Source organism: Acomys russatus, chromosome 29 (assembly GCF_903995435.1).
Source record: "Acomys russatus chromosome 29, mAcoRus1.1, whole genome shotgun sequence".
NCBI classification, from domain to species: Eukaryota; Metazoa; Chordata; class Mammalia; order Rodentia; family Muridae; genus Acomys; species Acomys russatus.
The window spans coordinates 20,685,687-20,807,582 of record NC_067165.1 but is presented as its reverse complement, the minus strand read 5'-3'; the positions used below and the strand labels follow the sequence as shown (position 1 = coordinate 20,807,582).

General features: G+C 44.3%; 2 protein-coding genes across 2 annotated transcripts; one reads left to right on the top strand and one right to left on the bottom strand.

The window, feature by feature from the left end:
- Nucleotides 1-268: 268 nt before the first annotated feature.
- Nucleotides 269-32,007, bottom strand: Clspn (claspin). The gene is made up of 25 exons (XM_051172069.1): nucleotides 31,879-32,007; nucleotides 30,217-30,325; nucleotides 29,124-29,536; nucleotides 27,290-27,451; nucleotides 26,040-26,117; nucleotides 24,824-24,896; nucleotides 23,805-23,913; nucleotides 23,051-23,640; nucleotides 17,010-17,201; nucleotides 15,938-16,140; nucleotides 14,646-14,821; nucleotides 14,269-14,330; nucleotides 13,069-13,268; nucleotides 12,603-12,757; nucleotides 11,370-11,599; nucleotides 10,764-10,875; nucleotides 9,131-9,206; nucleotides 8,698-8,795; nucleotides 5,270-5,434; nucleotides 5,044-5,165; nucleotides 4,405-4,532; nucleotides 2,411-2,513; nucleotides 1,568-1,650; nucleotides 1,219-1,380; nucleotides 269-379 (listed from the first exon to the last, which is right to left on the bottom strand). Exons 1-25 carry the CDS (start codon nucleotides 31,900-31,902, stop codon nucleotides 269-271), a joined length of 3,936 nt encoding a protein of 1,311 aa, XP_051028026.1. The 5' UTR covers nucleotides 31,903-32,007.
- A 24,125-nt stretch (nucleotides 32,008-56,132) lies between these two features.
- Nucleotides 56,133-98,142, top strand: LOC127211981 (protein argonaute-4). Its single transcript, XM_051172072.1, has 18 exons — nucleotides 56,133-56,289; nucleotides 65,641-65,806; nucleotides 67,792-67,912; nucleotides 72,674-72,855; nucleotides 73,021-73,157; nucleotides 73,250-73,384; nucleotides 75,239-75,326; nucleotides 77,533-77,680; nucleotides 78,437-78,556; nucleotides 78,685-78,813; nucleotides 79,011-79,144; nucleotides 80,387-80,571; nucleotides 82,188-82,347; nucleotides 86,826-87,141; nucleotides 87,275-87,409; nucleotides 95,044-95,145; nucleotides 95,405-95,604; nucleotides 97,688-98,142. The coding sequence occupies exons 1-18, from the start codon at nucleotides 56,271-56,273 to the stop codon at nucleotides 97,794-97,796; spliced, it is 2,586 nt and encodes an 861-aa protein (XP_051028029.1). The 5' UTR covers nucleotides 56,133-56,270; the 3' UTR covers nucleotides 97,797-98,142.
- Nucleotides 98,143-121,896: the final 23,754 nt, after the last annotated feature.

Sequence of the window (121,896 nt, the reverse complement as noted above, 5' to 3'; positions counted from 1 at the left end):
AGGAGAAGTGAGACTTCAATTATTCTGTAAGTCGATGGTAGAAAGTCTGCAATGATAAGACTGGTGGCCAAACTGGAAAATAACACCAGGAAAGAAAAACGCCGCAGAGAGCTGTGTGGTAGGAAGAACTGGAAAAAACGCAGGAAGATCTCTGCTATGAGAGATTGATTATGAGTAAGGGAGCGGTCATCAGCAGAAACATCAGTTCCCCGCTTCAGTGCAGACCTACTTTGAGTAGTTTTGACAGACGCTGGCATCCTGGATGGTGTTAGCTTTCCAAGTATCTGAAGATGCTCCGCTTTGGTCCTGGACTGCTGTTATCCACCTTTAGTCGCTTAGGAGACAGTGACACCATCAGTGATGATTCCTTTCTTCTCAGCTACAGAGAATACAGAAGGCGTCAGGGCCAGGCAAGACTCACACAAATGTTCACCTTTGGTGAGTTCTTTAGCAACTCAGTTAAATCATATATGACTAACAGACAAAAAAGAAAGAAAGAAAGAAAGAAAGAAAACTTTGCAGGCAAATTTAAAAGCTGATTGCCCATTGGAGCAGCAACTCCCCTATAAATTCTTGAGAAGTGAAAAATTCTAACATTTTAACAAGCTGTTAGGTCAGAAAGTTTATTTCACTTGTGTGATGTATGTGTGCAGGTGTGCGTGTGCACGCCGTGTGCATGCACGTGGAGGCACATGGAGGTTGTTGGTTTCTTCCTCTATTATTCTCTGGCTTGCTTCTTTAAGAGCAGAAAATAAGATGGCCTGCTATTGAGCTTCCAGGATCCACCTTTCTCTGGTTGTGTTGGGGTTATAAAATTGCACAGCCGTACAGCCATACCTGGCATTTTACATGATGCTAGGATTCAGACTCAAGTCTTCATGCGTGCATAGTAGGTACTCTTACCCAACAAACTCACCCCCTCACACCGTTTTTAAAATTAAAACAAATAAATCTGGCGTTGGAGGGATAGCTCAGTGGTTAAGGTACTTGCTCCTCAGGGCAACTCACAGCTGTCTGTAATTGCAGTTGCAGGGGATCCAGCACCCTCTTTTGGCCTCCCCAGGTAAAACACACACACACACACACACACACACACACACACACACACACGAGTGCATAATCATAAAGGCATGCAAAATACAAACAAATCTTTAAAAAACAAAAACCCACAAGTCAACTCTAGGCATATAAACTGATATGCTTTATCAAATCCCCTACCCGAGGCTTGGATGATTCCTTTGTTGCCTCTGCCTTGGTGGGAGAAAGTGTATGAAAGACAAAGTTTCTTGAGTTTCGGGGAGCGCTGGGGTTGAGGTCAGACAGGGCAGCGAGTTTCTGAAGCACAGCTTTGGGCTGGTTTAGCAAGGAGCCTGTCTTCAGCTGAGGAAAGAAGAGTTACGTGACATCAAACTGCAAATGTCAGAGAAGGAAGCCATCCCTGTCAGCCTGGCACTCAGGGAACGCATTTCTACCTTAAGCAAGACCTTCCCACTTTGCGTGGCCACCTCCGTGCCTGAATGACAGCCTGATCTACAGACCATGTCAGCTTAAGAGGGTCCCAACTAACCTGGTGAGCAGCTCCTGGTCTGACGGCTCCAAATGGGTTACTGGGCACAGACTTTGACTCCTGAACAGCCACAGCGCGGCTGGCTGGAAAGAAAACAATGAAAGAAGTGTTCTGGGCAAGGCCAGCTAGAATCCCCTCTATATACAAATAAGCAAAGAGGACTTAAAAGCTGACACAAGAACTCCTGTTGATTTTATACTGATGACTTTAAAACTCCTTAGTGTCACTAAGGAGACAATATATTGAGCTTCGCAATCAATCATTAACAAGCACTAAGAAAGAAGCAGCAGTTGGAGACTGTGTAGCAGTACATGAGAGCCCATTTCTGGAGCTTGACACACCTGTGTTCAAATCCCAGGTCTAACAAGTGAGTATATAAATCCTGGGCAACTCAAAGAGAAGCCACAATTCACCAGCCAAGCCTTAAAACTTGAAGCAAAACAAACTACATAAACCTAAGTACAACTTCCAATTGAGCGATGGCTTAAGAGCCAACCTCTGGGAGGCTGGAGAGATGGCTCAGTGGTTAAGAGCATTATCTGCTCTTCCAGAGGGCCTAAGTTCAATAGTGCAACTATATGGTGGCTCACAACCATCTATAATGTGATCTGAAGCCCTCTCCTGGCCCACAGGTGTACATGCAGGTAGAGCACTGTATACATAAAATAATAAATGAACTTAAAAAAAGAGCCAACCTCTGCCTCTCCTCATCTTGACGGTCCCTTTAAGACAGTATTATAGAATGCTTACATTGGCTGCCACAGTCCCTGAAGGTCAGAGTCCCCTCCAAGGCTCCAGCACTGGCAATCTAAGCAGCTAGACCCAAAAGAAGCAAGAGCTCACCATTCCTCTGCAGCGCTTTGGCTGCAGCTTTCTTGGCTAGCATCATAAACTGACTGTCTTCCCCAACATCTTCTTCTTCAGCAGCAATTTTCCCCTGTTGAGCCTGAACATGAAAATCATACAGTATTAGCCAGGTGTGGTGGCACATGCCTATAGTCCCAGCACTTGGAAAGCTGAGGCAGGAGGATTACCATGACTTCAAGGCCAGTTTGGAATAATGACAGACCAGCCTCTGTCTCCAAAACAAACTCATATGACCTTAGATTACCTATAGCTTTCCTAAATAGTCAGTGTAAGGGAAGCTGGAAAGACACCCAGTAGTTAAGAGCATTGGCTACTCTTCCAAAGGATCTGGGTTCAACTCCCAGCACCCACATGGCAGCTCAAAAATGTCTGCAGTAGCTCCAGTTGCTACATACATACATGTAGGCAAAACATCCACAAACATAAAATCATTGAAAATTAAAGGCTGGGTCAGGCACAGTGGCATACACCTTTAATCCCAGGACTCAGGAGGCAGATCTCCTACTTTGAGACCAGCCTGGTGTAGAGAATGAATTCCAGGACAGTCAGAGGTACATAGTGAGATCTTATCTCAAAAAACAAAGCAAACGCTGGGCTGTGGTGGCACATGCCTTTAATCCCAGCACTTGGGAGGCAGAGGCAGGTGGATCTTGTGAGTTCAAGGCCAGTCTAGTCTATATGAGTCCAGGACAGCCAAGGCTACACAGAGAAACCCTGTCTTGAAAAAACAAACGAACAACAAAAAAGCCAGTAATATTAAAAAAAAAAGATAATACAGGCTGAGTTGTAAAGCCAAATTATTATTTTTTAAATTAAAATTTATTTTTTTTTTTTGAGACAGGGTTTCTCTGTCTCCCAAGTGCTGGGATTAAAGGCGTGCACCACCATCACCACCCAAGCTTGTTTTCCTTTTTACAACCTTCGCCTTAGATTAAAAAGATAAAAGCCTGGAGATATGGCTAAGTGGTTGGAAACATGTGTTGCTCTTCTAGAGAACCCAAGTTTGATACCTAGAACCCAAGAGGTAGGTTACCATGCCTGTAACTCTAATTCCAGGGGATCTGATGCCCTCTTCTGGCCTCCACAGGCACTGCACTCACATGCACCCACACCATATGCACATCATTTAAAAATTATTATTATTATTATTTTATTTGTTTTGGTTTTTTGAGACATGGTTTCTCTGTGTAAAAGCCCTGGCTGTCCTGGACTCACTTTGTAGACCAGGTAGATGTGCATCACTATACCTGGCAAAAAAAATAATTTTTATTTTATATTTTTGAGACAAAGTCTCATTACATAGTCTGGGCTGGCCTGCAACTCACAGAGTTGCCTCTGCCATCCAAGTGCTAGGATTAAAGGCATACAGCACAACTCCCAAACTGAAAATATATGTTTTTTTTTAACTGGACAATTAGCCAGAGAGTTACCTGTGATAAACTTTTCAGTGGGGGGGGGGGGGGGCAAACCTCAAGATTAAAAGGGTTAAATATATTATTGCTAAGTTTACATGGCAGCTGAAGTGTTTGTTTCTTTGCTCCTCTAAACTTTGTCAAAATAGGCAATTTTCTTTTTTCTGTTTTTTGTTGTTGTTGTTGTTGTTTTTGTTTGTTTTTCAAGACAGGGTTTTTCTGTGTAGCCTTGGCTGTCTTAGACTTGCACTGTAGACCAGGCTGGCCTCAAACTCACAGGAATCCACCTGCCTCTGCCGCCCGAGTGCTGGAATTAAAGGCGTGCACCACCACCACCTGGCCTTTTTCTGATTTATTTATTGTTATGTATACAGTGATCTGCTTACATGTACACCTGCAGGCCAGAAGAGGGCATCAGATCACAGTATAGATGGCTATGAGCCACCATGTGGTTGCTGGGAATTGAACTCTGTACCTCTGGAAGAGCAGGCAGTGCTCTTAACCTCTAAGCCATCTCTCCAGCCCCCAAAATAGGCAATTTTCTTGGTCACTTTCTACCTGTTCCCGAAGCCACTGCTCTCGTTCAATCCGCTCCTTCCTCCACTTGGCTTCAGTCTCATCAAGCTGTTCTTCAACCTGATCGTCATCAGAATCTCTGTGGAACAGATCCATCTGGGAGGTGTCGTCTAAAGGAGAAAGGTGAGGCACTTAGCATTTTGTAGTCCTCACAGAGGGAGTGGTCAGACAGTCACAAATCAAGCCTTTATCGGCTGAATGTTGACATAAACCTTTCCCAGCCACAAAAGGAAGTCAATGGACACAGCTAGTCTACCACTCAGCCTGGTGTATAGGTGGTTTTCTGTTTGTGGTTTTTCTTTCCCAGAAAGGGTTGCAAGCAGCCAGGTTGGCACTGAACTATGGCGCTAAGGATGACCTTGACTCCTGATTGTCCCCCCCACCCCTGCGCCCCCACCCCCGCTACGCCCCGAGTCTTGGGATTATAGGCATGCACCGTCATGCCTGGTTGTTTTCTAATGTGGTACTGGGGATGGAGCTCAGAGTGTCCGTGTTCTCGGTGAGCACTCTACCAACCCGGCTGTATCTCAGGCCTCCTGGTTTAGTTCTGATTGCCATTTACCACCTTAGAGTGGACGGATATATACACTGGAACCATTTCTTTCTAAAGGGCCAAGGTACCTATATGTTTCCAACGGAATTTTCTCGTTCGTCCAGGCCCGTCACTGTGCAGATCCCCATCAGCAAGGTACCTCTCTTGGTATAACCGCAGCCGTCGCTTATCGTCATCCAACATGGTTTTCCTAAAACAGAGGAAGCAAGGCGCTCAACACCAGGACCGCTCTGCCCGGTGACATGGCTGGCTTGAGGTGCCCTGTTGCTTAGACGGGCTTGTTAGGGTACTAACATGTGTATTTTCTTGATCTGACTCTCCAGCTCGTCATCAGATGGAAGCACTTCATCAATGACGTCCTCTTCGTATTCGTCAATCTCTTCCCCGTCATACTCATCTTCACTTCCCACATCACTTCCTGACACCTCTGCCTCATCTTCCAAGTACTTCTTCAGCCTCCTAGAAAGCAATTTGAAAGATCAGAAACCAGGCAATGGATACATACACAGAATATGGATACAGGAAGGAAAGCAGAAAGCCACTGTGGTTATCTCTGCTCCAGGGGACAGCCCCACAGGAGTGGCCCTCATTAAACCTACTAAGTCACAGAGCAAAAACAGAGCTGAAAGTAGGATGGGCGTGGTGTGGTAAAGGGGGTGGGGTGACAGCTGTCAGGATGGAGGGACAATGAGAAGGGACAGAGGAATGGATGTGAGCAGACGCAGTATGCACACGGAGAAATAGTAATGAAAGAAAAGCAGAATGTAGAACCAGTAATAATAGGCTTGATGTGTAACAACACCTGTCGAGACTATCTCCAATACTTTTTTGATGTTTAAACGCTGGTCACTTAGCCCATACCACGTGCCAGTAGCTGTTCTTTATAGATGTCACCAGCACCCTCTTTCTTAGACAGGGGAACTACTGCCTCTGTCATTTTATAATTAAGAAAAGACAGTATCTAAGACATGAGGACACTGGAAGCTATAACAACGAAAACGACACTAGTTCTGGAAGGAACTAGAGATGTTCCTTCCAGAGAATCATTCAAAGCTACACACAGAGAAACCCTGTCTCAAAAAAGAAAAGAAAGAAATCATGTAAGGAAGCTCAGAGAGAACAAACAATTCACTCAAGTTCCCATAAGTAGGAGTGGGACTCAACCTAGGTTGGCCAATCCCTACAGCCAGAAATCTTCTAAAATGTATTTTGGGTGTGGGAGCCTGCACGCAGAGGTCTGGGCACACTTTGTAGGACACAGTTCTAGCCGTCCACCTTGTTGTGTCAGGGTTTCTGTTCCAGCTGCTTCATTGTAGACTCCAGGCTCGCTGGCCCACAGTCTCCCAGGTCAACCTGACTCTTTCAAAAACAAACAAACAAACCAACAACAAACCCCAATTTAAAATTACTTGATTTTTGCCTGAGTGTAGTTTGTGTCCTACATGTTTGTAGTACCTACAGAAGACAAAGGGGGATGTCAGATCACATGGAACTAGAGTGACAGATGGCTGTGAGCCACCATGTGGGTGCTAAGAATTGAACCTGGGTCCTCTGGAGGAGTAGCTAGTGCTCTTAACCACTGTGCCATCTCTCCAGTGCCCCCTTTCTCCTGTCTCTTAGTGGTGCTGGGATTATAGACGCACACCACCATACCCAGCTAGCTGGCTTCCTTCCTTCTTTCCAATATGTGAGTTCTGGGGACTGAATTCAAGTCATTAGGCTTGTGCAACAATCAATTTCACCCAGAGCCATTTCCCAGTCCCAGAAAATTCTCAATATTTCCTACATATTTGGATGTATCTGTTACAGGTTCAAACTAGTTTGTTCTGTATGATACTGTAAGACCAGGGTTCCTGTTGATTGAAACACTGCAGCCTGTCTTTTCTATCTTCTTTTGTGGTGTGGTGTGCTGGGGACCGAGCCCACAGCTTTGCACACGCTAGGTCAGCACCCCCTCTACACTTCACTAGGTTCCCAGTTGCAATAATGTCGAGGAGCAGCTCAGCTTTGACTGCCAGTCTTTTTTCGTTTTGTTTTGTTTTTCGAGACAAGAGTGTCTCTGTGTAGCCTTAGCTGTCCTGGACTAGCTTTGTAGACCCGGCTGGCCTCAAACTCACAGCGATCCACCTGCCTCTATGCCCGGCTTGGCTGCCATTCTTTAAAGACTTGGATTTGAAGAGCTCTGTAGTTAAATAAAGTTTAACAGCTACTGCTGGGGACGGGGCGGGTGGGGAGATCTATAGATAACCTAAAGCTGTACAAAAAAGGTGTGACAAGTGACAAATTAGAACCCCAGCTGGATCTTAAGGGCATAGAATGATAGGCCAAAAACAAAAATATAAACCTAATAGAGATCAATATGATATCCTGGATATGAATCCAAAAGTCACATGCTATGTGTTACTGAATATTTATTAAAGTTATGTTTGTGAAACTTCCTTAAAATAATACTATGGATAATGCTACAAGGAGGGAAAGCCAAGATGCAAAATTGAACACATAGGGAAATTATTTAAATCTCAATTGTATAAGAATATTTGCATACAAAGTTATGAAGACATTACTACCAACACTTTCACATACATTCTGGCCAACCAACATGAACAATCCCCTTCCTTTTCCCTCCACGCTCTGGTACTGGGGATAAACCCAGGGCCTGGTGCATACCAGGCAGTGTTCTGCTATTGACCTAAACTTCCAACCTGTTTGTCTGTCCATCTGTAGGTCTGTCTGTCCATCCCTCCATTCACCCACCCACTCACCTACCTACCTACCTATATTTTGGGGGGTGTGTGGTATTGGAGATCAAGCTCAGGGCCTCATTTATACGAGGCAAGCACTCTACCAAATGAGCTGTATCCCCAGCTCATATATTCTTTTGGGCATTATATTAAAAATATAATAAAATAAAGTGGGTCATTGACCAAGATGAGAATCAAGACAACTTGGAATGACAGAAATTCGTCAGAGCACAGTTCCAGGCAACGCCAGCAATCTACAAGACCCTCGGTTATAGGAGGTGGTTTGATTCCTGTGATCCTGGCTTACATGACAGTAGGACCCATCCAGCACACAGCAGAGCACACCTGGGTATAAAGAGATTATTTTAGACCACAAGAAGGGCGGAAGCATCACCACTGAGAACATCACTAGGTCTGGGAGGAAGCAGGGGATGTCTAGTATAGACATGGCTTAAAGGCATAACACAACTGTCTCTGAGACTCAAGAAGTGACCGTAGAAAAGTTTTTTAAAAACTTAAGCCAGGCATGGTGGCACAGGCCTTTAACCTCAGCACTTGGGAGGCAGAGGTAGGTGGATCGCTGTGAGTTTGAGGCCAGCCTGATCTACATACAAAGTGAGTCTAGGACAGCCAAGGCTACACAGAGAAACCTTGTCTCGAAAAATTAACCAACCAACCAAATAAACAAAAAACTTATTTATTTGTGTGCATGTATGTGCCACGGCACAGGTGTGGAGGTCAGAGGACAACATCTGGTTTCCTGCTTTCACCACAGGGTCTAGAGAATGAGGTCAGGGTTGCACAGGAAGCAATCTTACCCGCTGAGTCATTTACTTTGCCTCAAGGCCACGAAAGACTTGTTTAATTTATATTAACCATAAAAAGCAGAAAGCAAACCAACATGTTTATGTAAAAAGGTAGCAAGCTATGCCACAATTTTTGAGAGCAGTCAGAAGCTGAAGGAACGGACAGAATACCTACATTTGTCTTTTCATCTTCTCAGACTGCTTCAGGAGCTCCTCCTCGTCATCCTCTGGGTCCAGGGCTAGCTCTTCATCACTAGAGTCACTGTGTTCATCCTGCGACACCAGAGCAACACACTCAGGGTTAGACGCGGTGACAGCAGGGAGCACGGGAGGGAGCACCGCTGTGCCATAGCAGGGAGCACCGCTGTGCCACAGCAAAGGTGCTGGGATTACAAGCACATGGGCCTGGGCTTGAACTGCAGTACCATGAGCTAAGAACAGAGGGGGACAAGAGGGTTTATGAAGTTCTGTCCCTGTGCATCATCACAGGACACTGCTTCTGGCAGACACTAAACTAAGAATCCTCAAGTGCTGACTCGAGGGCGAGGACCCGGGGCAAGAGCACGGAAGGAGTACATGTAGCTTGGTTGTATTCTCTCCACACTCACCTCCTCACTCGCAAATCCATTTTCCTTTGAAACAAGCTGAAAGTCGCCAAATTCCTCCTCTTCACCCTCTTCCTCCCTAAAAGACAAATCACTAAGTTACTGAAAGCAAACCACAAGAGCCAGCCAAACTAAGAATTTAAGACATTTAGCAGCACCAGTCATTTTTTTTAAAGTTTTTTATTTTTTATTTTTATTTTTTTAATTTTAGCTGGAGTTACAGACAGTTATAAGCTGCCATGTAGGTGCTGGGAATTGAACCCGGGTCCTTTGGAAGAACAGCCAGTGTTCTTAACCACTGAGCCATCTCTCCAGCCCCCCAGCACCAATAATTTTTTTAAGAAATAGGAAATGAGATATTTTGTCTTAAAAAAATGTTTGAGTTTGATGGCTAAAGCATTTACTATACGACTGTGAAAACTGGAGGATCTGTCTCTTTCTTTTTTTAGTTTTTTGAGACAGGGCTTCTCTGTGTAACAGCCCTGGCTGTCCTGTCCTGGACTTTGTAAACTAGGCTGGCCTTGAACTCACAAAGATCCACTTGCCTCTGCCTCCCAAGTGCTGAGATTAAAGGTGTGCGCCACCACGGCCAGCCCGATAGGGCATTTTCTTAATGCCCTAGGGGAGTGCCCAGCCCACTATGGGTGGGGCCATTCCTGGGCTGGTGGTCCTGGGTTCTATAAGAAAGTAGGTTGAGTAAGCCAGTAAGCAGCACCCCTCCATGGTAGAGTCAGAGGACAACTTGTGGGAGTCAGCTCTCTACTTCTACCATGTTAGACACCAGCGATTAAACTCAGGTCTTCACGTTTGGTGGCAAGTACTCAAAGCCACTTAGCCATTTACCTGGCCTTTAACTTCTAATTCTCCTGCCTGTTTCCTGAATATTGGATTCAAGCATAACCACACCAGGCTTTCTGGGGGTTTGTTTGTTTGTTTTGAGGCAAGTCTTTTCTATGTCACTCACATGGTCTGGAGCTCACTATATAGCTGAAGATGACCTTGGACTCCTGATCTCACTCTCTTTACCACCTAAGTCTAGGGTTATGAGTACACACCACTACTCCTGCCCAGTTTCCACTTTCAAGTCTGTGTGTGTCTCTCTTTTGAGATAGGATTTCAATGTGCAGACTAGCCTGGCCTGGAATTCACAATCCTCTTGTCATAGCCTCCCCAGTGCTGAGATTACAGGTACATGCTACCATGCTTACTATTTAGATTTCTTTTGAACCTAAGTGGAGTTGCTGGATCAGATGGCAATTCTATTATCAATTTTCAGAAACCATAGTACTGTTTCCTAGCAGTTCACCAAGAGTAAGCAGAGGTTTCCCTTATCTTCACCAATTTATATAAACAATGGATTGGATGTGACAAAGCGTCTCAGATTGTGTTTCCCGAATTTCTTAAGTTTATTGCTAAACCCAGAGAACAGGATCCTAGGCTTGTCTGCTTGATTTGTTGTTGTTGTTTTGTTTTTCAAGACAGGGTTTCTCTGTGCAGCCCTGAATGTCCTGGAATTCACTCTGAAGACCAGGCTAGGCTTGAACTCAAAGAGTGCTGAGATTAAAGGCATGGGCTACTATGCCTGGCAGATCCTAGGGTTTTATTTTCCAAGTTCTCACCAATCTTTGAGACTCACCTGTCTGTTGGGAAAGAGCCTGAGCAAAGAGCAAGTGCCTCTTCCATCGGATCATCTGTGCTGCTCTCTCTCTCCTCTTTACTCAGCTCCAACGTAGCCACAGGGGAGGCATCTACCTCAACAAGGGAAACTCAGTGAGGAAGGAAAGGACACTTTTACTCTTCCTGGCCATCTAAATACTGGCCAGCTCCATTCAGTTCTTAGGTAAGATGTTGAAAACTTCACCTTCCATTCTTTCAACAAATCCTTATTCACACTTAGTGCGTGCCAAGCCCGAGGAAGACAGTAATGAACAAAATAAATACCCGGTTACCTCATAGCCTATGTGCTGTTCCAGCAAGTGTGGGACATTTACTATATACCAGGTGCCGTTCTAACTTCTGTATACAGATTAAATTATACATTATGAGGCTGAAGCTCAAGTGTCCCTAAGATGACGCTGTTATTCTAAGGACCCTAGAGTGGTAAAGGTGAGGAGCTGAGTGAGTTCCATCATGCCCCTGTTTTCTGTGCACTCAGAGGGGCAAAGGCTTCTTCTCAGGGACGCTGATGTAAGCTGACTGAAGACTGGCTGTGGCAGGCAGGACATTCTCGCTGCATATTTACCTTGAGAAGGAAATTTGCCCGAGCAAAGATTCAGAAGTTCCTCCATGTTTTCTTTTTTGTCATTCTTTCTAGGTTGACATTTCTCTTCAGGCTGAGATGTAAACTGTCCCGTACACAAATCCAGCAGCTCATCCATATTGGCATCCATGGCATTCTCATCCATACTGGCCAGTGGCAACTGGGGCTTCAAAGTTTGATATCGATTCCGGTGATTTCTAATGTTTAAAAATCTACAAGCACAGTGAAGTGTCAGAAATTACCCAGAGAAGAGACAAAAGTGCAGGTAAAAACTGGGTTAGAAGCTGAATGTGGCCAGCAAGATGGCTAGGTTGGTAAAAGTACTTGCTGCCAAGCCTGCCGATCTGAGTACAATCCCCAGGGCTCCACATGTTGGAGGGAACCAACTCCAACAAGTTGTCCTATGATCTTCTCATGTGTACTGTGTGTGGCAAGAAGGATCTGAATGTGACAGGAATCATTCCAACTTGATGGGCTTTAGAATCACCACGGAAACAAACCTCTGGGTGTGTCCTCCAGGCATTATAGAGAATAGGCTGCCTGAGGTAGGAGGCCCCACCCTGTCTGTGGGCGGCACTATCCCCTGGGCTGGGGCCCTGGACCGACTGAAGAGGAGCTGAACATGCACATTCATTGCTTTCTGCTTCCTGACTGTGGAGGCAATCTGCCCAGTGCCTTCTGCTCCTGTCACCGTGACTGGCCTGCCATGATGTATGGTGTCCACTGAGCTATCAGCCAAAATAAGCCATCCTTCCCTAAATGGCTCTGTCAGTATTTTGTCACAGTGACAAGTAACTAACACACTGAGCCTCAACACAGAAAACAAGATTTAAGTTAGCCTCATGCTAACGTAAGGAGGGAGGAAGGGCAAGTTTGGTCAAAAGTAAGGTATAAAGTGGCTTCTAATAATGTATCAGGGATGGGTGTTACATTCCAATACTACCCCAAAATCAGAACACAAGAGGATGAGCAGAGAAAGCCCTTACAATACAAGATCTGAGTGAAATAAGGTCAGAGAATAGGGATATCAGCAAGAGGTTTTACATTTTTTCTTCTGGAAATTTCGTTCAAACTCGTAGAATGTAACTCTAATGGTCGGTACACCTCTTTCTCAGAAGAGAAAGCCAGATGGAGTGACAGAAGCTCATTTTATTTTTAAACAAAATTAAGCAGCACCCAGCCTTATCCCACCCACAGAAACACAAAACTACCTACCCATCTGCATCCAACAGTTGGCTCTGAGTGTCATCTTCTAAACAGAACTGGAAGTCTCCTGCTCCTAGGAAAAGTGTCTTAGGTTCTGGGGAGGCGGTGTACAGATCCTGGGAATCCTCTATGGGAAGTGAAGGCTCAGACAGTTTTCCTGAACTCTGGCACCAAAACAAAAACAATAGCAAAACATTTTACAAATGCCATTCAGTGTCATGACAACAACAGAAGTTGCTATTTGCAATATGTCATCTGCTCTCAGGCAATCGCAGTTGAGCAGGACAATGCATAGTCAAAGGAGCCTAAGGAGAAAAAAACATCTAAGCAAGAAGAGTGCTTGCTAATACACAAAGGAGGTGGATTTTTAAAGCTGAGCACCAAGGTGGTGGGAGGTGGTTGGCTGGGACGCACTCTATTTAGCAATGTGGGAAGTGAAAAGAGGAGATTATTAGGAAAACTATCAGCACCTTACCTTAGAAGCCGAGCTGATCAAACTGGCTCGAAACAGGCCAGGGGAAGGGGATCTGAACCCTCCTGCTGTAGGGAGGGAACTGGCCCCTCGGCCTGTCTGTCTGTTGCAAGGCTGATAGGAGGGAATTGTGGAGCCAATCAGCTCAAAGCTGCTGTTGTGGCTGCTCTCCTTTGTTAGCAGTGAACTCGAGTCATCTTCATCTGAGGGGCAGGAGAGAAACACCCTTTAAAGGCTTGATTACAGAAGAGAGGTGGATTTGTTTAGAAAAAGAGCTGAGATCAAACAGGTAAAATTCACCGGCAAAGTGCTTAAACTCTAGGCTCCATATCATTCTGTCAAAGGTAAATTACTTTGATTTACTACAACAGTATTGCATAATCAAGCTCATTACTCTGGGCTAAGTGATACCTGGAAGTTCTCTTCCTTCTCTTTCCCTGCCTAAGGCCTTCATCTTTATGAACCCAACAAATTACATACCTTTGATCTACGTATGGAAATATTTCATATTTCACTCAATCAACAAATCAACATCCACCCACTCAGGACCTACTGTATGTCCATGGTTTACTATAAAAATGTAGCCCAGGGGCTGGAAAATGGCTCTGCAGTTAAGAGCCTTTGTTGCTCTTCCAGACAAGCCAGGTTCAGTTCTCAGCACCCACAGAACAGCTCACACCCACCCGTAACTCCAGTTCCATGGGATCCAGCGCCCTCTCTGACCTTTGTGAGCATCAGTCACACACATTCATGCAGGCAAAACATATGTACTCATAAAGAAAAAATAAGTCAATGTTAAAAAGAAAAAAAAAAGTAGCAGCCAGGGGTGGTGGCACATGCCTTTAATCTCAGCTCTCGGGAGGCAGAGGCAGGTGGATTGCTGAGTTTGAGGCCAGCCTGGTCTACAGTGTGAGTCCAGGACAACCAAGGCTACACAGAGAAATCCTTTCTCAAAAAACCAAAACAAACAAACAAAAAGTAGCCCAAAATGGGCCATGAAAAATATTTCAATTTATAATTTTGGATGTGCACCTAGCCTTTAACAGCTGAGCCATCTCCCCAGCCCAAATAGCGCAATTTATAAATCCCTGTTACTACACATGTAGGAATGTGCTGTCACTACAGTGGAAGGAGAGGAAGGAACTTCCATGGCTCTTCCGTGTCAGAGCTAAAGAAAAGCTCTGCACAAGGAGCGCTACTTACCCAGTTTGCCAGACTGCTTGCCCAAGTCATCTGTTTCTGATTTTCCTTCAGTAGGAAAGTAACTACAAAGTAAAAAAGCAAACTGCTTGAGTATCTGTTCTTACTTCCTACTCTCTTGTGAGAAATTCAGAGTGGGCTGAGGAATGGCCCCATGGTTAAAAGCGTGCACTGTTCTTCCAGAGGTTCCAAGACAGGTCCCCAGCAGCCACATCAGGTTCACAACCACATGAAATTCCAGCTCCCCAGGATCCACGCCCTCCTCTGGCCTCCTCAGGCACCTGCACTCATGCACACACCCACACAGACAGACACACCTTTAAAAAAATACAAGTCTTAAGAAATCCAAAAGAATTTTCTATTTCTTTAGAATAACTTACGCCATCTTGGAGGAGCTGTCCTTAAACAGAAGTAAGGTGGAATCTGAGGAGAGGGGCTTGGGAACAGAGAGGTCAACAGACTTGCCAAGTTCACTACTGCCATCCGTATTTTCTTTATCTGTTTCTTTTTCATCTTTGGTTTCGGTATCTTCACTAACAAGTAGAAATTCTGTAGTCTATGCCAATTATGTAAAAATAATAATACAAGTCAAAAAATGTAAAAGCAAATCCATTCTTAGCCTGAAATATGGATTCTTGGTTATAGGTTACATCTCAATACGAAAAAGTGAACTTGAAACAAACTGAGTCTGAGCACCATCAGCAATGTCATTTCCCTGACACTTTAAAAAAAAAAAAAAAGATTTATTCTCAGCACTTGGGAGGCATAGACAGGTGGATTGCTGTGAGTTCTAGGCCAGCCTGGTCTACAAAGTGAGTCCAGGACAGCCAAGGCTACACAGAGAGACCCTGTCTCGAAAAAACAAAAAACAAAACAAAAGACTGCCACCAAAAAGAAAGCTTTTTATAACTTATAGGCACTTAACCAATCACCACCTTCCCTAGGCTGCAAAACTACTATTGAATAGAGCCAGCAGCTCTTCTATAAATATCCTCCCTAACTAAAAATGAGATTAATTTAGGAAGACCTCTTGCTGGAGAACTTATTCCAGACCTCAGCCTAAACAAAAACAATTGCATGCTGGGTGTGGTGGTGCACACCTTTAATCCCAGCACTTATCAGGGCAGAGGCAGGCGGATCTCTGTGAGTTCCAGGCCAGCCTGGTCTACAGAGTGAGTCCAGGAAAGCCAGGGCTATAAGAGAAACCCTGTCTCAAAAAACCAAACCAAACCAAACAAGAACAATTGCTTTTCCATCTCAATAACAAACAAAAAAGTTCTTATTTATAGTTATTTTCAATATAGCACTATACTAAAACACAGTAACAGGTAGAAACAAGACACACACAGCTGTGAACTTCAGGCACTCAATATTGCCATCAGAACTGGATGTGCTGGGCTTTGAGCATATACATAGCTAATTTCATCCATCCTCCAGGCCAGACATGGTACACACACATACATATAGGCAAAAACAGGCATACACATTTTTTAAAAATTGGGGGTGTGGGGCTGGAGCACCCAGCTAACAGCCACCTGTGACCGCAGTTCCAAAGGACCCAGCACCCTCCAGGCACTGCAGGTAAAATACCCAAACACATAAAAAATACGTAAATCTTATCTTTCTCTTATTCATCATGGCCAAGTAACAAAATTATATAAATGCCCCAAACCTGAATGTCTTGATCCTCCTCCTCTTCTACCTCCTCTTCTCCGTCTTCTTCAGACTCATCTGTCATTTCTTCCTCTTCCTCCTCCTCTTCAAATCCATCTTCGTTATCTAATTTAAATAATGCCTGGCGCTTTTGCCGCTCCTCAAGCCTTCGGAGCTTCATTGCCTCCTGCAATTTAGCTTTTAGCATCTGCAGTTTTTCACCTGAACAAAAAAAAAAAAAAAAAAAAAAAAAAAAGTTGGCATGCTTTAGATATGACTGACTACTCAGTGCAATAAATAAGCATGCAATTTAAGCAACTCTATTTGTAAACTAGACACCCAAAAGGAAAATCCAGGACCTTAGTGCTCCAGGCTTTTACTTATTTCAACCTGGGATAGTGTAAGAGAATGTCTGTACCCAGTTGATTACAAATAGCTGTTTAAAGGACAGTGGGCAGGGAGCGAAGCGTCAGAAGTCTCTAGTTCAAAGGGACAGGGATATAGCTCAATAGGGAAATATTTGGCTAGCATGCAAGGGGCCCTGGGCCTGAGTCTCAGCACTGGAAAAGTCCCAGGCTCAGAAACTAAGAGGAAAATAGTGATACACTTATTTATATAAAGACAAACAATTAAAAAGTAAACTTGGTTAAAAAGATAATTCTCCTGCCTCAGGCTCCAAAATGCTGCAATGTGCACTTAAGTGCACCATGCCTGGCTTTTCTTTCTTTTTCTTTCTTTCTTTCTCTTTTGTTTTTTGAGACTGGGTTTCTTTGTGTAGCCCTGGCTATCCTGGACTCTCTTTGTAGACCAGGCTGGCTTCGAAAACTCACAGAGATCCGCCTGCCTCTGCCTCCTTGAGTGCTGGGATTACAGGCGTACATCACGGCACATGGCTAGCTATGTATTTTTCTACAGTGAGTATTTACTACTTTATATAATTTGGTAAGTGCTACCTTGAAAATTAAGGTCGTCATGCACACCCCCATCTCTCTCCATGCCACCTTTGAGTCCTCCTGAAGGTGGTGCTGTCCAGTCTACAAGGAAAAGGTTCCATAACTTCCTGCAGTACCTGCAACAGTAAAGATAAATACCTGGCTTTGTGTGGCTTGCTCCTTCCAGCTTCTCAGCTGCCAGAGTCACAGGCACCACATCTGCCTTTAGTTCCTCCTTCCCGTCAGTGCCCAAGTCCTTCACGATGATGTTCACGTTCACTGTCTGAGGAGCCCTGGGATTGGCTGCGGGATTTGCGTGCCTCCAGAAACGCTGCTTCAAGGCTTCCAGTTCTAAACCCAAACGTGAATGAGCGTGTCAGTTTGTCATGTTCATGCTCTTTCCGTGAAGATTCCACTTAAGAATGGTAAGCGTTCCAGCTTAACATCATCTGAGAAAAACCAAATCCCCTTTGCTACTAAGATCTGCACAAAATTCACACCATAACCCATAACTGTTGTCTGGTTTAAAAACCAGAATCTTTAAAGCAAATTTTTGCTACATGTAGTTAGTGTATGTGTGTAGAAATGCATGTCACAGCTCCTGTGTGGAGGGTGGAGAACAATTTTTTGTTGGTCCTTTCTTTTCATCATGTGGGTCCCAGGGACCAAACTCAGGCCAATAGGCTTGGTGGCAAATGCCTTTACTCTTTGAGCCCTCAATTATTTTTTAGTATGAAATCAGTAGTAAACAAACAAACAAACAAACAAAAATTTAGCTATTAAAAAGCAGAATTTGGAGCCGGGCGTGGTGGCGCATGCCTTTAATCCCAGTACTCGGGAGACAGAGGCCGGCGGATCACTGAGTTCGAGGCCAGCCTGGTTTACAAAGCAAGTCCAGGACAGCCAAGGCTACACAAGGAAACCCAGTCTCGAAAAAAAAACAAAAAAAAAAAAAAAGCAGAATTTGGGCCAGGTATTGTGGCATGTGCCTTTAATCCCAGTACTTGGGAGGCAGAGGCAGGCAGATTGATGTGAATTCAAGGCCAGCCTGGTCTACAAAAGGAGTTCAAGACAGCCAGGGCTGTTAAACAGAGAAAATGTGTCTCAAAAAAAGAAAATAAATAAATAAAAAGCATAATTTGGAGCCAGGTGTGGTGGTGCATACCTTTAATCCCAGCACTTGAGATTAAAGAGACAGGTAGCATTCAAGGCCATCTTGGTCTACACAGAAAGTTCCAAGCCAGCCAATGAGAAAGTGAGATGCTGTGTGAAAAAACAAGATCAATTTGGAGCTAGAGAGATGGCTCAGCAGCTAACAGCACTGGTTGCAGTTGGGCACTGTGGCACACACCTGTAGTTCCAGCACTTGGGGAGTCAGAGGCAGGAGATTCTCTGTGAGTTCAAGGCCAGCCTGATCTACAAAGCAAGTCTAGGACAGCCTAGGCTACACAGAGAAACCCTGTTTCAAAAAACCAAACACCAAAAGAAAAAAAAAACACAGGTTGCTTTTGCAGAGGGCCTGGATTCCCAGCACCAACACTGCAGCTCACAACTGCCTGTAACTCAGTCTGAGGAGATCCAATACCTACTGACCTCCAAGGGCTCCTGCACACACAGTGTACATTCATACATTCAGGCACATACATAGAACGAAACAAATAAATAATAACTTTTTTAAAGAGGCAAGATTAGCTTTTATATTATAAAAATAAAGAGCTTATTTTTGGTGGCTCTTATTTTTATTTTGTTTGTTTGATTTTAGAGACAGAATTTCATGTTGCCTGGGCTTATCTTGAACTGCTGATCCTCCTGCCTCCACCATCATCACACCTGGCAATGGCTAAGTTTTTTTTTTGTTTTTTGTTTTTTTTGAGACAGGGTTTCTCTGTGTAGCCTTGGCTGACCTGGACTCACTTTGTAGACCAGGCTGGCCTCGAACTCACAGCAATCCGCCTGCCTCTGCCTCCCGAGTGCTGGGATTAAAGGCGTGCGCCACCACCGCCCCGCTGGCAGTGGCTAATTTTTAAACACATGCACTCAAAGCACATTTAGTAGCAGCATGGCTATTGGCTATTGTCCACACGAGTTCTTTACTTTTCCTAGAGCAGAAGACAAAAACTTTTTATTGTGCCTCTAACTATTATTAGCAGTAAAAGCCCAACTCTAAAAGATGGTATTTCTACTTACAGACAAAAGAACAGCGACAGAAACCCTAAGTTTGCCTCCTATTTATAGCGGCTTGGTAGAGTTGGAAGCAACAGGTGGTCCCAGCAGGAAGAGAACAGAAATAGAAAGATCATTATTGATGCTAATAAAATAAAGCAGTTGAGTAGGAAGATTTCACTGAGGCCCTATAACAGTGAGGAAGTACCTTCATTCACAACTAGAGAGATTATCAAAGCGCTCCAGCCTGGAGTCAGGTGGAGCAGACACTTTATTTTTACCTGACTCAAGTATCCCTCGCTCTACTTCTCTCAGCCTTTTCCTAGTTATCTCTCATCTCTTCTCCAGCCTCTACCCCAGTTCCAGTGTGTACCCGCACCTTCAGCCCGCTGTTCTTGTTTCCACTAGCTTCTCGTGCCTTCATAAAGAATAGGAATAGTGTATTTCCTACATGGTGAAATTTAAATCTACATTCGATTTTTCTCATGGACATTTATTCTATGAAATAGAGAAATTGAGATATTATCATTGTTTTCATTCTTGTTTGTACTTTTTGAAATTTATTTACAAGTTTTAATTATGTATACCTGTGTGTGTGTGTGTGTGTGTGTGTGTGTGTGTGTGTGTGTGCGCGCGCGCACGTGACTGCAGGTATTTCCAGCGGCCCAAAGGCACCAGATCCCCTAGTGTTGGAGTTACAGGTAGTCATGAGCTGCCAGACGTGAGTGCTAGAACTGAACCTGGATCCTCTGTAAGAGCGGCGCATGCTCTTAACCACTGAGCCATCTCTTCAACCCCTTTTCTGTTTCTTTGGTTTTTGAAACAAGGTCTTGGCTACATAGCCTTGGCTGGCCTAGTACTTGCTATGTAGCCCAGGGTAGCCTTCACCTTTCAATAATCCCCCTGCTTCAGCCTTCTAAGTGCTAGGCTCACAGGCATATGGTGTCATGCCCAGCTCTCTAATTTTAATCTTAAACCCTTTCAAAGCCATCAACTACACTAGTCATCAGCTTGAACTTCCTAAGTGATTGAGTCATTTCCCCTGCTTAAAACAAAACAAAACAAGACAAAATTTAGAAAAGCACCTCTGTGAGTTCAAGGCCAGCCTGGTCTACAAATCGAGTCCAGAACAGTCAAGGCCACACAGAGAAACCCTGTCTTGGACAACAAACAAACAAAAAAACGAAACCAAACTCTAACAGGCGCCCAAAGCAGGACTGGATCTAGTCCATCAGCAATACCCCCTCAGCCTTACCCCCGCCAGCCAGCACGCCCCATGACTTCTGTTGTCTGTGTCTTTTGCAGCTGGCTCTACCAGATAAGCTGTCTTTCGCCTCCCTGCTCTGGTATTTCCGCCTCTGTTTTCAAGACTCTGGTTCGGTTTTGTTTCCTTTCAGAGACTTCCCTGAATCTCCAATCCAAGTAAGAGCCACTGCTCAGGGTTCCCATGCATCTTCTCCAGTGGCCCATACTGACCGTTTTACTTACCACCCAGTACATTAATGGTCTGTTTGCCTATCTCTATTATACTTTCATTTCCTTGAGAATAGGGATTGGTTTTTTGTTTTGTTTTGTTTTGTTTTGTTTTTTTGAGACAGGTTTCTCTGTGTAACCTTGGCTGTCCTGGACTCACTCTGTAGACCAGGCTGGCCTCGAACCCACAGAGATCTGCCTGCCTCTGTCTCCCGAGTGCTGGGATTAAAGGTGTGCGCCACCACGCCCGGCTGAGAATAGGAACTGTTTTACTTGTACACATAGTACCCAGCCAAATACTAAAGCCAAGTTTACAGTGTGAATATTGACTCCAACTTCATATATAGAATATCATGAAAAAGACTGGTTTGGAAACTGAGCTTTCATGTCAATCATATTTAAAGGGAAAAAAAAAAACTTTTTTTGAGTTAGGGTCTTACTATGTAGCCCTGGTTGGCCTGGAACCCTCTATGTAGACTAAGCTAGCATTGGACTCACAGAGATGTGCCTACCTCTGCCTCCTGAGCGCTGGGATTGTGCCACCACGCCCAGCTGGAAAACATGCTGAGTTAAAAGAAAGTGTCCATCCTGCGCCAGGTAATATGTTAGGTTCTGTATAAGCTAAGTATCATACTGAAAAAAAAATCACCCAACTCCTGATTCTCAGTTTCTTCCTTCTGCAAAATAATCTCCAGGGTTGTAAGAATCAAGGACGATAATAAAGAATCTACCAATAGATTTAAGACAGTAGGTCCTCAAAAAGTTTTCCTTCTGGGGTGGTACAAGCCTTTAATCCCAGCACTCAGGAGGCAGAGAGAGGTGGATCACTGTGAGTTTGAGGCCAGCCTGGTCCACAAAGCGAGTCCAGGACAGCTAGGGCTCCAGAGAAACCCTGTCTCAAAAAAAAAAAAAAAAAAAAAAAAAGTTTTCCTCTGTATCTTAGCCCAGCACTGCTTAGGTAATTCCTAGTGTCGGTGGACGTTTCCTCACGCTGTGAGCAGTGGCTCCTTCTTGTCCTTTGCTGATGCAGCTCGTGTTACATAACTCCCGGCTGTGCCTCTAACTCCAGTCAAACTCTCATTTTCTCCTGATACGTGCTGTGCAGAGCCTTTTCTGTCCTTTCTAAAAATGTCCTTCTCGGGCATGCTTGTAGTGCACACCTGTAATTCCAGTATTGGGAGTCAGAGGCGGAGTGCTGCAAGTCTGAGGCCAGACTGACCTACACTATGAGTTCTAAGATAGCCAAGGTTATATAGTGAGACCCTGACTCAAAAAAAGGTTTAAAGATAAATGTACGCCCAGAATATCCTTCTCTCACCTCTACAACGTCCAAGTATCCAATAAAGTCATCAAGCATATTTTACACACCATACAATGGCTGACATAGCACCTACCAACAGTAAGTTGTAGATTAAAGAAAGAGTCTTGAGGTAAACAACTTCAGTTACCAGCATTTGAATGCTTTTTATCCTATTCGTTTGAATGCCATCATTTCCATACACCTCAGTATAGTTCCTGAGCAAACTGTGTCTTTTCTTTCTCTCTAATATGGGTTGGAGAGAGCCCAGGCCCGAGCTGGTACATACTAAATCCCAAACATAAGGCAGGTAGGCTGGATGTTCCAGGCTAGCCTGAGCTACCCACACATCCTGTTTCAACAATAACTAAATACCCTACACTCAGTGAAACAATTTGTAATATGTGCTAGGGACAGGGATGTGACTTAATTGGCAGAGCGCTCATGTAGCACGCATTAAGTCCTAGGTTCAATCCCCAGCACCCATGAAGCGAGCGCAACAGTGCATGCCTGCAATCCCAGCACTCAGGAGGTCAAGGACACCCACGGCTACACAGTGAGTTTGAGACTAGCCAGAGAAACATGAGGCATGGGTGCTGGGACCCAAACTCTCCCTGTCCTCTGCTAGAGCAACAAGTGCTCTTACCCAGTGAGCTATCTTTTCAGGACCTACAGTGAAAGCACCATAAAGGAAGGATAGATGTATGATTCACCTGGTGTATGAGAGTGCCTTGCTTATAAAACAGGATTCCTATAGAGTTACAGGTGACCTTGCTCTGTCAGCCCAGAAAGGAGTAAGAGCATTTAGTAAATGCAGCGGATAGTTTTATCTGTTGAGTTTGAAGGTGGGGGAAGAAATTCAATTTTGCAGACAATTCAAGTGGACCAAGCTGTCTCTCTCTGCCTGTGAAAAATAGAATGTTCTTATGATTGGTTAAATAAACTTTGACACAGGGTCATAGGAAAATTTAGGTGTTCAAGTTGGATAGGCAGAAAGAAAGTCCTAAATACCATAACCCAGCAGCAGCAGGTCTCTTTGGTATGTTAATTATCACCAGGTTTCCATTTGAGGGGAGAAAAAAAAGACTTACAAGGTAACCCTGGTATTCTCCCAAACTCATCTGAACGGGACTCTGCTCACCTCTAGTGCAGCTAAACTAAGACCATGTGCAAGCGCTGGCCTCTCCCACCCCCCAGCTTCCACTGCAGCAAGAGCTGCTGGTCCGACCCACCACAGAGACCCCTCCCACTGTCAAGGGTTGATTACCTCTGTTGGGTTCAGGGTCATCAAGTATCACAAAGGACTCTTCATCAGCACCCAGCCTCGGCTGAACGGAAACGTCCACTCCCAGCTGTCTAAGTCGGTCCACGGTGAATCTTCTCACCTTTTCAGGTGGTGCAACTGCTGAGGGTTTACTTTTCTGCTCAGGCTCTCTCTCTCTTGCATCTGTTTCTCCTGTTGTTTTCAGTTTTTCTCCTTCTAGGGCACGAGGGTCAGACACTGTGAGTTCTCCAGCCAGTTCTCCAGCCTGACACCCCTCACTGGCCTCGATCTTGGAGATAGAGGGTTCCCGCTGTGACAGTGATCTGTCCTCAGGAGAAGGTCTGTCATCACTGTGCCTCTTGGTCTCCTCAATTTCCAGTTCTCCGAGTCTTACCGGATCCTTCTCACAAGCCTCATCTGATCCAACAGCGATCCCGGCTTCTTCTGAGCCCTCGGGGAGAACACTAGATTCCGTTGCACTTTCTGCACCTGCTGCCTGCTCAGAGCCTTTGCTGGGGTCATCAGCCTGCATTTCAGCTCCATCTGCTGTGCTTATGGTTTCCTTGTAGGGGCCTGACTGATACTTACATGACCTAGAAGAGGAGAAATGAGCCGGAATTGAAACACTCTCGTCCCTCCACACAGAGAGAGTCATTTAAATCAGTTTTTAAGGGACTAAGGAGCCTGAACTTTATTCCAGATGCTACAAAACTGAATATACCCTAAGTCTATAATCACAAGGAAAGCAAGTTCTTACTTCAGCAGGGCCATGGCATTTCCCTGGCAAGTGGGCCGGGGTTTACGTTTGAAGAAATCGTGAATAGTTTTACTCTCAGGCATATGATATGGAAGATTAAGTGCAGATTCTAAAAAGATGGAACAAAACAAGGAAATACTCAGGTGTATATTCTGAAACGTCACTTCATACTCAAGTTAACCGAATAGTGTAAAACCAATCTCTCACAAGAAACAGAAAACAACCCTGCTTTTACGGAGGGCAAGAGCCAAACACAAGCAAGCTCCTCAAAGCTCACACTGGCTTTTGTGCTTGTTTTGTTATGAAACAAGGCCATGCTGTGTTTCACACGCTGGCCTGGAACTTGCTATATAATCAAACTTTTCAGTTCTCCCAGCTTCAGACACCTTAAGGGCCTTGGCCCATATGCAAGGCAAAAATAAACGAGAATGCTTTTAACAAATATATATTCTTGGCTCCCATTTCAAACCTATTGATCAGAATCTTTTTTATATGTCAAATAATTTCATACATTTCAAAACTTCCTAAAGAGATCCTGATGCAGTCAGTGCATGGACAACACTTAACGGTTCCCCCTCTAGGGGCTACAGTACTTTCATTCTCACAGAGGATCTGAGTTCAAGTCCCAGAACCCATGTGAGGTCAGCAGCTCACAACTGCCTATAACTCAAGTTCCCAGGGATCTGACTTCTTCTGGCCTCTGTAGGCAATTACACTCACAGGCATATACCATTCCCACACACATACAAACACAGGCATGTAATTTAAAATATCTTAAAAGCAGATCCCCCTTTCATTCTGCCACTGTTCTGCAAATTTTCTGTTCATATTAATGGTCCAAGAGCTTGAGAACAATGGACATTTATCAAGTTTAGCTCTAAATTTCATATTACAGTGTGAATTCACATTACAAGTGTCGGCAAATCAATTCCTAACATCCAAGATGAGCTGGCAAAAACCACAAACCAAAAATGCTCATCATGACTCCCCTCCAAGCTGTCCACAGTGGTTTGAAGTACCTCGGACTAGACGCTGAGTCTCGCTATGCAGTCTTTTTAATGCTTCCTTACTTAACTTTGCCGCCTTTCTTTCCTTAAAAAAAAAAAAACAAACCAAGAGAACAAAAGATGAAACTACATTAATGGTGTTTTCCAGAATATATTTATCCCTGAAGATTTGTTCTCTCCAAGAAAACAGGAAGAGAAGAAAGAATAGACACTAAGACATTCCATACAAGAATAAGGAATGTATCTATAACAAGTCTCAGAAAACAAATTTACCCTAATGATATTTCTGGGGGTTTTTTGTTTTCTTTTTTTTAAGGCTGGGCAGTGCTGGCTTACGCCTTTAATCTCAGCACTTGGGAGGCAAAGGCAGGCAGATCTCTGTGAGTTCAAGGCCAGCCTCGTCTACATGGCGAGTTCCAGGGCAGCTAGAGCTGTTACTCAGAGAAACCCTGTCTCAAAAAACCAAAACAAAGCAAAAGATTTATTTATTAATTATGTATACAGTGCTCTGCCTGCATGTACACTTGCAGGCCAGAACAGGGCACCAGATCTCATTAAAGATGGTTGTGAGCCACCATGTGGTTGCTGGGAATTGAACTCAGGATCTTTGGAATAACAGCCAGTGCTCTTAACCTCTGAGCCATCTCTCCAGTCCGATATTTCTGTTCTTACTATGTACAAAAAAAAAAAACAAAAACAAAACTTGGACAAGAGAGCTGGCTCAGTGGTTAAAAGCACTTGCTGTTCTCTCAGAGGACCCAGATTCAGTTCCCAGCACCCACAAGCTAGCTCACAACCATCCATAGGTCCAGGTCCAGGGGATCTGACACGCTTTCTGGGCGCCAGGCATTGCAGGCATCTAGTACACAGAAATGAATACAGGCAAAACACATACACATAAAAATAGACAAACTTTGCTAGGCACTGGTGCCGCACGCCTTTAATCTCAGCACTCAGGAGGCAGAGGCAGGTGGATCTCTGTGAGTTTGAGGCCAACCTGGACTACAGAGTGAGTTCCAGGACAGCCAAGGCTACACAGAGAAACCTTGTCTCAAAAAAAATAAACAAACAAAATATCAAAAAGGCATCTTTAAAAAAGAAAGAAGTAAATAAAAAAAGAAACACCTTAGCTACCAAGGAAATCAATAAGGTACAGTATTATCTGTGAGAAGGTGCAATCTTCTGTGGAAATAGATCAGTATAAACAGTGGGCGGGGCTCTGTCTTACCTTCCTCACACTGCCTTTGGATGACTCTTTTTCTTCTTCTAATGAAAAGGTCTCACTCTCCAGAGATGGTTCCTTTTTCTAAAAGATTGAAAATTGATGAAAGACAAAAACTAAATTCAAGCCAGGCGTGGTGGTACACGCCTTTAATCCCAGTACTTGGGAGGCAGAGGCAGGCAGATTTCTATGAGTTCAAGGCCAGCTTGGTCTACAAAGTGAGTCCAAGACAGCCAAGGCTACACAGAGAAACCCTGTGTCGGAGGGGAAAAAAAAAAGATTCCCTCTTCCCAGATTTGTCTAACTTCATGTCAAGTTAACAAAATCAACCAGCACAAGGGATTTTCTCTCTCTCTCAACTATATTTTATGTGGTCTACACCACGTGTATATATATGCCCCATGTACTTCCGTGCCTCTGGAAGCCAGAAGAGGACATTGGATTCCCTGGAACTTGAGTTATAAACTTTTGTGAACTATGAAGTAGGTGTTAAGTAAGTCCTCTGCAAAATCAAATGCACTTATATTCTGAGTTAACATTTCCAGCAACATAAAAGAGGAATTTTTTTTTTCAGTTTTCTGGAAGTCATTTCCCTTCTTAGGAAATACGTAAATTAGAGTTCTGATTCCATCTTTATTTGACCTTTTTCTAAGCACAGTGGGAAACTTTCCATTTGGTAATTATTAATTTAAGAGTAAAGTACTATGATGTAGTGAGAAACATCCTTTCCCAGCCCTGGTGCTTGTGTTATCCCTGCTTCTTGGGAGGCAGAAGAATTGCAAGTTAAAGGCTAGCCTGGGAAACTTTTTGTTTTTGTTTTTAAGATGTATTTATTTTGTATACATGAATGCTCTATCTGTAGGCCAGAAGAGGGCATTAGATCCCTGTATGGATGCTTATGAGCCACCATGTGGTTGCCGGGAATTGAACTCAGGACCTCTTGAGGAGCACACAGTGCTCTTAACCACTGAGCCATCTCTCCAGCCCCTCAGCTGGGAAACTTAATGAGACCCTGTCTCAGAGTAAAATTGGAAGTCTGGGTAGTTCTCAATGGTAGAACACTTGCCTAGCATGTGCTGGGCCCTGATACTGTACGCATGTGGTACACAGACATACAAACAAGCAAAACAGCTACATACATAAAAATAAACAAATATTTTAAAAATTAAGTCAAAAAAGTGAAAGTTTCAACGATAAGTCAAAAAACAAAGCAAAGGTTGGAGAGGCCGGCTAGGCTGGGAGGGTTCTTCACTTACCTTGTGATTTTTCACTTTGTTTTTCACAGCTGCCCTTATTGACTCTAACGACTCCTCATCTTCCAGTGGAGAGTCATTTTCTTCCTCCAAACCTGTTTCAAAAAGATCACTGTCTTCAAGAAGACAGCCGCTGTCATTTAGCGGCCGGTCTGCATCACTTTCCTGGACAATAAATTTTAAAAAAGGCACAATTGAAGCATTTTTAAATCTAGTATTTCTTTAGAAAACTCTAATATGGTAATTTGAAACAGACAACAAAAAGCCTACCTTCCATCAACAGACAAATGTATCACGGCTAGACACTCTCTCTGGCTCCAAACCTACACTTATCCTTTGAAACACAAGCTGTGAATTTTATACAACTACCCAAAATTTACTTAGTAAACAGTTAAGTATGTGTTGAAAAGTCAACTAAATACTTATGGAATAGCTACTTTATAAAGGTTGAGGACAATTTTTCTACTTAACAAATGAACTTTTAAGCCGGGCGGTGGCACACGCCTTTAATCCCAGCACTTAAGAACCAGAGGCAGGCAGATAGCTGTGAGTTCGAGGCCAGCCTGGTCCACAAAAGCAAGTCCAGGACAGCCAAGGCTACACAGAGAAACCCTGTCTCAAAAAATCAAAACAAACAAACAAACGAACATTTCATTGATGTATGTGTTTTTAAAAAAAACTCTCAGGCTGGAGAGATGGCTCAGTGGTTAAGAGCACTGTCTGCTCTTTCAGACGTCCTGAGTTCAATTCCCAGCAACCACATGGTGGCTCACAACCATCTATACTGTGATCTAATGTCCTCTTCTGACGTGCTGGCATCCATGCAGGTGAAGCACTGTATACATAATAAATTTTTAAAAAAATCTTAAAAAATAAAAAAATTCTCCCTTCAAAGTCAATTTCATCAGAGGAGCAATAAGACAGATTATTATGAGAACACACCAAGAACCAAGGAGTCCACTTACTTGGAAGTGTCCTTCGTGCATCTACAGTGGCAAAGATTAATAACTGTAAATTGCCATCACTCTTTACGCAGTCAGTCTGAAGCTATATTTTGTATGCAGAAACAATATCAGGAACTAAAACCTATGTTTCTAAAACTTATCTGAATCTACCTGAAAAATAAAACCTAATTATTCTTTAGAATATACCTCAACAAGTAGATACATAAATATTCATATATATACTCAAGGATATATTGTTTACCCATAAAAGGTGAAATTCTGTCATTTGCAACAATGTTGATGGGACTAGAGGACATTATGTCACACTAGGAAGAGAAATAGCACAGGCTCTTACTTATATGTGGAGTTACAAAGTTGGTCTTGGGCTAGAAAGATAGCTCAGCAGTTAAGAGCCCTTGTTGTGGTTACAGAGGACCCAGGCTCAGTTCTCAGCACCCTCAACTGGTGGCTCCTCACTGCATTACGAAGTTCAGAAAAATAACTGGACATCATGGCGCACGCCTTTAATCCCAGCACTCGGGAGGCAGAGGCAGGTGGATCCCTGTGAGTTCGAGGCCAGCCTGGATGACAGAGTGAGTCCGGGACAGCCAAGGCTACACAGAGAAACCCTGTCTCGAAAAACTAAAAAAAAAACCAAAAAACCAAAAACAAACAAACAAAAAAACAAAGTTCAAAAAAATGACTGCTGAGTTTGGTGGTACACTCCTTTAAGGCCAGCACTTCAGAGGCAGAGACAGGCAGATAGATCTCTGTGAGTTTGAGGCCAGCCTAGCCTTCTACAAAATGAGTTCCAGGACAGCCAAGGCTCCGTGGTGAGACACTATTCAGCAACAACAACGGCGGATTGCAAAGTTCAGGAAATTACAACACACCTTATATTTTGTTTCCTTCTTTTTTAGCCTCCTGATTTTTTCCATTGTTTTCTCCTCCTTCTCGAGTCTTCTCCTGGATTTTGCTTTTCCTTCAGCTCTTTCTCTGGCGAGCTTTTTGGAAGGCTTTCCGTTGGTGGTGACATCCATGGAGCGTCCAGACTGGCGGCTCAGCTCTGAGGAGGGCTGCTCTTGAGTTCCCAGCCTCGGCGGACTGAGCCGTCCCTCACCGATGCCAGCAGCCAGAGTTTCGGACATGCCGCCCCTCCCTGAGAGTAAGTTCTCTTTATTCTCCTCCTCGCTGTCATAGGTGGGTTTCTGTGAAGAGGCATCTCCGTCCTCGGCCTCAGAGTCGCTGTCATGCAGCACTTTCCTGCTCTTCGGTTTCTTACTCACAAATATCTCTTCATCAGAATCTAAAGGAAACAGTGTTGGGTTTTGTTTTTTTTTAAAGAAGGTACCAATCATAGGGCCTTCTTCCTAGCTACTTAAAAATATATTTAATTACACACGTGATATGTCACTTTCTGGCATTACCCAACTACCACTAAGAACTGATTCTAGCAAAGCATATCTAAAACTACATTTAAAATATTTTTTCTGGGGCTGATGTGGTGGTGCACGCCTTTAACTCCAGCACTTAGGAGGCAGAGGCAGGCAGATCTCTGTGAGTTCGAGGCTAGCCTGGTCTACAAAGCGAGTTCAGGACAGCCAGAACTACAAGAAAAACCCTGTCTCAAAAAACAAAACAAAACAAAACAAACAAAAAAGTGTAATTATAAATATATATATTTATAATGTGTAAATTTGCTCTAACCATCCTGGCAGATGTTAGAAATCCTTTTCTATAATAAATGCATTTAAGCAGGCAATGTACTATTAGACATCTTATCTATTCACTTATATAACAGGAATGGATATTCTTTAAAAATATACGTAAGTGTTGTTATTTTGAATTTGTAATAAAGAAAATAAATAATAAACTTGGGGCACTAACAATTTGATAAGTCAAGAAGATAATGAGATCAACTGAAATCCCTCACTACCCAGGACCACATACTTTATTCCTATAATTAATATGACGTATATTACAAACCTCTTTCACTCAAGGGCTCCAGGAGGGTTTCAAAGCTGCCCTGTCCACTGTCTACAGGACTGTCTGCTTCTTGTGAGAGGAGTTTTAGATCACTGACTTCCAGTTTAACCTAGAAAGTGAGAATAAACTTTGCATTAGCAAGGAGGGGACAGAGCTCCAGGTACATGTGGGCCCACAAAGCATGGGGTCATCCAGCTGCTACCGGGGAGAACCAATGCAATGGTTCAATGAAGGGATGACATTCAGAATTACGGGCCAGAACCAAAACAGAACAAACACAACCAGAAATTAATTGCCACAGGATACTAACTGAACAACTCCTTCTACTTTTTTTTTTCTTTTGGTTTTTCGAGACAGGGTCTCTCTGTGTAGCCTCGTAGAGACCAGGCTGAGCTCAAACTCACAGCGATCCACCTGCCTCTGCCACCACGCCCGGCTCTCCTTTTACTTTTAATTATGCAACACATTCGTTGCACAGATTAGATTCACTGTTTTCTTCTTCTTCTTTTTTTAATTGAAAAGATGTATTTATTTTATACGTAGGGGTGATTCATCTGCATTTGTCTGTGTACCCATATCCATACTGGCCTGCGGAGGGCAAAAGGGGCCTGAGATCCCCTAGAACTGCAGTTACACACGGCCATCATGTGGACGGCTGTCAGCCTGTCAGGCTTGGCAAAAGCGCCTTTACTCATGAGCCATCCCTCAGGCCCCTGCGATATTTGCACACACACACACACCATGTAGAATTGTGCTCATCTAATCATTCTTCTGACTTCGCCTCCTGGCACCCTCTCTGTCTCTAGTCATCCCTCTCCTACTTTTAGGGGCTTTTCTTCTTTTCTTTTCTTTTTTTAAAAAAAAGACTCAGGAAAAGTATGGCCTATGAAGTCAGCCACCTGGTTTTGTAAATAATTTAATTGAAACCAAGGCTCCCCCCCTCCCCTTTTTTTTTTTTTTTTTTTTTTTTTGGAATTCGGGTGAGTGAGAAGACATTATTTTCAGTATCTGATCATGAAAACTTTATGTCAAAATATGGCTTTCATTTGGTGATTACGTTTTCAGGTACACCATTAAATCTGTTCCCAAGGCAACTGTTTGGTCCGGAAAAAACTTTCTATGGCCAGATTCCACTACTGAGACGTCAGCTACCAGCTGAAAGCCCGCGCGGGGCCACTGGAAGCACTGTCGGCAAACAAAGTAGGCCCACGCACGAGACCCTCAAAGGCCCTTAACAGAACCAGTTCCAACTGCGCACTACCATCACCCTGTGTTTACAGAGAATCCCATGAGCCACCTCCAGAGGCCAGGCTGACTAAGGCCTCTTTTTTTTTGCCGGGGATACTGTAAAAGGAACATGCCCGGCAGGAAACGCGCCAGAGAGTAGGGCGGGCTGCAATGACAAGCCGAGGACCCGGCTGGGCCGACAGGAGCGCGCGCCGGCGAGCCACGAGCTGCAGGGACCAAGCGCGGGAAGCCAAGCGGAGGAGACCCACTAGTGACTAGAGGCCCCAGGCCCGGGTACCCAGTCCAGGGGTCTCGGAGCGGTGCACGCCGGGAATTGTAGTCCTCGGGGCTCGGCGTTCTGGCCCTGCTGGGTTCCCTGTCTCACTCAGTCCGCGGAGAGAGGCCTCCGCAGCCCAGAGCAGAGCCTAAACTCACCTCAGAACCCACCTCGCCGGTCATGATACCAGCCTCCCTACCGCGCGGCTTCGGGAGAACCTGTCCCCAGTAACTTCAACTTGCCAGCGACAGCTCCCGCCGTCTCCAACCCGGTAGCGTAGTTCGAGCTTTCGCGCCTAGACGCTGTTCAGCACCCACCCTCGATGCTTTGCACCAATCCGAGGGAGGAATGCCCTCCGAGGCCCCACCCACTATCGTCCTGCCAATCAGGAAGCGCCTCCAGCCGGCTCCGCAAATGTAATTTGGGTTGCTTTGGCGGGTCTCGGCTGCTTTCGTCAACCAGACCTTTGAATTTGGGGTGGCTGGGGGTGACCCGGCACGTAGAGGACCGGCACTATTGCTTGGAAAGAAGATATCTTGCGAACGGTGTTCTTGGACTTTTGATCTTTGTCTCAGTTCGATGGGTCGTTCTAAACGCATTTTGAGGAGCGAAACTTCCAGGCAGGAAGTGAACTAGGAAGTCCCCAGGTATCCCGGGAGTGTCCCGCTCCTGAATTTTTGCTAAAGGAGTCTCAGACCCCATTGGAGACTTTCTCCATCAGTTCATCCCTGGAGCAATTCTGGCCAGTAGAGTTATGTTTTTGCCTCTTTGGGTCGATTCCTTTCCCTGCTCTATGGGCAGGCATGACTGACCTCTCTTTGGACCCTGTTGTCCCAGCTGCCCTGTTGGCTGGCTTCTGTATGGTCAAGCCAGTCAAAGTTATTGTAAAGAGACCATCTGGCACAGGGAAAGACCTGAGTATTTATTATCTTTTTCCCCTGCCTCCCATCCCCCTGCACCTCTACTGGTATGGTGACCAACAATCTCCAGTTTGCTGAGGACTTCCTCAGGTTTAGCACGGAAAACCTCACATCCTTAGAACCTCTTCAGAGGCATACTTGTGTGACTCATTACCCCTTCCACTGGCCTCCCCTTTAAATGTAACAGCCGTATCTGAATCCACATTCAGATAAAAAAAAAAAAAAGCAACTCCATTTCTTCACCACATCTCAACCCACTTCTGCGGCCCTAAGGGTCTTGAGGTGGGGCTGTAACTCAGTAGTAGAGTTCTTGCTTAGCTTGCATGAGGCCCTGGTAGTAATCTCCCGGGTTGCAAAAACTAGAGTCCCATTCTCGTGTTTCCCCATTTTATCTATTTTACTATGACAATATACATCAGTGATTCAGAAGTGTGCATCTTTCTGTAGCTCTTCCTTCAGCATTTGGAGGACCAACCTTTATTGGCTGTGAGCTTTGTGGCAGAAACAATAGGCAGAATTTTATAATCATCATTTTCTTAACTTTCAGAGTAAGCCTGTGAAGAAAGCAATATGATCATCTCTGTCTTAGCAAATGAGAAAAACAGACTTTTGTTTGTTTGTTTATTTTTTGAGACAGAGTCTCTCTGACAAAAAACAGACTTTTAAAAAAGCTAAGAACGGCTGGGTGGTGGTGGCACACGCCTTTAATCCCAGCACTTGGGATGCAGAGGCAGGCAGATCGCTGTGAGTTAGGGCCAGCCTGGTCTACAAAGGCAAGTCCAGGACAGTCAAAGCTACACAGAGAAACCCTGTCTCAAAAAAAAAAAACCAAAAATCAAACAAACAAACAAAAAAGCTAGCAACAGGCTGGAGAGATGGCTCAGAGGTTAAGGACACTGGCTGCTCTTCCAGAGGTCCTGAGTTCAATTCCCACATAGTGGCTCACAACCATCTACAATGTGATCTGAAGCCCTCTTCTGGCCTGCCGGTGTACATGTAGGCAGAGCACTGTGTACATAATAATAAATTAATTAATTAAAAAAAAAAGCTAGGAACTTCTGGAGCCTATTGCCCCCTGCTCTTTATGACTTCAGGGCTCACAGAGAGTACTCTGTGAAATCTCCCTTCTTTCCTTGTTCTGGTTACCCCAATAATACTTTTGCCTTGAGCCGGGTGTGGTGGCACACACCTTTAATCCCAGCACTAGGGAGGCAGAGGCAAGTGTATCGCTGTAAGTTCGAGGCCAGCCTGGTCTACAAAGAGAGTCCCAGTATAGCCAGGGCTACTACACAGAGAAACCCTGTCTCAAAAAAACCAAAATAAATAAATAAATAGAAAGCTTTTGCCTAAATATATATTTTTTCCAGCGGCTGGAGTGACAGCTCAGAGGTTAAGAGCACTGGCTGGTTTTCCAGAGGACCTGGGTTCAATTCCCATCACCCACATGGCAAAGGTGCTTGTTGAAGAAGCCAGATGACCTGAGTTCTAGCCCTAGAACCCACAATGGAAGGAGAGAACTGACTCCCCAAGTTATCCTCTGACCTCCACATGTATGTCCTGGCACATGTATGCTGCACTCACACACATCCTTTAAAAAAAAAACAAAGAAGAAGAAGATGAGGAGGAGGAGGAGGAGGAGGAAGAAGAAGAAGATATTCTGAGATTACACATGCATGAGAAAAATGAAACTCAGTATGCTCAGGCCATTCTCAAGTGTTCTGTTATGATTGTTCCATGGAATTAAAAAAAAAAAAAAAAAAAAAAAAAAAAACAGGTGCTAAAGATTAAGAAAAGTTTAAGGCAGGAGTAGTGGCACACGCCTTTATCCCCAGCACTTGGGAGGCAGAGGCAGGCAGATCACTGTGAGTTCGAGGCCAGCCTGGTCTACAAAGTGAGTCCAGGACAGCCAATAAAATTAAAAAAAGTTTAAAGAGATGCTTAAATTCTATCTTTACTTCCTTTTAATGTTTGTTTGTTTTCTTGCTATGCTGAGAATCAAAGCCAGAACCTTATCCATGCTAAATAAGTGTTCTCCCACCCTCATATAGCTCTAGTTTTTTTCTTCTTTTTATGAAAGAGAGCTTATCCTCTTACAGATTTGCCATAATTCTGCAGAATTTGTGAACTGGTTTCTTCTAAAGGCCGGCGACACCTCATTTCTGGAGAAGCACTGCCACCAAGTGGTAAGTCTCAGTAGTGTCATTCTACTTTTTTTTTTTTTTTTTTTAAGATTTATTATTTATACAGTATTCTGCCCGCATGTGTGCCTGCCTGCACAAGAAGGAACCATATTTCATTACAGATGGTTGTGAGCCACCATGTGGTTGCTGGGAGTTGAACTCAGGACCTTTGGAAGAGCAGACGGTGCTCTTAACATCTGAGCCATCTCTCCAGCCCTGTTATTCTTTTATTTATCTGTTTGTTCATTTTAAGGTAAGCACCACCACCCCACCCCACACCCTGCTAATTCTTCTAATTGAGGAAGGAGGTGGACATGCCAGTGCTGGGGACTGATAACAACTTGTGGGAGTTAGCTTTCTCTTTCAAGCTTGTGGGGTCTGGGACGCGAATCTCTAAAGCTGGAGTTACAGGTGGTTGTAAATCCCCAGGTGTGGGTGGGAGCAGTAAGAGCTCTTAATCTCTGAGCCATCTTTCCCTCATCCTACCTCCTATCTGAAGCTACGTAAAGATGGCTTGGGTTATGTTTGAGTAGGAGAGTCGTTGTAAGATGATTCGAAGAGTGACTTAAACTTGTCTTTAGTAGAATGAAGCATTTATCTCACCACGCATTGGACTTCAAAAAAATTCATAGGCTGGGCGTGGTGGCACATGCCTTTAATTCCAGCACTCAGGAGGCAGAGGCAGGCGGATTGGCAGGTGGAATGTTGGGAGTTCGAGGCCAGCCTGGTCTACAAAGTGAGTCCAGGACAGCGAAGGTTACACAGAGAAACCCTGTCTCAAAAAATGAAAATAAATAAATAAATAAATAAATAAAATTCATATTTTGATTTCAAACAGCTTTAAAGCTCCTGAGAGAATGTCCTTCTTAGAGACCATATCTGGTTTTCTTGCTTAACACAATAACTCCTAATTTTAAAAAAAAATCATGAAAGACCTGAAACATAATAGATGCTTAATTGTTGAATGAGTACTCAAAATATGCAAAGAGCAAAAAAATGGCCAGGACCTTTCTCCAAGATAAGCCAGCAAAAAATTAAAACCAGCTACTTTGTGTGCAGAGGCTCCTGTGCCACAAATTTGTCCAACCTAAAGTCTATCAAAGAATCACCTGAGCTGGGCATGTTGTCGCATGCCTTTAATCTCATCACTCAGGTAGGCAGAGACAGGCGGATCGCTGTGAGTTGGAGGCCAGCCTGGTCTACAAAGCGAATCCAGGACAGCCAAGGCTACATAGAGAAACCCTGTCTTGAGAAAAAACAAAAAAACAAAAGAGTTACCTGTTCATTCAATAGACCCCAAGCACCTATTTTAAGCCTCTGATAGCCATGAAGAAGGCAAAGACATATAAAAAGCAGTTTGTTCTCAGAGAGCCTCCCACTGCCAGTTGGAGACAGACAAGTAGATGCAAGATGTAGATGTGTACAAGAAATTGTGGGGAGCTGGAGGGAGAGGCATCTATAGTTGGTGACAGACTATGGCTGGGGCAAGTCAGGGGAAATGACTCACTAACTGTGCAGGGGCTTGATAAAACATGTTAAGTGTGGGGAACTGAAAGTGGGTCACTATGGCTTAAGCACAGTGTGTGTACCTAGGGTTGGAGAAGCAGCCAAAATGAAGGCTGTGAGTTAACGCATGCAACAAAATGTCTGCAATGTTTTACTCAGAATTTAAACAGTACGAGCTGGGAAGTTGAGGAGTAGGGGTAGGAACTCCTAGGGAGAGTGATATAGCCAAGTGTATATGCCTGAAAAAGATTTTTCCAGCAGTATATGAGAGATGAATTGAAAGAGGATTAGACTGGAGGCAGAAAGACCGGTTGTCTCTGGGAGATTATGGGAACTTGAACTAGGTCAGTGAGAGTAACAATGAAAGGCAGGAGGCAGATTAGAAAAAAAAAAAAAAAAAAAAAGAGGTAAAATTAATCGTGCTTGTTGGATGATTAACCGTGAGGGGTGAGGTGGAGTCGAGGGGACTCCAGTACTGCTGTACTGCCCATCAAAACTGAGACTGCGTGTCACTGAGTGAAAATTCACTCATCACTCAGGAAGGGAGATTGTGAGTTTGAGGCCAGGGGAAAAGAAAAAGGAGAGAGAGAGAGAGACAGACAGACAGACAGACAGAGACAGAGAACACAGAGAGACAGAGACAGAGAGACAGACAGAGACAGAGAGACAGAGAAGAAATGTATGTAGCTCAGGCGCTAGAGTGCTGGCCTAGCATACTTAAGACCCTAGATTCCATGGCCAGGACCACAGAACCCGGGCACGGTGGCGCACATCTGTTCTCCTGGCTCGAGGGAGAACCTGAATTCAGGCGCTCTTTGGGTTCCACTCGCAAATTGTCCATTCCCTAGCTCCCTACCCAAGAGATACACATAATGGAAATTCTTCTGCTCTGGATGGACTGACTTTTCTCTGGTGTTCTTAGATCCATACAAAGGAAATTTGTGGAGACAGTAGTGTCCCCAGCAGGTGATCACTCAAATATACATCAGCCTAGGCTTGAGAGAGGGGAGGGCTTAGCAGCTAAGAGCATTTGCTGCTCTTGGAGACCAGAGTTCCGTTCTCAGCACTTCCCAGCACCCACAGCAGGTGACTCACAACTGCCTGTGGCCTCAGCTTCAGGTGCTCTGACACCTTCTTTTGTCTTCCATCGGCACCCACACATACCTGTGCATACACACTCACATAAATAGAAACAAGCTACAGTTTTTAAATGAATGTATGTATGTTTGTAGGTCATATAGTCTATACATATTTGTATATATTATCTATATAATAGCTAATTGTATATGAGTATACTTTGATCATATAAGCCTTAACCAATGTAGGGAGACATATCCAGGTGTGTATGCTTGCAGAAAAGGATTCTACCACAAAAGGACAGAGGGATGTTGGTCCATCGCTGCATACTGTTCAATTTCAGTACCTGTTTTATAGGTTGATTAATGCCTGACTCCTTTCAGATATGTCAAATAACTAAAGTGTACCTAGAAAGTTAGAGCCTAATAGTACAATATAGTTGGGATGTTTTCTTTCTTTTTTCTTTCTTTCGTTCTTTCTTTCTTTCTTTCTCTTTGTTTTTTTGATACAAGGTCTCTCTGTGTAGCCTTGGCTATCCTGGACTTGCTTTGTAGACCAGGCTGGCCTCAAACTCACAGCAATCCACCTGCCTCTGCCTCCCCAGTGCTGGGATTAAAGGCCTGCACCACCAGCTTGGCATGTTTTCATAAAGCAAGGGATAATACTGGACAGAATAGCACTGTGCCCACCATAGGCCCAAAGGATGGTTTTAGTCGTGTTATCAACCAGAGATTTCTCATGGCTGTCTTCATGACTCAGACTTGGTTGGCATTTGGTGGGTGAGGCCAAGTTTGCTAGATGTCAGTGTGAAACGCTCAAATAGGCAAAGAGGAAGAGGAGGGGGGTATTTTAGGCAAGAAAAATAGAATGAGCAAAGGTGTGGAGGTAGGAAGGATGCTAAGGTTAAGGAGTTTTTCAGCTGGTGACTGAGAAAAGTGGGTGATGATGATGGAAAAGGAAATGGGGACTAAAACACAAAGGTTGAGTCCAACTCACTAAGCATCTGTGGTGTTGTTTGAGCCTGAATATGTGCTGAAACCAAGGCACCTTTCTTCGTGGATAAAATACACACACAAAGCGGTGGATTATGGGGCATTTGGTGGATGAGGCCAAGGTTGATGCCTTTGGACCAGTCAGACCCAGCGAGCCTCCAGACAGGAGAAGAAGGAGCCAGCTGTACACAGCCAGGTTACACGACTGTGGGCAAATAATGGTTGTCATTTGGTACGACATCTCTGCTCTTTCAGAGACTACATTTCTTTTTCTGTTTTTTGTTTGTTTGTTTGTTTTATTTTTCGAGACAGGGTTTCTCTGTGTAGCCTTGGCTGTCCTGGAACTCACTCTGTAGACCAGGCTGGCCTCAAACTCACAGAGATCCACCTGCCTCTGCCTCCTGAGTGCTGGGATTAAAGGCGTGTGCCACCACCACCCAGCAGAGGTTACATTCTTGCAGCAGGCAATAAGTGGACAAATAAACAAGTGCCTAAAAGAAAAATAACGAATGACATGGGCTTAGAGGATGACAAGCATACCTAAGGACTAAAGGGAAAAGCTGCTGTCTTACAGAGTCAAATCCTTAAAAAATTACATTGTAGTGTGGTGTGGTGTGGCATGTGTATTCAGTATGTGTATATATATATGTGTGTGAGTGTTAGGTATGTATTTTTGTGTGTATGTGGTATACATGTATATGTGTGTATATATATGTGTGTGTGTTATGTATGTATTTTTGTGTGTATGTGGTATGCATGTACATATGTGTATATGTGGTATGTGTGTATATGTGTGTGTATGTGGTATGTATGTGTTTTTGTGTGTATGTGGTATGCATGTATATGTGTGTGTGTATGTGGTATGTGTGTGTATATAAATATGTGTGTGTGGTATTATGTATTTTTGTGTATATGTGGTATGCATGTACATGTGTGTGTGTGTGTGGTATGTGTGTATATGCATGTGTGTGTGAGTGCGTGTATATGTGTGAGCACCTTCATGGTCCTGTGGAAATTGGTTCTCTCCTATCACGAGGGACCCAGGGCTTGCTGGCAAGTACTTTACCTCCTTAGCTTTCTCTCCAGCCCCAAAAGAAAACTAAGAAAAACACAGAAGTTTATTCAAGAAAAGGGGAGTTCATGGGTCTGGTGAGAAGGCCCAGAGGTTAAGAGCCCTTACTGTTCTTGCAGAGGACCCAGGTAGCTCAATTCCCAGAACACACTGGAGTTCCAGAGGATCCAACCCTCTTCTGGCCTCCACGATACTAACCTAGAGTCTGGGGCTGGAGAGACGTCTTAGCAGTTAAGATTGCGTACTGCTCTAAAGGGGATCCAAGTTTGGTTCCCAGGGCCCATCTCAGATAGCTCTGAGCTTTGTGGGCATCTGCTTTCATGTGTGTGTACCCACACAGAGGCACACATACAGTCACATCGTTAAAAATAAAGAGTAAGTCAAGGCTACACAGAGAAACCCTGTCTCGAAACCCACTCCCCAAAAGAGATCCTTTTATCTGCTTTTAAATCTACTTATAACATCAACCTCTGGAAGAAACCTTAGAAATCAGCTTATCCTGATGCCAGGTGGTGTTAGCACACACCTTCAGACCCAGCGCTCGGGAGGCAGAGGCAGGCAGATCTCAGTGAGTTCAAGGCCAACCTGGTTTTCAGAGTGAGTTCCAAAAGAGCCAAGGCTACACAGAGAAACCCTGTCTCAAAGAGCAAAAAACAAAAGAGAGAAAGAAAGAAAGAAGTCAGTTTGTCCTGTCTTATCACAAAACAGAGCTCCAGAGAAAGTATTACCTTTTCTATAATTTGTTTAAATAACATAACAAATCATACACAACACGAAACATCATATATTTATATATTCTCTGTATATGTGCAAATTATAGTGTTTTATGTACATTAAAGTTTGACATATAAGATGGGAGTGGTGGAACATGCCTGTCATCCCAGCACTCGGGAGACAGAGGCAGGCAGATCTCTGTGAGTTTGAGGCCAGCCTGGTCTACAAAGCGAGTCCAGGACAGCCAAGGCTATACAGAGAAACTCTGTCTCAAAAAACCAAAAAGGAAACCTGGTCTAAAAGTATAAGGTGGATAGTAGTTAAGGAAGACACTGGATATTGATCCCTGTTCTACACACACACACACACACACACACAGAGAGAGAGAGAGAGAGAGAGAGAGAGAGAGAGAGAGAGAGAGAAATCAAGCACAAAGAAAGAAGATAAAGGTAAGCCTAACATGCACTAGCCTGAAACAAAAGAGAAAATGCACAGATCCAAAAAGCCAAGAAACCCCTAAGCAAGAAAACAAAAACAAAAAAAAAAACCCATATGTGGACATATTCTAGTCAAACTACTGAAAAATCAAAACAGATGGTTCAGTGGTTAAGAGCACTGGTGGTGGTGGTGCACGCCTTTAATCCCAGCACTTGGGAGACAGAGGCAGATGAATCGCTGTGAGTTCCGGGCCAGCCTGGTCTACAAAGTGAGTCCAGGACAGCCAAGGCTACACAGAGAGACCCTGTCTCAAAAAAACCAAAACAACAACAAAACCAACCAACCAACCAACCAAACAAACAAACAAACCATAGAAATATTTTAAGAAATGTTTTCATTTTAATCCCCTATATGGGAATTTGGGGCTGTTTCAGACTGTCCATAGCAGCTGACTATGATTTGCCTCATGCTGTAGCAGAGGCGAAGTTTTGCCAGCTGCAGGTAGTTTTTGTGCTTGTGTGACATTTGGATGCTAACGGCAAGCAGGCCCTCCCCTGCCCCAGACGTACAGCTCAGCTCAAACACTAGAGGCCCGAGAAACTCCAGTAGAAAGACCCAGGCAGAAGGGTTAGGGTTGAAGACAAGAGCATTAGTAGGAAGTGCCTGTGAGTGTCTTTTCTTTTGGGGCTCTGATGATTTATTCAGAACAATGAAAGAAAGGAGACTGGGAGCCTATGACCCAGTTCTCTGTCTGAGCTCCACTCCAATTTCAGCCCCCACGGAGTCCTGATGCTGTGGTTATGAGTGCTCTGGAGAACTAAACGTTCTCGGAGGAATGAAAGCTTCTATTATGAGACACTACCACTTGGCAACATTCATAAGTGAATAGAAAACTCCAATCCCTCCCTCCCTCACCCTTGCTTTGAGAGAGTACTACAAGCCGGCCTTGAACTCATCAACCTTTGGAAATGCTGACATGTCAGGCCTGTGCCACCAGGCCAGTTTCCAACCAGTGTGGGTTTGCGCACATGCACGCAATGCCCAAAGAGACCAGAAGATGGCACCAGATTCCCCTGGAGCTGGAGTTAACAAGCTTGGCTGTGCGTGCCTGTGACTGCAGCACTCAGGAGGTAGAGCCACAATTGAGGCAGACCTGGAACTATCTTGCACACCACTGTCTCCCACGAGGGAGGAGGGAGCTGGGCTATTTATATGGTGATTGATTCCAGAGAGCTTTTTTCTATGCAGTTTAATCTCTGGCAGGCACTTCAGGTCTAGGGTTGGAGTGGCTTTTCTTTATCCATCTGGGAAAGCCCTCAGGCACAGAGACGCAGATAGGTACCTGGAACACTGACAGAACAGGAATTTTGAAATCACTCTTAATGCCTCTCTCTCTCTCTCTCTCTCTCTCTCTCTCTCTCTCTCTCTCTCTCTCTCTCTCTCTCTCTCTCTCTCCCACATGCTAAATTCAGCTCATCAGCAAATTCTGTCAGCTCTGTTCTCAAAGCACTGCCAGGACTCGTAGCTACACACACCCCTTCTTCGCGCAGGCCACTGTGATCGTTCTCCTGGGTCGCTCGGTGAGCCACTTCTTCATCTTCTTGCTTTTGCTCCTGCTCCCCACACTGGTTTCCTAGAGCTGCCATAACAAGCTGGATGCTACAAGCAGCAGAAGTGTACTAGCTCACAGAGCTGGAGGCTAGCGGTCTGAGGAAAGCCAGACCACACTTCCTTGGAGAACTGGAGAGCAAGCCTACTGTACCTCTGCATAGTATGTGTGCTTGCTGGTGGGCTCTAGTGCCAAAGTTGTCTTCTTCTTTTCCCCTTCCTTCTCTTTTTTCTTTTCCTTTTTCTTTTCTTTTGTTTTGTTTTGTTTTTGTTTTTGTTTGGTTGGTTGGTTTGGTTTGGTTTTTCTCTGTGTAGCCTTGGCTATCCTGGACTCACTTTGTAGACCAGGCTGGCCTCAAGCTCACAGAGATCCACCTGCCTCTGCTTCGAGTGCTGGGACTACAGCGCACCAGACTTCCTTTTTATTTGTGTGTGTGTGTGTGTGTGTGTGTGTGTGTGTGTGTGTTTTGAGATAGGGTCTGAATATGTAACTCTAGCCATCCCTGATATATATAGATATATCAGGGTCTCCTCAAATACACAGATATCTATCTGCTTCTGCTTCCTGAGTGCTGGGATTTAAAATGTATGCCGCCACCCCTGGCAAAATGTCTTCTTTTTTATAAAGATATGAGTCATACTTGATTAGGACCAATCCTAATGATCCTGCATTATACTAATTGGCTGTATGTACAAGGATCCTATTTCCAAAAAATTTTTTTAAAGATTTATGTATTATGATGTATACAGTGCTCTGTCTGCATGTACACCTGCAGACCAGAAGAGGGCATCAGATCACATTATAGATGGTTGTGAGTCACCATGTGGTTGCTGGGAATTGAACTCAGGACCTCTGGAAGAGTAATCAGTGCTCTTCCGCTGACCATCTCTCCAGCCCCCCAAATAAAATTTTGTTTGTTGCTTCTTGGGGCTAGAAATTTAACCTCTCTTTTGTAAGGAACACTAGGCAACCCATTACCTTCCAGCCCGTTTCAACAGTCTGTTCTTAGTCAATTAGTTAATTAATTAATTAATTTGATTTACACGTGTATATATGCATGACTGCATTAGTTTATGTATACCACATGCATATAAGTCCCCTAGGAGGTCAGAGGGCATCAGATCCCCTGCCTGGAGTTACAAGCAGTTGTGAGCCACCTGGTTTGGGTTCTGGGTCCTAAGCCCAGGTCATACTCTATTTATTTATTTATTTATTTATTTATTTATTTATTTATTTATTTATTTATTTTTGAGACAAGGTCTCTTGTAGCTCAGTCGAATTCTCAACTGGCTATACAGTCAAGGTTGACGTTGGACTTCTGATCTTCCCCCCTGTGCCTCTGGAATGCTTGGATTGCAGGCATGCAACCAACCCACCCAGTTTTGGCAATGCTACAGGTCAGACACAGAGCTTTGAGTGGGCTAGGCAAACACTCTACCAAATGAACCACACTCCCATCCCTATTTGATTTTTCCAAAGAGCAAATGGGAGTTCTATTTCTATTTAAATGGTTCTATTGGGGCTGGAGAGATGGCTCAGAGGTTAAGAGCATTGGCTGCTCCTCCAGAGATCCTGAGTTCAATTCCCAGCAACCACATGGTGGCTCACAGCCAACTGTAATATGATGATTCCTTCTTTTGGTGTTCATGAAAACAGAGCACTCATATACATAAAATAAATAAATAAATCTTTTTTTAAAAATGGTTCTTCCAGGCGTGGTGGTGCACAGCTTTGATGCCAGCACTTGGGAGGCAGAGACAGGTGGATCATTGTGAGTTTAAGGCCAGCCTGGTCTACAAAAGCGAGTACAGGATAGCCAGAACTGTTACACAGAGAAACTCTGTCTCAAAAAAAAAAAAAAAAAAAAAAAGCAAACTCCTTAGCTACATACTGAGTTCCAAACCAGCTTGTATCACAGGAGACCCTCACTTAAAGATAAAAGAATGAACCCAAAGAACTTTAGAACTTAAGACAATTTTTAGCATAAGACAGTTCACTAAAGTGCATGATGACTAAAAAAGAAATCTACAGACAGGTATATTATTTTGAAATTCCAGCATACCAGCTATAAAGAGAAATGTCTATAAAAAGGTACAGGGTAGAAAATAGGTCACATACAAAGCATCAAGAACCAGAATGGAGCCAGGCGGTGGTAGCGCACACCTTTAGTCCCAGCACTCAGGAGGCAGAAGCAGGTGGATCTCTGTGAGTTCGACGCCAGCCTGGTCTACAAAGTGAGTCCAGGACAGCCAAGGCTACACAGAGAAACCCTGTCTCAAAAAACCAAACCAAACCAAACCAAACCAAACAACAACAGCAAAAGAGCCAGAATGGACATAAAAGAGTGGTTCTTAAAAATAATTATGTTAACCCAGAATTCTATATCCCAATAACTATTGATCAAGTGTGAGAATAGCATCTAACTGATGAGACTCTGACATTTCCTAACTTGAATTATGAAGGTTGGAAAATGGAGAAGAAGAAAGGTTGCAAAGTCCACAATCTAACAACCCCGAGATTAAAAAAAAACCAAGTAAACATTTTGGAAGCTGGAGGACTGCTGCTCCTTCCAAGGACCTGGGTTTCACTCTCAGCACCCACACGGTGCCTTACATCCATCTGTAACTCCTGCTCCAGGGAACCAATGTCCTCTACTAACCTTGTAGGCACTAGGTAGGCACATGGGTCAGACACATGTGGACAAGTTATATACACAGAACTAGTAAATCTGTAAAAGTACTAAAGAAAGATTTCACATTCTGGAATGTGTGTTAAAATCAGAACTGGCATTCCATCATGACCCCCCCCCCCCTCCACGGTGCTAACCACAACCCTGCTCACAACCCAGCCAGTCCAGAATCAGTTGCTTCTCAGGAACTGTACTCCTGTCCCAAGCCATGCCCTGCACAGCGCAGTCCCTCCTCTCCAATACAGCGGTGTAGAGGCGATACACACAGGTGTTCATTATGAGCTGCTTTTGGTTCTGACCCAGCAGGTGTGTTTTGAACTGCTCACCTGGCCCTGCTGTTGGCACCTGTGGGGTGGTTTCCCAGGGCTGCTCCTACCGTCAAGTATCTGCAATGGCAAACAAAAGAGGAAACCGTAGCCCTTTGACGTCAGGAGGCCTTCAGCCTCAAGAGCTTCGTCTGAGTGTCCAGAACAACCCCCCACTCATGGACTTGCCTGTGTGTAGCACAGTGCTCATGTGGAAGTCTAAGGACAAGTTGGGGGGATCCGTTCTCTTCTATTATGTGGGTTTTGGGGATCGAATTCAGGTTGGATGTCTCGGCAGGAAGCCCCTGTACCCTCCGAATCATCTCGCCAGCCCTGTAGTAGCTTTTAAAAGATGTAGTGACAGAAAAGATAGAGCCTTCTAAGAAAGGTGATATGAAAGAAAAGAAATCATTTGTGATATGTTTGATGAAGGAAATAAAAGGAGATATTTTCACAATTGTGAGTTTTGCTACATGATGCTGAAAACAGCTAGTTTTTCTGTTAAATGAATTTCACTTCAGTATGTTACCAATAGTCGGAGTCAGGGTTAGGTGGTCTCTTTCTTCTTCGAGGAGTTGAAATAAAAACTCACACAAATTTGCAGAACTCAGAAGGAAACTATTCAAAGCAAAGCAACTGGGCTTGGTGGCGCAAGACTTCTTTTCACGTGAGGGCCAATGGCAGGCAGATCTCTGTGTGTGAGAGACCAGCTATGTGAGGAGATCCTGTCCCAGAGAGAGAGAGAGAGAAAGAGACAGAGACAGAGAGACGCAACAGAAAAGATCAGAATACACTTCAAGGGAGCAGCGGGCCACATGAGTAAAGATGTTCAGAAGCCTTGGTTCACGCCTTCCTTTTATAGGAGTCAGGAGAAGGAGGAAGCGAGTTACTAAGGGGCACAGGGAGGGTGGTTCTCTGTTTTGATTAGTAGGTTAAGTTATATAATCATTTTTCTGCTGCACTTGTCCCTTCCCACGAAGTATTTTATTTTAATCATATGCATGCTCAACTATGTATAGACATAAGGTGCTAAATAGGGGATTCTCCCTAAAAGTTTACTTGAGGTCAAAATCAGCTCAGGCCGGGCTGGCTTTTCCCTTTTTCCTACTGGGTACAGTCATCATAGGCTACACTGTGAGTTTGAAGTCAGTTTAGGCTACATGAGACGTTTTAAGAAAACAAAAGAAGGGGCGGGAGATAGCTTAGTAAAATGCTAAGCATCAGGACTCAAGTCTAATCCTTAGGATCTAGGTTAAAAAATGCACGGTAGTGCTCACTTGTAATCCCAGTCCTGGGAAGGCACCGAGAGCTGGTCCCAGGGATTCACCAGCCAGTCAATCTAGCTACCTTGACAAGTCCCAAACCAGTGAAAGGAATGACAACACACACACACACACACACAAATTGTCAGTAGGACAGTGGTGGGGACCAAGGAAAACTGTCAACAAACTCAACATGGAACGGTCATATAAGCCAGCAGCAATTTCATCTCTAGCTATACAGCTAAAAGAACTGAAAATGTATGATCACAGGCAAAGCTGTGTATGAATGATCATAATGGCATCACAGCCAAAATGTGTACAACTCAAGTATTAACCAACCAATGGATAAATAAAATGTGGTCATATAAGGCTGGCAAGATTGCTCAGTGGGTTAAGCTACCTGCCACCAAGGCTGGTGACCTGAGTCAGATCCCTGGACCCTATCTAGTGGAAGGAGAGAAACCTATTTCCTCAAGTTGTCCTTTGACCTGCATGTGTGTGCTGTGGCATAGACCCAAATCACCCCAAAATAAATAAGTGTGGTTAAAAAAAACCCCACTTCTTTTTTTTTTTTTAATGTGTATGTGCCTGTGTCCATGTATGCCACATGCATGTGGCTGCCTGCAGGGGCCAGATGAAGGTGTTGGATGCATGCCCTGGAACTGAAGTTATAGGTTGCTGGGAGCCATCCAACATGAATGCTTGGAACTGAAGTCCTGGTCCTCTGGAAGAGTAGCAAGTACTTTAAATTGCTACAGCATCTCTCCAACTGCTGAAATCAAGTTTTAAATGTAGTATATCCATGCACTAGAATACTGCTATAAAAAGCAATGAGGTGGGGCTGGAGAGATGGCTCAGAGGTTAAGAGCACTGACTGCTCAACCAGAGATCCTGAGTTCAATTCCCAGCAACCACATGGTGGCTCACAACCATCTATAATGTGAGCTGATGCCCTCCTCTGGCCTGCAGATGTACATGCAGGCAGAGCACTATATACATAGTAATAGATAAACAAATCTTTATAAACAACAGTGAGGTACAGATAAATGCTACAACATACATGAACTTTGAACATTAGATATAAAAGACCACATACTCTATGATAGCTTTTATATGAAATGCCCAGAATATGAAGATCTATAGAGACAGAAGGCAGATTCATGGTTTCCAGGGGCCATGTGGAGGAATGCACAGTGAGTAACTGAAGCTTCCTTTTGGGGTGATAAAAACATTCTGGTTAAAAAAAAAATCTGTTAAAAACATTCTGGAGTTCTGCAGTAGAGAAGACTACATCTCATGAGTATACAAAAGGCCGCTGAAGTGTAACTTTTTTATATGTTTATTTGTTTGTTTTTTAAAACAAAGTTTCTCTGTGTAGCCCTGGTTGTCCTGGAACTCTCTCTGTAGACCAGGCTGGCCTAGAACTCAGAGATCCACCTGCCTCTGCCTCCTGAGTGCTGGGATTAAACTGCCACCACCCAGTTTAAATTGTAACTTTTTATTTGTTTGTTTGGTTGGTTGGTTTTTTGAGACAGGGTTTCCTCTGTGTAACAGCTCTGGCTGTCCTGGAATTCTCTACGTAGACCAGGCTGGCCTTGAACTCACAGAGACCCACCTGCCTCTGTCTCCTAAGTGCTGGGATTAAAGGCATGTGTCACCATGCCCGGCTTCTAAATTGTAACTTCTAAGATAGTAGCTTTTAGCAGAGTGTGGTGGTGCACACCTTTAGTTCCAGTACTCGGGATGCAGAGGCAAGCAGATCTCTGTGAGTTTGAGGCTAGCCTGGTCTACAAAGTGAGTTCCAGGACAGCCAGGCCTACACAGAGAAACCCTGTCTTGAAACAATAACAACAGGTAACTTTTAGCTAGGCATGGTGGCACACACCCTTAGTCCCAGCAGCCAGAGACAGAGGCAGATAGACCTCGGTCTACATAATGAGTTCCAGGACAGCCAGAACAACATAGTGAGACCCTGTCTCCAAACAAAAACAAACAAAAAGAACAGTAAAATTTACAGTGTAAGAGTTTTATTTTAGCCAGGTGTGGTGGTGCACACCTTTAATCCTAGCACTGGTGAGGCAGAGGCAGGTGGATCTCTGAGTTCCAGGTCAGCCTGGTCTACCGAGGGAGTTCCAGGATAGCCAGGGCTACACAGAGAATCCCTGTCTCAAAAACCCAAACCAAACCAAACCAACTCCTGTTCCTCCAAAAAAGACTTTTATCTTGGGGCCAGCGAGATGGCTAAAGCTTGCTATCAGACCTCATGACTTGAGTTGGATTTCTGAAGCCCACAAGATGAAAGGATAGAACTGATTTCCTCAAGGTCTCCTCTGACTTCCACACTGGAGCATGTCACATTGACCCGACCTGTGGGGTTCGACTAAAACTTGGGAGGAAGGTGACCTGTTGAAAATGCAAGACACAAAGAAGGAGAGCAAGTCTGATTGATCAAATTCTCAAACTTTATTAGTCAGGCAGCAGCTTTTATAAGTCAGGAGGCAGGGAAGCATATTGCTATAGCAACCCAGCTGCAGGCTTTTCTCAAAGCACAGGGAATCCCAGGCAGGGTCATAATGTCCTGCCACACAGGGCATCTTGCTTTGTCTTCATCTAGCTTTAGTCTAACTGCTGACTCACAACAGGGTCGCTCCTTCCCTATCTGTCTTTAGTCTAACTGCTGACTCACAACAGGGTCAGCTAGTTTCTGATGAAAGGCAGCTCTGGAAAAGACAGAGACTTAAAGGTGCAAACTTGGACAAGATGGCTGAACATTGGCCATCATAAATAAATAAATAAATAAATAAATAAATAAATAAATAAATACACACACACACACAAATTTTAAAATAAATTATATCTAACTTAAGAAATTGGAAAAGAGCTGGGTGCTGGGTGTGGTGGCACACTTGTTTAATCCCAGCACTTGCGGGAGGCAGAGGCTGTCAGATCTCTGTGAGTTCCAGGCTAGCCTGGTCTACATAGAGAGTTCCAGGACAGCCAAGGCTACACAGAGAAACCCTGTCATGGCGGGTGGGGAGGGGGGAAGAGAAAAATAATTCCAAAAATTATTTTGGAAAAGAACAAGGCTGCTGTGGATTAGAAGCAGGTGGCACGGGCTGGAGATATGGCTCAGTGGTTAAGAGGACAGCCTGCTCTTCCAAAGGTCCTGAGTTCAATTCCCAGTCACCACATGGTGGCTCATAACCATCTATAATGCAATCTGATGCCCTCTTCTGGAGTGCAGGTATACATGCAGACAGAACACTGTATACATAATAAATAAATAAATAAATAAATAAATAAATAAATAAATAAATCTTTAAATTAAAAAAAAAAAGCCAGGCATGGTGGCACACGCCTTTAATCCCAGCACTCGGGAGGCAGAGGCAGGCGGATCTCTGTGAGTTTGAGGACAGCCTGGTCTACAAAGTGAGTCCAGGACAGCCAAGGCTACACAGAGAAACTGTCTTGAAAAACAAACAACCAAACAAAAAAAGAAGCAGGTGACACAACCCTCCATTCAGGTGGCTCTTGAAGGGCTGTTGTGGTTAGAGTTCGCTACTTGTTCTGGTTTGGTTTCCTGTTGCTGTGATAAACATTGTGACCAAGAGCGACTTTGGGGGGTGGGGGACCAGTTTTTTTGACTCACACGTCCTGATCACAGTTGGTCATTGAGGAAGTCAGGGCAGGAATTCAAGCAGGAACAGTCTGATAGGGACATTTTCTCAACTGAGGTTCCCTCTTCCCAAGTGACTCTGTGCATCAAATTGACAAAAGCACAGATGGGTATCTGCCCCCATCAGTTGGAATGGGCCCTCTTTAATTTTAAGTTTGTTTGTTTGAAAGATGGACATGACGGTACATGTCTATAAGGCTAGCATTCTGGAAGTTGAGGCTAGGCCAGCCTGGGCTGTGGAGAAAGACCTTGTCTCATAAAAGCCAATTAAAGAACTTTCTATTTTTTTAAGATTTCATTTATTTATTTTATGTATACGAGTGCTGTATTTGCATGTACACCTTCATGCCAGAAGAGGGCGTTAGATCACATTACAGATGGTTGTGAGCCACCATGTGGTTGCCGGGAGTTGAACTCAGGACCTCTGGAAGATCAGACAGTGCTCTTAACTGCTGAGCCATCTCTCTAGCCCCTAAACTAAAGAATTTTGTTTGAGCTGAGACGTTCCCTAGCTAAAGAGCAAGACTGCCTACTGCAGTTGGTCAACAGCAAAGAAGTCCCTTCTCTATGTGCAAGCAATGGGCTTTCAGAAAAGGGGGATGCAGGGATACTGTGCAGTCAGAGTACCAACAGATAAGAAGCAGAGAAAAGCATGGAGTGTCACAAGCAGACTGGTGACTGGCATCCTACCTTTGAGCTCTCCTTGCTCGACTTAGCCTGCCTCTGGGATAGCACCGACAAGTTCAAGTGGTTCATTTTCTTTTGTCAACCTTAACTGAGCACCTTCTGTGTCCCCAGCTCTCTCCTCCAGATGGGTGAGCCGAGCACTTCTCTGTGAGTGGCTCAGGTACGAGAGTGTAAACATGTTTAGTCCCTGAGAGCTCTCCTCTCTTCCACTGAGCTGAGATCTTGAGCTCTCAAGGGACAACCCCAGTAGGACAACAGAGAGATACCGCACTAACAGTTTTAGCTGGAGAACGACAAGGAACAAGGAGAGCTAGCAACAACGAGGCGTTTGCTCACTCTGTTCCAGACACACAAGCACACACACCGGATGTGTAGGACTCAGCCGCCTCTTTGAGATGACCTTGAGCAGATGAAGGGATGTGCCCAAGGTACTTAGAGTTAGTAAGTTATAGGATGGGAATTGAAGCCCAGACCCATCTCATCATCATCATCAACAACAACAACAGCAACAATAACAACAACAAAAACAAAACTGCACCCAGAGAAGCTGGCACTTTGCCCCAAGAGTCTCATCTAGACTCTGACTCCAGTGCTATACGGTGTCCTACTTCTACCGTTCACACATTCACTTGCTCACTCATTCATTTCATAAAGTCTGTCCCCAAAGGCGTTTGATACACAGCAGGTTGTTAGGAAACAGAGACACAAATCTAAATACTTGAATAAAGCCTAGGAAAGACCTTCCCTCGATAATTTATAGAGCATGCTGGGCATAGTGGCACACACGTTTAATCCCAGCACTCGGGAGGCAGAGGCAGGCGGATGGCTGTGGGTTTGAAGCCAGCCTGCTCTACAAAGAGATTTCCAGGACAGCTAAGGCTGTCTGAAAAACAACAACAAAAGAATTTCTAGGGCAGTGGGGAGCCAGGCTTGCGTTGAGATATAGCAAGGAGATGAGCTAATTGCATCATCAAAGGAGGCCCTAGAGAGGTGGCCGAGGGACAAGAAGATTTAACCGTAAAAATAATTCAGTATGGACAAATAGAGGCAAATTCTCTACCCATCTCCTTCCTGGAAGTGTGTGGGGTATCGGCAGAGAGCCATGAAGGGAAGTGGTATAGAGGGCATGGCTTTTTAGCCGCAGCAGGAAGCAGAGCGGTAGGGCTTCCTGAACAGAGACACAGGACAGTTTCTTGACTTCAGAACTTTAATGGGAAGGGTTACTAGGAAGAGGGTAAAGGGTGTCTCAGAGGGACTGAGTGTGAGAACGGGACGGAGATACTCAAACAGGCAACAATGAGAGGGTTGGGCTGTTTGAGACAGTGCAACGATGATGGCTTGACTGGAATTTCACATTTCACACTCCCGTCTCTAAGCTATGGTAAACAACCTATAGTCAGAGTGCCTAAAGAATGAAAAGAAGGAAAAAAAAAAAAAAAGCCGAAAAGAAAGTTTATTAGGAAGTAGGGCTGGGAAGGTCGGCCTCAAACCAGGCCACTTGAGCCAACAGCATTGTTTAATTAGTTTTGTCTTGAGACAGGGTCATATATAGCTCCTATGTAGGTGAGGATGACTTTGAACCTTTGTTCAATCCTCCTGTTTCTGCCTCCTAAGTGCTGGGACTCCAGGCATATGCTACTATGTTTATGCAGTGCTGGGGATTGAACACAGGTCTTTGTGCATGCTAGCCAAGGTCTCCACCAATTAAGCTATATCCCCAGCTCCACTAACATTGTTTTTGTTTTTTCCAAGACAAGGTTTCTCTGTGTAGCCCTGGCTGTCCTGGACTTGCTTTGTAAACCAGGCTGGCCTTGAACTCACAAAGATCCACCTGCCTCTGCCTCCCCAGTGCTGGGATTAAAGGTGTGGGCCACCCATGCCCGGCTCTCCACCAACGCTGTTTAAATTGCATAAGGATACACTGTGGGGCAGAGAAGACAGGTTGGCCACCAGGTTTTAAAACTTGAGCCCAAGTCCAGCGTGGGAGCTCATGCCTGTAATCCCAGCCCTTGGGAGGTAGAGGATCTCTGTGTGTTCGAGGCCAGCCTGGTCTACAAAGCAAGTCTAAGATAGCCACGACTACATAGAGAAACCCTGTCTCAAAAAACCAAAACCAAAACCAAACATACAACAACAAAAAATTTGAGCCCAGGTTTTTAAATGATTGAGAGATGACTCAACCATTAAGAGCATGGACCTCTCTTGCAAAAGACCAAGATTCGGTTTGGTTCCTAGCACCTATAATCAGCAGTTCATAACCACCCTTAACCCTAGCTCCACAGGACCAGAGGTACTCTTGTGGCCTCCTTGCACACTATTCATGTGCATGACTCCATAATTAAAAAAAAAAAAAACTTCACCGAGTGGTGGGGGCACATGCCTTTTATCCTAGCACTTGGGAGGCAAAGGCAGGCAGATGTCTGTGAGTTCAAGACCAGCCTGGTCTACAAAGTGAGTCCAAGACAGCTGGGGCTACACAGAGAAACCTTGTCTCAAAAAAAAAAAACAAAAAACAAAAAAAACCCAACAAAAAAACCCCACACATTTTAAAGATTTTCAAAAACCAGCATAACTTGAGCTTTATGCTGGGCATGGTGCCACGTGGCACCAATTTGAGAATTGGAGATGGAAGAATCGGTAACACAGCATGTTCTAGACCAGCCTGGGGGATACAGGAGAATTTGTTGCAAAACACAATAACCAAATCCAGACCAAATCCAAATGCTTTGACTTTCTAGCTGGTGGGTTTTCTTTTTCTTTTAGTTATATACCTGTTTTTTTTTTTTTTTTTTTTTTTTTTTCCGTGTGTGTGTGTGTGTGTGTGTGTGTGTGTGTGTGTGTGTGTGTGTGTGTAGTTCAGCTCAGTAGCTTGATTTTGTTTTTGGTTTTTGTGTATGTGTGTGTGTTTTTGAGACAGGGTTTCTCTGTGTAGCCTTCGCTGTCCTGGACTCACTTTGTAGACCAGGTTGGCCTTGAACTCACAGCGATCTGCCTGCCTCTGCCTCCTGAGTGCTGGGATTAAAGGCTTGCGCCAGCACGCCCAGCACAAGCTCAGTAGCTTGAGCTCCTGCAGTCTGCTTGTCTTTGCCACCTCAATGCTGGGTGTGGGCCATCGTGCCTGGCTTCCTACTGCTGCTTCTTTTTAACTTGGACTGCACTCAGGTCCTCAGGCCTGGAAAGCATGGCTTTACCTGACTGGGCTAATCTACCCAGCCCGCGTTTACTTTGTGAATCCTTACTCCTCTAATTTTCTGACCCCATTGTTATTATTTAAGTTAAGATATGACTTGTTGTTTTATTTTTGGAGCCAGGGTCTCTCTTTGTTTTCTGTTTTTTTGTTTTTTGTTTTTTCAATCCAAAGACAGGGTCTCACTATGCAGTTCTGGTTGTTCTGGAATTCACTATGTGGAACAGATTGGCTTTGAACTCACAAAGATCCACCTGCCTCTGTCTCCTAAGTGAAAGAATTAAAGGCTACACCAGGCTAGAGACAGGGTCTCTCTCCTTCTTTCTCTTTCTTTTGGCTTTTATTTGTTTGTTTGTTTGTTTCAGGCTGGCCTTGAACTCACAGAGATCTACCTGTCTCTGCCTCCTGAGTGTTGGCATTAAAGGCCACAGCCTGATTGTGACAGGGTCTCTTAAGCCCTAGCCTAGCCTTGAATTCTCTGGTAGCAGAGGCTGGCCTTGAACTCTCTCCATCTTCCTGCCTTCATCTCCCACCATTCAGGATTTGGCTTTGTTTCTTAAAATAACGTAAAGAATGTATTTATTTATTTAATGTATGTATTGATTTATATGAGGCTACCCAAGGCACTCATGTGGAAGTCAGAGGACAGCTTTCAGGAGTTAGTTATCTCCTTCCCCTATACGGCATCACATTCAGCTTGTCATGTTATAACGCCCCTTTACCCACTGAGCCATCTTCCTTATAAGAAAAAGATGTTGGGGGGCTGTGGAGATTGCTTAGTAGTGAAAGGCACTTGCTACTCTTGCAGAGGACCAGGTTCAATTCCCAGCCACTGAATAGTTTATCTGTAACCTCAGCTCAAGGGGATCCAATGTGGTCCCATGACCTCCACAAGCACCAGGCACAAATACATACATGCAGGCAAAAAGCACTCACACATATAAAACAAGTAATAAAAATTTTTAAACAAAAGGAGCAATTTGAATAGAAGATGCAAAGGGAAGAACGTGAGATACCACAGGAAGACAGACACGGGCAACCGAAGGAGAAAGATCTCAGAACCCTCTCCACAACCACCATGTCTTTGGTTTGTTTGTTTTTGAGATAGAGTCTCTCTGTGTAGACAGACCCTGGCTATCCTGGACGCGCTTTGTAGACCAGGTTGACCTCAAACTCACAACGATCCGCCTGCCTCTGCCTCCTGAGTGCTGGGATTAAAGGCATGCGCCACCATGCCCGGCCCAACCGTGTCTTGATCTTCTCAGACTGTTGGTCTGCAGAACTGAGAGAGAATGCATTTCCATTGTATTAAGCTACACAGTCTGTGCCACTCAATGGCGGCTCTAGCAAACTAGAACGAAGGTGTTGTGCCTTTTAAGTAGTAGACCGCTGTAGCCCCATTCAGTTGACTAGACACCCCATGGTCCTCTCCTAACTGGAAACCTTAAGGACACTGGACCTGCTGGGGGTTACACGTTGCCTTGGCGACATGTTGATCAGCCTTGAGACCCAGAACAGAACCTGCTTTCCCTTCTCAGGGAAGGAAGGTGACTGGGATGTCTGGTGTTAGGTGAAGGAACGAATAAAGGACCGCTGTCCGTGAGGTGTCCCGGGGCGAGAGAGAAGAGGTCGTCTGTGGTGCAAGAAGGTTCCTGAGGTGAGTCTCAGGAAGCAGTGGAGGACTACTACTGCCTGTGGGTCAGCAAGGACTGGACTCCAGCTCTGCGGAGAACCGGCGGGGCGACCCCGCGACCGGCCGGCGGGAGGGCGGGCGCGTGCCCGCGCGCGCGCGCACGATGCGCCCTCCGGTTTCGGCCCCCAGGGCGCGCTCCCGCCCCTGCCGAGCCCCGCCCCCTCCCCTCGGACCGCTCGCTGGACCCTGCGCGCGCGGGGCCGCGCACGCCCCCTTAGTCGGCCGAGACCCCGGACCGCGCGCGCCCGGCGCCCTCTCCCCGCCCGACGGGCGCGCGCCGCCTCCCGCTCCCGCTCCAGCTGGCGGCGGCGGCGGCGGCGGCGGTGGCGGGGATTGTTTTTGTTGTCGCTGAGACCGGAAGAGCCTTGAGAGAGCCGGGTCCGTATCCCCGGGCCGGGCGCCGCCGCCGCCCCCTGCCCAGCGTCCGCGTCTTCGCGGCGCCGCTTCAGCGCCAATATTCCGGAGAGCAAGCGTTACGCGGCGGCGGCGGGGCCCGGAGCGGGAGGCGCCGGGGACCGGGGAGAGGCGACCCCCGCCGCCGCCATGGAGGCGCTGGGACCCGGTGAGGAGCGCGCTCGGGCCAGGGCCGGACCCGGGGATCGGGAGGGCGGACGGGCCGGAGGAAGGGATTGTCGCTGTCCCTCCGCCGCTTGTGCGGACCCGGATGCGGGCTGCCAGGCCCGGGGGAAGGAAGGAGCCCCATGTCCTTGTCCCCCGGGGGGGGGGGGCGGCGGGGACCGCACCCCAGCTGAAGACTCATGGTCTATTCTGGAGCCGTCACAAGAAGGTCTAAGGGAGGGAGGCTCAGGAGGTGACCGGTGCCCCGGGGATAGGGCAGACCCTCCCTCAGGAGATCTCTGTCCACGGTCACCGCGAGGCTAACTCAGGGGCTCAAAAGGGACGGTGTGTCTGGTGCGCGCCCAGGCCTGGCTAAACCTGGACGGCCTCCCTCCCACCTTCTGTCCAAAGGTTTTCTTGTTTGGGGGCTGAATTACTGTTTTGTTTCTTGCACTGACAACTGGTTCCTCATTTGAGGGAGAGAGACCCACACATCCTCATCCCTAAAACCCAAAGGGGAATATGTGCATTTTTCCCCCAAGGCCCTGAAGTTTGATATCTGTCAGTTAGTTGGTCCCCAGAATGCTGTGGAATAGACCTTGCGTGATGACAAGCTAGTACTCCCAACACAGGCATCAGTGGCCTGCGTACTCTTTTAATTGGGTTATGAGTGATTGTGAGGATCAAACGAGAAAGTGTTTTTCAAACTGTGATTCGTTGCTGCTATGGGTGGCCCCTGGTTATCTCCCTCTCTGCCCCAACCCAAGGATGCATTCCGAACTTTCCTGGCGCTCCAGTCTCAAGCCCCAACAGGTTGTTAATGGCATGGCTAAGTAGGGCAAGGTTTAGGAGCAGTGATGGAATTGATTTTCATATTCAAACCTTGTCTACGTAGTAGACTTGGTTGAATGTTTTTAAGTATGTAGAAAGTTAGGATTATTGTTTGGATTTGGAAAATTTGCAGGTTTATTTACTTGGAACATGTTTTCCTAACCGAGTGATTTAACACTATCTTCATTTGCTGCTTAAAGTTGTTTTTTGTTTTTAAAAGCCTTCATGATCAAACTTCATAGGCCTTTAAGATATAAATTGGCTTAGCTGGGCATGGTGACATATGCTTATAATCCTAACAGTTGGGAGATGGAGGCAGGAACATCCAGAGTTCGAGGCCAGCCTCAGTTACAAGTGAGTTTGAGGTCAGCTGGGCTACTTGAGACCCTGACTATAAACAGACAGGTTTGAGCCTGCTGTGGTGGTGCATACTTACAATATCTTAGCATTTGGGAGGCTGAGAAAAAGAATAGCAAGAGTTGGAAGGTCTATGCAGTCTTGCACTACATATACTCTGTCCGAAAGAAAAAGCCACGTTGGTTTGTTATATATTATCAAATATATTTTTATATATTTGATAAACCTCAGCTTATTTATTATGCTGTTACTTCAGATATGATTCCGTAGATAAGAGGATGCTTATGGCTTTAGGACTATACCAAACTTCCACTCAAATCTAATATAGTACTTTCATACTTGATTACCCGCACCCTCTTACTTCCCCACTTTGAAGTTTCTTTTTTCTTTTCTTTCTTTCTTTCTTTCTTTTTTTTTTTTCTTTCGAGACAGAGTTTCTCTGTGTAGCCTTGGCTGCCCTGGACTCACTTCGTAGACTCACTTCGAACTCACAGCGATCCGCCTGCCTCTGCCTCCCGAGTAAAGGCGTGCGCCACCACGGCCGGCTTTTTCTGTGTATTCTCTGTGTAGCCTTGGCTGTCCTGGACTCACTTTGTAGACCAGACTGGCCTGGAACTCACAGTGATCCACCTGCCTCCCACCCCCACGAGTGCTGGGGTGCGCCACCACACCCTGCCCCACTTTGAAGTTTAATTTCCTCTTCTATAAACGAAGGCTAATGTGCTGTAGACTGGTATGATAATGAAACGAGACAATTGTGAGTCTTGTGATTAGTACAGCTGTCCAACCAAAGTTCCTTCTCTCCCCTCCCATGAGTAACTTACAATTGAAGCAACTGTTGCAGTTAATAGCAGATATGGAAAGAGACTATGTAACTATGTGTACACGCCCGGGTTCATGAAAAGAATCAACATGGCTACCTAAGGAGCTGCCCAGGAAACCAGCTGCTACCCCGTTTGGTTGGATTTTGCTTTTTTGCAAGTTTGAGGACTTAGCCAGTTACTTAGAATTGCTCAATTTGTAGAAAATGAATATTCGTTAATCTTATTTACAAGACACCAGTGATTAAGCCAACATTTTACATAAGTCCTCGCTGTTGAGTAACGTTTTCCTGTGTGCCGTATAGTGGATTCTTGTTTCAGTGTCTGACTATCTTGGAAACACGGAAAATAACAAGTAATAACAAGTGCTCTCTGAGCATGGACTCTGCCCAAAGGGAGCCCGTGGGTCTTGTGGAATGTTGCTTCCTGGCTGTTTTAGAACTTAAGAAGCACATTTACTTCCACTAGAGCAGGCCTAGATCTAGTGTGTCGGGTCTTCTGCACTTGAGCAATATCTGGAGGCTTCTTAGTTCTGCTTACCTCTCTGCTAATTCATTACCCAGGTTCATCTTCTGTTGGGAGCTTAGAAAATTAGATGACCTTTATCATTCATTTTTCTTATAGTGATTATAACCTTAATTTTTGCATGTTTTTTTTTTCTTTTGTAGTTGTTTGTTTGTTTTTGCAATGCTTGGGATGGGGCTCAAGGCCCCCGTGAATAATCAGCAAGTGCCCTACCACTGATGTGCAGCCCACCCTCCCCCCAGCCCTTTGTAGCAGTTTATACTTTGTAAAATGCTTCTCTACGGGCTGGAGGAATGACTCCCTGGTTAAGAGTTGCTCCTCCTTCATCAGTTCTCAGCATGCACTGTGCGGCCTACAATTGTAACTTCAGTCCCAAGCGGCCCAACACCTTCCTCTTCTGGCCTTTGTAGGCACTGCATGTATGTGGTATACAGACATATATGGAAGAAAAAAACCACCCACACACATAAAAATAAACATTTTTTGATTCATAACTATGAGCTTATTTGAGCCAGACCAGGTCGTTTATCACCATAACCCCAGCACTTGGAAGGCTGAAGCAGAGGTTGCTGAGTAAGACCCTATCGAAACAAAACAACAACAGGAAACCTCAACCAACCAACCAAACAAAGCCTGTTAGCTCATTTAATCCTTTGGGAAGTAGACAGTGCAGGTGTCTATTCTCATTTTACCGATGAAAAAATGAGGTTCAAAGAATATAAATGACTTCATCAAGACTCAAAGCTTAAAAAAAAAAAAAAAAAAAAAATTCAAAGCTCCAATGGGAAATGAGGACCACAGTGTGGGGTGTCTTATTACCCACTCTAACAGCTTTTTAATTTAAGGCTGACCTCATCCATTCTGAGTTAAATCATGAATGTTTTGTTTCCAGAAAATGTAATTTTGTTTTTGTTTGTGTTTTTCATGATAGAGTTTCTCTGTGTAGCCTTGGCTGTCCTGAACTCACTTTGTAGACCAGGCTGGCCTCGAACTCACAGTGACCCACCTGTCTCTGCCCCCCAAGTGCTGGGATTAAAGGTGTGTGCCACCACACCTGGCAGAAAATGTAATTTTTTGACTGTCAACAAGTTGTAGGGAAGCCACGTAGATAAAGGCAGGAATGTCTGTGAGCATTAACTATACCTCTATGCAGCTGTCATAATAGCTAACACTCAACGAACACATGACTGCTACAAAGCACCATGTAAAGCCTTTTATAGGCATCATCTGCAATCCTCACTAGAGGATCATGAAATAGGTGCTATTTTCATCACATAGCCCTGTTTTATAGAAGAGGAAGCCAAGATACAGAGAAGCTATGAAATGGGCCCAATGTTCTACAGTTAGGAAATGGTAACACCAGAACCAAATCCAAACCCAGAGAGTTTGGTTCCTGAGGCCTAGCCACTATGATTTTATTGTTTTATTAAGTAGATATAATTTGCCTTGCTCAAAGAACTTGGCTTTTGGAATGAAGATCTTAGAATATAACTTCTAAATAAATCTAAGCTTATTTAAAGAAGTGGTCACTTGCCTAACTTTACTCTTGTCACGAAAAGGAAACAAAATATTTCACTCTATTTTTTTTTCTGGGTGGGGTGCAGGGGGTGCTAAGGGTCAGCCCAGGCCACATCTTGTACCTGCAGGGGCACCCTGTATCAATGAGCTATACTCCCAACCTTCTGTTTAATCTCCTTTATTTCAATCCCTTCGCCTATCCGTTTGCCATTAGGTACTTTAGAGAAGTATAGATAATCAAAGACCCATGAATCTAGGGAAGAAATAGGAGGCCTTGATCCAGGCACTGTTGAAAAGCAGACTCATAGGCAACTCATTTGATCCAAATTTCTGTTTCCAAATTTCTCTTGTAGAGCTTGGATCTTTTTAATTTTATGTTATGATGATTGTTTAAGTGTATATTGTGCAGAGCTGATTTATCTGTATGATTTGATTGGTAATTGCCTTATCACACCCAGAATAGATCTCTTTGCGTCGCAATGAAACTTTTCACATGCTGTGTGGTTTTGCTTTGTTGAAGAATAATTGTCACGTTTTTCATATTCGGGTTGAGGTTTCTGTTTTATTTTTTTATCTGGAACCAAGGATGCTCTTTCATACCTATTGAATTCATACAACTTACTGGGTGATGAGTTAGGTGATGTGGGAGCCAGAACCGGAATTCTAGTTCTTCTAAGAATTTTCTAGTACAGAAGGTAGAATAATTGGAACAACTTACTCATTTTTAAAATTATGTTTGGTGTATGTGTGTCTGTTTGTGTGTGTGTGCGCCCCTTCATATGCACATGTACATGCACACTCACAAATCAGTTCTCGCCTTTCACTGTGTGGTCATAGGGATCAAATTCAAGTTTGGTAGCAAAGCGCCTTTACCTGCTGAGTCATCTTGCTGGTCCACAAGTAATGGGTGTCCCTACAGGTACAAGATGAGGCCCTGGGCTGATCATTAGCCTCCCTCCCGCCCCAAAGGAGAGTAAAATAGTTTACTTTTCATGAAAAGAGAAGTTTGGTGAGTGCCCACTTCTTTAACTAAGCTTAGATTTATTTAGAACTTGTATTCTAAAATCTTCATTCCAAAAGCCAATTTCTGGGCTGGAGAGATGGCTCAGAGGTTACGAGCACTGACTGCTCTTCCGGAGGTTCTGAGTTCAATTCCCAGCAACCACATGGTGGCTCACAACTGTCTATAATGTGATCTGATGCCCTCTTCTGGCCTGCAGGTGTACAGGCAGAGCATTGTATACATAATAATAAATAAATCTTCTTTAAAAAAAAAACAAAAAAAAAAAAACCAAAAGCCAATTTCTTTGAGATAGGCAAACTATTTACTTAATAGGGATGGATCTTTTAGTGACTTGTCTCTATTCTCAGTGAAATGTCACTTTAGTAAGCAAACTTGTAACTTTCCATTGTAACCACAACCTACTTTGCTCAGTGCCTATTCATAATAGAAAAGATGCTTATTTTTTTAGGCCAGTGTCCACTTGATATTCTCATTAGAGAAGATTGGTTAGATAAGTCCTTGCAGGCCGTGTCTTTCCCAATGAAGGTTGGTAGATACTCTGTTTTGGGAGGGGGAATAGGAGTTAAGAGGGAGAAGGAAGAAAGGGAAAGAGAAAGGGCAGAGAGGAAGGAGAAAGGAGAGAAAGAGCTATGGTAAAATGAGTTGAGTAAATGACGAGTTATTCTGTTTATTTGCTGCGTAACTTTTCAGAGAAATATGATAATATGTTTTGTGGGCCTGGAGAGCTGCCTTAGTGGGCAATACAAGCACTGGGGCCTGAGTTTGGATTCCCAACACCCATGTACAAAGCATGCAGCAGAGGTCGAAGGGCAGTGCTGTACCAGGCAGCGCTGTGGAGCCCTGTCGGCCACCCAGGCTAGCTGAGTCAGTGAGCTTCAGGTGGGAGATCTTGTCTCTGAAAGCAAAGTGGGGGGAGCTGGAGAGACGGCTCTGAGGTTAAGAGCACTTGTTACTTTTGTAGAGGACTCAGGCTTGGTTTCCAGTACCTACATGCTGGATTACAACCATCTGTAACTCCAGTTCCAGGGGCCTGATGCCTTCTTCTGATGCCCGCGGGCACCAGGCAGGCATGTGGTGTCTGTATATACATACATTCAGGCAAACACTCATGCACATAATACAAAAAATCTTTTAAAAAGTAAGATGGAGATTGGTAGATGGGAATATACTTGATATTGACATCTTGGATCAATAACACACACACATGCATACATGCGTGTGTGCACATGCACACACTATACAATATATGTAATATATTACAGACATATAATATTAGGAAAAGAGAGACTATACAAGGTGTCATCAACAAATGAGTCTTTTCTGGTTCTTTTTTGAATTGGTGTTTTCTTTTTCTTTTTCTTTTTCTTTTTCCTTTTTTTTTTTTTCCGAGACAGGGTTTCTCTGTGTAGCAGCCTTGGCTGTCCTGGACTCGCATTGTAGACCAGGCTGGCCTCGAACTCACAGGGATCCACCTGCCTCTGCCTCCTGAGTGCTGGGATTACAGGTATGTGCCACCACTGCCCGGCTTGGAGTTTTTCATGTAGCATAGGCTGGCTTCAAATTTGTATCCCTCCTGCCTCATCCTCCTGAGTACTGGGATTACAGGCATGTAACATTGTGAGTCATGACTGGAGGGCTTCTCAGCCTGGATATTATTGGTCTTTTGAAGGGATGAATCCTGCTCATAGATGTCACTAGCATTCCCAGTTGTGACAGGTTACAATGTTTCTAGATATTTGCTTAATGTTCAGGTCAAGAACCACTGATTTAGGGGGCCAGAGTGATGAGTCAGCGGATAAGAGCACTGTCTGCTCTTCCAGGGGTCATGAGTTCAATCCCCAGCAACCACATGGTTCACAACCATCTATAATGTGATCTAATGCCATTGATTTAGACTACTGATTTTGAGAGCTGGGGCTCTGATGTTGAGTACACAATGTAGATTAGGTACATAACAAGTAAATCAGGGTTTTGTTTTGTTTTTTGTTTTTGGAGACATGGTTTCTCTGTGTAGCCCTGGCTTTCTTCAAACTCCCTCTGTAGACCAGGCTGGCCTTGAACTCACAGATCTGCCTTCCTCTGCTTTTAAGTGCTGAGATTAAAGGTGTGTACCATCATGGCCTAGATATGAATCAGGTTCTTTTTTTTTTTAACTTATTTATTTATTATGTATACAATCTTCTGCCTGCATGTATGCCTGCAGGCCAGAAAGAAGGCAGCAGATCACATTATAGATGGTTGTGAGCCACCATGTGGTTGCTGGGAGTTGAACTCAGGACCTTTGGAAGAGCAGCCAGTGCTCTTCACCTCTGAGCTATCTCTCCAGCCCAGGAATCAGGATCTTGTTTGTTTGCTTTTTGTTTTTTTGAGTTTGTTGTTGTTTTTTAAAATTATTTTTAAACATTTAAAATCATTTATTTATTTGTCTTTGTTTGTTTGTTTTTTGAGACAGGGGTTTCTGTGTATCCTTGGCTGTCCTGGACTCAACATTGTAGACCAGGCTGGTATGGAACTCACAGAGATCCACCTGCCTCTGCCTCTGCCTCACGAGTGTTGAGATTACAGGCGTGTGCCACCACACCCGGCTATTTATTCTGCTTTTATGGTGTTTTGTCTGCCTGAATATTTGTGGAGGGTTCTAGATCTCCAGGAACTGAAGTTACAGACAGTTGTGAGTTGTCATGTGGGTGCTGGGAAATAAACCCGGGTCCTCCTGAAGAGCAGCTAGTGCTCTTAACTGCTGAGCCATTTCTCCAGCCCTTGTTGGGTTTTGTTGTTGTTTGGTTTTTTGAGACAGGGTTTCTGCATGTAATAGCCTTGGCTGTCCTGGAGCTCACTCTGTAGACCAGGCTGGCCTCAAACTCACAGAGAGCCACCTGCCTTTGCCTCCTGAGTGCTGGGATTAAAGGCATGCGTCACCACATCAAGCACTCCCTGATTATTTTAATGCATGCAGTGTGTGTGTGTGTGTGTGTGTGTGTGTGTGTGTGTGTGTGTGTTCATACCCAATCAGTTCTCTCCTTTGACCATGTGGGTCCTGTGTATCAAAATAAGGCTGTCAGACTTTGGCAGTAGAGTCTTTATTTACTGAGCCATCTCACCAGTACGTATTGCTGTTTTGTTTTGGTTTTTAAAAAAGATTTATTTACTTAGTATATATACAATGTTTTGCCTGCATGTGTGCCTGCCTGCCAGAAGAGGGCACCAGATCTCATTATAGATGGTTGTGTGCCACCATGTGGTTGCTGGGACTTGAACTCAGGTCCTCTAGAAGAGCAGCCAGTGCTCTTAGCCTCTGAACTGTGTCTCCAGCCCTCTATTGCTGTTTTTTGAGACAGGGTTTGAACTCTGCCTTTGAGCTCTTAATTTTCTTCCCTTAGCATCACAGGGTTAGGGTTATAGGTGTATACCACCATGTTACCATGCCTGGCTACATGGTTTTTTGTTTGTTTGTTTTTGGTATTTCATAGGGTTTCTCTGTGTAGCCTTGGCTGTCCTGGACTCGCTTTGTAGACCAGGCTGGCCTTGAACTCACAGCGATCCACCATGCTCTGCCTCCCAAGTGCTGGGATTAAAGGTGTGTGCCACCACCGCCCAGCTTTATTTTTAAATGTATATAATTTTGGTGTTTTTTGTTTTTGTTTTGTTTTTGAGACAGGGTTTCTCTATGTTATATTGGCGGTCCTGGACTTGCTTTGTAGTCCAGGCTGGCCTCAAACTCACAGCAATACACCTGCCTCTGCCTCCGAGTGCTGGGATTAAAAGCACGCACCATCATGCCCGGCCTTTAAATGTATATAATTTTGTAAGCCTGTATATGAGATAAATTCATCATACTGTCTTTCTGTCTAACTTCAATGTTCCTTAAATTGAAAATAATAGCAACATGGTTAACTACCTAGAAATCTAGATAAGTTTAGTATATTCAACACTTCAATTTTAAAAACAGTATGTATGTGAGTGTTTAGTCTGCAGGTTAGTACCACATATGTGCCTGGTGTTCATGAAGGCAGGAAGAGGGTATTGGATCCCCTAGAACTGGAGTTACAAACTGTTGTGAGCTCCCATGTAGATGCTGGGGACTGAACTGGAGTCCTCTGGAAAAGCAACCAATGCTTTTAGCCTCTGAGTCATCTCTCCAGCCTTAGAGAGCCAAGATTTTTATATCAGAACATGTTCAGCAATGACTAAGATCTCAATAATTGTAACTGTCATTACAACAGAGAGACTGTTATCCTCATTACCAAATAGCACAATGTATGTTTTTCGATCTCTTCAGGACCTCCAGCCAGCCTCTTCCAGCCACCCCGGCGTCCTGGCCTTGGAACTGTTGGGAAACCCATTCGACTGTTAGCCAATCATTTTCAGGTTCAGATCCCTAAAATAGATGTTTATCACTATGACGTGGATATTAAGCCAGAAAAACGGCCTCGTAGAGTTAACAGGTAAGGATTAGAAAGAGTAGACGTCTTCCTATCTAAGTACCTATGATTCACAGGATTTCTTGTGCATCCTATTGTCTTCTAAAGTCTTTCAGCAGGTAGGCACTGTGCTGCCCTAGTAGTGAGTACATGGTATGGTCCTCGTTGGTTGTTCTGGCAGCTCTGCTGGGTTGCCCGTCAATAAATACACACTGTTTGCGAGAGTGATTACGCCTTGGTCATCGCCAAAGGCACCAGAAGTTATAACAATAGATGAAGATGTTAATGTGTGGAAAGTAGAGCTATCTGGAGATTTAGATTTTTATCACTTTGGACACGAAAGTGTAATGATGTAATAATTGAGGATTGATAAAAGCTCCAGCAAAGCCGGGCTAGTGGCGCACGCCTTTAATCCCAGCACTTGGGAGGCAGAGGCAGGCAGATCACTGTGAGTTCGAGGACAGCCTGATGTACAAAGCGAGTCCAGGACAGCTAAGGCTAACCCAGAGAGACCCTGTCTTGGAAAAAAAAAGAAAGAAAAAAGCTCCAGGGGCCTGGAGAGATGGCTCAGCAGTTAAGAGCACTGTCTGCTCTTCCAGAGGTCCTGAGTTCAATTCCCAGCAACCATATGAGTTCAATTCACAGCACCCAAACTTCTCACTAACTTTATTTTTTTAAAGATTTATTTATCGTATGGTGTTCTGCCTGCATGTACATCTGAACGCCAGAAGAGGGCACTAGATCTCATTATAGATGGCTGTGAGCCACCATGTATGTGTTGCTGGGAGTTGAACTCAGGTCCTTTGGAAGAAGAGACAGTGCTCTTAACCTCTGAGTCATGTCTCCAGCCCTGGTTCTCACTAACTTTAGCATGCACAACATTATGGGCTCAGATGTGTCTGTGTCTTATATTGTATATTCTAATTTACTTGCCATTCCACTTTTAGGACCTGCATAGATTAAACCAGTGTATAAGCAAGACTGCTTAAGTAGAGCCAGCATTGACTAAGAGATTTCTGTTTAATAGACGTTAGATCAGTAATCTTTTTGGAGTGAGAATATTTTATAGCATTCTTTGTTTATACTACCTAGGAACTTTTTGGAATAAAACAAAGTAGTATGCAGGCTAATAAATCACTAGCATTAGAAAAGGGGGTTGACCCTTTGAATATGTCTTAGATATATTGATGCACAAGTTTCTGAATTCTTTTTTGTTCTTGGTAAGGGTTCTGGTTTTACAAGAAACACCATTTAGTGCTTAACATCCATGCAAATCTTAGATGCCTTAAATATATTAAGATGATTATTATTAAATAATTATTCTTATAAAGCTGTAGCTACTTTTTTTACATTTCTATTTATTTATTTGTGTGTGGACCCAAGTGTGCCATGGCATGTGTGCAGATTAGAGGACACTAGAGAGACTTGGTTTTCTTGTACTCTGTGGGTTCTAGGATTAGAAGCAAGAACCTTTATCTGCTAAGCCTTCTCATTGGTCCACTTTTCAATATAGATTTAACTTCCTTATTGTTTTATTTTATGTACATTGGTGTTCTGTTTCCTTGTATGTCTGTGTGAGGGTGTCAGGTTCCTTGGACCTGGAATTATAGACAGTTGTGAACTGCTCTGTGGGTGCTGGGAACTGAACCTTGGTCCTTTGAAAGAGCAGCCAGTACTCTTAACTGCTGGGCCATCTCTCCAGCCCTCACTTTTTTTTTAAAAGACTGGGTCTCATGTAGTCCAAACTTGTCTCAAACTCAATGTTTAGCTAAAAATGCCTCTGATCTTTCTGCCTCCACCTTCCCAGTGCTGGGATGACAGGTGTGTCCTATGTGCTCATTCGTTGTCACCTCTCCTAAATACATTTTTCTTCCACTACTTGAGTCAGCTTTGTGACTTTGGCTTTTTTCTAGTGGCACCACACCCAGTTTTGATGAAATCATGGTGACACTTTGCTTTCTGTTGATCATTTCTCAAAGCTAACTGCTACTGTCTCCATTGCTGTTAAGGGAGGTAGTAGACACTATGGTGAGACACTTCAAGATGCAAATATTTGGAGATCGGCAGCCTGGCTATGATGGCAAAAGAAACATGTACACAGCACATCCACTGCCAATTGGACGGGACAGGGTAAGTGTTAATAGCAAGGAGCTTTCCTTCCGGGTCACTCGTCAGTTCTTGTATACGGTTAGTTATTTACTGTGGGGAGGCACGTGCGTGCCAAGGTGCATGTGTGTTGGTTCTGTCCATCCCCCATGTGGCTTCCAGAGATTGACTTCGGGCTGTTCGGCTGTTGGTGAGCACCTGTCTCACTGAGTCATTTTGCCAGCTCCCTTCTGCTCTTGCTGTTCCTCTCAGTATAGGGCTTGAACTCAGGGCTGCACACATGCTGGGTGATGGCTCTACCCCTGAGCTACACTCCAGCCTCCTTCATGTCAGCCCTTAGAGGCGTTCTTCACTGTGATGAGAGGAGTGCTCCGGTTACATTGATTTTGTCATCTTTGCATATATTCTATATTTTTCATATTAAAAATGTACTTTAACAAAGAACTGCCTAAATATAACAATGGGGCTTTCAGTAACTTCATTTATAAAAATAATACCACAGTACTTTCTTTTCTTTTTCCAGACAGGGTTTCTCTGTGTAGCCTTGCTTGTCTTGGACTTGCTTTCTGGACTAGGCTGGCTTCAAATTCACAGCAATCCCCCTGCGTCTGCCTCCTGAGTGCTGGGATTAAAAGTGTTTGCCACCATGCCCAGCCTATGTTATCTTTTTTCATGTTTGTTTATGTAAGTGCTTATTTTTGCATATAATTCTATGATTTCTTTTTTCATTAAGTAATCCATCTAGGTATTGTTTATATTTATATACTATTTTTTCTACCTAAGACAAAATTCTTTGAGCTGTGTCTCAGCCTGGCCACCGTGGGCCTCCTCATCGGCCTCCTGGTCGCTGAGATTATAGGCATGAACAGCTGCTCTGTTTTTAAGAGTATAAATTGTTATTTCTCGCCACCATCTATTCTAGAATTTTTCTGTTATCTTAAGCAGAAACTCTCTACCCACTGAGCAGCCGTTCCCCATACATCCTGCCACCTGCTCTGGTGACCACCATTCTACCTTTTGTTCTATGAATTTGACTATTCTGAGTACCTCATTTAATATTTATCTTTTCGTGTCAGGTTTATTTCACTTAACATCACATTTATAAAGTTCGCCCGCATGTAGTGTCTTCCTTCCTTATTTTTAAATACTTGTGATTTATGTGAATGCATGTGTATGTGTGTGTGTGACGGGTGCACGCCTGCTGTAGTGAGCATGTGTGTGTGTATGACGGGTGCACGCCTGCTGTGGTGAGCATGTGTGTGTGTGTATGACGGGTGCACGCCTGCTGTGGTGAGCATGTGTGTGTGTGTGACGGGTGCACGCCTGCTGTGGTGAGCATGTGTGTGTGTGTGACGGGTGCATGCCTGCTGTGGTGAGCATGTGTGTGTGTGACGGGTGCATGCCTGCTGTGGTGAGCATGTGTGTGTGTATGACGGGTGCATGCCTGCTGTGGTGAGCATATGTGTGTGTGTATGACGGGTGCACGCCTGCTGTGGTGAGCATGTGTGTGTGTGTATGACGGGTGCACGCCTGCTGTGGTGAGCATGTGTGTGTGTATGACGGGTGCATGCCTGCTGTGGTGAGCATGTGTGTGTGTGTATGACGGGTGCACGCCTGCTGTGGTGAGCATGTGTGTGTGTGTGTGACGGGTGCATGCCTGCTGTGGTGAGCATGTGTGTGTGTGTATGACGGGTACATGCCTGCTGTGGTGAGCATGTGTGTGTGTGTATGACGGGTGCACGCCTGCTGTGGTGAGCATGTGTGTGTGTATGTGACGGGTGCATGCCTGCTGTGGTGAGCATGTGTGTGTGTGTATGTGACGGGTGCATGCCTGCTGTGGTGAGCATGTGTGTGTGTGTGTGACGGGTGCATGCCTGCTGTGGTGAGCATGTGTGTGTGTGTGACCGGTGCATGCCTGCTGTGGTGAGCATGTGTGTGTGTGTGTGACGGGTGCATGCCTGCTGTGGTGAGCATGTGTGTGTGTATGTGACGGGTGCATGCCTGCTGTGGTGAGCATGTGTGTGTGTGTGACGGGTGCACGCCGGCTGTGGTGAGCATGTGTGTGTGTGTGACGGGTGCATGCCTGCTGTGGTGAGCATGTGTGTGTGTGTGACGGGTGCATGCCTGCTGTGGTGAGCATGTGTGTGTGTGTGACGGGTGCATGCCTGCTGTGGTGAGCATGTGTGTGTGTGTGTGTGACGGGTGCATGCCTGCTGTGGTGAGCATGTGTGTGTGTGTGTGACGGGTGCATGCCTGCTGTGGTGAGCATGTGTGTGTGTGTGACGGGTGCACGCCTGCTGTGGTGAGCATGTGTGTGTGTGTATGTGACGGGTGCATGCCTGCTGTGGTGAGCATGTGTGTGTGTGTGACGGGTGCATGCCTACTGTGGTGAGCATGTGTGTGTGTATGACGGGTGCATGCCTGCTGTGGTGAGCATGTGTGTGTGTGTGACGGGTGCATGCCTGCTGTGGTGAGCATGTGTGTGTGTATGTGACGGGTGCACGCCTGCTGTGGTGAGCATGTGTGTGTGTGTGACGGGTGCACGCCTGCTGTGGTGAGCATGTGTGTGTGTGACGGGTGCACGCCTGCTGTGGTGAGCATGTGTGTGTGTATGACGGGTGCATGCCTGCTGTGGTGAGCATGTGTGTGTGTGTGTGACGGGTGCATGCCTGCTGTGGTGAGCATGTGTGTGTGTGTGTGTGTGACAGGTGCATGCCTGCTGTGGTGAGCATGTGTGTGTGTGTGTGACGGGTGCATGCCTGCTGTGGTGAGCATGTGTGTGTGTATGACGGGTGCACGCCTGCTGTGGTGAGCATGTGTGTGTGTGTGTGACGGGTGCATGCCTGCTGTGGTGAGCATGTGTGTGTGTGACGGGTGCATGCCTGCTGTGGTGAGCATGTCTGTGTGTGTATGACGGGTGCACGCCTGCTGTGGTGAGCATGTGTGTGTGTGTGTGACGGGTGCATGCCTGCTGTGGTGAGCATGTGTGTGTGTATGACGGGTGCATGCCTGCTGTGGTGAGCATGTGTGTGTGTATGACGGGTGCATGCCTGCTGTGGTGAGCATGTGTGTGTGTGTGTGACGGGTGCATGCCTGCTGTGGTGAGCATGTGTGTGTGTATGACGGGTGCATGCCTGCTGTGGTGAGCATGTGTGTGTGTGTGTGACGGGTGCATGCCTGCTGTGGTGAGCATGTGTGTGTGTGTGACGGGTGCATGCCTGCTGTGGTGAGCATGTGTGTGTGTGTGTGTGACGGGTGCATGCCTGCTGTGGTGAGCATGTGTGTGTGTGTGACGGGTGCATGCCGGCTGTGGTGAGCATGTGTGTGTGTGTGTATGACGGGTGCACGCCTGCTGTGGTGAGCATGTGTGTGTGTGTGACGGGTGCACGCCTGCTGTGGTGAGCATGTGTGTGTGTGTGTGACGGGTGCATGCCTGCTGTGGTGAGCATGTGTGTGTGTGTGTGTGACGGGTGCATGCCTGCTGTGGTGAGCATGTGTGTGTGTGTGTGACGGGTGCATGCCTGCTGTGGTGAGCATGTGTGTGTGTATGACGGGTGCACGCCTGCTGTGGTGAGCATGTGTGTGTGTGTGACGGGTGCACGCCTGCTGTGGTGAGCATGTGTGTGTGTGTGTGACGGGTGCATGCCTGCTGTGGTGAGCATGTGTGTGTGTATGTGACGGGTGCACGCCTGCTGTGGTGAGCATGTGTGTGTGTGTGACGGGTGCACGCCTGCTGTGGTGAGCATGTGTGTGTGTGTGTGACGGGTGCATGCCTGCTGTGGTGAGCATGTGTGTGTGTGTGTGACGGGTGCATGCCTGCTGTGGTGAGCATGTGTGTGTGTATGACGGGTGCATGCCTGCTGTGGTGAGCATGTGTGTGTGTGTATGACGGGTGCATGCCTGCTGTGGTGAGCATGTGTGTGTGTGTGTGACGGGTGCATGCCTGCTGTGGTGAGCATGTGTGTGTGTGTGTGACGGGTGCATGCCTGCTGTGGTGAGCATGTGTGTGTGTGTATGACGGGTGCATGCCTGCTGTGGTGAGCATGTGTGTGTGTGTATGACGGGTGCATGCCTGCTGTGGTGAGCATGTCTGTGTGTATGACGGGTGCACGCCTGCTGTGGTGAGCATGTGTGTGTGTATGTGACGGGTGCACGCCTGCTGTGGTGAGCATGTCTGTGTGTGTATGACGGGTGCACGCCTGCTGTGGTGAGCATGTCTGTGTGTGTGTGTGACGGGTGCATCCTGCTGTGGTGAGCATGTGTGTGTGTGACAGGTGCATGCCCACTGTGGTGAGCATGTGTGTGTGTGTGTGATGGGTGCATGCCTGCTGTGGTGAGCATGTGTGTGTGTGACAGGTGCATGCCCGCTGTGGTGAGCATGTGTGTGTGTGTGTGACAGGTGCATGCCCGCTGTGGTGAGCATGTGTGTGTGTGTGTGTGTGTGTGTGTGTGTGAGATGGGTGCATGCCTGCTGTGGTGAGCATGTGCAAGTTAGAGCACTGCTGCATTAGTTCTGTCCTTCTCTCATGTGCTGCCCCAGGATCAAACTCATGTCCTTAGGCTTGGTGGTAACAGTATTTACCTGCTATTCCATCCCTCTGGCCTCTTATTTTTAATTATTATATAATATTTTCTACTAAATTTTTTTTATTTGTGGACAATTACATTGTTTCCAGTGGTCTACAATTATAGAAAGTGTTGGGGTAAATATCCCTTGTGCATATGCCATATCGGGTCTTTTCCACAACCATTACAAACCTGTTTGTATTACCTATCTTTCCTTAGGTTGATATGGAGGTGACCCTCCCAGGTGAGGGTAAAGACCAAACTTTCAAAGTGTCTGTGCAGTGGGTGTCAGTTGTGAGCCTTCAGCTGCTCTTAGAAGCTTTGGCTGGACACTTGAATGAAGTCCCAGACGACTCAGTCCAAGCACTGGATGTTATTACAAGGCATCTCCCCTCAATGAGGTTAGTACCTTACTCTGGATCCCTTCCCACGAATGCCAGGCTTTTTGACCGGTTGTTCTTAGCTATGTAAAGGTTCCTATGTAAGTGACAGTTCAAACTTGATTTCAGTTCACACACTGACCTCAAAATGTTTTGCATGTAGTATTCAAACCTTTGTCTCTTCAGGTACACTCCAGTAGGCCGTTCTTTTTTCTCACCTCCTGAAGGTTATTACCACCCTCTGGGAGGGGGTAGAGAGGTCTGGTTCGGCTTTCATCAGTCTGTGAGACCTGCCATGTGGAACATGATGCTCAACATTGACGGTGGGTTGGAACTCTATCTGTTACCTCTGGTTTTCATTTGTTTAGTTTGGGCCTTCCCTTTGCCTTGATGCTAAGTGTCCTCTCTCTGTTAGTATCTGCAACCGCCTTCTACCGGGCTCAGCCTGTCATTGAGTTCATGTGTGAGGTACTAGACATTCAGAACATCAACGAACAGACAAAGCCCCTGACAGACTCCCAGCGGGTCAAGTTTACCAAAGAAATTAGAGGTAAGTGTTTATGTTAATGTCATCTTGGAGTGAGTGCAACACAGGGAAGGTAATCGGGGTTTGATCCGGACAGATCTGGGTTCCCTTCCTAGCCCAGATAGGCCTCACAGTGGGGCTTTGGATAAGTTCTTTAGCTGTGTTAACTACAGAGTCTCAGTGTACACGCGGACTTGAAAACAGACACCAGAGTACAGTGATGCTTATACAAACTGACTGAATGAACTAAAAAGGCCAGTTATATAGCCAGGCATGGTGTCACATTCCTGATATCTCAGCAATTAGGAGTCTGTGGCAGGAGGATCATGAGATCAAGGGTAATCTGAGCTATGTAGAGAGACTCTGTCTCAAAAAAAAAAAAAAAAAAAAAGTTGGGCAAGGACTGGAAATGTGGTTCAGAGATTAAGAGCTCTTCCAGAAGTCCTGAGTTCATTCCCAGCCACCACATGGTTGCTCACAACCAACTATAATGAGATCTGATGTGATGCCCTCTTCTGGTGTGCAGGTGCACATGCAGGCAGAGCACTGTATACATAATAAATAAATAAATCTTAATAATAAAATTGGTTGAGCATCTTACCTTAGATCACCTGGGACCTAATTGATCATACTTTGCTGAGATGTTTTGTCATTATATGATGAAATTGTCACCATGTTCTTGCAACGTTTATCCTGCATTACTTTATCGACTTTTTGTGTGTATGTGGAAAAATCTTTACTATCTGCAATAGGTTAGAGCATGAGAATTCTTTCCAAAGTAATGCACTCTTTGACTTCATGTTTGTTTTCTGAGACAGTCTCACTGTGTAGCCTTGGCTGTCCTGGAACTCACTGTATAGACAAGGCTGGTCTATAACTCACAGAAATCTGCCTGCCTCTTGCCTTGCGAGCTGCTGGGATTGAAAATGTGTGCCTCTGGGTTGGAGAGATGGCTCAGAGGTTAAGAGCACTGACTGCTCCCTGAGAGGTCCTGAGTTCAATTCCCAGCAACCACAGGTGGCTCACAACCATCTATAATGTGATCTGGTGCCCTCTTCTGGTCTGCAGGTGTGCATGGAGGCAGAGTATGTATACATAGTAAATAAATAAATCTTTAAAAAATAATGTGTGCCTCCTTGCCTGGTCACTCCTTGACTTATTTTTGTTTTATTTTCTTTCTTTCTTTCTTTCTTTCTTTTTTTTTTTTTTTTTTTGAGACAAGGTTTCTCTGTCCTGGACTTAATTTGTAGACCATGCTGGCCTTGTATTCACAGAGATCTGCCTGCCTCTGCCTCCCAAGTGCTGGCATTAAAGGCATGTGCTTATTTTTATTTCTTTTGTTTTTGTTTTGGCTTTTTGGGGAGGGTTTGGTTTTTTTTGGGTTTTGTGTGTGTGTGTGTGTGTGTGTGTGTGTGTGTGTGTGTGTTTTTTCTCTTTTGAGACATGGTTTCTTTGTGTAGTCTTGGCTGTCCTGGACTCACTCTGTAGACCAGGCTAGCCTCACAGAGATCTGCCTGCCTTTGCCTCCCTGAGTGTTGGGATTAGAGGAGTGTGCTACCACACCTGGCTACTCTTTTGACTTTTTATTTGTTTGTTTTTGGGGTTTTGTTTTTTTGTTTTTTGTGGGTTTTTTTGTTTTTTGGAGACAGGGTTTCTTTGTGTAGGCTTGGCTGTCCTGGGTTTGATTTGTAGACCAGGCTAGCCTCGAACTCCTGTCAATCTGCCTGCCTCTACCTCCCAAATGCTAGGATTAAAGGTGTGTGCCACCATGCCCACACTCCTTGACTTTTTAAAGACAGCATTCAAATCTGATTTTGTAGCTATGATTTTAATTAAAACTGATATTTTAGGTTTTATTTATTTATTTTTACTCTTCAGGTCTCAAAGTTGAGGTGACTCACTGTGGACAGATGAAACGAAAATACAGAGTTTGTAACGTGACAAGAAGACCAGCCAGTCATCAAACGTATGTTGATTACATCTAAAATAATATGGTCACCACTCATGATGGTTTACACCTGTAATCTCAGTACTTGGGAGACTGAGGCAGGCAGGATTACTGCTGTCAGTTTGAGGCCAACCTGAGCTGTCTCAAGAGACTGTCTCACAAAATGAAAGAAAAAAACAACAAAAGGAGGCCAGGCAGTGGTGGCACGTGCCTTTAATCCCAGCACTTGGGAGGCAGAGGCTGCCAGATGGCTGAGAGTTCGAGCCCAGCCTGGTCTACAAAGTAAGTCCAGGACAGCCACAGCTACCCAGAGAAACCCTGTCTTGAAAAACCAAAACAAAACAAAGCAAAAGCCAAAAGGAAACCCAAGTTAACAATAGCATATGGTAGCAATTTGATAACAGAGGAAGCTACTGAACATCATTCAAGAAGATGGTACACAGTAGTGTGGTTTTTTGTTTTTTGTTTTTTGTTTTTTTAGGATCACCAGTGTTAGGGTGCAAGGAATAGCCAAAAAATAATAACAAAAAAATAAAATAAAAAATAAGAGCTGGAGAGATGGCTCAGAGGTTAAGGGCATTGACAGCTCCTTCAGAGGTCCTGAGTTCAATTCCCAGCAGCCACATAGTGGCTCACAACCATCTATAAAGTAACCTAATGCCCTCTTCTGCCCTGCAGGTGTACATGCAGGCAGAGCACTATATACATAATAAATAAATAAATAAATTTTTTAAAAAAGAAAATACACCCACTAAACTATTTAAAATAAAAAGAAATAAAAAGTAAAAAAATAAAGTAGGTCTCAACAGAGGGCCTATAGAATTTAAGCAGGTTAAACAGGTTACAACCAAAGAGAATCTTTATTTACCTTCAAAGCTGTAAAAATATTTTAGGTTTTTTATTTTTTATTTTTTTTGAGACAGGGTTTCTCTGTATAGCTTTGACTGTCAGGACTCGCTTTGTAGACCAGGCTAGCCTTGAACTCACAGATATCTGCCTGCCTCTGCCTCCCAAGTGCTGGGATTAAAGGTGTGCTCCATCACGCCTGGCTATTTTAGGTATTTGTTAAACAGTATTAAGCTTACCTTTTGAACCAAGTATACAAAACATAGATGAACCAAGTATATGAAATGTAGATCAACTTGCATTAAGAATCAGCTAGGCCTGGTGGCGCACACCTTTGATCCCAGTGCTCAGAGAGGCAGAGACAAGGGGATCGCTGTGAGTTCGAGGACAGCCTGGTCTACAAAGGGAGTCCAGGAGAGCCAAGTCTACACAGAGAAACTCTGTCTTGAAAAACTAAAAAGAAGGAAGACTGAGGAAGAGGAGGGGAAATTTCAATGGAATTGTTCTGGTACAATATTAAAACGACTTACTGGAAGTACTCAGACTTAATTTTTGGTGGTGGTGCTAGGGATTGAACAAAAGGCTTTATTCATTCTGCACATGCACCCTGTCACTGTGCTATGCCCCTGACCCTTGAACCCTTGATCATTCTCTCTCTCTCTCTCTCTCTCTCTCTCTCTCTCTCTCTCTCTCTCTCTCTCTCTCTCTCTCTCTCTCTCTCTCTCACACACACACACACACACACACACACACACACACGGACAGCTTATGGAGTTGGTGGCTCTGTCCTTCCATCACATGAGTCCCAGGGATTGAACATGCCATCAGGCTTGGTAGCAAGCACCTTCACCTAGTAAGCTGTCTTTCTGCCCCCTTTTTGAGAGTCTTATATAGTCTAGAATGGCCACAAATTCAGTATGTAAATGTTTTTTGTTTTGTTTTTGGTTTTGGTTTTTCGAGACAGGGTCTCTCTGAGTAGCCTTGGCTGTCCTGGACTCTCCTTGTAGACCAGGCTGGCCTCAAACTCACAGTGATCCACCTGCCTTTGTCTCCCTGCTGGGATTAAAGGCGTGCACCACCACGCCCAGCCTCAGTATGTAAATGATGATGACCTCGAACTCCTGATTCTCCTGCCTCCATCTACTACATGCTGGAATTACAGGCATGTGCCACTATGCCTGCGTATGTGGTTTATATAGGGCTAAGGATCAAACATGGAGCTTTGTACATGTTAAGCTCTCTACCCACTGAGCCACATCCTCGGCCCTTGGGCTTTGTTTCTTAAGTGACCAGCCCACAGAGAAAGTGTTAGTAGGCTTTGTTTACTTGTTTAAAAAAAAAAAAAGTAGCTGTTCTAAGTAGATGTTCTTTCCTCCAGCTTCCCTTTACAGCTAGAAAACGGTCAAGCTATGGAATGTACAGTAGCTCAGTATTTTAAGCAAAAGTATAGTCTGCAGCTGAAATACCCCCATCTTCCCTGTCTTCAAGTGGGGCAAGAACAAAAGCATACGTACCTTCCACTTGAGGTAAGCCAAAGGAATTTTCTTTTGCTAATCTCTTGAATTGATTTTTCTTAAAAAAAAAAAAAAAAAAGCTCAGGGCTGGAGAGATGGCTCAGCAGTTAAGAGCACTGGCACTGGCTGTTCTTTCAGATGACCCAGGTTCAAGTCCTATCACCCACAGGGCAGCTCACAACTGTCTGTAATTCCAGTTCCATGGGATCTGACACACACAAGCAATCAGAACGCCAATGTACATAAAATAAAAATAAATAGGTCTTTAAAACTTTTTAAAAAGGGGGCTGGAGAGATGGCTCAGAGGTTAAGAGCACCGACTGTTCTTCCAAAGAGCATGAGTTCAATTCCCAGCAACCACATGGTGGCTCACAACCATCTATAATGAGACCTGGTGTCCTCTTCTGGCTTGCAGGAAGGATATTGTATACATAATAAATAGAGAAATCTTTAAAAATTAAAAAAAAATAACAGCGTCCAAACTGGGTGGGCATGGTTCCATGTCTTTAATACCAGCAGAAGCAGGTGTGTCTATGTAGCCTGGTCTACAAAGTGAGTTCCAGGATAGCCAGGTCTACACAGAGAAACCCTGTCTTGAAAAACAAACAAACAAACAAACAAAAAGTGTTATGAACTCATGGTAGTCTTCTTTTTGAAGTATTTTGTGCAAATAACTTCATTATATAACTGTTTGTTCTTGGAAATAGACAGAGCCTTCGTGTTTAGAAGCCCATTTCTACAAAACAGCTTGTCTTGGTCTCTTTGCAGGTCTGTAACATAGTGGCAGGACAGAGATGTATAAAGAAGCTTACGGACAATCAGACATCCACAATGATCAAAGCCACAGCAAGGTCTGCTCCTGACAGACAGGAGGAAATCAGTAGACTGGTCAGTAAGGCGTGGTCCTCAACATTAGCCAGCTGTGAGATGAAAAAAACAAAAACAAAAAAATGAACAGTTCCTGAAGGGACATAGTTCCTGTTTGTTTTACATATGCAGGCTTTCCCATTCCTTAGGTGAAAAGCAATAGCATGGTGGGTGGACCTGACCCATACCTGAAGGAATTTGGAATTGTTGTCCACAACGAGATGACGGAGCTCACGGGCAGGGTGCTTCCAGCTCCAATGCTCCAGTATGGAGGCCGGGTAAGCTGCTTTACACCAGTTAGAAAAGAGAAAGACGGGCCTTTGAGTTTACCTGCCCTTGTGCCCTTCATTGCGTTCTGACTTCCGACTGTACCAAATAAAGTTGTGTTTGCTCCCTCTTCAACATAAAAATGGTCTTAGATTGTAATATCTTTTCTCTTTTCTTTTGTTTCTTTTTTGTTTTTGTTTTTTCAAAGAATAAAACAGTAGCCACACCCAACCAGGGTGTCTGGGACATGCGAGGAAAGCAGTTTTATGCTGGCATTGAAATAAAAGTATGGGCAGTGGCTTGTTTTGCGCCTCAGAAACAATGTAGGGAAGATTTGCTGAAGTGAGTATCCCATTTTCAGCTCAGTAATACCCCTTCTAGTTACGCAATATCATCTTTCTGTGACTGTGCTGGGCACACTGGCACTGACCCCTGATGCCCACAGTGACCTCATCTGGCCATACAGAAAAGATCCCGCACTATACTGTAAACTCAAGAACTCTTAGAGAATCTTTGGAGTAGGAATTTATGAATCAATTCACAAAAAATTGTGAAGCAAATTGAGTAGAAATAATGCTATTTGGAAAATCCTTCAGTTCTTAGGCGTTCCCATTGCTACTGTACCCTTTCAGCAATTAAAAAAAAAACTAATTTATTTTTGGCAATTATAACTTACCAGTGAGCTTGTTTTGCTGCAGGAAAACTGGCTAAGAGTTGTGTCACCTCTTACATATATACCTTCTGTGTCAAAGTCCATGAAAAGGGTAAAGAAAATTAAGAAACAGAACTGGGGTTAAAAAAAAAAAAAAAAAAAAAAAGGAACCCTACAAGATACTGGAAATGTACAAACTAAATTATTTTGTTGCCAGATGTGGTGGCTCACACCTTTATTCCCAGCACTGAAGAGACAGAGGCAGGTGGAACTCTGGGAGTTTAAGGCCAGCCTGATCTACATAGTCAATTTCAGGCTAGGGCTAAATTGTGAGACCCTGACTTAGGCATGGGTTGAAGTAATTTCCTAAATCCAAAATATAAACTTCAAAATGAAAAAAAAATTCATGTTGGTTTCTTGAACCAAATCCGTTACAAGTTTGTTTCTAATTCTAACCCTATGGACATGAGCATGATAGCATGTTTACATGTTCTTAGTCGGACACAAGCTCACTTACCTTCATTAACCAGATTTACCAAACATGTGTTACCTGAAGCTGTGTCCCTCTTTTTTTTTTTTCAGCTCTGAATTACTGATTTGCTTTAAAAGAAATCTTTGAAGTATGAATGCTATTCTAGTTCCTAAAGCTCAACTGAACCGTAATTTTTCAGAAATTCAAAATGGGTTTGGAGGTATTGCTCAGTGGTAGAATGCTTGTTTAGCATAGTTAAAGCTCTGGGTTTAATTTCCAATGCCACAAAAAAATAGTAATAAAAATTCAGACTGATGATCTGGTAGTTTACTAATACAAATTGTTCTGTTATAATGGCAGTGGTACAATGCCAGTCTATTTTTGGCTACCGCTGAAAGATTTTTTTTGTTTGATTACATGTGAAAATGAAAATACTGTACCACTGGTTTTATCTTAACAGGAGTTTCACTGACCAACTTCGTAAAATCTCCAAGGATGCAGGAATGCCCATCCAGGGTCAGCCATGTTTCTGCAAGTATGCACAAGGTGCAGACAGTGTGGAGCCCATGTTTAAACATCTGAAAATGACATATGTGGGCCTGCAGCTAATAGTGGTTATCTTGCCTGGGAAGACACCAGTATATGGTAAGAACACTTTTAATGTTGAAAGAGAGATGATTTTGGGGGCTGGAGAGATGGCTCAAAGGTTAAGAGCGTTGTCTGTTCTTCCAAAGGTCCTGAGTTCAATTCCCAGCAACCGCATGTGATAGCTTACAACCATCTATAATGAGATCTGGTACCCTCTTCTGGTATTCAGGCACACATGTGGGCAGAATACTGTATAAATAATAAGTAAATAAATCCTTAAAAACAAGAAAGAAAAGAAAAAAGAGATAATTTCAAGTCCACAGTCCCAGCTGTACATTCTCTGTGGTCTGAGCCACAGAGATTCAGGTGTGTGTGGAGGGGGTTAGCTCAGGGTGGAGAACTGAAGTTTGATCTCCAACGTTGGAAAATGGTGGGGAGTCAGAGGGCACGATGATACTTTCTTCTTTTCTTTTTCTTTTTTGGTTTTTCCAGGCAGAGTCTCTCTGTCTTAGCCTTGGCTGTCCTGGACTCGCTTTGTAGACCAGGCTGGCCTCAAACTCACATTGATCCGTCTGCTCTGCCTTCCTGGTGCTGGGATTAAAGGCGTGCGCCACCGTGCCCGGCACGATACTTTCTTCTTTTTTTTCCTCCCTTCTCTCCCTCTTTCCATTGCCTTCCCTCCTCCCCCCTTACTTGTTGTGACAAGCAAGGTTTTGTGTAGGCTGACCTTGAACTCACTATGTGAGTTCCTCTTACCTCTACCTCCCAAATCCTGGGATTCTAGGAATGTAACTCAACACCTGATTTATGTGGTACATGCTAGGAAAGCACTCCAGCAACCAAGCCACACCCAGGCCAAGATTTATTTCTTGTTCTTCTTTTGTGTCTGTTCACAATAGACGGTGGCCTCTGCTCCATATAACACACCCTTCTCACTCCAAGACCCAACTTGGTAGAGCAAACCCTGTGTAGAAGGTTGCTGGCCACCATGTTTTTCTCTCTGCATCTGGACACCACCAGCCGTAAGGCCTCACCCAGCCTAGGGGGAGGAGGTGACATAGGGGTGGGAAATGCTGGGTCCAGGGAACTGGAAGAGGTAGAAAATTCTGGTGAAAAGCATTAGTAATATCAGAGAGGGGTTGGGGATGGGGTGAGGGTGAGGGGCTGGCGCTTCTAGAAGATAAGTTTGTACCTGCTGTTAGAAGAGTGGCACGGGCTTCTTCTCTTGGTTGCCATCTGAGCTGCAGGGCGCCCCTTAAGCTTTTCATACATCTCTAGTCCTCTCTCTATTTGCTTCTTTTGCCACCTTCTATTTATCTCTAATGCTTAGGGGAAAGAAAAAGTAGAATTTGGAGGGCCTTGTGTGCTCTGAGGAGAGAGGAACTAGGAGAGGAGTTCCTTCACCCGACCAGCTCTGAGGGAAAAGAAACCTCAAAGGACCAAGCAAGCTGTGGCAGGCAGCACCCCCAGAGTACTGGAGGTGGGCAGGCCCCCAGAGCAGCCCCGCAGGGAAAGCAGAGGCTGCTCTGAGGGCTGACAGCAAAGCGCTGGCACCTGATGCTTGCATTGACATTGTGCGTAGGCCATTAAGCGTTTAGGACTTTTCCTTTACTCACAGTAATTAGATGACTATGCATTTCACAGGGAACTAACTGATTGACTTGTTTTTATAGCGGAAGTGAAACGCGTTGGAGACACCCTTCTGGGCATGGCCACACAGTGTGTCCAGGTCAAAAATGTTGTGAAGACCTCGCCCCAAACCCTCTCCAACCTTTGCCTGAAGATAAACGCAAAGCTTGGGGGAATTAACAATGTGCTTGTGCCTCACCAGAGGTAAGATCATGACTTCTTCTTCCCACTTTACTCAAAAACCTAAATTATGTGATTTTACGATAAAGAACGCACTGTCCAGCCAGATATGGTGGTGCACACCAATGCTTGGGGAAAGTGAAGCAGCAGGATTGTGAATTCCATACCTTATCTCAAAAAACCAAGACAAAACAAACTAAAAAAGTTTTTAAAAACGCAAAGGTTTAGCCAGGTGTGGTAGTATGTATTTTAATCTCAGCGCTCAAGAGTCTGAAGTAGGCCAGTGAGTCCCAGGGCAGCCTGATCTACTTAGTGAGCTCCAGGCCAGCCAAAGCTACACAGTGAGAGTCTGTCTCAAAAACAAAACAAAAACCAGGGTCTCAGATGTAGCTGAGTGGTAGAGCACTTGCCTAGTGTATGTAAGGCCCTGGGTTCCATTTGCACTAGTGCAAAACAAATAAACAAAACGTCTCAAATATGCATCTCAATGACAGTTTCTTAGGTAATGCGTGTAAGCCCATGTACCCACCACCAGTAAGAGCATTTCCAAGCACGCCTTTAATCCCAGCACTCGGGAGGCAGAGGCAGGTGGATTGCTGTGAGTTCGAGGCCAGCCTGGTCTACAAAGCTATTCCAGGACAGCCAAGGCTACACAGAGAGGTCCTTGTCTTGAAAAAACAAAACAAAACAAACAAAAAGATAGAGCATTTCCAGGGTTAGGGATTTAGCTCAGTGGTAGAACGCAAGCGCAAGGCCCAGGGTTCGGTCCTCGGCTCTGGAAAAAAGAAAAAAGAGAGCACTTCCAGACTCCGTCAGGTTTTCTTTTATCACTCCAAAGGTATTTCCCAGGACCTGGGCTGCAGTTTACTGGTACAGTGCTTGCCTATTATGTGAGACCCTTGAGTTATCTGCGAACAAACAGTAACCCCAAAGAAACCACTTGTTTTATCTGTCAGCCTTCCTGTAGATGGAATAGGGCTCTCGTGTCCTTATCTTCCTTTTCTTGTACTTTTCTTTTTTTTCAAAACAGGCTCTCACAATGTGCTTTGGCTATCCTAGAACTCATGTAGATCAGGCTGGCCTCAGACTCACAAGGTTCTGACTGTCTCTGCCTTCAGAGTGCTGGGATTAAAGGAGTATGCCACCATGCCCAGTTTGTCGACCTTTTCTTAACACTGTATCTATGCAATTCACTTAACATTGTTGTATTTAAATAGTTTTCATTGTTATAGATTATTTTATTTGTAGATAAAATCACATAATTTTGTAGACATTATATATTCATTGTGCATTTCAACACTATTGATAAACATAAGCATTGTTTCTCTGGTATGGGACTCCAGGTGTAGAATTGCTGGATTATAGAGAATAGAGACTAGACTTAGACCTCACAGAGCTAGCCTTAAGAGATGCAGTCAGGTATGCAGCCTGTCTACAGCAGTTGACATTTCCACTGAGAGCTCTAGTCATTCCATGTCTTTATCAGTACTTGGCAGTATCAATGGTTTTTTTTTTTAACCATTTTTATTAAAATAAATAGTATCTTATTATTATTTCAATTTGCTTTACCCTGATTGATGATGAAAATCATGTTTAGGACATCTTTTGTAAGGAGCCAGTTCAATTCTTTTGTCTGTCTGGTTAATTTTTTGTTTCAGGATAGAATCTCAGAATTCATGTAGCCTAAAATGGTCTAGAGATAATTAGCTAGATGACTGTAAACCTCTACCTCCTGATTTATTGTTTGTTTATTTGTTTGTTTATATATTTGTTTGAGACAGAATCTCTGTATTGTCCACATTCATCTTAAAGTAGAAGGCTAGGTTTGGAGAGATGGCTCAGCAGTTAAGATCTCTTACTGAACCGGGTGGTGGTGGTCACAGGCCTTTTAATCCCAGCACTCGGGAGACAGAGGCAGGTGTATTGTTATGAGTTTGAGGCCAGCCTGGTCTACAAAGTGAGTCCAGGACAGCCAAGTCTACACAGAGAAATGTCTCGAAAAACCAAAAATAAATAAATAAATAAATAGATAGATAGATCTCTTACTGTTCTTGAAAAGGATACAGGCTCAGGTCCAGGCACGTACATCAGGCTCACAATTGTCTGTGACTCCAGTTCCAGGAAATCTGACACTTCTGAGGACATCTACACATACACTTATACAGGCACATACATGCAATAACAAAAAATCTTGCCAGGCTTGGTGGTGCACACCTTTAGTTGGAGGACTTGGGAGGCAGAGGCAGGCGAATCTGTCTACATAGTGAGTTCTAGGATGGCCGGGGCTACATAGTGAGACTCAGCTTAAGTGATCTTGCTTGACAAGTATCTGATATTACAGGCATGCGCCACGTCTACATCTCATGACAGAGAGAGAGGAGATAAAGAACAGATTCTCTAGGGCTGAGGTTGTAGCTCAGGAAAAAGCACTTGCCAGCACAAGCACATACTGGTCTCCAGCACTGCAAAAAGGAAAAGAAAGATGAAGGGAAGGAGGAGCTGGGAGGGGGAGTTTCTGTCAGTTGCCCAGGGTGATCCTGAACTTCTGGCTAAAGCAGTCCTCGTGTCTTAACCTCCTGAGCAGCCAGCTGAAACTACTGATGGCACTCTGTGTGGCTTCCCTGCCCACTTCTGTGTTGGGCTGATTTTCCTGACATGTAGTCACAGTTTTTTGTGGTTCCTGGTTACAAGTGTTTAGTAGCATTTAGGTATTGCAGCTGTTTCCTGTTCCGGGTTTTCCTCTTTACTCTGATAAACAATGGCTTTGTTATTGTTACTTAATTTTGTAGATTTAAAAAAAATATTTATTTATTTATCTTATGTATATGAGGGCAATATCTTCATGTACATCTGCATGCTACAAGAGTGCTTCAGATCCTAGTATAAATGGCTGTGAGCCACCATGTGGTTGCTGGGAATTGAACTCTGGACCTCTGGAAGAGCAGACAGTGCTCTTAACTGCTGAGCCATCTCTCCAGCTCCTTGTGGGTTTTTTGTTTTGAGACAAAGTCTCATGTAGCCCTAGCTGGAACTCACTACAGAGTTCAGGTCAGCCTCAAACATGTAGTAATCCTCTTGCTTCTGCTTCCGGAGTGCTGGGATTAGAGGTGTGATTCCCCACGTCCCACTCTAAATAGTGACTGCTGAGGAACATTTTCTTTCCTTTTTTTGTTTGTTTGTTTTTGTTTTTGTTTTTTGAGACAGGGTTTCTCTGTGTAGCCTTGGCTATCCTGGACTCGCTTTGTAGACCAGGCTGGCCTCGAACTCACAGTGATCCGCCTGCCTCTGCCTCCTGAGTGCTGGGATTAAAGGCGTGCGCCACCATGCCCAGCCTCTTCTTATATATTTTAATTATGTACATGTGTGGAGGGAGTTATCATCTACACTGGAAGGCACCAGTGAAGGTGCTCTCAGAGGCTGGAGATAGATGTCAGGTCCCCTTGAAGCTGGAGTTAGATCTGCCCAGTGTCGATGCTAGGAGCTGAGCTCAGGTGCTCTGGAAAGCAGTCTACCATCTAAACCACTGAGCCATGCTGTCTCTTCAGGCCCTGGTATCACCTTCTTAGGCTTGGATTTTGACTTTGTATATTCTTTGTTCTCTTATGCTATTTTTAATTTATTTATTTATTGAGACAAAGTCTTTTTATGTAGACTGGCTTAGAACTCCAAATCTGCCTGCCTCAGCAAGTATTAGTGACTGTGGCTATGTGCGTCATGTGTGGATTATGTCTTTTTCTTTTCTTTGAGATTGGGTTTCACATATCCAAACCTGGACTTGAACTGAGCCCTTTACATAGCCAAAGACGACCTTGAATACCTGCCTCCACTCCTGATGTGAGCGTTGAGTTATAGATAGCACCATAAAGGTTTCTGTTTTGTTTTGTTGGCTAGCTTTTACCATATTTTATCCATATTTTCCTTTGATTCCTTTGATAGAAGAATCAGTGATACTGAATGAATTTACATTTTCTTTTTTCTTTTTAAATTTTTTTTTTTGAGACAGGGTTTCTCTGTGTAGCCTTGGCTATCCTGGACTCACTTTGTAGACCAGGCTGGCCTCGAACTCACAGCGATCCACCTGCCTCTGCCTCCCTGAGTGCTGGGATTACAGGTGTGCACCACTGTGCCTGGCATGAATTTATATTTTCAACAATTATTAAGTGCCAAAGATGAACTAAGCAAAGTTCTAGGTACTAGTAATGACCAAGATAGAGCAAAATTGCTACTGTTATGAGATTACATTTGTATAGGTGTGTGTGTGTGCAAATTAAAATAAATAAGTAAAATATGTGGTGTAAGTGATAAATAAATATTATGCATAAAAATAAAACAGAAAAAGAAGACTTGATTCTCTTCTCTAAATTTCACAACTTAAAGAGAGTTGGTTTTTGGAAGGTTACTGTTGTGTCCTATCTGCAGTTATCTCTGGTGATAGATTTTTCTCGACTCAAAATTTCATAGTCATATGTTTTGAGTAGCACTGTCTTCTTAAAATCCGGCAGGCCCTCAGTGTTCCAGCAGCCTGTTATCTTCCTGGGAGCTGATGTCACTCATCCGCCTGCCGGGGATGGAAAGAAGCCTTCTATTGCAGCTGTGGTGGGCAGCATGGATGGCCATCCGAGCCGCTACTGTGCCACAGTCCGGGTGCAGACGTGTCGGCAGGAGATTGCCCAGGAGCTCCTCTATAGTCAGGAGGTTGTGCAGGACCTGACAAGCATGGCTCGGGAGCTACTGATCCAGTTCTACAAGTCCACGCGCTTCAAACCCACTCGCATCATCTACTACCGTGGAGGAGTATCCGAGGGACAGATGAAACAGGTGCTCCCCTTGGCCCGGTGCCATGCTACTAGCACTCTGGCAGAGCGCCCTCCAGCCTGCCACTTGAGAGCTGAGACCAGAGGGATTCTAGGCAAGTTCTCCGTGCAACAAAATTCCCCTTCTGTCTCCTTAGGTAGCTTGGCCGGAGCTAATAGCAATTCGAAAAGCATGTATAAGTTTGGAGGAAGACTATCGGCCAGGAATAACCTATATTGTGGTGCAAAAGAGACATCACACGCGACTCTTCTGTGCAGATAAGACAGAAAGGGTAAGAGGACGTGCTGTAAGCTCCTTCACCTGACTGTGTGGCAAGTAAATGTGACTCTGAGTAGGTTATTGAGCATTCCTCTAAAACTTGCTGTGTCTAATTATAATTTGATAAATGTACTGATGCAGTTGAATTTAGATGACCAGTCTGGATGACACAACCGTTAAGAGTGAATGTCTCAGCTGGGCGTGGTGGCGCACGCCTTTAATCCCAGCACTCGGGAGGCAGAGGCAGGTGGATCACTGAGTTCGAGGCCAGCCTGGTCTACAAAGCGAGTTTAGGACAGCCAAGGCTACACAAAGAAACCCTGTCTCGAAAAACCAAAAAAAAAAAAAAAAAAAAAAAGGGTGAATGTTTCTCTTGTATGACAGAATGCATGTTTCTAGAGTTTTGGAGTGGGGATTGGGAGTTTTATGTTAATTACTTTTTTATTGTTTGGTTTTGGCTTGGTTTTGTTTTTGTTTTTTGAGACAGGGTTTCTCTGTTTAGCCCTGGCTGTCCTGGACTTCCTTGTAGACCAGGCTGGCCTGGAACTCACAGCAATCCATCTGCCTCTGCCTCTCGCGTGCTGGGATTAAAGGCGTGGGCCACCAAGCCTGGCTCATTACTTTTCTTATTGCTCTAACAGAACACCTAATAAAAGCTTTGTTTTGGCTCACAATTTGAAGGTGCAGTCTGGCTCACAATTTGAAGGTGCAGTCCATCACGACAGGGAAGTCATGGTGGCAGGAGCTGGAGGCAGCTGGTTGCATACATCTATAGTCAAGTCAAAACATGCTCAGCTCCCTTTCTTTGGTTTAGTGTTTGTGGGACCCCAGCCATGGACTGATGCTATTCCCCGCCCCCCTCAGTTAGCATGGGTCGTCTCACATCAGTTAACTTCATCTAGAAGCTGAGCATGGTGGTACATGCCTTCAATCCCAGGACTTGGGAGGTAGAGGCAGGTGGATCTCTGTGAGTTCATGGTTAGTCTGGTCCATGTAGGGAGTTCCAGGGCATCCAGAGCCATATAAAGAGACCACGTCTCAAAAAACAAAAACCACCCCAACATTTAACCTAATGTAGAAACTCCCCCATATATGCGCAGAGCTGTCTCCTAGACAGATGATTTTCGGTCCTGCCAAGTTGGTGGTCGGTGTTAGCCATCACACGCTGTTTGTGTAGGGTGCTGGTTAGAAACCTGTCATAACAAGGAACTTCAAAGTGGGACAGGGCGTGTGTGTGTGTGTGTGTGTGTGTGTGTGTGTGCTGAACATCACGCTTTGCTGGACATCCAGCCCAGAGCTTCACAGGTGCTTTCTGCTGCTTTTCACTGCTGATGCATGAGTGCTAGTTCTAGGGTATAAAGCAGAGTCTCCTGAGTGAGTTTATTTCAGCTGAGGGAATCACTGAGGTGTCTACTCAGAATGATTATGGTGTCAGACTTATTAGCCATAGGTAAGAGACTTTATTATTCTCTAAGCCACAATGAAATTTTTTGACAATTTGACCTAGGATTTTTCATTTATTTAGAGAAATTTTAATTTAGAACATGGCCGTTCTGGCAAGAGATCACATCCAAAGACCTTCTAGGTCTGTGTGATCCAGCTGGAATACAAACACACCTTTAATCCAGGAGACAGAGGCAAGCAGATCCCAGTTCAACACCAGTCTGGTATAGATCAAATTTCAAGTAAAGAAAAGCTTAGGTCCAGGCATAGTGGTACATGCCTTTAATCCCAAATAATGAACGGAAAGTTACTTTGTAGAAGGAAGCACCCATGTTTGAAAGTGATGTCCAGTTGAGTGGCAGAAAAAGTGATGAATCAGAAAAAGATTTGACAGAATAGGATGTGCCCAAGTCTCATGAGAACAGAGGGAAGCTACTTAAGGGAGCAGCACAGAGACTGAGAGAGGAGGCAGTTTCAGTAGGTTTTACAGAGAGAGGTTGAAGGAGAGAACCAGCTAGACACAGGTGAAGACCAAATGAGCCGGAGGGTGAGAAGGAGCCAAAAGGTTAGAACAGATTGCTGGAGTTAGTGAGGCCAAGCACAGCAATTCAGAGACGGAGAGAAAAACCAGATTGAGTAAGTCAGCTGGGAGAGGAGTTTGAGCCAGAACAGCTGAGTTGATCCAGCCAGCCGAGAGCTCAGTAAGAACTAGAAAGGGGGAGCTTATTAAGCAGTAAGTCTCAGAGACTGAAAACATTCTAGTCCTAGGTTTGATTGTATGGGTGCTAGAAGCTTCCTGGACTAGGCCTAGGTTAGCAGATGGAAAGCCTCCAAGACAACAATTGAAACAGATGAATACATACATACATGCATGTATGTATGCATGTGTATATATGTATGTGTGTGTATGTATGAGTGTGTATGTATGTGGTTACTTATTGGTGTGTCTGTGAGTGTGTATGCATGTGAATGTGTTTAGGTGCATACATCTGTACATGCATGCAGAGGCCAAAAGAGGGCATTAGGTGTCCTCCTCTGCTATTCTCTGCTTATTCCTTTGAGGCAGGATCTTTTCCTGAATTGGGGCTTGCATTTGCTTGTCTAGGCTGGAAGCCAGTGAGCGCCAGCGTTCTCCTGTCTCTGTTCCCCTTGAAGCCTTGTATTGCAGGCATTTACTGGGACGCTCAGTTTGGTACATGGGTACTGGGATCCACACTCCTTTCCTCAGAATTGAAAAGCAGATGGTCTTGTTTTGTTTTGTTTTGTTTTGAGACAGGGTCTCTCTGTATAACCTTGACTGCCCTGGACTCACTTTGTAGGCCAGGCTGGCCTCGAACTCACAGCGATCCGCCTGCTTCTGCCTCCCTGAGTGCTGGGATTAAGGGCGCGCGCCACCGCTGCCCAGCACATGTTCTTAACTGTTGAGCTGTCTCTCCAGTTTTATGTGACTGTGAATGCAGTCTGCATTCTGTAGTAACTGTGCTTTAAAATTTGAATTTGGTCATGTCCTGGGCTGGTGATAGGGAGTACCATAACTGTAGTAAGAATTTTGTAATTTTGGTTTCTTTAAAACAAAAAACAACAACAACAACAACAAAAAAAACCCAACAATGCCGAGCAGTCAAGGCTACACAGAGAAACCCTCTCTCAAAAAACCAAAAAAAAAAAAAAAAAAAAAAGAAAAGAAAAGAAAAAGAAAAAGATATGCTTATCTTATTTTATGTGTATGCGTGTTTTGCTTCATGTGTGTATGTGCACCACAGTCACGCCTGATGCCTGCAGAGGTCAGGAGGGTCGGGGGAAGCAGATCCCTGGGAAGTGGAGCTACAGATGCATGGTTGCTGGGACCCAAACCCAGGACTGCTGAGAGAGCAAGAGCTCTTAACCACTGTGCCACCTCTTCAGCCCTCAGTGACTCTTCTTCCTGCTCTCAATTTGAACTCATCTACTTTTCCAGGCTCACTTGCTTATCAGCTCCAGGTCCATATTCCTGTCCCTAGATTGTTCTGGCAGACTCCTGATTTGTACTTTGTTTGAGTTATCTACCAGACATTTTCACTCAGATGTTCTGTGAACAATGTATCGGTCTCCACAGACCAGGCTCTGTAGTGGTGATAACAAAAATCCATCCTTGTGGCTTACAAAGATTCATTTCTTGCTCACTCTACACGTTCACTGTGGCCCTGCTGCAGCTGTGGCCCTGTTGTCTTCCCTTGGAACCAAGGCCAACAGACTTAGCCTGGAACCTTGCCAAGCCACTGTGGCAGAAGGGAAAACAAATAAAAGACAGGCCAAGTTCTGGCTCTTAAAGCTTCTGCCCAGAAGTAACATATTTTGGGCCACATTTTATCATCAAAGCAATTCACATGGCCACTCCTATGGCAGCTGGGTGGAATTTTATAATCTTCCCTTAGGGAGGGGCACAGAAATAGTTGGCATCAGTGATATAGTCTAATATAGGTGTGTCAAGCAAAACACGTCTAACCCTCCTCCTTACTGTTTAACCCCCATCCGAAGCCTCCCCTAGCTCTCCTTAGATTCAGTTGCTTGGCATCACTGTGCTTTGTGTTAGCCACACTGCCAACTTCAGAGTCATTTTTAAATTCTTCAAATGCTTTAAGGTCCCTATCATGTCCACTTTGCCAAATAGTCCCCTGTGGTCTGACCCTGAGTCTTTCTTACCCTGAGTTCGTGTGTTTCCACTACCCTAGGCAGAACTTGTCTGCAGGAGAGCAGGAGACTCCTAGCAGTCTGTTCATCGCCATTGCTCCTTCATCCTGCTATCAAGCTTTGCTCGGAAGTCTTCAAGTGTTCTCCACTGCTTGCAAAACACATTCCTTTGCTCCATCATGTTTTCTTCCACTGTGTCCTCATTATGTCTCTCATTTCTCACTGTGTTCTTTCCTCTGGAGTGACCACATCTATCCCTCTCCTTTTCATTGTTATGTTAAGGTTTACCACTGGTACAGTAAAATACAACCTTTTAAGGATATAGCTGTACTTTATGGTTCAGACTAATGCATATAGTTCTGTTTATACCAAATCTTTTTTTTTTTTTTTTTTATTGTGTTGGACATTGAATCTAGGGTCTCAAACATATAAGCAAGTGCTTTGTCACTCAGCCAAATCTTCTGTCCCCTTTATCTTTTACTTTGAAACGGGGTCTCACTAATCTTGGTCGGTCTTGAGGGCACTCTGTAAATTTGAGATCCTCCTGATTTTATCTCCCGAGTAGCCAGGCTCACTGGTTTGGGTCACCAGAAAAGGTTTTTGTACTCAGCCTTGGGTAACTTTTGACAACATGGATAGGCATTTTTAGCGTATAATTTTGCCATTTCCAGAGTGTCATATAAATATTAATAGAAACATGTAGCATTTGAGTTTGGCTTCTCTTAATTAGTATAGTGTATTAAGGTGTCACCCTTGAGATTATGTGTAGTAAACATTTTTTTTACTATTATTGCTGAGTTTGAATGCGATAATATGAATGAGCTACAGGTTACTCATGCATCCCTGAGTTTAGGGCACTTTTAGTGTTTTCAGACTTTATCCCATTTTATTTATTCATTTATTTAGAAACAAAGTTTCACTGTGTACCCAAGATGGCCTCAGGTTTATAGCCTTCCTCCTAAGTGCTGAGAGTTCTGGTGTGTGCTACCATACCAGGCAGGGCCTTCTTTTTCAGCTCCTACTTAACCTGGAAGACATAGTGTGGCTACTCCCTCATTACCAGCCTTTCCAGTGCCTTCCATCCACCTGTTGGACATTGTACCAAAGTACTTGTGTCATGGAAAGCAGTTCATTCTTTCTGCCTCTGGCACTTAGACTCAACACTTGCTGCAAAGCCTAGCTAGGGTGCTCAAGCTATAAGTACTGAGTACAGTGGTTTCAGTTTCCCGCAGACATCATACAGATCTGTAGGTTTCATCTCTAGAACCCTAGATTCTTTTTTTTTTTTTTTTTCATTGATGCTTTGTGTTTGTTTTTGTTTTTCAAGGCAGGGTTTCTCTGTGTATCCCTGTAACTCACTCTGTAGATTAGGCTGGCTTTGAACTGAGAGCTGTGTCTGCCTCAATCTCCTGAGTGCTGGGATTAAAGGCATGTGCTGCCACTACCTGACATCCCTAGAGATTTTTTTAAAAAGAGGTTCTGTGGTTAAATAAGTTTGGAAATGCCATTTATTCTATTGTCTTCTTAAATATTATACCTGATTAAATAGTGGTTTTGAGAAATTACACCTTAGAAAAGCCTGTGTGTTTGTGTGTGTGTTGCTTCTCACTTGCCAGGCAAGTGCTATGCCACTGAGCTATATTTCTCCCTCTAAAAAAGCCTTATAAACGGTGGTTTAATACATTGTTCCTCAAATTTGACAAAAAACACTTTAAGTGCACAGTAAAAAAAACAAACAAACTAATATTGCTAGGCAGTAGTGGCGCATACCTTTAATCCCAGCACTTGGGAGGCAGAGGCAGGTGGATCTCTGTGAGTTTGGGGCCAGCTTGGTCTACAAAGCAAGCCCAGAACACCTAGGGCTACACAGAGAAACCCTATCTTGGAAAAAAACCAAAACCAATAACAAACAAACAAAGCCCCAAAACAAACAAACAAAACTAATATTCCTAAAGAACATGATTTTAGGAAAGATGCTAGACCATTGTGTACTTGTTCATCTTATTTAGGAGGGATCTAAGACTCCCTAGTGGATCTCTCTCTCTCTCTCTCTCTCTCTCTCTCTCTCTCTCTCTCTCTCTCTCTCTCTCTCTCTCTCACACACACACACACACACACACACACACACACAGAGTTTTTTCCTGAACATACATGCCTGTAATAGCATTTAAATTATAAACATACATCTCTGTGTTAGTGAAACTTTCTCATATTAAATTCTACTGAACTGCAGAAAACAGAGATGAGTAAGAAGATTTAATGCGCTACCTTTCAGTGCATTTCTGGAGCCCCACCCCCCCACCCTGCCCCCGGCCTTTCTAGAAATCTGATTTTAGTGTTTAGTTGTGGAAGAACTTTAGGATTTTAGAAATGCCAGAGGTCATCACTTGATCCTATAGATGATTAGATTGAGGCACAAAGATGTTCTGCTCTAGCTGGGCGTGGTGGCGTATGCCTTTAATCCCAGCACTCCTGAGGTAGAGGCAGGTGGATCTCTGTGAGTTTGAGGCCAGCCTGGTCTACAGTGCCATTCCAGGACAGCCCAGGCTACACAGAGAAACTCTATCTCAAGAAAAGCAAACAAACGAACAAAAAAGATGCTCTGCTCAAGGCTGTAAGGACTGACTGGCTCTGTGGTCTCAGCAGGAGCCTCTCATAGTCATCTGCTAGGAACTCTGACCCCATAAAAGGATTAGTTCTACTGAACCTGTCGAACCAGCTCAGAGGCCTGTGCCTTACCTTTCACTTTTTTTTTTGTTTTTGTTTTGTTTTGTTTTTTGAGACAGGGTTTTTCCATGTAGACTTGGCTGTCCTGGACTCGCTTTGTAGACCAGGCTGGCCTCGAACTCGCAGCGATCCACCTGCCTCTGCCTCTTGAGTGCTGGGATTAAAGGCATGCGCCACCATGCCCAGTCTTTCACTTTTTTTCTTCTCAAGTGAGAAATGAAAGTCATTTTTTCTGGGGAAGTTTATCTATTCTTGCATTTTCTCTTGTAGTGCTGAGGACTGAATCCAGGCTCTTACTCATGTCCATGCTAAGCGAGCACTCCACAGCTTCGCCACATCCCCATCTCTAACATGTGGTTTCCCCCTTCTCTGCACACAGAGTGACATCTATAAACACCTGGCAGTCTCAGTGCACAAAACTATAGTAAAAATTATTATTTGGATCCTCCAAAAGGCTTTAGAGACGTGTTTGGGAACATGCTTTAGGATGAAGCATTGAGCTAAGAAAAAGTTACTATAAGGGACCCAACATTTTTTTTAACAGGGTCTCACACTGTAGCCCAAGCTGACCTTCCTGACCTTGAACTCACAAGAATCCTCCCGCCTCAGCCTTCCAAATGCTGAGGTTTACAGGTATAAATCACCACATTGGCTTAACATCTTGAATTAATCTAGAGTTGAGACTTCACATAACAGCAATCCAGTAACTTGTTACCAACAAATGTATCAAAGGAAAAAGTGGCCTTTAGCTTGTTTGTTACTCAGATGATTAATTGTATTTTTTAAAATGATGTATCTTTTTAACAGGTGGGGAAAAGTGGCAATGTCCCAGCAGGCACTACGGTGGATAGTACCATCACACATCCATCTGAATTTGACTTTTACCTCTGTAGTCATGCAGGAATTCAGGTAATTTGGAAGCTGGTCCAGATCTTTGACCTGATAGGGAGCTATTTGCCAGCTCAGCAGCCAGCTTGAGTAGACTTGTCATTAAACGCTGCACTTCACTGTGTTAGCTGCTGCGTTCCAGGACTGCTGTGTAGGGATCTTCTTGAGGTGTGTGAGGCAGAAATACTGTTGAGTTTTATAATTAGATTTCAGTTTCTCTTTTCTGTCAGGTAGCCAAGTCCTGCTAGAAGTACATTAATCCTAAAACTCTTCCCTCCAGGGAACCAGCCGTCCTTCACATTACCAGGTCTTGTGGGATGACAACTGCTTCACTGCAGATGAACTTCAGCTACTGACTTACCAGCTCTGCCACACCTACGTGAGGTGCACACGCTCAGTCTCCATTCCTGCTCCGGCGTATTATGCCCGGCTTGTAGCATTCCGGGCAAGGTATCATTTGGTGGATAAAGATCATGACAGGCAAGTTCCTAAGTAAAAATCTCTTCCTGTTGTGGAAGCTGTACAGAAAATTCCTTTAAAGATTTAAATATCCTTTTAAGGTTTAACCTGTAAGGAACAATTAAGACTGCATGAAGCCTTGAGAGCTTTTATTGTGACGTTTGGTCCAAAAAGTGCTCAGGCTTGTTTAAACTTGCACCTCATTGGGAGCTAGCTGCCTGTGGTTTCCACATTAGGGCTCACTGCATTTCAGTTCTGTTGAGGCCCCAGGCAGCCTCAGAAGGTGCCAGGCAGAGTTCCTGTCTCCAGTCAAAGTAGTCACAGCCTGTGGATTCCACTTCATGCTTGGGACGCCCTACCTAGTTCATTTTGTTTCTAGTACAATCCAGAATTGCCCAGAGTAAATCGGGGCTTATGGGGAAACAGAAGGGGTGACTCAGACATTTTGACTTGTTACTGAGCTACTAATAAATGCCTAAACAAGCTTTTTGCATTAATTTTCTTTCCCAAATGGCCATCTGTGAAGTGTAGCAGTTTCTGGGCTCTTCCCCAAGTCTCAATTCAGTTGCTAAATAGTAGACATTCCACTGCAAGTCTTATTTCTGTGAGGGATTGAAAAATACACTATTACAAAAAACTCCCAGCTGTGGCTTTGTAGCTTGCAGTCTCTAATATACATTCATTCATTCAATGCATGTATTTGGTATTGTATGCCTAGTACTGTGCTAGGTACTAGAAAATAAAGGGCTTAGTAAGCCATGTTTCCACCTGCGGGGATTTTATGTTTCAGAATGGAGGTACTACAGGTGAGCATAAAGCTGACAGCTCATCTAACTCAGTGGACCTAACTATGAAGTGGGGTATCAGAGGAAAGGCTGGTAGAGATTATGGCTGAATGGGCAGGGCTTAACTTTACAAAGGAAAGAGTATTTTCCAGGCATAGTCAACAGTGGAGAGAGCATGGGGCATTTTGGACAATAGTTTTCTTTGGCATGGAGTAGAAAACTGTGTTGGAGCAAGATTGTCTTTGCTAAATGTAAAAGTTGTTTGTGGGGGACTGGAGAGATGGCTTAGAGGTTAAGAGCACTGGCTGTTCTTCCAAAGGTCCTGAGTTCAACTCCTAGCAACCACATGGTGGCTCACAGACATCTAAATTGAGATCTGGTGCCGCCTTCTGGCCTGCAGGTGTTACATGCAGGCAGAGCACTGTATACATAATAAATTGTTTTAAGAAGCTGTTCCTGGGCTGCAGCAGCGTGAGTGGAGGATGAGAGGGTAAAGTCAAAGATGAGTAGGACAACATCAGCACTGTAGAGAGAGGTCAGGGGCCAAGACTGGGCTCAGTGGGGAGTATAGCACTCAGTACACATGACGCCCCAGACTGAATCCTCAGCACTCAAAAAGGGGTGGTTTGACAATTCCTATGCTACAGGGTACCCCAAAATGGATGAGTAGAAGTTGTGAGCACTCTGTTAGGCCCATTGCCTCATTAATGTAGGAAACTGTTATTGTTAGCAAATTAAGCCAGGCATGAAGGTGCATGCCTCAGAGCCAGGCAGAGTGCTGTGAGTTTGAGGCCAGTGAAGCCTACACAAGAAGATCCTGTCTCAGAAGAAGAAGAAAAGGGAGAAGGAGGATGATGAGGAGGAGGAGGATACTATTTTCTTAGAGATTTTATTCCAGTAAAGAAATAATATCCCAATTAACAATTTGATTCCAGCTGTGTAAAAGAAAACATGTTCTAGATGACCCTGACCTGGGCTTTGGAGTCAGGGAAGGTTTCTAAGAGGGCCATGACTTGTAATTGAAGCTTAAAGGATGACTAGGAACTAGCCTGACAGAAGGGGCAGTGGAAGTCCCTGTGTAGGTGCTATCAAACACTTGGTTAGTGTGAACATTATTTAATTATCAACCACCCGTTAAATAAGTTGTACTCACTGTATTTTCCAGTTGGACAAACATGTCTAAGGAAACATAAATTGTTTGAGTGGCCCAGGCTTGAGCCAAGATGTTCTTGAATGCAAGACTGTTATGCTATTTGAAACACTGAAGTTTGAAATAGTCTTTTGTTAACGCCTGGTTTCTTGTTTTGTTCTCATTATAGTGCGGAAGGCAGTCATGTGTCAGGACAAAGCAATGGCCGAGATCCTCAGGCCTTGGCTAAGGCTGTGCAGATCCACCACGATACCCAGCACACTATGTATTTTGCTTGAGAGTCTTGGAAAAGAACTCAACCAATTTGGCATCCCACACATCTTCAGAATGTTTCAGATGCCGACTGCCTCTAGAGAGTGCCACAGTGATTCAGGTGGTCCCTGCAGGCAGCTCTGAACAGGTGCACTGAGTCTGTCTGTACTCTGCAGCACTGTCTGATGCATCAACAAAACTGAGCCATTTAAAAAGAAAAAGAAAGGAAATAGATCCTCATAGATTATGTCTTCTGATGCACTGGGCAGAATTTTTACCTCAACGTGTAGGCTGATGAGCCTTGACTTTCTAAAGGACTTTCAAAGAAGCGGGGTTCCTGTGGGATGTTTTGCTAGCTGTGGTATTCACCGCATCTAGTCTTACAACAAGAGGAGGAGTTCCTTTGTTCCGTGTTCACTGAGTGGGGCGTGTGCATAAGTGGGAGAGAGAAACCAAACAGTCTGCTTCATTTCCATGTAACTTGTTAATTGCGTGGGTCCATAGACTTTTTAATGGAGATTTTTTACTTTGTCACTGTAAATGCCTTTAAGGAGCATTAACTTTTGAAAGTTTTACAGGATTTTATTACCTTCACTGCTTTATCTTGTTGATCTCTTCGGGCCTGTGCTGTGGAGTACAGGCTGCCCAGCAATTGCACTATCTTTGGCTGCAGATTCGAACAGGCAGTTCTCTTACTTGGCTGGCTTTTGTGAATGTGTGACATAAGCTGATGTGATGAGTGTCACAGGGACAGATAACACTGCCGCGGTTTTTAAAAAGCACCCATGTTCTCCCTATTTGGAAAAAAAAAAATTAGCTTTTAGTATTTTTCCAAGTTTTCAAAAGTGCCCATTTTATGCTGCTGTGTGGTTTGTTAGATCTAAATGATTTTTAAGCTTCTCTCATAGAAAGTTAACTTTGGCAATAAGCATTTTTTTTAAGGTCCCTTCTCTTTCCTCCCCCAACTAAGTAGTTTTTTAGATGAGATTTCGGTATGGTTTTTATCAACTATTTCTTATATATCATAACCTGGATATTCTGAGACAAGTCTATTAAGACACATATTTCCATGCCCTTTTAAATAATTAAAAAAAATATTTTATAGTCATAGTTGGTATCCTGTCACTTTAAAATTAAAAAAAATCAGCTGAAACTAGGATGCTTCCTGATTGGTCAGGCTTTGCCAATGTATAAGGCACATTAAGTGACGCTGCATTTGAAAAAGAAAAAAGCACCAGCATGTAAAATCTTGTTTTCCCTGAGAATCGAAGCTGTGCACACAGCCGCTTACAGCACAGTTTTGTTTACTCTTCTTCCAGCCTGAAATGTGCTAAGTGGCTTTGCCTTTCTCTTTTTCAACTAAAACTCAGTAGAAGTTGATTCTTTTGTTTTTGTTTTTTTTGTTTTGTTTTTGTTTGTTTGTTTGTTTGTTTTCTTTTTCTATAATAGATTCTGGGTTCCTTCACAGGAAGGTAGGTTTTCTTTTCTGAACAAGGTGAGTTGCTATAAAGCCAGCGTCAGCTAGAAAATAGGGGAAAGTATTCTGTATTTAGTGTAGATAGTACTCTGTAAAGGACAAGCGTTACATAGTCACGCGTTCCACCCAGCGCTTCCCAGCCCACATTTGCCTCTATCCTGGAAGGACAAGGAGTGAAAGGTAAGAGGCTCTATCTAGAGCTGCACTCCTCATGGCTGAGAAGGGTGCTGGGGAAGAGACAGACACACTATGCTAAGAACACTTTCTCGCAGTCTCTATGTAGAGGCCGCTGGTGGGAAACACTGGATCAGATAATGAAGGGTGTTTGCTTGAACTCATTAGCTGGTTCAAGGCCCAAATCTGCTCAATGAGCCCTCTCAAAATCCCAGCAATATTAAGCACCGTTTCCCTCCAGCCTTTCAAGCAAGCTTGTAAATACAGTAATGTTTACATTTCCACGTGCTGTTGCTCAGTGGTGCCACCAGTGTTTGCTGAGACTGGTCCCCAAGAGAGTTTCATGATGTCTATCAAGTCCTATAGCACATGAGGATGGGCGCAGACATCCTTAACCTCTGCAGACAGTGGGGGAAGACAAGGCCCGTGGCGGAAGCACAGCACAGGCAGGAGTGAAGACACGGCAGATGTTTGTTCCCTAAGATTTTCCTCTTTTGCAAATACCTCACTTGGATAATACAAATCAGGACATGTTGAAGAATGGCTGGCTGCTTCTTTCATCCACACTTGTTCAGGGAGAGCACAGAAAACACAGCACAGCCACTGTCCACTGTGGACCCAAGACGAGGAAAAAAATGGAAGCTTTTTAGGAGAAGGAAGACTTGCCTGGAGTCTGTGATGTGAAGAGCTCCTGCAGGCTGCATGGCTGGCTGGCTGGCTGGGCAGCGGGCACCATACCTGCATGGCTGGCTGGCTGGCTGGGCAGCGGGCACCATACCTGCATGGCTGGCTGGCTGGCTGGCTGGGCAGCGGGCACCATACCTGCATGGCTGGCTGGCTGGCTGGCTGGGCAGCGGGCACCATACCTGCATGGCTGGCTGGCTGGCTGGGCAGCGGGCACCATACCTACATGGCTGGCTGGCTGGCTGGGCAGCGGGCACCATACCTGCACGGGGGTGCCGAAGGCTTGATTGTTAATAATGCACAGAAGAAACTCTTGCCATCTTTCAGCATGATGGAACAGAGAGCAAGCTGGGTGCCCAGAGGTCCTGATCCACATTCCTGCAGCTGGGCTCTAGGCTAGACCTTGAACAATATGCCTGAAACACCTCAGTAAGTCCTAGTATGCTGGGGTCAATCAGTGTGGCAGTGTAGGAAAAGCCAGGAGGCTTATTTTTGTAGGAAAACAGTACCAATAAGGGCATGATGCTGTTGTTTTGGACAAATGGAAAGAAATACGGAAGAGTTAGGATTATCTGGGGAAACTTGCTGAGGGGTGACTAGTTAAGAGGTGATCACTGCAGAATCAGAACTGCAGCAATAGCATCGCAAGCAAATCTGAACGCATAGTTTTAATTTAATTAGGGTTGACAGTTCAGATAGCTTTACCCACCTCGAAACTGACTGAATTGTGATGCATGTGTCAATCAATGGAGCTGTGCATTCTCTAGAAGTAGGATTGGGCTGTTTGGTTTTTTGTTTTTTTTTTTTTTTTTCTTAAAACACAGCCTATTTAGGTACTGTCATGTAGTGTGGAAGATTTGGGTGTGGCAACGGTAAAGAGTAACATTTTGGGGCTAGGGAGCACAGGACATTTAAGAGTGGGAAAGACCCAAATGTTGAACCAATTATGTTTTGTTGTTGTTGTTAGCTGTTGGATTCTGAGCTTGTTCATAAAGTGAACCAGCTGGCTTGATGCAGCCAGCATTCTGGGCAGGCAAAACCACATTCGTTCTTACTGTAAAATTTATATGCCGCTTCCAAAGGTGATTACTTACAAGCAGGCACGTTCTAAATGGTCTGTGCTTTAGGATCTGCTGCCCAGCCTATATCCTCTATCAGAGCTTTCCTTCCCATGAAAAAAGGTAATCCACTGTTATAACAAGGCTCACCCTCTCTACCCCACCCTAGCTACCCTCCTGGATATGCTATAAGCCTCTCTTGCTCAGTAGCAAGGTGGCAGCTCTGCTTTCATTTTACGAAAGCAGAGATTAAGGGCATCATATTAATACTGCTTCAACTCCAAGAATTTTTTTCTTGTAAAATTAAAGGAAAGATCTTTATTGGTCAACCATTTCCTTACCCCTTGTTGTTGACATACTCGTATTCTTTCTGTGTCTACTGGCTGAAAATGTTTGTTTGTTCATTTGACTAATGGTATGGTTTTTGTTTCTATACAGTTAGACTTGTAATGTTTATAATGTATTTTATTAATTAGGACTGGGTGTCTGTTTCTAGCAATACGAGGTACTTTCTAAGCTATTAAGGAAGGGTTTGTATCTGTATGTGAGATAATTTTTCAGAGTTTTTTGTTGTTGTTTGTTTTTGGGGGGCTTTTTTTGTTTGTTTGTTTTTTTGGCCTGCAGGGTTATTTTCTGTTCACATGTCCAAAAATGGAGGAGGGGGATAGATTGGCATTATTGTGCTAAAAGTTGTTTTTCTTGTCAGTTGTGTAATAAATATGAAATATACTGTACTGGCACCATACGTGGCTACTTTAAACAGTATCATTTATTTGAGAAATTAGACAAAAAAAGAGAAGTGAGACAACTATGTGTTTAACTTCTGGATCTCAATGCGCTTAGGAATTGCCATTTGGGAGTTTTTGAAGGCCTCTAGGAACACTTCACAAATGGAAAACTTGGACAAGATTCATCAGGGTTCTAGGTGCTGCTCAGTGGGAAGCTCTGCTTATGTAAGATCTTAAGGAAACACTGAGGTAGGCCCAGAACTTAGGAGACCGCAGCAGGAAGGTAATTTTGGTTGTGAGTCTAGCCTGGGCCTTAGAGAAGCACCCTGTGTGTTAGCCACTCTTCTCCTTGCTGGGAGAAAACAGGACCAGGAGTGGCTTATGAGAGAAGTGTTTCCTTTGCTTATGGTTCTAGAAGAAGAGTCTACAATAGTGTAGAAAGCATGGCAGCAGGCAGCCTCAGTAGGAAGCTGAGAAATCACATCCTTAACCACAAGCACGAAGCAGAAAATGATCTGGAAATGAAGCGTGGCTGTAGTTCTCAGGGCCTGCTCCAGCGATGAGCTTCCTCCAAGGTTTAGCCTTCCTAAACAGCGCCACCAGCTGGGAGCCAAGCGTCCACGTGTCAAAGACACGGACAAAACCCAAACCCAGGTCCCAAGAAGATAGTGTGGCTAGGTGCTTGTGTTTATGACTAGATTCTCTGGAGAATATCCCCAAAGTCATCCAAAACACGGAGTCTCCAGTCTCTTGTCTTCTAGGCTTTGGGGGCAAGGTCTCTCTGTGTAGCTCAAGATCTTGAACTCTTACTCCTGCAAGATGACTGGCACGAACTGCCATGCCCAGCCCATGACTTCTAAAACTTTCAACAATAAAAATGTCTAACAACTATGCAAAGATTTTTCCCAATCCAAACTTTATTCTCAGGGAATTTAGCTTATCAGGAGAGAAAGTTCTGCATGCAGCCGACTCCTGAGAAGGTAGGTTTGGTTTTGGTTTTCCACCAGCACTGCTTTTCCTCCTCCTCTGTCAGCTGTCAAACATACATCACAAGTGAGGTATGTGCAATCCCCCCCCCCAGATACTTAAAACACAGAAAAGTGTCAACTTCCTCAAACAGTTCCTTCTAGAATCTGAAGAGGGCTCGGAGGCCTGCCGTACAAGCACCAGGACCCATGCGAAAGCCAGTGAGCATAGAAGCGAGCTTGTAATCAGCAATTTGGTGGATACAAGGAATCTCAGGAGCAAGCTGGTTAACTAGACTAGCCATGTTGGTGGCCGTTTTGGGACCCTGCCTTCAGGAATAACGTGGAGAGTAATGGATACTCCCAGTGTTAGCCTCAGGCTTCCTCGACATGCACACATGTGCATCCATGCATGTGAACATGCATACATATCACAGGCATGCGTAGTTGATTAACTGATAAAAAAGTTCATTCTAAGAAGGCATAGGGTAGAGGAAGAGACAGCACAATTAACATGGATGCCTGCTTCTCAGGCATTTAACAGAGACATCTTTAATCTTAGCGACAGCCCTTTGAGATTAACAGTGGAATCCTCATTTTCAAGAAAAAGAACTTTGTTCATTTGTGCATTGTGTGTTTTCAGCCCCTAGCATGGCCAAATAAAGTCAACCAATCAGCTTCTGAGCAGTTACAGAATCGCTGAGTGGCAAAACTATGATTTGAACACATGCTTGTTTAACTTCATTGTACCTACTGTTAATACTCTTAAGCATAAAATGACAGTCTCTGCCCAGAAAGCAGCTTTGCTATGGGAATCAAGAAAGGCTTTACGGGGCCTGGAGAGATGGCTCAGAGGTTAAAAGCACTGACTATTCTTCCAGAGGTCCTGAGTTCAATTCCCAGCAACCACATGGTGGCTCACAACCATTTATAATGAGATCTGGTACCCTTTTCTGGTGTGCAGGTGTACATGCAGGACGAGCACTGTATATATAATTATAAATAAATAAATATTTAAAAAGAAAAAGAAAGGCTTTACATTACTAGGAACTGTGGGGTGGGGTCAAGAAGCACAAGCAGACCGAGGATGGGGAGACTCTGGGCACACTACTTCCTCATGGCAGATTAACAGTAGCTATAATTGTCTGGATACGTTTTTGCTCGTTGTTTTCTCTGAAACATGATTTCTCTGTATAGCCCTGGCTGTCCTGGAACTCACTGTTGTAGATCAGTCTAGCCTTGAACTCTGTCTGCCTCTGCCTCCCTAGTGCTGGGATTAAAGGCCTGTGCCACCAATGCCTGGAGTATTTTTTTCTTTCTTTCTTTCTTTCTTTTTTTTTTTTTTTTTTTTTTTTTTTTGAGACAGGGTTTATCTGTGTAGCCTTGGCCTGGCCACCATGCCCAGCTTGCCTTGGGTATTTAAAGCAAACAAGTGAGCAAGCAATTATGAATTTACCAAGTACCAGGCATGGTGGTGTACACATTTAAGGCAGAGGCAGGTGGATTGCTGTGAGTTGGAGGCCAGCCTGGTCTACATGACATCCAAGACTACAAGAGCAACCCTATCTTGAAACAAACAAAACAACTAAGAAAAAAAAAAAAAAAATCTCAAGAAACTTACCAAGCAAAAGAAGAAAGAATTAGAATGGTTTAAGAAAGATTTCCAGAACAGCTGGGTGTGGTGACACACATTTTTAATCCCAGAACTCAGGAGGCAGAGGCAGGTGAATCTCTGAGTTTGAGGCCAGTATGGCTTACAAGTCCAGTTCCGGGACAGCCAGAGCTGTTACACAGAGAAACCCTATCTTGAATAAAACCAAACCCAAACCAAAACATTTCCAGGGCTTCTGTTATGGCTAAGAATTACAAAGGTGGCTGGACGTGGTGGTGCACACCTGTAATCCCAGCACTCGAGAGGCAGAGGCAGGCAGAGAGCTGTGAGTTTGAGGCCAGCCTGGTCTACAAAGCAAGTCCAGGACAGTCAAGGCTACACAGAGAAACCCTGTCTCGGAAAATAAAACAAAGCAAAACAAAGTTTACAAAAATGAAGAGATGAACTTTAGCCATTGAGTTTGTTTAGGACGCTTGGAGTAAGGAATACAGGTAAACAGGTAGCTTTAAGAATGCTTCCATTGCCAGGTGTGGTGGCACACGCCTTTAATTCCAGCACTTGGGAGGCAGAGGCAGGAGGATCCCTGTGAGTTCAAGGCCAGCCTGATCTACAATGAGAGTCTAAGACAGCCAAGGCTACACAAAGAAACCCTGTCTTGAAAAAACAAAACAAAAATCAAACAAAAAAGAATGCTTCCATTGCCCGTGTTGTCGAGCATGCCTGTAATCCCAATGCTTGGGAGGCAGAGTCAGGCAGATCTCTGCGAGTTCAAGGCCAGCTTCCAGGACAGCCAAAGCTACACAGAGAAACCCTGTCTTGAAAAACCAATAAAAGGAAAAAAAAAAAAAAAAAAAGAATGCTTCCATGGAGTTATGAGACTTCTTAGAGGACCTTCAAAGAAACTCCTCCCTTTTCCATTCACTTATTGGAAGTGCCTGTCAGGCAGAGGTCAACTTGTAGAAGTTGGTTCTCTCCTTCCACCAATATGATTCCTGGGAGTCAATCAGTCATAAGCCTTGGCAGCAAACGCCTTCACCCACTGTGCCGGCTCACTTGCCCAAGGAATGCTTCTTAGAAGAACTGCTGAGTTAGCTGTCTTATAAGTAATAGCTTTTGAGCTAGATGGCTCAGGGGTTAAGAGCGAGCGTGGGCTGTTCTTTCACAGGTCCTGACTTCAATTCTCAGCAACCTTATGTTGGCTCATAACCATCTACAATGAGATCTGGTGCCCTCTTCTGGCCTGCTGACACACATGCGGGCAGAAAACTTTTTTTTATTTTGTAATAGCTTTTCTGAGGCGGAAGGATTGCTGTGAGTTTTCAGCCCAACCTGGTCTATATAGTAATTTCTAGTCCAGCCTGAGCTATCACATGAGAACTTTCATATAAATACAGCGATGTAAAACTATTCAGCCATGGAAAGAATGGCTGAAGGGTGGAGTGGTGGCTCAGTGGTTAAGAGCACCGTCTCCTCTTCTAGAAAAATACAGGCTCAATTCCCAGTACTCACAAGGTGGCTCACAGCTCTAGGTAGGTCCAGTTCCACGGGATCCTTTGGACTCCTCTGGTCTCTGTGGGCACCAGACATACATATACCCTTGGTGCACAGACATACATGCAGAAAAAAACAACCAATCACATTTTTTGTTTTTCTGTTCTGGACTTGCTTTATAGACCAGGCCTCGAACTCACAGCTGTCCGCCTCCCTCTGCCTCCCGAGTGCTGGGATTACAGGCGTGCGCCACCATGCCCAGCCCTTTAAGCGTTCTTACCACAAAGATGCTGGAAGCCAGAAGAGAGCTCCAAAAGTCCTTGGAGCTGGAGTTACAGGAGGGTTGTGAGATGCCTAATATGGTTCTTGGGAATGGAGTTAGGTTTTCTGCAAGAGTGGTATGTACTCTTAACAGCCGAGCCATCTCTGTTTCTACTTCTCCGATCATCCCCTTCTTACTGTAGTCCAAGGGATTGAACTCATGGCCTCCTCAGGCTCAACAAGCGCTGTCCCGCCTGGTGCGGCCGTAACTTCAGCCCAGTGTCCTAGATCTTAAGGGGTTGGAGGAGGAGGAAGCGGACAAGGGTCAGGTGCCAATTCTTTGCAGGACAGGACTTGAATGACATTTTAAGGACTTTAGAAAATGTCTTACACACACAGATTCTGCTCTGCACTAGTATCGCGGGCAAGAATATTGTGGCAACTGGAAGCTGAAATTCTGCTGAGGGAAGTTCAAGGGTTTTTGTAATTTTTGCAAGCAAAGATGGATGAGGGTTGAACTTGAGCAAGTGAGGTGCAGTTAGAAGAAATAGAGATGAGGCCGAAAATAGAAAAGACCTTGGTGGCTGAGTGGACATGGAAGGGGGGGGTTTTAGAGAGGGGCAAGGCAGATTCATTAGGAGGGATCCCAGCCACTGGTCTGGGTAGCTGGGTAAACAATAGTGCCACTAACAGGAAGAACACAGGAAACAGTAGGGTTATGGGAAGGAGGAGGATAGTAAGCTCAGCTTCAGGCAAGTTGGACTTGAGGGCCAGCCATTTGGACAGGAGAAAGAGACCACACCCACCAGTGTGTCAGTGCTGATTAAAACCATTCACATGTGGGAACAGGAGGATCGTGCAGACAAGATGAAAAGCGTGGAGTCCTGAGGAGTGCAGATGTTTAAAGGCAGACAAAGGAAGAGTAGAACCGGTTGTCCTAGAAACTGAAGGGAAAGGGGATTTCTTGCCACATATGGTTGTGCACACTTAAAATCCAAGTACTCAAAGGCAGTGGCACGAAGTTTAAATTTAAGGCCAGCCTGGTCTATGTAGTGAATTCCAGCCCAGATCTCTCTCTCTCTCTCTCTCTCTCTCTCTCTCTCTCTCTCTCTCTCTCTCTCTCTCTCTCTCTCTCTCTCACACACACACACACACACACACATACACACACACACACGCACACAGATAGAGATAGATGATAGATGTAAAAAAAAAAAGTTAAGATAGAAAGTACTATAAATAGAGTCTTTTCTGTTTCTTTCTCAGTTTTATTTTTCTTTTACTTACCTGTTGGGTTTCCCCCTCCACTTCCTTCAAAGTCTCCCTCTATCACATACTTTCTTTCTGTCTAATGTTTCCAATTGTTCCTTCTCTTTTCACCACTTCTTCAGTGTATACATGTCCTCAAACCTCTCCAATTCTGCAGACGTGAACCACTTTCTTTTCTTTTCTTTTCTTTTTTTTTAAGATTTATTTATTATTATGTGTACAGTGCTCTGCCTGCATGCATACCTACACTCCAGAGGAGGGCATCAGATCTCATTATAGATGGTTGTGAGCCACCATGTGGTTGTTGGGAATTGAACTCAGGACCTCTGGAAGAGCAGCCAGTACTCTCTTAACCTCTGAGCCATCTCTCCAGCCCAATATGAAACACTTTCAACTCCACCCAATATCAGAGTTTACCATTTCTCTTTATACCTCTCTGATTCTTTAGTGAGATTTGTCCTAGAGACTCCTGAGACCTCTTGAGTCATGCTCAGCTCCCTCCCCCTTCAGATATGGCTTTCATCACAGTTACTTCTAACTCCCTTGCTGCAAATTCCAATGACCGGTTTCAGATTTGGTGTTTATGTTTCCACAGTACTGGGGTTTGAACCCATGGCTGGCTTTACACATAGTAGGCAAATGCTCTATGACTGATCTATGACTCTCACTCCTAGATCCTAAAATAGTTTATTACATATATTTGCTGGGCAGTGGTGGCGCATGCCTTTAATCCCAGCACTCGGGAGGAGGCAGAGGCAGGTGGATCGCTGTGAGTTTGAGGCCAGCCTGGTCTATAATGTGAGTCCAGGACAGCCAAGGCTACACAGAGAAACCCTGTCTCAAAAAAACCAAAAAAAAAGTATTACATATATTCATCTGTAAGTGAGCACACATACACATAAGCTTGTGCATATACATGCCGTGGTGCACATGCAGAGTTTAAGGCCAGTCTAAGCTGTAAACAAAACAAAATAGTCACTATCTCTTAAAAAATATTTAATGAATGAATTTGTGTGTGTGTGTGTGTGTGTGTGTGTGCGCGTGCATGCGCAAGCGTGCGTGCGTGCACCTGAGTTCATGTGCACCATGTGCATGCAGGTGCCTGTGGAGGCCAGAAGAGGGCGTCAGATCCTCCTTGGGACTAGAGTTATAGGCAGTTGTGATGTACCATATGGGCATGTGGAACTGAACCCGGGTTCTTTGTAAGCTCAGTAAGGATTCTTAATTGCTGAGCCATCTCTCCAGCCCCCAACAGTCAAGCTATCTTGACTTGCTAGTGCTTATAGGAATCTTGCTTGTTTTGAAGTAGACATAAATGGAGCCTATTGGTTTTGGTTCATCCCCTCAGTGTTACATTTATGAAGTTTGCCTATGTTGTTTCACATAACTGAAATGTGCTTTTTTTTTTTTAAATTTAAGTATGCTATCCAATATACAAAATACAAATAAAAAAGATTTTAGTAACTTATTTCTAGTTGGACAGAAGTTAGAGCTGTCTGTAAGAGGGACCTTCAGCTGAGAGAGTGCTTCCGTCAGATTGGCTGTGGCCATCTTGTGAGCTGTTCTCTTGACTAACGATGGGTGAGGGAGGCCACCACCGACCGGCCTGCTCTGCACTCTTGAGTTATTGCCTTGGCCCCTCTCAGCGGTGGGTTGTGATCTGGTCCTTTCCCGGGTCTTTATCACAGCAATGGAAAGCAAAGTAGGATTGACATTGGTACCAGGATCGTGGCTGTGACGGACCGTGTGTTTTGGGAGGAGGCTTTTGGAAAGACTTTGAAACTTTGGGCTGAACAAGCTGTTGAGTGCCTACTGGGCTGTTCTGTGGGAGCTTGGAAGATAAGAATGCTGAAAGAAGTGCAGGTGGAGGCTGGAGAGATGGCTCAGAGGTTAAGAGCACTGCCTGGTGTTCCAAAGGACCTGAGTTCAATTCCCAGCATGGTGGTTCACAACCATCTATAATGAGATCTGGTTCCTTCTTCTGGTGTGTAGGTGTGCATGCAAGCAGAACACTGTATACATAATAATAAATAATTTTTTAAAAAAAGAAGTGCAGGTGATGGAGGCCTGACTTATGAGGTTTCAGAGGGAAGCAAACAGTCCCTCAGTTTGCTTATATGGTATTTTGTATTAAAAACTCCTGGTTTCTAACCAGCTAGGGCTAAAGAATCAACTGTAATTAACAAGGGGTCAGGACCACTGAAGTGAAACCATTGTTTTCTTGGGACAGTTGAGGTGGGTTAGGTGAGACTGAAGAATCAGCTGTCATTAAGAAGAGACCAGCATCCTTTTGGGTAGTGTGGATCGAATCCAGGTCCTCATGCTTATTCAGCAAAAACAGACGTTTTCCTAGTCCCTTGTTTTTATTGAATATAATTAGTTAATTAATCAGGGCAGACTATACACTTCAAATACAAGTCCGCTGAATGGCAGTTAAACCCAAAGAGAATTCGCTGTTAGGAACGCTGGCCTTCACACTGTATCAAAGAGCCAAGACTAGGGAGGGCGGGTGGGCGGGGCTAGGTGCGCATGCTCAGACTCCACCCACCACCACCACCCCACCCCCGCACCTCCAGCTCACCAATCATATGCCTGCTGGGGAATGAAGGGCTAGGAGAGCCACGTGTTGTGGAAAGCCTCCACAGAAGCTAGCGAGTTCTCTCCCTGGACCCACAGAGCTCGATGGCTCGTTCTCTCAAGCCAGCTGCTCAAAGACACAGCCAGGCAAGTGACTTAGACTCTTCAGTCTGAAGTGCTGAAGCTGTTGGAAAGTTGGCAGGCTGCAGGGCTATGTCGGCTCTTCCTTGTCTTTGACCCATGAACCCCGACATCCTAACCTCTGAAGCGAAACAATGCTTTCACTCTTGTTGCCATAGTATCCCCACATACCTCTACTCTGTCATGCTTTTTCTTTTTTTGTCTAAGAGATAGGCCAATCTCAGGTTACACAGCATGTAAAACCAGAAATTCTAGTGTTTGTTTGTTTTTTAAAATTTACATCTATTGGGCTGGAGAGATGGCTCAGAGACTTAAGAGCACTGTCTTCTCTTCCAAAGGTTATGAGTTCAATTCCCAGCAACCACATGGTGGTTCCCAACCATTTATAATGAGATCTGGTGCCCTCTTCTGGCAAGCAGGTGTATATGCAGGCAGAACACTGTATACATAATAAATAAGTAAATAAATAAATCTTTAAAACATTTTTTACATTTATTTCTTGTGTCTGTGGGCATGTGTGTATAATACTGTAATTTGTGAAAATCAGTTCCTGCAGCTTACCATGAGGGACCTGGGAACGAATTCAGCTCATAAGGCTTAGGCACAAGTGTCTTGAACTGAGCCATCTGGCCAGCCCGTAGGATTTACATTTGTATGTATGTATATACATTATATATGCATATATATGTACACACACATATCTATGTTAAAATTATGAAGTCTTTTTTTTTGAGCCATAAGTAATGGGGGTTCCTGAAGATAAAGAAAGGACTTTGAATTTTCTAAACCTAACAAGACTTCTTCAACAGAGTGTACCCACTCCTTTGCAGGCACCGTGTTCATTGGAGGTGGTGGCCATATTGCCTCTATCCCTCCTAAAACAAAATAAAACCGTAAATGTGCTTAGTCATGACATGCTTTGGCATGACTGCTGGGTGTTTTCGTCATTTCTTCTCATTTTTCTCCTCCTCTCTCCTGAAGTGGACGCCAGTGGAGGCCTCTCTACAGACCTTTTGCTTACTGTTTTCCTTAAAAGCTTTCTGCATAGTTGGAGTCTTTTGTTTAACAAATGCAGTATGTTTTCATCAACTTTATAAGTGTAGGTACTATTTTCCCCCAATAAAAAATAAAGATTAGCCAGCCATGGCGGCGCACGCCTTTAATCCCAGCACTCGGGAGGCAGAGGCAGGTGGATCTTTGTGAGTTCGAGGCCAGCCTGGTCTACAAAGTGAGTCCAGGAGAGCCAAGGCTACACAGAGAAACCCTGTCTCAAAAAAAAAAAACAAAAAGAAGAAGAAAATAAAGCTTTAGGGAGACCAACTTACTGGTCTAAAGTTAAACCAAAGAATATTTATCTCATGTATATTATGAAGCAAAATAATGTAATAATTGGTATTAGCCACATTTCCACTCACCCAGTGGACAAAAAAGAAAGAGAACGTGGCTTTTTTTGTTTTTCTTTTTCTTTTTAAAATTTATTTAATTTTATGGGCATTGGTGTGAGGGTGTCAGATCTCCTGGAACTGGAGTTACAGACAGCTGTGAGCCGCCATGTGGTTACTGGGAATTGAATCTGGGTCTTTTGGAAGAGCAGACCATGCTCTTAACCACTGAGCCATCTCTCCAGCCCCAGGACATTGCTTTTTTTTTTTTTTTTTTAATGTATACAATGCATATATGCCTGCATGCCAGAAGAGGGCACCGGCTCTCATTATAGATGGTTATGAGCCACCATGTGGTTGCTGGAACTTGAACTCAGGACCTTTGGAAGAGCAGGTAGTGTTCTTAACCTCTGAGCCACCTCTCCAGCTCAGGACATTACTTTTTTGCTATGTTTTATGCCTTTACCTTTTAAAGTATTGTGTGTGTTCGTTTGTAGTGTGGTTCTGTCTTTCCTCTTTCCATTGTGACTATAATTTTGAGTTTGGGATTCCCATTGCCTCACTTTTCAATATTTCTTTTGTTTATATATGTGTTTATGGGTACTTGACTTGCCCTATGTGTATTTGTCTGTGGAGCCGTGAAGAGGGCATTGGATGCCCTGGAGCTGGAGTTACAGGTAGCTATGAGTTGCCTGATGATGTGGGGGCGGGGAACCAACATGGGATCTTCTGCAGGGTCAGTGAGCATCTCTGCTGCTGAGCCACGTCTCCAGCTTTCTTTCTTAGATTTTATATTTTATTTTATGTGTATGAATGTTTTACCTGCATGTTTATATGTACGTCTGCCTATATGTGTGTGTCTGGTGCCTGTAGAGGTCAGTAGAGGGCATCAGATCCCTAAAACGGGAGTTATGGATATTGGTGACTCACTGTGTGGGTACGAGGAACTAAACCTGGGTCCTCTGCAAGATCAATGAGTTCTCTTTAGCAGATGAGCCAACTCTGCGGCTTCCCCTTTGCTTTTCTGCCTTATTGAATGTATACATTTGTATCCTTAAACCAGATACAGTTTGTTGGGCTGGAGAGAAGGCTCAGGAATTAAACGGCAGACTCTTGGCAGAGCACCTGGGTTTGCTACCCAGTAGCAACATTTACCATTCCAGATCTGCTACTTTTCTCCACCTCTGCAGACACCAGGCATACACATGGTACATACATACACACACAAACGCACGCACACGGTATTGTATACCATTAATCCTAGCAGCAGGGAGGCAGACAGATCTCTGTGAGTTTGAGGCCAACCTGCACTATATATGTAGAGAGACCCTCCTCAAAAAACAAAAACAAATCCCATTTAAAAAAAATCCCATATGTAATTTGCTTTTGCATATTTTTGAGTTTTGTGTAATCGGTGATACGTTTTTAAATTTGAATTTAAAATCAGTACAGAGTAAACATTTTATCAATATTTTTTTGTTGTGTATCTGTTTACTGGTATTGTTGTTATTACTTTTTTTTTTTTTTTAAGACAAAGTTTCCCTGTGTAGCCCTGGCTGCCCTGTAACTCACTCTGTAGACCAGGCTGGCTTTGAACTTAAGAGAGATTCACCTGCTTCCACCTCCCTAATGCTGGGATTCAAGGCATGTGCAGCCACCAAATAATTTATATTTTGTGTGTGTGTGTGCGTGCGCGTGCATGTGTTTGCGTGTGTGCATGCACGCACGTGCACGTCATGCATATACACATACAGGGTTGTATGTACAACAGTGCACATGTGGAAGTCAAAGGACAGCTGTTTAGAGTCACTTCTATCCCTTCACTATTGGGGGGGGGTGGTCTAGATTGTCAGTCTTGGCAGCAAATGCTTTAACCTGCTGAACCATAAACTTTTGGGTCTGGTGTAGCCTAGGCTAGCCTCCAACTCTCTGTATAGTTGAGATAGCATCTGCTCTTACTGCCTCTCAATGGGGTGAAAGCACACGTGAGTGCCAACATGCCTGGCTTCTGTGGTGCTAAGGATTGAACCCAGGGCTTCATGTAGGCAACCTAGCCACAGCGATGTCCTCAGCCCTGTTCTTTCATCTTTTAAATAACATTTTTTAAGTTTAGTTTTTAATTTTATGTGTATTGGTGTTTGTCTAAATGAATGTCTGTGGACCGTGTGCATTCAGTACCCGGAGGAGGGCAGAAGAGGCATGGTTAGCCTGGGACTGAGTCGCCATGTGGCTGCTGGGAAATGAACTCAGGTCCGCTGAAAAAGTAGCCAGTGCTCTTAACCTCTGAGCCTTTGTTTGTTTGTTTTGTTTTGTTGGGTTTTTTTTTTTTTGAGACAGGGTTTCTCTGTGTAACAGAGTCTTGGCTGTCCTGGAGCTCACTCTGTAGACCAGGCTGGCCTCAAACTCATGGAGATCCTCCTGCCTTTGCCTCCCAAGTGCTAGGATTAAAGGTGTGTGCCACCATGTCCGGCACAATAATTCTTTTTTAAAAAATATTTATTTATTATGTGTACAATGCTCTGCCTGCGTGTACACCTGCATTCCAGAAGAAGGCATCAGGTCACATTATAGATGGTTGTGAGCCACCATGTGGATGCTGGGAATTGAACTCAGGAGCTTTGGAGGAGCAGTCACTGCCCTTAACCTCTGAGCCATCTCTCCAGCCTTGTAATTCTTAATATATATCAGATTATGTACTATTTTCTCACTTAATATATATTACAAATGTTCCCCATTTTTACTTTGTCTGTTAATGAATTTGAACTCCTAATTTTAATCAAGTTTTATTAATAGTCCTTTTTTTAAGACTTTAAAAACATGTATTTCTGATTGTGTGTGTGTGTGTGTGTGTGTGTGTGTGTGTGTGTGTGTGTCTTTGTGAGGAAACCAGAGGCATCAGACCCCCTGAAGCTGGAGTTATTGTCAGTTGTCAATGCCTGGATATGAGTGCTGGAAACTAACCTCAGGTACTCTTCAAGAACAGTGTGTGCTGTTACCCTGGAGCAGCCTTCTGACCTCTCACTGGACTTCTGAATGGTTGGGATCTCTTTGTGTTTAGGAGTTCTTCCTTGCCTCAGATGGCCTACATGCTTTTCTTTGTACAGTTCATGGGAGTTGGTTTTTGTGTGTGGAGTGATGTAGGGCTCTAATTTTCTCTGTATCAATAAGCAGTTGGTTGCCTGATTCCCTTATTGGTTAGTTCGTCCCTTGCCTAGCATCCACATTGCCCGTTTGGCCACACACCAATGTTATTTTTATTCGCGTAAGGCCAGTTTCTTGACTTTGAACTGTACTCTTCCTTATCTCCCATCTTATCTTCAATGCATCGTGTTGGTTAACCTCCGCCATCCATAGAGTGTAAAATATTAAATTGAAGCTTCCAAGATGGGCCTGGTGCCACAGACATGTAATCCCAGGTACTGGGGAGGCTGAGGCAGAAAAACCACAAGTTAACAGAGCGAGTGCTAGGCCAACCTGGAAATCTTATTGAAGCTCTGTCTCAGAAAAAAGAAAATAAAAACAGAATTGGCAGTATGGCTCAGTGGTAGAGCACTTGCCCAGCAATCCTGTGTCCCTGGGCTCTATTCCCAATGCTGCAAAAAACCAAACCAAACCAAACCAAAACAAAACAGCCAACCAAACAACCAAACTAGAATTCATAGGTTTTAAATTGTACATCATTCACATGGAAATTACTCTGTTCAGCCTGGGATGTGGACATCTCTGTCTGGCCCTGACTGCCCATGTTTGTACCCTGTATGTTACCTATCACCTGGTGGCCTTCTCTGATATTAGACAGACTATTGTGGTGCTGGGATCCTTGTATTTATTTTACTTAGCAGTGCCTGCAGTGTACAGAGCAGCGATGCTGGCGACTCAGATCTACCGAAGGGGAGCCACAAAGCACTCCAGCAAGCTCCCAGGATCCTCCTGGCTTTGTCTCCAGTGCTGGGATTACAAGTGTGCGTCAACCACCGTACCTGGCTTTCTAATCTTATTATTATAATGAAAAACACATCATCATCACCATTATTATTTTAATATATGTATTTTTGGTTTTTTGACCCAGGTTTCTCTATGTAGCCTTGGCTGTCCTGGAACTCATTTTAGAGAACAGGCTGACTTTGAACTCACAGAGATCCACCTGCCCTGCACTCCCTGAGTGCTGAGATTAAAGGTGTGCACCACCACTTCCTGACTTTTTTTTTTCATTTCCTGATTTTTAATGTTATTTCTAATGTTTATTATTAAGAATAAAGTTTAGAATCTGGTCGTGGTGGTGTCCACTTTTAATCTCATTACTTGGAAGCAGAGGCAGGCAGATTGCTGTGAGTTCAAGGCCAGCCTGGTCTACAAAGCCAGTCTAGGACAGCCAAGGCTACACAGAGAAACCTGTCTTGAAAAACCAAATAAATAAATAAAGTTTAGGGCCAGCAAAATGGATACAGTCTTGCTTAGAGGCCTGTTGACCTTAATTTTGTTTTTGACTTTGGACACATTCACATTTACTCACTAAATTAAAAAAACAAAAAAAGCTGGGTATGGTCACCCTGAGCTGTAATGAGTTCAAGAACAGCCTTGTCAAAACCCACCCAGGAATTTCTGTTTTAGTACTCTGCTATCTAGATGAGGATTATTTTAGAGTTGATCATACTAGTCACTTAAAGCTTGCGCATGCATAGACAAGTTCCGTAGTATAATATTAATTTTATTTCATTTTTTGTTATCTACAATATTAATTTAAAGTATTTGCTATAGGGCTTTTATAAATATCCAGTTTAAGAAACTCCTACTGACTGGGTGTGGTGGCGCACTCCTTTAATCCCAGCATTTGTGGAGGCAGAGGCAGGTGGATCCCTGTGAGTTCGCGGCCAGCCTGGTCTACAAAGTGAGTCCAGGACAGTCAAGCCTCCACAGAGAGACCCTGTCTCGAAAAACAAAAACAAAAACAAAAAACCCAACAACAATAAAAAAAAAAAAAAAAAAAAGAAACTCCTACTGGCTGGTCATGGTAGCGCATGCCTTTAATCCTAGCATCCAGGGAAGCAGAGGCAGCTGTGAGTTTGAGGCCAACCTGGTCTACAAAGCAAGTCAAGGACAGCCAAGGCTACACAGGAAACCCTGTCTATGGGTAAAAACAAAAACAAACCAACCCCCCCAAATGAAACTCCCACTGTGAGTGGCTCACGTCTTTGATCTCAGCATTCAGGAGGCAGAGGAAGGCGAATCTTTGTGAGGTCAAGCCCAGCCTGGTTTATGGAAGGAGTTCCAGGAAAGCCAAGGCTACACAGGAAAACCCTGTCTCCACAAACAAAACAAAACAAAACACTAAAAAAGAAAAGAAACTTCCACTTTCCTAATTTGCTAAGAGATTTGTTTTTGTTTTTGTTTGTAAGTGATTCTCCTATGTGAGTGGATGATATTGTTGCTTAGCCTGACATTTATAGATTGCTTAATATCAGATCACTCTTATATATTTGGGTTTTATTTTTCATCAGGGTATTGCATTATAGCCCTGGCTGGCCTAGAACTTGCTGTCTACAGCAGACTATTCTGAACTTGATGTGACTGTGTCTCTGCCTACTGAGTGCTGGGGTTATAGGCATGTGCCACTACACTCTGCTATGAATTTGTTTTTATTACATCTGTAATCCCAGCATTTGGAGGCCAAGTTGGGAAGATTGCAAGTTAGGGCCAACTTGGATTACCTAGTAGACCCTGATTTAAAACCAAAGTCAAAATACAGTGCCAGACCTGGCTCCTGTCGCTTAGCAACCTTATTTGGTGAAGTGAGACTGGACTGCAGTATTTCTTTTTTAATTTTTTAATTTTTAAATTTTTTTGGTATTTCTTTCTCATACAGTCCTCATTGGTTTTGGTAAGATTACACTGACTTGAGGACTACTACACTGTTTTCTAACACAGTTTATACCAAAAATGTATTTACAGTGATCTCCCATTTTCCGAACATTTGGCAGAACTCACCTGCAGCAGTGTGTGTGTGTGTGTGTGAGTGTGAGTGTGTGTGTGTGTAAAGATTCTTGCTTACTGACTCAATTTCCTTAGTCATCGTATAGATATCTTGGCTAATGGTTTGAAACTTCTTCTATGTCAGTTTTCTATTGTATTTCTATTTTCTCTATTGTATTTTTAGTTCTTCAGTTGTATGTCTTGATAGTTGCCACATATGCAAATTAAAGTTTTTGGTAGGACTAGTGGTTTTCCCAGGGACACATGTCTGTATGAGGTAGATCTGGAGAGTTTTACCTATATTTGCCTTTATACACATTGATATTTGTGTTTCAGTATATACTCGGTGGACTTTTAAGTCAAGGAGTAGAGAAATTGTTATGACTGTTGATGAATGGTATGAAATTGCTTTTTAGAGTATTGTACTGATATTGTTGCCAGTGTAGTTTAAATAATTAAATATATAGTTAATATTCCATGCTGACTCTTTTTATGTGTTGTTGATAAGTATATGGCTCTGTTTATGTAGGCTGCCCTTTTCCTTGGCCCATTGGTATACCGAGGCTGTGTTTATTATGAATCTTTCTCTGGCAAGCTTCTTTCATGTGTTAGCAGAGGTGAAGGACAGTAATAGGACCTAGTTTTGCATCCAGCTTTACCACCAAGCTTTTCCAGCGTGGTGACACTCAGGTGACTCTTCTGCGTTGTTACAGGATGGTGACATAGGCCAGGGCTGGAGGCCTTGCAAGCAAGAAGCCTTTTGGATCCAGTCCTCAGGACCAAAAGCAGAGGAGAGGGGACAGGACAGAGAGAAGAGAGAAGAAAGAACAAAAGAAAAGGAAGTTGTTAGTCCACATTTCCTAAGGGGCTAAGATAGCCCGTGGTTAGGCACCATCTTTGCGGCTCAGCTGATACAGTACAGCTGTACATCTGCCTCTGTCGGTGGGTAGATGATTCTCCTATAGCTTACCCTAAACGATTTCTCTTTTGTCTTCTGCCACAGCCCATTCTTTGGTGTGGTAACTGATTGCTTGTGCTGACATCAACAGACTTCCTGAAGTGTACTGTGAACTGAACTGTACTGAACTGAACTCACTGTACTGTGAGTCTCTTCAGATTGGAGCACTTCAAAGCTGAGGATGCTGAGCCCAGGGACCTTCAGAGACATCACAGCGCTGTCACCGGGAAGTCAGACGTGAAGAATAACCCTGCGTTTCAGTAGCACAGTTGTCATCCTTAGACTAAAATGTTCCTGGATTTAACCACTCTGTTTCAGAGACAGCCTGTCCGAAGCTTCTAGATTCTCCTATTTAACCGTGCTGAGTTCAGGCTTGGGGTCTGGTATGCTGCATGAGCCATAGAGTTTTGGTTTTGAGTCATTTTGTTTCCAGCCTGGGTGTCAGAACCAGGGACAGCTCCCGTTGCTGAGGCAGGCCCTCCTCTGGCCTGGGTTAAGGAGTGCGGAGCTTTCTCACTGCCTTGTTCCCATCTTTGTGTTAGGACACCAGTCCTACTGCACGTTCTGGTCTTCTATGCTGATTCTGATCCTCTGCTAACATGGCTTCATCCACCTTTCTGGGATTTTTGGGGGGTGGGGTGGGAACAGGGGGGCGGGACGGGGTGGGAGGGTTCCGAGACAGGTTTTCCCTGCATGTGTCTCTGGCTGTCCTGGACTCATTATGTAGACCAGGCTAGCCTCAAACTCATAGGATCCACCTGCCTCTGCCTCTCGAGTGCTGGGATTAAATCATCCACTTTTCTCTGTCCCTTCCTTTGCCTGGTTAATTTCGGCTCATTTCCCCCATGTCTCTAGGAAATTTACCCTGATTGTCCTAAGCTAGGTTAGCCTCCTCTCCGTACAGGTCTTCCGACACACCTGTGTGCTTCTGTCGTTATACTGAAAGCTTTCTTGGAATTACCATCTGTGTTGTTTTTTTCTGAACTGCTGGGTTAGTGCAAATCTGTCCTTGTATCTTTATTTGTCTGGAGTACAAGATCATGGGATTGGAGGAGGCTGAAGCTAACTTTGGCTGCAGTGCCAAGCCCAGTATTCGTTATTATTTTAGTTTGTTTTTTCATTGAGGAACTTGGTCTCTCTCCTTTACTCAGTTTTGTTTTTTGTGGGGTATGGCTTCTTATCAGGTCAGACACACTTTCTAATACAAATCACAAACGTATCCATGTTTGTTCCTAATTAGTTATTGCTAGTCAATAAATGCTATACATTACTAGTTCTTTCCTGGATTTTTCCATTTACTTACAGTGTTTTCTTTGTTTTCATTTCTCTCTCTCTCTCTCTCTCTCTCTCTCTCTCTCTCTCTCTCTTTCTCTCTCTCTCTCTCTCTCTCTCTCTCTTTCTCTGAGGGGTCTTACTGCGATGCCCAGGCTAGTAGCAAACTCTTGGGCTCAACAGATTCTCGGGCCCTCAGCCTGGTGATGCTGGAAGTATGGGTATATACCACTGTGCCTGTATTCTACAATGTTTTTAACGTTCAGAAGAGGGAAGCACAGGTTAGGATACACTTTTTGTTTTGTTTCATTTTGTTTTTGCTTCCCTCCCCCACCCCCAATTCTCATTGTTTCAGTTCTAAGAAGTTCTGAGAGGAAAGGTGATTAGATTGATAGACAGATGCTAGGGCCCCCTCTCTACATCAGCAGTGAACTACAGTGCAAGGATTGAGCTGCAGAGAGAGTAGGTTTTCAGGAGTGTGTGTTAAGAGTGACTGAATGGCCAGTGGGATGGCCTAGTGTGGCAAAAATGTAGTTTAATAACTTAACAAAAAGAGGCCCTGGGCTGAAGAGACGGCTTAGAGGTTAGGAGCACTGTCTGCTCTTCCAAAGATCCTGAGTTCAATTCCCAGCAACCACATGGTGCCTCCCAACCATCTATAATGAGATCTGCTGCCCTCTTCTGGCATGTAGGCATACATGCAAGCAGAATATTGTATAAATAATAATCTTTTTCTTTTTTTGTTTTTTGAGACAGGGTTTCTCTGTGTAAGAGTCCTGGCTGTCCTGGACTCACCTGCCTTTGCCTCCCAGAATGCTGGGATTAAAGGTGTGTACCACCATGCCTGGCCAATAAACAAATCTTAAGACAAAACAAACAAAACACAAATTGAAGCCAGGAGTGGTCTACAAAGATAGTTTCAGGACAGACAGGGCTGTTAGACAGAGAAACCCCGTCTTGAAAAACCAACCAACCAATCAAACAAACAAACAATTCAGCATGGTATGGCATACTTTTAATCCTAGGAGACAGAGGCAGGTGAATTTTTGTGAGTTCCAGGCCAGCCTGGTCTACATAGAGAGTAGGAGTACACTGAGAGATCCTGTCTCAAATAAATAAATAAGTTTGAAAACAACAACAACAAAAAAGAGGCCTGAGTTTGTCAGCCTGAAAAACAAAATGCTATCTGAATTTCCTTATACCACTTTTCTTAGCTAAGTGTGAAATTTCTGATGATGGAAGCAGTCTGTGGGAAAACTCTGAAAGCTAAGCCAAAGTGTGACTCCAGTAAACACTTTGGAGAACAGCCAACACAGTGACCAGTCCCTTTCCTTAAAGTTAAGCACAAGGCTGAGTCTTAACAAAAGCAGACTCGGCTCTTAGGGAATGCTGACCTCTGCACTCACTGAACCTAGGCAAGGGGCTTGATCTTTCTGAAAGTTGTTATTTTTCAGTGCTCTATTTGATTCACCTAAACCTAAATTTACTAGCCATTATAGGCACGTATTTGCTTAACAACGCTAAATGAGGCAGAAATACATCTGATCTGATCCATCCTTAAGGAACTTGTGTGGGAGGCAGATAATGACTGTGACAGCAGCTGCTACTATGCCTGCATCTTTCATATTAATTCTCTTTCACAACAGCCCAATGATGAAAGTACTATATCACCACCATTTTACACAAGAGAAAACTGAGACGCAGAGAAGCAAAATGGTTTGTCTAATGCCGCACAGCTAGTGAATGGCAGGGCAAAGACTGAAGCCGAGACAAGCCAGCTCTAGAGTTTTTGTCTTAACCACAGTAGTCCATAGTGTGATCCCCAGATCAGCCTCATCTGAGATGTTCTGGGGGCAGGCCTCAGCAACCCTCCAGGCAATTGTGATGGTTGCTCTGTGAGAAACTCTGCTAAAGAGAAGCTAAAGGAATGTCATAAGTTCGTCTCACTGATAAGGTCTGCGTATGGTCCATCTCCTAAGTTCCTTGTCCTTTACACAGCCTCTGATATAGAGCAGACATCAAAAATACACAGGAGCTGAGAGGTGGTGGTGGTGCATGCCTTTAATCCCAGCACTCAGGATCCACAGGCAAGTGGATCTCTATGAGT

Bases quoted from the DNA above. Each gene is read 5' to 3' on its own strand.
- Clspn (XM_051172069.1), bottom strand. From the start codon at position 31,902: ATGACCGGCGAGGTGGGTTCTGAG. The intron at 29,537-30,216 runs GTTTGTAATATA...TGTTTCCTTTAG, and splicing joins GGAGCCCTTGAGTGAAAGAG to ATTCTGATGAAGAGATATTT. The intron at 12,758-13,068 runs GTAAGGTGCTGA...TTTTGGTGCCAG, and splicing joins TGATCAGCTCGGCTTCTAAG to AGTTCAGGAAAACTGTCTGA.
- LOC127211981 (XM_051172072.1), top strand. The intron at 67,913-72,673 runs GTAAGTGTTAAT...ATCTTTCCTTAG, and splicing joins TGCCAATTGGACGGGACAGG to GTTGATATGGAGGTGACCCT. The intron at 87,410-95,043 runs GTAAGAGGACGT...TCTTTTTAACAG, and splicing joins GTGCAGATAAGACAGAAAGG to GTGGGGAAAAGTGGCAATGT.